Raw genomic sequence first — 131,193 nt, 5'->3', positions numbered from 1 at the left:
CAGACAAGAAAAAAATATTCCGAACACTGTGTTCTTTGTACAGCGTCTTCAAAATTTAATGGCAGTATAAGTTTCTAAGAAAGCAGTGTCATGCATACAAGGTACAATGAAATTCTAACCTGAAATTCTTACTTGCCTACTTTCATAAGCAGCATTATTTTTCATACAGTTCCATCCATCCATCGATTTTTCTGCCACTTATCTAATATATAACATATAATCTATTTGTGTGTGTGTGTGTGTGTGTGTGTGTGCGGTTATATATATATATATATATATATATATATATATATATATATATATATATATATATATATATATATATATCCATCCATCCATTTTCCAAACCGCTTATCCTACTGGCTCGCGGGGGGTCCGGAGCCTATCCCAGAATCAATGGGCACGAGGCAGGGAACAACCCAGGATGGGGGGCCAGCCCATCGCAGGGCACACTCACACACCATTCACTCACACATGCACACCTATGGGCAATTTAGTAACTCCAACTAGCCTCAGTGTGTCTTTGGACTGTGGGGGCAAACTGGAGTACCCAGAGGAAACCCCACGACGACATGGGGAGAACATGCAATCTTTGTCATCGTCTACTGGATATAAAATATCTTCAAACTGGATATTAAACAGTTCAATCTTGAGAAATAAAGTAGCTATTTTAAATATAGAATAATTAACTGACTTACACTGGAACAGACCCAATACAGAAAAAAGTATTGCAATAATAACATGATGTAGCAAAATTTGTCAGAAGGTTTAGTAGTGACTTGGCTCGAATCGGAAGAGATGAAGAAAACAAAATTATAAATGAGATTTACTGCTTTAACCTGCAAACCAGTCAGTCGTCTTACTGATACATAAAAAATTGTAGGAGGTGCCTTACAGAATAAATTGTATGATTATATATAAACATAAGGCAGAAGGAGCCTTTGTTAGATTGTGGCAAAAATGGCTTGAACAAGGTGAGCAGAACTCAGCCTATTTCTTTAGGCTAGAAAGTCAGCAAGTCTATCATCGAGCTAATCATGACTATGTATAGTTATTGCAGTCACTGGATGATTAAATAAAACCAGACAGTAGTAAAACTGCATATAGTTCACAGTACATGGTAAACAAAACAAGTCGGCTTGCAGCTCTAATCAAAGCGTGTTCTTCAGAGTGCCATCTTGACTCCTTCGTCCTTGTACAACATTTAATGCCACAACCTCATACTAACAAGTGAGACTGGAAACGAAGGAACCGAGCAAGATGGTTTTCTCGCACTGCCCCCCGGTGGACATGACCTTCAATCCTCCAGATAGATGTAAACTACGCACGCAAGTGTAGTCGTGTCGTGTGAAGTCATGGCCCTAAAGCACAGACTTAGGAGATGTTCAGTGTCACAGCCAGATTGGGTAAGACTGCGGGTGCCGTCTTAGGACAATATTAATGAATCTGAAAAAAAGTACAGTCAGCGAATGCACAAAAAGGGCAAATGTGAGGGAAGGAAGCCCCCCCCCCCCCCCCGAACCTCACTGCTCATAGACACCGTAGCTCACACAAGATAAGGATGCAGATAAAAGGTTTTGATGAGCTGTTACTGAGTGACACCAAACGTTCCTGCTACCCAAACAAAGCGAGGGCAGTTTCCCAGCTTTCAGCATTACAGTGCATGATGACATCTAGGACAGGCTGGGCCCTAACCCCACCGCCCGCCGCTGACTTGGTTTGGATCCCCTGCTGTAGCTATAGCCCACACTAGGCAGTGAGGAGTAACAAAGTGCATCAAAGCCCACAGCTACTCTCTCTCATCTGACTCCAGTTGTGTGTCACCTACACACTGGGTCAGACAATGTGTTTAATACATTAAACTGATCTTTACTGAATATCAGGTCTGTGGCTGGAAAATCATTATTAATGACTGATTTTAATATCAGGATAAACCTTGATTTTTATGCTTTAAACTGAAATGGGGTCAAATGAAAACTATGCAGCAGCCCTGATCAAACCAGCTACTCCTACCTGCCCTTTATCAGTGAGACTAGAGCACTTAGGGAAGGAGGTGGAGCCGCCGCCTTATTTAATGGGTTTGAATTATTTTTACAAGTCATGCACTACTTTCTGTCAGAAGGGTAATTATGAATCTGAATGAACAGAAATTACATGTGGAGTTCCTCAAGGGTCCGTAATTGGCAGTGGGCAGTGGTGGCTTAATGGTTGTTGGATTGAATCCCCGACCAGCAAAGCACTGCTGAGGGACCCTAAGCAAAGCACTGCTCTCAGGGCGCTGAATTAGCTGCCCCTTGCTATGTCACGATGTCACATATGGGTTAAATGCAGAGGACACATTTCGGTGTTGTGCACTGTGTGCTGTGGTGTGTCAACACTGATCACCAATTAGAATTCTAATCCTCACTGAGCCTCTTTGTTCAACATCTACATGCTTCCATTTGCTCAGATTACGGAACACTATAAAATCTCTGGAACACTTAAGGCCATGTTGTTAGTAAAATTCACAACAAATAATAATCCATTGTTATGCATTATAATCATGGCTTTAAATATTTATCAAAAGGCATAACACATTATAGGCATGCTTATTATGCATAATGAATGATGTTTGAAGCTCTCTTCTTTAGTGCACTATAAATACCTTCATAATGCATTATAATGATCGGTATAAGCATTAAGGATGCTTTGTATTGCATTATGAAGGTATCTATAGTGCCTTATAGATGAGAGTGTCATAAAGCATTCATAAAGCGTTATAATCATGGGTATAATGTGTTATGCTTTTTATAAATATTTATAGCTGTGTTTATAATGCTTTATGAGTGCAGTATAATTAAGCAATAACATATAAGAAGATACTCCGGTATATCATGGCTGTGATTCAGTCAAAGGCACAAGGCTACAGGCCACCACAAAAAATAAAAAAAATTGTTCTCATAACATCAGTGCAAGTGGGAGGGGCCATCGTGTCCAAACCATCCACATACCTGGATAATTCAGTCAATAACCAATATAGTTTTGTCTAATATTTCCGGTGGCAGCAGTAAAACAACTAGCCAGCTTATTATCGGAGTAACTTTGCATTGTAAATGAAAACCATGCCGCAGATTATGAGGCAGATTGCAAAGTTCAGTTATTGGCATCTTTAATAGCGTGAACATTAAAAGGACAGTTGGCAGCTTATAAAAACTTATTCTGGAACAGAAAAGAACAAATCCCACAAAACGGAATACATATGAACCTTTACTTTCACTGTCACCTATGTTAATTTTTTAAACTGGTGGAAACACAGGCAGGTTCTGAAAAGGCATCAAGTGACAACCAGCCCAGCACCGGCTCCATGTTGGTGGAAATGAGGCATCAGTACAGTGTTCCCAGGTCCAGCCCAAGGTCTGCTTAAGATCCACCCAACGGAAGCTGAAACCGGCCCAATAAGAGAGAGAAGGATTTCTCTTTAAACCAGATACGGAAAAGCTTGTTCATGTGTTTATTTCCAGCAGGCTAGACTATTGAAATGGTCAGTCAGACAGCTGCAGCTCATCCAGGATGCTGCCACCAGAGTCCTCACTAACACCAAGGAAGTGGAGCATATCACACAGCTCCTTAATCACTGCACTGGCTTCCTGAGCATCACAGGATTAATAATTAAATATTACTTGTGTACAAGGCACTAAATGGCACTAACTTCCTTGAACCTTGTGAAGCATTCAGACCCCTGAAAGTTTACTCAGTGTCCCAGAATGAAGACCAAGCAGGCTGAAGCAGCTTTTAGTCTCTATGCTCCCTGTCTATGGAACAAGCTTCCTGAAGACCTGAGGTCTGCTAACACTGTCAGTTCATTATAATCAGGGATTAAAACGTTTTTGTTGCTGCTTTGTTTCAATAAATTAAATTAGCAGGGGTTTAGTCATACGCTGCCTCTACAATCTCACTTCTTTTTAGTTAACTGTTTATTTGTGTTTTGGGCTTTTAGACTTTTTAAAATTGTTTTTTAAATTGACAATGAACGTGTTTGTAAGTCCCACACCAAAGTTCCAAAGTACCGAAAAAGTACCCCAGCTGCAATGATGCTTTTGGTACTGGAACTTCTGGTACTGGTACTCGACTGGAAGTTAATGGAAAAGGGAAAGAACCAAAAGTACCGAACCTGGTGCAGTGGAAAAGCACCCTGAATAAACTTCCCTTACTTAGCAATTGGATTTAACAGAAGAAAATGAAACACAATAAAACACAATAAAACACAGTAAAACACAATAAAACACACTCCACCTCATACAGGGAGAGAGAAGCGAGTGTGTGAACAGACTCACATTGTAAGAATTCTGCTCTGGTCCTGGGCACTAATACTGGTAGGACGGTGTCTTTGGTAACTAGAAGGAGACAGAGAGAAACAGGGATGTGAGTAAAAGGAATTTACTTGTGGGAGATGGACTTCACTCACTGTGGAGATAACAGCAGTGGGGTATTATCATTATAAGGGACAATAACAGGCATTTTAACAAACTGCAAATCATGGTAAGTGTTAGAGTGTATCTGTGTATTTTATCATATTATTATCCTCCTATATGTGTACGTGCAACCCTTAACAACTAACCCATGGCCCAGGAAGGGTTGCAGACAAGATGTCCTCACAGGGGCCTACCAGATTGTGACGCAGGAATAAGAGACCTTGAGAAAGGAAACAGATTCTGTCAACATAGCAGGGGGCCCACCTTGAGATATGTAATGCTTTGTATTAACCCTGTTTCACGGAGGCCTCACACAGCATTGACTAGTTAAAGACAAGACCCATGTAACCCCTCCCCTACCCTATAAATAAAGAAGCCAAGGGACTGTCCTGTGTGACACTCAACAGAGGCGCAGATACTGTCTGTTGCACCTGAAGTGGGCACCCTTGCGCAAGTAAAACAGAAAGACGTGTGCTGTCTCGATTATTCCTGGGTCCTAGAAGTGGAAGTGTGTGAGTGGTAAGCTGCGGCGCTTCCTCACACAGGAGATTGTAGGAGTGAAAGCTACGGCGCTTTCTCCAACATAACTAGATTGTAGGAGTGAAAGCTACGGCGCTTTCTCCTAACATAAATTGGTCCTTCGAGCCAGATCCGGAGAGAGATACCAGAGGGCGCCGACCAGTCCGCCGACGAACGACACCGAAAGCTGTCGACAGTCTCGCTCATAGGGAGTGAGTGAAAGACCTGCGACGTGAATTCGCCACAGGCCGGTGGTTAGAACTGTTCCCGGACGGCTGGGCTGGCGCCTGACGGGTCCCCGGACAAGAACTAGAACCACTTCGTCATAAAGGAAGGACCAGGTGAGAAGCACGACGCTGCAGCAGGGAAAGCGGGTGTGAGTTGAGAGGGCAGTAGCGGCCCCATACACCCGGCCTAGGTGCAACAACATACTGGTGACCAAGGGAAAAAGGACGGGTTTCACCCCTGAAAACTGACACCGCTGTCTCTTTAGAGGACAGTAGAAGGCCGTGCCAGTGTCCTCCCGAGGTCTCATACCAGGGACTTGCACTTAGGGGTTATTATTTTTTGTATATAAAAAAAAATGGGGCAAAGTCAAAGCAAGGTAGAATTAGCGGGTGATGAGAAATTCATGGAAAAATATAAGGAGGGGGCAGGAATAATAAGCAACCAAAAATGGCGGAAAAAGCATGGGTTTTCAGGAACCCTGAGTACAGAAAATATTCTGAGATTACAGACAGAATTGAAATTAGAAATGATGTCCGGCCGCTGTACAGGCAAGGACAAAGTACAGAAAAGACGAGAATATGTCTTATCCGATGTTTGGTTAGAACAAAGCAAACTCCGTGATATAGCCAGAAAAAAGAAACAGGAAAAGAAAAAGGAGACGCTGCAAGCGGCCCTTGTTAACATAGACGAGGAAACACCGCCGTCTGCTCCCCCGCAGACACCAGCGGACGGCCCACCAGTACTACAGCATCCCCCACCATAGCATAACATGCCAGACCCCCCACTTCCTGCTGTGCGGGGAGCTGAAGGAGGGAGTGCAAGGCCACACCAAACGAGAGCGACAGACCCGCATTTACGAATGCGAATAAATCCCGAGAATAAAAAAAACACAATGGTACCGTTCGGATTCCGAGGATGAATCTGAACTGCTTGCTCCCATGGTAGAAGTTGCAAACCCCCGTATAGCCCCTGGCGAAGGAGGCCAAGCCTCACCAGCAACAATATTAGTATACCGCCCCTGGACAGCGGAAGATAGGGCTGCTGCCCTAAAAGGCATTCCACCCATAGAGGATGGAGTACCTGAATTCTGGTCCGCCATGACTGAGTTGCAGGTCAGTTTTCACCTAAATGGAAGAGAGCTGTTCCGCTGTTTTAGACAATTACTTAATCATAAATGGGGCCGGGTGGCTGGAGATTTTACTGGACAAGGAGCAAACAATTTGCCCCTCGGTCACGATGACCCACAATTACAACAAGCATTGGGTGACTTGAGACAGAGACTAGAAACAACATTTACAAGACGAGTTGATTACGGGAGAATAGCCCAATGTAAGCAAAAGGAAGGCGAAGAGCCAGAGGATTTCTTGGACAGGGTACGCCCGTTGTTCAGGACAAACTCTGGGATTCCTCATGGGGAGGACGAGAACGGGGTGTACTAACAACAATTAAAACGGGCTTTCCTAGCAGGGTTAAAACCTGAAATAAAGAAGTATATTGATAAATACTGGGTCCATCAAAACACAGGTACAGTGCAGCAAGCCGTTGAGTATGCCCAACACGCTCAGAAAGCTAAAAAAAACTAAACCAGAAGCAACATTCGTAGCCCGAGGAGATCAAATAGTGGCGTATGCAAAACAGAAATACAGGAACAGACAAAACCTCGCGCTGATATTGCACTAACTCCAATTCCAAGCGCCGTAACCTTATTTGTCGATGGCTCTGCAGCCAAAGACAGATACGGGGAAAATAAGGTTGGATACGCAGTTGTGACTAAAGACAAAGTAATAGAGGCAGGAGCCTTACCATCCACATGCTCAGCCCAAGCAGCAGAATTATATGCTGTAATCAGAGCCTGTGAAATACATGAAGGACAGGAGATTACAATATATACGGACAGTCAATACGTGTTCTCTGCAGTGCACCACCACGCAGCAGTGTGGAAAAACAGAGGGTTTAAAAGTTCTCAAGGAACAACCTTGACACGCAGCACTTCTACTTCGATTGTTAGACGTTGTACAAAAACCAAAGACACTCGCGTTATGTAAATGCAAAGCACACCAGACTGATAATTCAGAGGAAACGAAAGGCAATGCGTTGCTGACCAAGCCGCAAAGGCAGCAGCCCAGCAAACGCCAGAAAAAACAGAGAAGGGGTTATTCCTTATAGAACAAGATGTACTATATGATGCACAACAACAAGCTCCTACGTCAGAGAAAGACAAGTGGATTTCGCGAGGAGCCACACAAGCGAAAGACCTATTCAAGTTAGACGGAAAACCTATCTTACCCCGCAGCCTGTATAAAACCGCCGCGGTTGTGAGTCATGGGGTAACCCATGTCTCAACAGGAGGGATGGTACATATAATACAACAACATTTTTACACTATAAATTTTTCCAATTTTGCAAAAAACTACTGTAGAGCATGCCTTATATGTTGTAAACATAATGCGCAGGGCAATCTAAGACCCAAACGAGGCCAATTCCCTAACCCTACACAACTGTTTCAGGCAATACATATGGACTTTGTGGAATTAACATGGTCACAGGGAGTGAAATACTGCCTAGTGATAATAGACACTTTTTCAAAGTGGGTGGAGATATACCCAGTAAAACACTGTGATGCAGTCACAGTGGCCAAGTGTCTGGTGTCCCATTTCTTCCCCACATATGGAATACCGGAAGTAATACGGTCAGATAACGGATCTCATTTTGTGAACAAGGTGCTAGATTTATGCTCACAAACATTGGGTTTTGTATTAAAAAATCACTGTGCATATCATCCGCAAAGTGCAGGTTTGGTGGAAAGAACAAACGGGACAGTAAAAAATAGATTGAGAAAAACTATGGAAGAAACAGGCAGACCGTGGCCAGAATGCTTAGCATTAGTAAAATTGTGGATGAGAATAACACCCACAGCGAATGGGTTAACCCCTTTTGAAATCGTGCACGGAAGGCCATTTCCGTTTCTGGGGGAAGCAACTGATGTAGGAAAGGCAGCTCATGAACAGACACTTGCTGATTGGATGCGTAAGCTGATCTCCAAACAGAATATCCAGCACCCTGGTAATCTGCCAGAAGCATCTGTGTCTACTTTGCAGGAAACGGTGAAGCCAGGGGATTGGGTGTTGATAAAAGTCCTACAAAGGAAAGACTGGACTTCACCTCGGTGGGACGGACCATACCAAGTCCTCCTGACTACACCAACTGCCTTGAAGATTGCTGGAAGACCTTCCTGGATCCACAAGAGCCACTGTAAGCTCATTCTGCCCTTACCAGACGCCTCACTCGCGGAGTAACAGTGGAAGTCCGCTACAAAGGCACGAAGAAACAATAGGTTTTCGTTGTCTCAACCCGGTGAAGAAAACAGCTGAACTGTACTCCTTTAGGATGGCTCTGTTAGGGTGTCCGTGGTGAGCTAAGGGAATATTGGGAAGTCTTTTCTGTCTTATGGTAATATTGATTCTATGGCTGGTACCAGACACTGAGGTGCAGGAGAAGAAAAGGTGGACTCCGGACGGAGTGCACCTCACTAGCATAAAAGGAGACGAAACCCATCCATTCCTACGGAACTATTGGTATCGATATGTATATGATGTGGTATCCAATAAGAATTTGACTAACTGCTACAAAGGCAAATGGTGATACAGAATCGCATGGCGCTAGATCTCCTCACTGCAGCGCAAGGAGGAGTGTGCGTGCTGTTGAACCAAACCTGTTGTACATACATTCCTGACAATGTGCATTCACCCAACATGACTAAGGCAATGCAAAGGCTGAAGGACTTGCAAATTGCTACGACCACCGACACAAGGACGCAGAACGACTATTGGATGTCCTGGTTCACTACCGGGGCTTGGTGGTCCATATTACTCAAATTGAGTATACCATTTTTTGCATTCTTTGTGATGTTCTTCTGTTGTTGTATCACAGTGATACCTTGTTTTCGTATAATGATTAATTCTGCCCTGAGCTCTGCTTTCCGAGCCCAGGAGAATATGTTTTTGTCCCTCACCCAAAACATGGAAACAGATGCAGATGAAGAGGAGCAGGGGTGGATGCATGACGCACCATGACGGACGGGCCGAAATCCTCACCGGCATGGCCCAGTCCCGAAGTTTAGAGATGCTACACCCTTGTCTCTTTTTATATCACAGCAAATGTATAATTAACATGATAAACAGGAGGGACTGTTAGAGTGTATCTGTGTATTTTATCATATTATTATCCTCCTATATGTGTACGTGCAACCCTTAACAACTAACCCATGGCCCAGAAAGGGTTGCAGACAAGATGTCCTCACAGGGGCCTACCAGATTGTGACGCAGGAATAAGAGACCTTGAGAAAGGAAACAGATTCTGTCAACATAGCAGGGGGCCCACCTTGAGATATGTAATGCTTTGTATTAACCCTGTTTCACCGAGGCCTCACACAGCATTGACTAGTTAAAGACAAGACCCATGTAACCCCTCCCCTACCCTATAAATAAAGAAGCCAAGGGACTGTCCGGTGTGACACTCAACAGAGGCGCAGATACTGTCTGTTGCACCTGAAGTGGGCACCCTTGCGCAAGTAAAACAGAAAGACGTGTGCTGTCTCGTTATTCCTGGGTCCTAGAAGTGGAAGTGTGTGAGTAGTAAGCTGCGGCGCTTCCTCACACAGGAGATTGTAGGAGTGAAAGCTACGGCGCTTTCTCCAAACACAAGGGTGCCTGGGCACCTGCCCCTTCTGTCCGACGGAGGAGCACCCAGAACTTTTACAGTGTGGTGGGGGGGGGGGGAGGGTAAGGCAGCTTGGGCACCTGCCCGTTCTGTCTGACGGGGGCATAACCAGACCTTTCACAGTGGGGTGGGGGTGGCAAGGGTGTCTGGGTAGCTGCGCCTTTTGCACGACGGGGGAGAACCAGACCTTGTTCAGTGGGGAGGGGGTGGCAAGGTTGCCTGGGAAACTGCCCGTCTTGTCTGACAGGGCTTTAACCAGACCTTTTACAGGGGGGTTGGGGTGGCAAGGCTGCCTGGGCACCTGCCCCTTCTGTCCTACGGGGGAGAAATCAGACCTTTTACAGTGGAGTGGGGGTGGCAAGGGTGCCTGGGCACCTGCCCCTTCTGTCCTATGGGGGAGTAACCAGACCTTTTACAGTGGGGTGAGGGTGGCAAGGGTGCCTGGGCACCTGCCCGTTCTGTCTGACGGGGGCATAACCAGACCTTTTACAGTGGGGTGGGGGTGGAAAGGCTGCCTGGGCACCTGCCCCTTCTGTCCTATGGGGGAGAAATCAGACCTTTTACAGTGGAGTGAGGCTGGAAAGGGTGCCTGGGTAGCTGCCCTTTTTGTACGACGGGGGAGAACCAGACCTTTTACAGTGTATTAGGCCGGCAAGGGTGCCTGGGCACCTGCCGATTCTGTCCGACGGAGGAGCACCCAGAACTTTTACAGTGTGGTGGGGGGGGGGGTAAGGTATCCTGGGCACCTGCCCGTTGTCTGACGGGGGCATAACCAGACCTTTTACAGTGGGGTGGGGGTGGCAAGGGTGTCTGGGCACCTGCCCCTTCTGTCCGACGGAGGAGCACCAAGAACTTTTACAGTGTGGTGGGGGGGTTGTAAAGCTGCCTGGGCTCCTATCCGTTCTCTCTGACGGGGGCATAACCAGACCTTTTACAGTGGGGTGGGGGTGGCAAGGGTGCCTGGGCACCTGCCCCTTCTGTCCTACGGGGGAGAAATCAGACCTTTTACAGTGGAGTGGGGGTGGCAAGGGTGCCTGGGCACCTGCCCCTTCTTTCCTATGGGGGAGTAACCAGACCTTTTACAGTGGGGTGGGGGTGGCAAGGGTGCCTGGGCACCTGCCCCTTCTGTCCTACGGGGGAGAAATCAGACCTTTTACAGGGGGGTTGGGGTGGCAAGACTGCCTGGGCACCTGCCCCTTCTGTCCTACGGGGGAGAAATCAGACCTTTTACAGTGGAGTGGGGGTGGCAAGGGTGCCTGGGCACCTGCCCCTTCTGTCCTATGGGGGAGTAACCAGACCTATTACAGTGAGGTGGGGGTTGTAAGGCTGCCTGGGCTCCTATCCGTTCTCTCTGACGGGGGCATAACCAGACTTTTCACAGTGGGGTGCGGGTGGCAAGGGTGTCTGGGCACCTGCCCCTTCTGTCCTATGGGGGAGAAATCAGACCTTTTACAGTGGAGTGGGGGTGGCAAGGGTGTCTGGGCACCTGCCCTTTCTGTCCGACGGGGGAGTAACCAGACCTTTTTCAGTGGGGTGGGGGTGGCAAGGGTGTCTGGGCACCTGCCCCTTCTGTACTACGGGGGAGAAACCAGGCCTTTTACAGTGGGGTGGGGGGGGTAAGGGTGCCGGGGCACCTGCCCATTCTGTCTGACGGGGGAGTAACCAGACCTTTTACAGTGGGGTGGGGGTGGCAAGGGTGCCTGGGCACCTGCCCGTTCTGTCTGACGGGGGCATAACCAGACCTTTTACAGTGGGGTGGGGGTGGCAAGAGTGCCTGGGCACCTGCCCGTTCTGTCCTACGGGGGAGTAAGCAGACCTATTACAGTGTGGTGGGGGTGGCAAGGGTGTCTGGGTAGCTGCCCCTTTTGCACGACGGGGGAGAACCAGACTTTGTTCAGTGGGGAGGGGGTGGCAAGGTTGCCTGGGAAACTGCCCGTCTTGTCTGACGGGGCTTTAACCAGACCTTGTACAGGGGGGTGGGGGTGGCAATGCTGCTTGGGCACCTGCCCATTCTATCCTACGGGGGAGTAACCAGACCTTTTACAGTGGGGTGGGGGTGGCAAGGGTGTCTGGGCACCTTCCTATTCTGTCCAACGGGGGAGCAACCAGACCTTTTACAGTGGGGTGGAGGGTGGCAAGGGTGCCTGGGCACCTGCCCGTCTTGTCTGACGGGGCTTTAACTAGACCTTTTACAGGGGGGTGTGGTTGGCAAGGGTGTCTGGGTAGCTGCCCTTTTTGTCTGACGGGGGCATAACCAGATCTTTTAGAGTGGGGTGGGGGTGGAAAGGCTGCCTGGGCACCAGCCAATTCTGTCCTACGGGGGAGTAACCAGACCATTTACAGTGAGGTGGGGGTGGCAAGGGTGCCTGGGCACATGCCTTTATTGTCTGACGGGGGCATAACCAGACCATTTACAGTGGGGTGGAGGTGGCAAGGGTGTCTGGGCACCTGCCCCTTCTGTCCGACGGAGGAGCACCCAGAACTTTTACAGTGTGGTGGGTGGGATGTCAGGCTGCCTGGGCACCTGCCCGTTCTGTCTGACAGGGGCATAACCAGACCTTTCACAGTGGGGTGGGGGTGGCAAGGGTGCCTGGGCACCTGCTCATTCTGTCTGACGAGGGCATAACCAGACCTCTTACCATGGGGTGGGGGTTGCAAGTGTGTCTGGGCACCTGCCCGTTCTGTCCGACGGGGGAGTAACCAGACCTTTTTCAGTGGGGTGGGGGTGGCAAGGCTGCCTGGGCATCTGCTCATTCTGTCTGACGGGGGCAAAACCAGACCTTTTTCAGTGGGTTGGGGCTGGCAAGGGTCTCTGGACACCTGCCTATTATGTATGACGGTGGAGCAACCAGACCTTTTTCAGTGGGGTGGGGGTGGCAAGGGTGTCTGGGCACCTGCCCGTTCTGTCCGACGGGGGAGTAACCAGACCTTTTTCAGTGGGGTGGGGTGGCAAGGGTGCCTGGGCACCTGCCCGTTCTGTCTGACGGGGGCATAACCAGACCTTTTACAGTGCGGTGGGGGTGGCAAGGGTGTCTGGGCACCTGCCCTTTCTGTCCGACGGGGGAGTAACCAGACCTTTTTCAGTGGGGTGGGGTGGCCAGGGTGCCTGGGCACCTGCCCGTTCTGTCTGACGGGGGCATAACCAGACCTTTTACAGTGCGGTGGGGGTGGCAAGGGTGTCTGGGCACCTGCCTTTTCTGTCCGACGGGGGAGTAACCAGACCTTTTACAGTGCGGTGGGGGTGGCAAGGTTGTCTGGGCACCTACCCGTTCTGTCTGACGGGGGAGTAACCAGACCTTTTTCAGTGGGGTGGGGGTGGCAAGGCTGCCTGGGCACCTGCCCCTTCTGTTCTACGGGGGAGTAACCAGACAATTTCCAGTTGGGTGGGGGTGGGGGGCGGTAAGGGATCCTGGGCACCTGCCCGTTGTCTGACGGGGGCATAACCAGACCTTTTACAGTGGGGTGGGGGTGGCAAGGTTGTCTGGGCACCTGCCTATTCTGTATGACGGGGGAGCAACCAGACCTTTTAGAGTGGGGTGCGGGTGGCAAGGGTGCCTGGGTACCTGACCCTTCTGTCCGACGGGGGAGTAGCCAGATCTTTCACAGTGGGGTGGGGGTGGCAAGGGTGCCTGGGTACCTGACCCTTCTGTCCGACGGGGGAGTAACCAGGCCTTTTACAGTATGGTGGGGGTGGCAAGGCTGCCTGGGCACCTGCCCGTTCTGTCTGATGGGGGCATTACCAGACCTTTCACAGTGGGGTGGGAGTGGCTAAGGTGCCTGGACACATGCCTTTTCCGTATGAGGGGGGCATAACCAGACCTTTTACAGTGGGGTGGGGGTGGCAAGGCTGCCTGGGCACCTGCCCGTTCTGTCCGATGGGGCAGCAACCAGATCTTTTACAGTAGGGTGGGGGGGTGGGTAAGAGACCCTGGGCACCTGCCCCATCTGTCCTACGGGGGAATAGCCAGACCCTTTGCAGTGCGGTGGGGGTGGCAAGGGTGTCTGGGCACCTGACCCTTCTGTCCGACGGGGGAGTAACCAGACCTTTTGCAGTGCGGTGGGGGTGGCAAGGGTGCCTGGGCACCTGCCCGTTCTGTTTGACGGGGGAGCACCTAGACCTTTTATAGTGGGGTGGGGGGGGGGGGGGTAAGGGTGCCTGGGCTCCTATCCGGTCTGTCTGACGGGGGCATAACCAGACCTTTACAGTGGGTTGGGGGTGGCAAGGTTGTCTGGGCACCTGCCTATTCTGTATGACGGGGGAGCAACCAGACCTTTTAGAGTGGGTTGGGGGTGGCAAGGGTGTCTGGGCACCTCCCTATTCTGTCCGACGGGGGAACTACCAGATATATTTCAGTGAGGTGGGGGGGGAAGGTAAGGGACCCTGGACACCTGCCCATCCTGTCTGAGGGGGGCATAACCAGACCTTTTACAGTGGGGTGGGGGTGGCAAGGCTGCCTGGGCACCTGCCCCTTCTATCCTACGGGGGAGTAATCTGACCTTTTACAGTGGGGTGGGGGGGGGGGGGGGTAAGGGTGTTAATTATTTAACAAATCAAATTTCTTTATTTATTTAAATATATTAATAATAATTTTATTTACTTTAATCCACTGAACCAGGACATAATTATATTTTCCAGTTTTTTTCAGTCTGTTATGTCTCTAGTTAAATGATTATTATACACATTGATTGACAGTCATTATGTCAGTTATGTTCAGCTGCAGTAATACAGGAAATTTAACTTAATCCAGCAGACTGTGGTTTCATTATGTTACTCAGTTATGCTTTGGGTGACGCTGAAGCAGGACATTAATAGGACAGAACAGAAAGCCTTTATTGTCACTGTACAGGGAGGAAATACTGTAAATGGACATAAATATATAATATATAAAATGTACATATACAGGGGAGAGGGGATAGCCCCCCCCCCAATCAGGATTACATTTAATTACATTTTAGTCATAGAGAAAACGTATAAAAAACAATATTTTTTATGTTATTCAGCTCACTGAACACAGTCATTTATTTTTTGTCAAACACACAGTACTGTGCGAAAGTCTTAGGCAGTCCAAAGAAATGTTTAAAGCTGTTTATCTGGGTAGCAAGTGTACTTTGGCTTAGAACAAAAAACACAATTTAACATTAGAATGTGTGCAAATTAAGAGTAACACAATAAAAACTAGTAATAATTTCTTCTGTTTTCTAAAAAGTTACTGATATCTAGTTGGATGGCTAGATGAACATCGCTTCAGTTCCCAAACTTCTCCTCAGGGGCACCTCAGCCGTTCCATGATTTTGTTAAATTTCACCAACAGCTCAATTAAATAATTAAATATACTGGTTTAAAAAGTCAGTGAGAGATTGACTAGCTGTATGAGGTGTGTTAGTGGTCAAGTCAAAAAACACATGGCTGCACTGGACGGTCACTGCAAATACTAGGATGATTTTAGCAGAGGTTCTGAAATGGCGAAGCTGACACACTTTGACAGGCATCATATCATAGTTTTACACCAACAGGAGGATAATCTAAACATCATTTTCTTTGCCTGCCTAAGACTTTTGCACAGTTCTGTACATTTCAGAGTAAAAAGGATAATAAAGGTTAAAAAGCAGAGATTTTACCTTTTTGCAGGAGAACCAGCAACACGTCACAGTGACACTGAGGAGTTTATAAAAACCCGAAACCCTGGATAGAGGGACTCAGTGAATGAGGAGGTGAATCTGTGCAGGGGGGTCAGTCCATCAGAGGAGACTCTGTAGAAGGACAGAGCACCAGCCCCCCAGTCCAGATACACTCCTACTCTGCGGGAGCCTGAGGGCCGTATGGGTATGAGAGTCTCTTTATTATTGTGCCGGACAGAGTATCTGTCAGTATAACAGCACAGACACCATGACTTGTCATTGTATCCAAGCAGACAGTCATAACTCCCTCCTTTCCTCCTGATCCCTTTATAAGTCACTGCTATCCAGCCTCCATCTCCACTCCACTCAGCCTCCCAGTAACAGCGGCCAGTCAGACTTTCTCTGCACAGAACTTGGCTCCAGCTGTCAAATCTCTCTGGATGATCAGGATATGGCTGCTCTGCCCCCCCTGTCACCTTCCTGTTCCCCCCTGACAGAGACAGGCGGCTGTGTGCTGTGTTGGGGTCCAGCGTCAGCTGGCAGGAGTCTGTAGGCAGGAGGAAGAATTATTAATCCCATCAGGCCGCCTGTACTTTATGTTTCTGTACGATATAAAAACAGCACAGCTTCCCCTAAGGAAGCGGGAACTGAAGTTTATGAAACATAAAGTGGGCGCGCGACGGCGGCGGGAAGAGCCGCCAAAATGGGGCGCGAGCTAAACTAACAGCTTAATTAATTTAATTAAAAAATGACAAAGCAGCGACACTCATCAGACATATTCATCACAAGCATATTTACCACAAAACGGCACCAGAGATCAATACTAAAGTCAGTGTCTTTCCTTCAAACCGCTAATTCCGGCGCATGCGGCTCGAAAATGGCCATCAATAACAGAATATTTAAGTAATATTATTACACGTTTAAAGTGATATTTAATAAACATTTGGATCTGGATTCTGATATAAACGATGATTCCGGCACAGATCGTGCATCATAAAAAACAGGAAGGTTCTCATTAATTCAGAAAAATATTGCTCTGAAAAACGGGATTATTATCTCATTAATTCGGAAAAACAGAATTAATTTCCCCCAGATGAATGCAATACGCTTCCATAGAGAACCGCTTACCGCGCGCGTGACTGTAGATGCTGCGCCGCTGCCGCGAGGCGTGAGCCCCGCATCTCGCGCTCGCACGCGGCCGCTCTAATCTGTTAACATGGGCGCCGAAATGAAATTTGATATTTTCCGCCGCACATCCAGTGTGTCCCGGGCGCTGATTTCTTTTAGCACCGTGGATCAGCAGAACTTTTTAATATTCACGAGTGAAGCCCTACACGATTGGCTAGCTGATTAATATTTATGAGCGGGGCACTACCTCATTGGCCAGTTAACATCGACTTGTGCTGCTTGTTTCTTCTGCCTAAGGCAGGGGTGTCCAAATCCAGTCCTAGGGGGCCGGTGCCCTGTGTAGCAAAGTTCTTTCCCTGTTCCACCATAAATAATTCAGCTCAAGAGCTGTGTGGTTATTAGCACAAGGAGATGAATCAGGTGTGTTAAATGAGGGGAAACCCAAAAATGTGCAGGACTCTGGCCCTCCAGGACTGGATTTGGGCTCCCCTGGTTTAAGGGATTCAGTGACCAATCAGTAATATTCTCTCATGAATTTTAAGGAATGTTCCAGAACCACCCTGTAAAAATGCAAATTCACATTTTGCACTTGAGGAGAGAGTCCGGTCTCACTGCCTACAGGTGCCTCCTTAGGACAATACTAACGAATCTCACACAGAAAACACATACACTCACGGCATCCGCAAAAAGAACAAATGCAAAGGATTCTTTTTTTGTGAAATTAAATATGTATAACTAATTCATTTAACCATCCTACACTCCCACACAAACACGAAGATAATACAAGCAGCTATAAAGCATTTGCAAAAAATATTTTAAAAACCGATTAAATTAATTGATAGTGTTTTGGTGATGATTTTGATTTTTTGTTTCGCGTTGGTATTATTGTCCAATATATTGGTATTATAATGGTATTATTAATAAAAACATGCAAAGACACTTACATTTCTGTAAGCCTGCTCTGGTCCTGCACTCTCCACCGTAATCCACACTACAGGAGAAGCAGAATGATATAGTACTGCTGTATCCATTTATTTATTGGTGCCTCTTCTTCACATACATGCATAAGTATCTGTAGCGTGTCAGACACACACTCTGTACTCACTTCAGCTTCTCCAGTTTACAGCTGGGATCCTCCAGTACAGCAGAAAGCAGCTTCACTCCTGAGTCTCCTGGGTGATTGTAGCTCAGGTCCAGCTCTCTCAGGTGTGAGGGGTTTGACCTCAGAGCTGAAGCCAGGGAAGAACAGCCTTCTTCTGTGACTCTACAACCTGACAGTCTGCAGAAACATGGAAAAAAAATCCACAATAAATAAGATCACCTGACCATTACAAGCATTACTTTTAAGCAAAAGTGACTCCTCTAATAAATATTTCAATAATCACACAAAATTAACATCTTTTGAACATTTTATAAGAACCTATACTTCTCAGAACCAGATCCAGTCGATATAGAATCATTTAAAAATAATCTAGACTTACCCATATTAACCAATGAAACAGCAGATGACCTTGATGCCAGAGGTGGAGATTTCAGGTCCAGAGAGTACAAATCCAGACCAAGATTTTGTTTCAACCAACCAGATGAATATAAAGAGTCACAGTCACAGAGACTCAACTGGTTTGTTGAAACAAAATCTTGGTCTGGATTTGTACTCCCTACACCTGAAATCTCCACCTCTGCTTGATGCACCATTAACATCAGAAGAACTACATAAGGTCCTCAACCAAATGCCTAACAACCAATCGCCAGACCGGATGGTTACCCTGCAGAAATCTATAGGCCATTACAGTGTTATTGAAACCTGATAAAGACCAAACACAGCCCTCCAGTTACCGGCCATTACAGTGTTATTGAGACCTGATAAAGACCCAACACAACCCTCCAGTTACCCGGCACTCTCATTAATGAATAACTTGAAAATCATTACAAAAGCTCTCGCCACTCAGTTACAGACAGTCATTCCTACTATAATCCATCCTCATCAGACAGATTTCATCAAGACAAGACATGCCTCGGACAACATCTATAGATTATTTAATTTAGTCTAGACTGCTCAGCATACCCATACTAAAACCATGATTACATCATTAGATGCAGAAACGGCATCTGACAGTCAGTTGGACATTCCTCTTTAATACATTGCATAGATTTGGCTTCGGAGAATCGTTCACCCACTGGGTTAAAATACTGTACACCTCACCCAAAAGCTACAGTGTCACAGATGGGATGACATCACCTGCATTCACACTCCGACGGGGAAGACGGCCTGCATGCCCACTCTCTCCTTCACTGTTTGCCATCTTCATAGAAACAATTGTGGCAGCAATACGACAGAACAGTGAAATAAATGGAATTCATACTAATAAGTCAACACAAAATTAATCTCTATGCAGATGATATCTTGCTGTTTTTATGAAACCCTCAAAATATGAAATTTTAATTTTATTAATACCTTTTCAAATCTATCAAACTACACAATAAACTGGAAAAAAACCCATAATATTCTCACTGTCTGAAGATGCCTGGGATTCAGCCGATCAGGATGGTCCATTTCACACACTGGAAATATCCGGTACTTGGGTATCTACATCTCCCACAGGCTGTCTGACTTGGTTACCCTCAACTACACCCCCTTATTCAAAACAATAGATGAGTCTCCCACTTAAATCAATAAAAATAAAATTACTCGTCCAGAATAAATTCAGAAAAATTCTTTCAAACTCATTAATGTCACATTTTTGCTGGAAAAACAAAAACTCAAAATCAAATATTCCACATTACAGAAAAGTAAATCTCAAGTTGGATTACAAGCTCATTTTTCTTAATTATTACTTAGCAAATCAACTGCAAGACTTAACTAAATGGTCACACTACAGCAGTAACAGCAGCTCATGGTTACAGCAGGAGCAGCTGTACTGTAAAAATCTCAGACATGCAGACTTACTCAAAATTTCATTAAAGAAACAAAACTGCTTTAACAACACAGTGCTGCCATTTCCACAGCACTGACAGCCCAGTGGAAAGCCATTAAAATCACTAACTGTACTCTCAGACCCTGTAAATACACGCCAATCTGGAATAATCTGGACTTCCTACTTCACAATATCACTATTCACTATCACTCACGGGGACAGAAAGGGATTACACATCTCCACCTCCTTTTCAGTAACAGTCATTTCATGACATTCGAAGACTTAATCCATAAATACGAGTTGAGAATAAGCAATTTTTCTAATATTTACTAACTGAATCCAGCATCAAAACCAAAACGAACCTCACACATAATACACTGAATCCTCCTCAGATGAGACAACATTCTGCAACTTAAAAATAAAAAGAAACCTCTAGAATATATAATCCTCCATCTGCGACAGACACATTGATATTTGTACCAAAAATTAATTGGAATAAGGACCTTATCTTTTCCCCCAGCTCTGATTTCTGGATGGACGTCTGCAACAACATATTCACAGTGACAAATACTGGCCTTCAGTTCAGTACAAAGTAATTCACATAAAACATGTGACTCAATATAAAAAGTAGTCAGTACTGATACCTGCTCACAGTGTACAAGGGGTGTCACAGATAATTATCTGCATACTCTGTGGGCCTGTATACCTGCTCACAGTGCACCATCGGTGTCAAAGATAATTATCTGCATGCTCTGTGGGCCTGTATACCTGCTCACAGTGTACAATGGGTGTCACAGATAATTATCTGCATACTCTGTGGGCCTGTATACCTGCTCACAGTGCACCATGGGTGTCACAGATAATTATCTGCATACTCTGTGGGCCTGTATACCTGCTCACAGTGCACCATGGGTGTCAAAGATAATTATCTGCATGCTCTGTGGGCCTGTATACCTGCTCACAGTGTACAATGGGTGTCACAGATAATTATCTGCATGCTCTGTGGGCCTGTATACCTGCTCACAGTGTACAATGGGTGTCACAGATAATTATCTGCATGCTCTGTTGGCCTGTATACCTGCTCACAGTGTACAATGGGTGTCACAGATAATTATCTGCATACTCTGTGGGCCTGTATACCTGCTCACAGTGCACTATGGGTGTCACAGATAATTATCTGCATGCTCTGTTGGCCTGTATACCTGCTCATAGTGTACAATGGGTGTCACAGGTAATTATCTGCATGCTCTGTTGGCCTGTATACCTGCTCACAGTGCACCATGGGTGTCACAGGTAATTACTATATGTTCTCTATAGGTGAAAGATCTGGACTGCAGACAGGCCAATTCAGCACCCGGGCTCTTCTCCGACGAAGCCATGTGCTTGTAATAGCTGCAGTATGTGGTTTTGCATTGTCCTGCTGAAATACACAAGGCCTTCCCTCAAACAGACGTCCTCTGGAGGGGAGCATGTGTTGCTCTAAAACCTTTATATACCTTTCAGCATTCATACACTGAACAAAAATATAAACGCAACACTTTTGTTTTTGCTCCCATTTTTCATGAGATGGACTTAAAGATCTACAATTCATTCCAGATACACAATATTACCATTTCTCTCAAACATTTCTCACAAATCAGTCTAAATGTGTGATAGTGAGCACTTCTGCTTTGCTGAGATAATCCATCCCACCTCACAGGTGTGCCACATCAAGATGCTGATCTGACATCATGGGTAGTGCACAGGTGTACCTTATACTGCCCACAATAAAAGGCCACCCTGGAATGTGCAGTTTTGTCTCACAGCAAAATGCCACAGATGCCACAAGCATTGAGGGAGCGTGCAATTGGCATGCGGACAGCAGGAATGTCAACCAGATCTGTTGCTCGTGCATTGAATGTTCATTTCTCAACCATAAGCCGTCTCCAAAGGCGTTTCAGAGAATATGGCAGTACATCCAACCGGCCTCACAACCGCAGACCACGTGTAACCACACCAGCCCAGGACCTCCACATCCAGCAGGTTCACCTCCAAGATCGTCTGAGACCAGCCACTCAGACAGCTGCTGAAACAATTGGTTTGCATAACCAAACACTTTCTGCACAAACTGTCAGAAACCGTCTCAGGGAAGCTCAACTGCATGCTCGTCGTCCTCATCGGGGTCTTGACCTGACTCCAGCTCGTCGCCGTAACAGACTTGAGTGGGCAAATGCGCACATTCGATGGCGTCTGGCACGTTGGAGAGGTGTTCTCTTCACGGATGAATCTCGGTTTGCATTGTTCAGGGCAGATGGCAGACACCGTGTGTGGCGTCGTGTGGGTGAGCGCTTTGCTGATGTCAATGTTGTGGATCGAGTGGCCCATGGTGGTGGTGGGGTTATGGTATGGGCAGGCATCTGTTATGGACGAAGAACACGGGTGCATTTTATTGATGGCATTTTGAATGCACAGAGATACCGTGATGAGATCCTGAGGCCCATTGTTGTGCCATACATCCATGAACATCACCTCAGGTTTCAGCAAGATAATGCACGGCCCCATGTTGCAAGGATCTGTACACAGTTCTTGGAAGCTGAAAATGTCCCAGTTCTTGCATGGCCAGCATACTCACCGGACATGTCACCCGTTGAGCATGTTTGGGATGTGCTTGACCGGCGTATACGACAGCGTGTACCAGTTCCCACTAATATCCAACAACTTCGCACAGCCATTGAAGAGGAGTGGACCAACATTCCACAGGCCACAATTGACAATCTGATAAACTCTATGCGAAGAAGATGTGTTGCATTGCATGAGGCAAATGGTGGTCACACCAGATACTGACCGGTTCTGAGTCCCCAGACCCCCAATAAAGCAAAAAACTGCACATTCCAGGGTGGCCTTTTATTGTGGGCAGTATAAGGTACACCTGTGCACTACCCATGATGTCAGATCAGCATCTTGATGTGGCACACCTGTGAGGTGGGATGGATTATCTCAGCAAAGCAGAAGTGCTCACTATCACACATTTAGACTGATTTGTGAGAAATGTTTGAGAGAAATGGTAATATTGTGTATCTGGAATGAATTGTAGATCTTTAAGTCCATCTCATGAAAAATGGGAGCAAAAACAAAAGTGTTGCGTTTATATTTTTGTTCAGTGTAGTTCCTTCCAAAACATGCAAGCTGCCCATACCGTATGCACTTATGCACCCCCATACCATCAGAGATGCTGGCTTTTGAACTGAACGCTGATAACACGCTGGAAGGTCTCCCTCCTCTTTAGCCCAGAGGACACGGCGCCCTTGATTACCAACAAGAATGTCACATTTGGACTCGTCTGACCATAGAACACGTTCCCACTTTGAAACAGTCCATTTCAAATGAGTCTTGGCCCACAGGACACGACGGCGCTTCTGGACCATGTTCAGATATGGCTTCCTTTTTGCATGATAGAGCTTTAGCTGGCATCTGCAGATGGCACGGCGGATTGTGTTTACCGACTGTGCTTTCTGGAAGTATTCCTGGGCCCATTTAGTAATGTCATTGACACAATCATGCCGATGAGTGATGTAGAGTCGTCTGAGGGCCCGAAGACCACGGGCATCCAATACAGGTCTTCGGCCTTTGAACATTTGTAATATTATCTATGTTCTGTTGTGAATAAAATATAGGCTCATGTGATTTGAAAGTGTTTTATTTGTTATTTCATTGAAATATAAAGTACTTTTCTAGAATTCTGGTTGTTTGTATGTTTGCTGGGGGTGGCAAGGTGGTGCAGTGGTTAGCACTATTGCCTAACACCTCTGGGACCCGGGTTCAAGTCTCCGCCTGGGTCACATGTGTGTGGAGTTTGCATGTTCTCCCCGTGTCGTCGTGGGGTTTTCTCCGGTTTCCCCCCACAGTCCAAAAACGTGCTGAGGCTAATTGGAGTTGCTAAATTGCCCATAGGTGTGCGTGTGAGAGTGAATGGTGTGTGAATGTGCCCTGCGATGGGTTGGCCCCCCATCCTGGGTTGTTCCCTACCTTTTGCCTATTGCTTCCGGGATAGGCTCCGGACCCCCAGCGACCCAGTAGGATAAGCGGTTTGGAAAATGGATGGATGGATGCATGTTTGCAGCAAACTATTTTGTGAATAAAAGCTACCTCAACGCCCACCGCCCCCTTACTTTTTTGCAGTTATTTTTATTAATTATTATTATTACTGTTTGATTCATGTATTGTATGTTTCAGTCATTACAGATATGTATGAAAGTGTGTCTGTGTATGTATGGACATTCATATCTATGTATTAATATACACTGCTCAAAAAAATTGAAGGAACACTTTTTAATCAGAGTATAGCATCAAGTCTATTAAACTTCTGGGATATTGATCAGGTCAGTTAAGTAGCGGAGGGGGTTGTTAATCAGTTTCAGCTGCTTTGGTGTTAATGAAATTATCAACAGGTGAACTAGAGGGGCAACAATGAGACGACCCCCAAACCAGGAATGGTTTAACAGGTGGGGGCCACTGGCATTTTTCCCTCCTCATCTTTTCTGACAGTTTTTTCACTAGTTTTGCATTTGGCGACGGTCAGTGTCACTACTGGTAGCATGAGGCGATACCTGGACCCTACAGAGGTTGCACAGGTAGTCCAACTCCTCCAGGATGGCGCATCAGTACGTGCCATTGCCAGAAGGTTTGCTGTGTCTCCCAGCACAATCTCAAGGGCATGGAGGAGATTCCAGGAGACAGGCAGTTATTCAAGGAGAGCTGGACAGGGCCATAGAAGGTCCTTAACCCATCAGCAGGACCGGTATCTGCTCCTTTGTGCAAGGAGGAAGAGGATGAACACTGCTGGAGCCCTACAAAATGACCTCCATCAGGCCACTGGTGTGAATGTCTCTCAGCAAACAATCAGAAACAGACATCAAAAGGGTGCCCTGAGGACCCAATGTCCTCTAGTGGACCCTGTGCTCACTGCCCAGCACCATGGAGCTCGATTGGCATTTGCCATAGAATACCAGAATTTGCAGGTCTGCTACTGGTGCCCTGTGCTTTTCACAGATGAGAGCAGGTTCACCCTCAGCACATGTGACAGACATGAAAGGGTCTGGAGAAGCCATGGAGAACGTTATGCTGCCTGCAGCATTGTTCAGCATGACCGGTTTGGTGGTGGGTCAGTGATGGTCTGGGGAGGCATATCCATGGAGGGACGCACAGTCCTCTACCGGCTAGACAACGGCACCTTGACTGCCATTAGGTATCAGGATGAAATCCTTGAACCCATTGTCAGACCCAATGCTGGTGCGGTGGGTCCTGGGTTCCTCCTGGTGCACGACAATGCCCAGCCTCATGTGGCAAGAGCATGTAAGCAGTTCCTGGAGGATGAAGGAATTGATACCATTGACTGCCCCCCACGGACATTATGTTTCGTCCATTCGATGCCACCAGGTTGCACTTCAGACTGTCCAGAAGCTCAGTGATACCCTGGTCCAGATCTGAGAGGAGATCCCCCAGGACATCATCCATGGTCTCATTAGGACCATGCCCCGACATTGTCAGGCATGCATACAACCACGTGGGGGCCATACAAACTACTGAGTATGATTCTGTAATGAATCATGAATGAATGAGTTACTGTAATGAAATTTCAACAAAATGGACTAGTCTGCCACAACATTTTTCACTTTGATTTTCGGGGGTGTCTTTGAATTCAGCCCTCTGTAGGTTGATAATTTCATTTCCATCAAACGATGTGGCATCCTTTCGTTCCTAACACATTACCCAGTCTACATCAGTATAGATATCCAGCGTGATTTTTTTCCCCCATTGATATCTGATGTGTTTTCAAAGTGTTCCTTTAATTTTTTTGAGGAGTGTATATGTGTGATAATTTTTTATTTACTAATTTCTTTTTGACAATTACGGCTCCAATCATCCACAATCATCATATATAAATAGAATCCTTCGTTTTTTACTTTTTTGCATTTATCTCCTTTTCTTTTCCTCTCCCCTCTACGACTCCTCACATTAAATACTGACTTCATTCGCCCCCCCATTCCTGCCACTTCAACTAGCCTCTACTTTGGGGTAGTGGTTCTGTTCACCTGTGCCTCTGGGTGGGGCAGGTCACCTAGTGCACTGGGGGTGGGGTGTCGCAGACACTCTCACAGACAGATACCCTGTCACAGACACTCTCACAGACACATACACTGTCACAGACAATCTCACACACGCGTACCCTGCCTCAGACACTCTCACACACACGTATCCTGCCTCAGACACTCTCACATACACGTACCCTGCCACAGACACTGTCACACACACGTACCCTGTCACAGACACTCTCACACACACGTACCCTGCCACAGACACTCTCACACACACGTACCCTGTCGCAGACACTCTCACACACACGTACCCTGCCACAGACACTCTCACACACACGTACCCAGCCACAGACACTCTCACACACACGTACCCTGCCACAGACACTCTCACACACACGTACCCTGCCTCAGACACTCTCACACACACGTACCCTGCCACAGACACTCTCACACACACGTACCCTGCCACAGACACTCTCACACACACGTATCCTGCCGCAGACACTCTCACACACACGTATCCTGCCGCAGACACTCACACACGCGTACCCTGTCACAGACACTCTCACACACACGTATCCTATCGCAGACACTCACACACGCGTACCCTGTCACAGACACTCTCACACACACGTACCCTGTCACAGACACTCTCACACACACGTACCCTGCCACAGACACTCTCACACGCACGTATCCTGCCACAGACACTCTCACATACACGTATCCTGCCGCAGACACTCTCAGACACGCGTACACTGCCGCAGACACTCTCACACACACGTACCCTGCCACAGACACACTAACACACACGTATCCTGCCGCAGACACTCTCACACACACGTACCCTGCCACAGACACTCTCACACACACGTATCCTGCCGCAGACACTCTCACACACACGTACCCTGCCACAGACACTCTCACACACACGTACCCTGCCACAGACACTCTCGCACACACGTACTCTGCCGCAGACACTCTCACACACATGTACCGTCACAGACACTCTCACACACACGTACCCTGCCACAGACACTCTCATACACACGTACCGTCACAGACACTCTCACACACACGTACCCTGCCACAGACACACTAACACACACATACCCTGCCGCAGACACTCTCATACACGCGTAACCTGCCTCAGACACTCTCACACACACGTACCCTGCCACAGACACTCTCACACACACGTATCCTGCCGCAGACACTCTCACACACACGTACCCTGCCGCAGATACTCTCAGACACGTGTACCCTGTCGCAGACACTCTCACACACACGTACCCTGCCACAGACACTCTCACACGCACGTATCCTGCCACAGACACTCTCACACACACGTATCCTGCCGCAGACACTCTCAGACACGCGTACACTGCCGCAGACACTCTCACACACACGTACCCTGCCACAGACACACTAACACACACGTATCCTGCCGCAGACACTCTCACACACACGTACCCTGCCACAGACACTCTCACACACACGTACCCTGCCGCAGACACTCTCACACACACGTATCCTGCCGCAGACACTCTCACACACACGTACCCTGCCACAGACACTCTCGCACACACGTACTCTGCCGCAGACACTCTCACACACATGTACCGCCGCAGACACTCTCACACACATGTACCGTCACAGACACTCTCACACACACGTACCCTGCCACAGACACTCTCATACACACGTACCCTGCCACAGACACTCTCATACACACGTACCCTGCCACAGACACTCTCAAACACACGTACTCTGCCGCAGACACTCTCACACACACACATACCCTGCCACAGACACTCTCACACACATACTCTGCCGCAGACACTCTCACACACACACGTACCCTGCCACAGACACTCTCATACACACGTACCCTGCCACAGACACTCTCATACACACGTACCCTGCCACAGACACTCTCAAACACACGTACTCTGCCGCAGACACTCTCACACACATGTACCCTGCCACAGACACTCTCATACACACGTACCCTGTCACAGACACTCTCACACACATGTACCGTCACAGACACTCTCACACACACGTACCCTGTCACAGACACTCTCACACACACGTACCCTGCCACAGACACTCTCACACACACGTACCCTGTCACAGACACTCTCACACACACGTACCCTGCCGCAGACACTCTCACACACGCGTACCGTGTCACAGACACTCTCTCACACACATACCCTGCCAGACACTCTCACACACACGTACCCTGCCAGACACTCTCATACACATGTACCCTGCCAGACACTCTCACACACACGTACCCTGCCAGACACTCTCACACACACATACCCTGCCACAGACACTCTCACACACACGTACCCTGCCACAGACACTCTCATACACATGTACCCTGCCACAGACACTCTCATACACATGTACCCTGTCACAGACACTCTCACACACATACCCTGCCAGACACTCTCACACACACATACCCTGCCAGACACTCTCACACACACATACCCTGCCACAGACACTCTCACACACACGTACCCTGCCACAGACACTCTCACACATGCGTACCCTGCCACAGACACTCTCACACACACATACCCTGCCAGACACTCTCACACACACATACCCTGCCACAGACACTCTCACACACACGTACCCTGTCACAGACACTCTCACACACACATACTCTGCCAGACACTCTCACACACACATACCCTGCCACAGACACTCTCACACACACGTACCCTGCCACAGACACTCTCACACATGCGTACCCTGCCACAGACACTCTCACACACACATACCCTGCCAGACACTCTCACGCACACATACCCTGCCACAGACACTCTCACACACATGTACCCTGCCACAGACACTCTCATACACATGTACCCTGTCACAGACACTCTCAAACACACGTACCCTGCCGCAGACACTCACACACACGCGTACCCGGTCACAGACACTCTCAAACACACATACCCTGCCAGACACTCTCACATACATGTATCCTGCCGCAGACAAACGGCAAATGACAAATGGGACCAAATTGTTTGTCCGTTATAAGCGAAATTCCATTGTATGTGAGTCCGCTATATGCGATGCTTTTTCTGCAGGTTCTTAAAGGCGCACGGCCAGCGGACCTTGTCTGTTACAGATGATATTCCGTTATAAGCGAGTTCGTCATAATGGGATTATACTGCACCTCCAACTCCACCTAGCAGACATACCTATGAGGGGATTGAGGTATGGATTGATTCTGATCGTGTTTGGACTAAACACCCCGGGATTCAAATACATCGTCCACCGTGATTCACCCACATTATTGTTGTGCCACAGGTGAACTGCACAAACGCGTTTTTTCACTGATCACTTATATAACTTGTTTCTCACAGAAAGAGCTAGAACACCTATCTCGCCTTTCCCAGCGGAAAGGGAGGCTTATCTTTTCTCTCCCAGGGGAAAAGGGAAAGCCTTGCCCAAAATGCTTCATAACCGCAAGCGCAAAACAGCCTCACCTGGACAGGAATTGGAGAATAAAGAGCACATTCCCTGAGGAAGGGGGTGAGCCTGGCCAGCTCGCCCCCTCCCCGCACGAGTACCACTCCAGATTTAGCATAAAGGAAGGGGGAGAGCTCAGCACTGACCGGAGATCAGCCGTGGGATAGAGCACGCATCGCCCGGAACTTCTCAGGAATCACGTGTTGGTCTCCTGCCAGGACTGAAAGGGGCTCCCCAGTCCGTGTGTGAAGGTGGGTGATTATAGCACGTCCGAGTGTAGATGGCTTGTGGCTACTTTTTCATTTTATTAATTAGTGGGATTACCTATCATCCATCCATCCATCCATTTTCCAAACCACTTATCCTACTGGGTCGCGGGGGGTCCGGAGCCTATCCCGGAAGCAATGGGCACGAGGCAGGGAACAACCCAGGATGGGGGGCCAGCCCATCGCAGGGCACACTCACACACCATGCACTCACGCACGCATTCCTATGGGCAATTTAGCAAGTCCAATTAGCCTCAGAATGTTTTTGGACTGTGGGGGGAAACCGGAGTACCTGGAGGAAACCCCACGACGACATGGGGAGAACATGCAATCTCCATACACATGTGACCCAGGCGGAGACTCGAACCCAGGTCCCAGAGGTGTGAGGCAACAGTGCTAACCACTGCACCACCATGCTGCCCCCGATTACCTATCAATGCTTATGAAATATATCATAATTTTGTGTATATTTTAAGAAATATTTCTGAACGGACCAAAGCGAACCTCATTGTTCCTTCGACATCCCTATATCCCCCTCTCACATTAAAACAATATTCTAGGTGGGGTCTTACCAAGGAATTGTATAATCTTAGCATCACTTCATTTAAATTAAACTCCACACACCTAGAGATGTAACCCAACATCCTATTGGCCTTTTTAATTGCTTCCCCACACTGGTGAGAGTGGGACATGGAAGCATCAACATACTGACTGAGGTCTTTCTCATAATTAGTAACCTTTATTTCAGTGAAACCCATAAAAAATCTGTACTTTATATTTCTGCTCCCTGCATAAATTACCTTACATTTATCTATATTAAATTTAATCTGCCAGGTATCAGCCCAGTCGCTAATTAAATAAAGATCCCGTTGTAGCCTCTCCGCTGCTAGATCAGTATTTGCTACATCATCCACCTTGGTGTCGTCTGTAAATTTAACTAGTTTACTGTATGTATTGGTGTCAATATCATTAATGTAAATTAGGAACAATAGTGATCCTAAAATTGAACCCTGCGGTACCCCACTATGAACGCAGGCCCACTGTGACATTGTGCCTCTAATAACTACCTGCTGCTTCCTGTCAGTTAACCAGTTTTCAATCCAAGTTGCTACAGTTCCTAAAATCCCTGCAGCTTTGAGCTTAAGCAAGAGCTGTTTGAGGGGGACAACATCAAAGGCCTTCTGCAAATCTAAGTACATTTTGTGACCAAGTTCTATTTTTGCTTCCTCAAAGAACACAAGTAGATTAGTTAAACAGGATCTACTTCTCCTAAATCCAGGTTGGCTACCCCTCAGAATGTTATTTGTATCCAGGTTATTTGTATCCATAACTTTTCCAGTTATGCAAGTTAAAGTAATTGGCCTGTAGTTTGCTGGATTACATCTATCCCCTTTTTTGAATATGGGTGCTATATTAGCATACTTCCAATCATAAGGTACCTCACGTGCAAATAAGGATTTCGGAAACAGTAAAGTTAAAGGTTGGCTAATAATAACCCTCATTTATTTTAAAACTATAGGTAAGATGCCATCAGGACCCTGTGATTTATTTATTTTGAGCTTAGCTATAGGCTTTGTACCACATCAGCCTCAGTTATACATACATGCCCTACGCAATTATTGGCACCCCTTTGTACAAGGGGTAAGAAAAAATCCACCTTCTGGTGAAGTTGCTTCATCTCACATGGAAAAAATGAGAAAAATCCAACCTTTAATTAAAATCAATTTATCTGAAGAAAAATCTAATCCTTCATCAAGAAATAATTATTTTTAACAAAAACACATGAGCCACGATTATTGGCAGCCCTGCAAATTATAGTGAACACAATGTAACTGAAGCATGTTTCCCATGTAAATTATACATATTTGAGTTGATTGGAGTGAGTAGGAGCCTTCAAGCTGTAATCCATGACTTCCTGAGTAACTGGGGTACAAACATGAGGAGACACAGAGGCCAGATTCCCTTAGTCATCCATCAACATGGGAAAGATAAGAGACACACAGACCAAATGAGGGAGAAGTGTGCTGACCTTCATAAGTCAGGGAATGTGGATTAAAAAATAGCTACTCGCCTTAAAATGCCAATTTCTACTCTTAGGGCAATAATTAAAAAGTGGGCATTAACTGGAACTGTTAGAAACCTGCCTGAAAGAGGACCCAAGTTTATTTTGCCCCCACATACAGTGAGGAGGATCGTAAGAGAGACAAAAAATCCCCAAGGATGACTGTTAGTCAATTACCAGACAAAGTAAAACCTTGGGGTTACCACGTCTCCAAAAAACCATCAGACGCCCCCTTCATGCTAACAGACGTTTTGAAAGTTATGACAGAAAGAAGCTTTTCCTGTCATTTACTTAAAATGTTAGTGCCAGGAGTTTGCAAAACATTATACAACTTTGACTGGAATCAAATTCAACTGTCTGATGAAACAAAAATGCTTTTTGGCAATAAACATTCAAGGTGGGTTTGGCGTAAAAAGAAGGATGGTTATAATGAAATGAACCTTATCCCAGCTGTAAGATATGGTGGAGGTTCTGTGATGTTGTGGAGCTGTTTTTCCTCCAAAAACCCTGGAAACCTTGTTAGGGTACATGGCACTATGGGGTCCATGAAATACCAGGACATTTTATATCAAAATTTGGCTGCTGCTGCCAGGAAACAAAAACTGGGCCTTCATTGGATCTTCCAGCAGGACGGTGATCCTAAGCACATGTCCAAATAAACATTAAAATGGTCAGCTGACCGCAGAATCAAGCTTCTGCCATGGCCACCTCAGTCCCCTGACCCCACTGAAAACCTGTGGGCTGAGCTGAAGAGGAGAGTGCACAAGAGAGGGCCGAGGACCCTGGGTGATCTGGAGAGATTCTGTAAAGAGGAATGGTCTCAGATGCCTTGCTCTGTATTCTCCAACCTTATAAAATGTCATAGGAGACTCAGTGCTGTTATACTGGCAAAGGGAGGTTGTACAGAGTAGTAAAAGCAGGGCTGCCAATAATCGTGGCTCATGTGTGTTTGTTCAAAATAATTATTTCTTGATGAAGGATTTGTTTTTCTTTGAATAAATTTATTTCAATGAAAGGTTGGATTTTTCTCGTTTTTTCAGTGTGAGATGAAGCTGCTTCGCCAAAAGGTGGATTTTTTTCGAATCCTTTTTACAAATCTTTACAAGGGGGGCAATAATTGTGGAGGGACTGTATATTGTTTATATACGACACTGTATTTGTCAAAATGGTGGTAAGTTAATCATGTCCTCTACTGTGAACACCCGTGTAAAATAATCATTAAACTCATTTACTATATCAGTTTTCATTTTCAATTATAAGGCCCTTACTATCCTGCAGATGAGTGATTTCAGCTTTTAGAGCTCTTTTGGAGTTAAAATATTGGAAGAAACTTTTAATGTCATCCTTAGCCTCCAATGCAATCTTCCTTTCGACATTCCACTTACTGTAGCGAGTCTAATGTTATTTTTTAAGTCAACCCCTAGACTTAGATACTCCTGCTTTATTTTGAAATCATTAGTTATTTTCTACCTTAGTATTTCCACTGTACAGTGTGAAATACCCAGTAATACTCACCTCACTACCCCCAGTTTACAGTGTGGAATACCCAGTCAGACTGACCTCAGTATCTCCAGTTTGCAGTGTAAATCCCCCAGTCCAGCAGAGAGCAGCTTCACTCCTGAGTCCTGCAGGTCATTGTCACTCAGGTCCAGCTCTCTCAGGGGTGAGGAGTTTGATCTGAGAGCTGAAGCCAGTGCCTCACAGCATTTCTCTGTGAGTTCACACCGGCCCACCCTTAAAAAGATTAAACACTTTCAAATCCAGTTTTTACACTGCAGCACTGTATTCAAATGAGGAGAATAAGGGCCATGACATAATGGATTTTCAGAAAACAATTAAATTATTAAAAATAATTTTAACAATCATTCCGATTCTGTTTGGTGTCCATTATTTTTTTGTCCATAACACGTTAAAGTCAGCATGTTTATCTGTAACAGTGCTGTTAACTTTGCTAACCAACACAAATGTTTTGCATGGATTATATGTGTCACGCCCAGCTCGTGTGATCCTCGTGTGCCATGCCCCCTCATTAACCACGTCTGCTGCCCCGATTCTGACCAGCTGTTTCCTGTTATTTCGGCTTGTCTTGTGTATTTCAGTCCGTGTTCAGGTCTGTTTCCCTAGATCTGTCATTGATGTTGTGAGCTGTGTTTCCTCGTCTGCCCTTAATAAACCCCGTTTGCTCGTCTTCACGGCTCCACTGCCCTGTCTGCCTGCTCCTCCGCTCAGCGGACATCACAATATGGTTGAATGGATGTTTCCTGCTTCACTGCTTAATTATTTTTAACATGGATCGATGGTTGATAAGATTGTGGGAAATAAGGAAGTAGGAGAAGAAAACAGAAGCTGTTTGTGTTTGTTTATTATGTAACTGCTGAAAGGCATCGTGGGTTTTCTTGCTGTCCAGTTACTTTTGTGTAAAATGCATATTCTGTACTCACTGCAGCTTCTCCAGTTTACAGCTGGGATCCTCCAGTACAGCAGAGAGCAGCTTCACTCCTGAGTCTCCTGGGTGATTGTAGCTCAGGTCCAGCTCTCTCAGATGTGAGGGGTTTGACCTCAGAGCTGAAGCCAGGGAAGAACAGCCTTCTTCTGCGACTCTACAGCCTGACAGCCTGCAGAGAAAGACAGAAACTCCCCAGTAAATAATATCACCTCACCATTATAATTATTAAATAAATGTGATGCTCTAATAAATAATTCAAGAATTACAGTTTAGTGTCTAAGACAAGGCAGGACCCCTCCTCCCTTTCCCTTAGCTAATTGCTCACTATCTCCTCTTTATTGTGTGGAATACACAGTAATACTTACCTCAGTATCTAAAGCGTACAGTGTGGAATACCCAATATTACTGACCTCAGTATCTCCAGTTTGTGGTTTGTAATACCCAGCAATACTGGCCTCAGTATCCCCAGTTTACAGTGTGGAATATCCAGTAATACTGGCCTCAGTATCTCCAGTTTGCGGTGTGGAATACCCAGTAATACTGACCTCAGTATCTCCAGTTTACAGTGTAAATCCCCCAGTGCAGCAGAGAGCAGCTTCACTCCTGAATCCTTCAGGTTATTGTCACTCAGGTCCAGCTCTCTCAGGGGGGAAGAGTTTGATGTGAGAGCTGAAGACAGCACTTCACAGTGTTTATCTATGAGATCACAGCTGTTCAGCCTGAAACAGAAAACACTTTAAGACACAGACATATACACATCCTACACATTAGTAAAATACAAAGCATTACAATAAGCATTTGTTTTCATAATAATTAGCAGAACAGCTTACACTTCAAAATGAATTATAGTCTGCAGAGTGTTCTGTGCGTCCTGACAATCTGCTGCAGTCATATGATCACTAATTGTGAGTCAGTGCATCTTTGCTCAAAACTAGAGGTAAAACATTAAGTACAAGCTATAGGAATACATAGGAACACATCAACAGCAAGATGGACGTGAACCTCCCATAACAGTCAGACCAGTGCTTCCAGTACAGTCCTTAGTCATCTTTCTGCCAGGTGTCCCTACACTCGACACGTATCACTGAAAGGAGGAGATGTGAACATTCCCAGCAGCTAATGCAGCAGCAACTGGCACTTGGATTCCTGATCCCATGAGTAAAATCCTTTTTCTCCCTGTATTGTTATACCTGGGAACATGTCAAATCACCAATTACGTCTGGGTGATATGATGATATTATCGGTAATGAGCGTAATCAGACAAGTATCCCGGTGTCGATATCTGACAGTGAATAACCGGCGATTATCGTCTTTGCTGGGGAAACACGCTTAGGCTACATACAAAGCAAGATAACAGAAAGATTCATGATTTGCTTTCAGTTCAGCTTTCTAGCCAAAGATTCTGAAGCAGTTAAAAAGAAACATTGCACAGAATTTCACAAGCATTGTCCCTTGCAGTAACCATGCAGTCGCCATTCTTGTAAGTTCAGTATTGTCACATCACCAACTTCTATCTCTGAGTCAGCAGCCAGAATGTAAGTCATTCAAGTGCAGCTTTCTGGTGGGAATTTTGAGCTTCCCAACTCAGTTTTTCGTATCTTAGTCTCAGGCACAGCTTTAAGTGTGTCCCTGACCCGCCAGGGCTGTGATTAGGATTGGTTGCTAACTGTTTAATAAAGGTGGTTAAAAGTAAACTCTCTCTCTCATCTATCTATCTGAATCAATCAATCATTATTTATATAGCGCATTTTAGCCACAGCGTTTATAAAGAATTTTGCAAACATTTAAAAAGAAGAAAAAGAAATTCAAATAAGCTCAGAATAAATAACAATAAGCGCAAAAGAAATAAAAATAGAGTAAAAATGTTTTAAAAAAATAAAATTAAAAACCATCATAAAGGACTTTAAATACCCATGTCCTCTTTAAGGGCCCCTCCTCAAAGGGGCCTCTAGCCCCTATGTCTTCTGGGGCAAGCGAAAGCCCGCCCGCCCCCCCCACAATTACTGATATTAATAAAAGCATAAAATAATAAAACTGATTATCATAGATTATAATATGCGGTGGTGAAAAGATGCCTTTTCAGCCTAGTTTTGAAAGTACTGAGACATTCAGTAGCTCTCAGGTTTTCTGGGAGAGAGTTCCAGAGTTTGGGCCCATAGTGACTAAAAGCTGCCCCCTCCCTCCCCAGCCGGGTTTTAGGAATAATCAGTAAATTACTGCCGGATGATCTGACTGATCTGCCTGGGACATACCTTACAGTCATGTTACTGAGGCAGGACAGAGCTAAACCACGTAAATATTTACAAATTAGCAAATGACCTTTAAAATCAATCGTAGAAGCCAAAGGAAGCCAGTGCAGGGATGTGAGAGCAGGTGTGATGTGATCCTTGTGACTGGAGCGTGTTAACACTCTGCCTTCAGAATTCTGGGCCCGTTATAGATGTGATCCCTGTGACCGGTGCGTGTTAACACTCCGCCAGTGGTATTCTGGGCCCGTTGTAGATGTGATCCCTCTGACCGGTGCGTGTTAACACTCCGCCAGCGGCATTCTGGGCCCGTTTTAGATGTGATCCCCGTGACTGGTGCGTGTTAACACTCCGCCAGCGGCATTCTGGGCCCGTTGTAGATGTGATCCCTGTGACTGGTGCGTGTTAACACTCCGCCAGCGGTATTCTGGGCCCGTTGTAGATGTGATCCCTGTGACTGGTGCGTGTTAACACTCCGCCAGCGGTATTCTGGGCCCGTTGTAGATGTGATCCCCGTGACTGGTGCGTGTAAACACTCCGCCAGCGGCATCCTGGGCCCGTTGTAGATGTGATCCCCGTGACTGGAGCGTGTTAACACTCCGCCAGCGGCATTCTGGGCCCGTTGTAGATGTGATCCCCGTGACTGGTGCGTGTTAACACTCCGCCAGTGGCATTCTGGGGCCGTTGTAGATGTGATCCCTGTGTCTGGTGCGTGTTAACACTCCGCCAGCGGCATTCTGGGGCCGTTGTAGATGTGATCCCTGTGTCTGGTGCGTGTTAACACTCCGCCAGCGGCATTCTGGGGCCGTTGTAGATGTGATCCCTGTGACTGGTGCGTATTAACACTCCGCCAGCGGCATTCTGGGGCCGTTGTAGATGTGATCCCTGTGACTGGTGCGTGTTAACACTCCGCCAGCGGCATTCTGGGGCCGTTGTAGATGTGATCCCTGTGTCTGGTGCGTGTTAACACTCCGCCAGCGGCATTCTGGGGCCGTTGTAGATGTGATCCCTGTGACTGGTGCGTCTTAACACTCCGCCAGCGGCATTCTGGGGCCGTTGTAGATGTGATCCCTGTGACTGGTGCGTGTTAACACTCCGCCAGCGGCATTCTGGGCCAGTTGTAGATGTGATCCCTCTGACTGGGGCGTGTTAACACTCCGCCAGCGGCATTCTGGGCCCGTTGTAGATGTGATCCCTGTGACTGGTGCGTGTTAACACTCCGCCAGCGGTATTCTGGGCCCGTTGTAGATGTGATCCCTGTGACTGGTGCGTGTTAACACTCCGCCAGCGGTATTCTGGGCCCGTTGTAGATGTGATCCCTCTGACTGGGGCGTGTTAACACTCCGCCAGCGGCATTCTGGGCCCGTTGTAGATGTGATCCCCGTGACTGGTGCGTGTTAACACTCCGCCAGCGGCATTCTGGGGCCGTTGTAGATGTGATCCCCGTGACTGGTGCGTGTTAACACTCCGCCAGCGGCATTCTGGGGCCGTTGTAGATGTGATCCCTGTGTCTGGTGCGTGTTAACACTCCGCCAGCGGCATTCTGGGCCCGTTGTAGATGTGATCCTTGTGACTGGTGCATGTTAACACTCCGCCAGCGGCATTCTGGGGCCGTTGTAGATGTGATCCCTGTGATTGGTGCGTGTTAACACTCCGCCAGCGGCATTCTGGTGCCGTTGTAGATGTGATCCCTGTGTCTGGTGCGTGTTAACACTCCGCCAGCGGCATTCTGGGCCCGTTGTAGATGTGATCCCTCTGACTGGGGCGTGTTAACACTCCGCCAGCGGCATTCTGGGCCCGTTGTAGATGTGATCCCTCTGACTGGGGTGTGTTAACACTCCTCCAGCGGCATTCTGGGCCCGTTGTAGATGTGATCCCTGTGACCGCTGCGTGTTAACACTCCGCCAGCGGCATTCTGGGCCCGTTGTAGATGTGATCCCTGTGACCGGTACGTGTTAACACTCCGCCAGCGGCATTCTGGGCCCGTTGTAGATGTGATCCCTCTGACTGGTGCGTGTTAACACTCCGCCAGCGGCATTCTGGGCCCGTTGTAGATGTGATCCCTCTGACTGGTGCGTGTTAACACTCCGCCAGCGGCATTCTGGGCCCGTTGTAGATGTGATCCCTGTGACCGCTGCGTGTTAACACTACGCCAGCGGCATTCTGGGCCCGTTGTAGATGTGATCCCTCTGACCGGGGCGTGTTAACACTCCGCCAGCGGCATTCTGGGCCCGTTGTAGATGTGATCCCTCTGACTGGTGCGTGTTAACACTCCGCCAGCGGCATTCTGGGCCCGTTGTAGATGTGATCCTTGTGACTGGTGCGTGTTAACACTCCGCCAGCGGCATTCTGGGCCCGTTGTAGATGTGATCCCTCTGACTGGTGCGTGTTAACACTCCGCCAGCGGCATTCTGGGCCCGTTGTAGATGTGATCCTTGTGACTGGTGCGTGTTAACACTCCGCCAGCGGCATTCTGGGCCCGTTGTAGATGTGATCCCTCTGACTGGTGCGTGTTAACACTCCGCCAGCGGCATTCTGGGCCCGTTGTAGATGTGATCCCTCTGACTGGTGCGTGTTAACACTCCGCCAGCGGCATTCTGGGCCCGTTGTAGATGTGATCCCTGTGACCGGTACGTGTTAACACTCCGCCAGCAGCATTCTGGGCCCGTTGTAGATGTGATCCCTGTGACCGGTGCGTGTTAACACTCCGCCAGCGGCATTCTGGGCCCGTTGTAGATGTGATCCCTGTGACTGGTGCGTGTTAACACTCCGCCAGCGGCATTCTGGGCCCGTTGTGGATGTGATCCCTGTGACTGGTGCGTGTTAACACTCTGCCAGCGGCATTCTGGGCCCGTTGTAGATGTGATCCCTGTGACTGGTGCGTGTTAACACTCCGCCAGCGGCATTCTGGGCCCGTTGTAGACGTGATCCCTGTGACCGCTGCGTGTTAACACTCCGCCAGCGGCATTCTGGGCCCGTTGTAGTTGTGATCCCTGTGACCGGTGCGTGTTAACACTCCGCCAGCGGCATTCTGGGCCCGTTGTAGTTGTGATCCCTGTGACTGGTGCGTGTTAACACTCCGCCAGCGGCATTCTGGGCCCGTTGTAGTTGTGATCCCTGTGACTGGTGCGTGTTAACACTCCGCCAGCGGCATTCTGGGCCCGTTGTAGTTGTGATCCCTGTGACTGGTGTGTGTTAACACTCCGCCAGCGGCATTCTGGGCCCGTTGTAGATGTGATCCCTGTGACTGGTGCGTGTTAACACTCCGCCAGCGGCATTCTGGGGCCGTTGTAGATGTGATCCCTGTGACTGGTGCGTGTTAACACTCCGCCAGCGGCATTCTGGGCCCGTTGTAGATGTGATCCCTGTGACCGGTGCGTGTTAACACTCCGCCAGCGGCATTCTGGGCCCGTTGTAGATGTGATCCTTGTGACTGGTGCGTGTTAACACTCCGCCAGCGGCATTCTGGGCCCGTTGTAGATGTGATCCCTCTGACTGGTGCGTGTTAACACTCCGCCAGCGGCATTCTGGGCCCGTTGTAGATGTGATCCCTGTGACTGGTGCGTGTTAACACTCCGCCAGCGGCATTCTGGGCCCGTTGTGGATGTGATCCCTGTGACTGGTGCGTGTTAACACTCCGCCAGCGGCATTCTGGGCCCGTTGTAGATGTGATCCCTCTGACTGGTGCGTGTTAACACTCCGCCAGCGGAATTCTGGGCCCGTTGTAGACGTGATCCCTGTGACCGCTGCATGTTAACACTCCGCCAGCGGCATTCTGGGCCCGTTGTAGACGTGATCCCTGTGACCGGTGCGTGTTAACACTCCGCCAGCGGCATTCTGGGCCCGTTGTAGATGTGATCCCTGTGACCGCTGCATGTTAACACTCCGCCAGCGGCATTCTGGGCCCGTTGTAGATGTGATCCCTCTGACCGGGGCGTGTTAACACTCCGCCAGCAGCATTCTGGGCCCGTTGTAGATGTGATCCCTGTGACTGGTGCGTGTTAACACTCCGCCAGCGGCATTCTGGGCCCGTTGTAGATGTGATCCCTCTGACTGGTGCGTGTTAACACTCCGCCAGCGGCATTCTGGGCCCGTTGTAGATGTGATCCTTGTGACTGGTGCGTGTTAACACTCCGCCAGCGGCATTCTGGGCCCGTTGTAGATGTGATCCCTCTGACTGGTGCGTGTTAACACTCCGCCAGCGGCATTCTGGGCCCGTTGTAGATGTGATCCCTGTGACCGGTGCGTGTTAACACTCCGCCAGCGGCATTCTGGGCCCGTTGTAGATGTGATCCTTGTGACTGGTGCGTGTTAACACTCCGCCAGCGGCATTCTGGGCTCGTTGTAGATGTGATCCCTGTGACTGGTGCGTGTTAACACTCCGCCAGCGGCATTCTGGGCCCGTTGTAGATGTGATCCCTGTGACCGGTGCGTGTTAACACTCCGCCAGCGGCATTCTGGGCCCGTTGTAGATGTGATCCTTGTGACTGGTGCGTGTTAACACTCCGCCAGCGGCATTCTGGGCCCGTTGTAGATGTGATCCCTCTGACTGGTGCGTGTTAACACTCCGCCAGCGGCATTCTGGGCCCGTTGTAGATGTGATCCCTGTGACTGGTGCGTGTTAACACTCCGCCAGCGGCATTCTGGGCCCGTTGTGGATGTGATCCCTGTGACTGGTGCGTGTTAACACTCCGCCAGCGGCATTCTGGGCCCGTTGTAGATGTGATCCCTCTGACCGGTGCGTGTTAACACTCCGCCAGCGGCATTCTGGGCCCGTTGTAGACGTGATCCCTGTGACCGCTGCATGTTAACACTCCGCCAGCGGCATTCTGGGCCCGTTGTAGACGTGATCCCTGTGACCGGTGCGTGTTAACACTCCGCCAGCGGCATTCTGGGCCCGTTGTAGATGTGATCCCTGTGACCGCTGCATGTTAACACTCCGCCAGCGGCATTCTGGGCCCGTTGTAGATGTGATCCTTGTGACTGGTGCGTGTTAACACTCCGCCAGCGGCATTCTGGGCCCGTTGTAGTTGTGATCCCTGTGACTGGTGCGTGTTAACACTCCGCCAGCGGCATTCTGGGCCCGTTGTAGTTGTGATCCCTGTGACTGGTGTGTGTTAACACTCCGCCAGCGGCATTCTGGGCCCGTTGTAGATGTGATCCCTGTGACTGGTGCGTGTTAACACTCCGCCAGCGGCATTCTGGGCCCGTTGTAGATGTGATCCCTGTGACCGGTGCGTGTTAACACTCCGCCAGCGGCATTCTGGGGCCGTTGTTGATGTGATCCCTGTGACTGGTGCGTGTTAACACTCCGCCAGCGGCATTCTGGGCCCGTTGTAGATGTGATCCCTGTGACCGGTGCGTGTTAACACTCCGCCAGCGGCATTCTGGGCCCGTTGTAGATGTGATCCCTGTGACCGGTACGTGTTAACACTCCGCCAGCGGCATTCTGGGCCCGTTGTAGATGTGATCCCTGTGACTGGTGCGTGTTAACACTCCGCCAGCGGCATTCTGGGTCCGTTGTAGATGTGATCCCTGTGACTGGTGCGTGTTAACACTCCGCCAGCGGCATTCTGGGCCCGTTGTAGATGTGATCCCTGTGACCGGTGCGTGTTAACACTCCGCCAGCGGCATTCTGGGCCCGTTGTAGATGTGATCCCTGTGACCGGTGCGTGTTAACACTCCGCCAGCGGCATTCTGGGCCCGTTGTAGATGTGATCCCTGTGACCGGTGCGTGTTAACACTCCGCCAGCGGCATTCTGGGCCCGTTGTAGATGTGATCCCTGTGACCGGTGCGTGTTAACACTCCGCCTGCGGCATTCTGGGCCCGTTGTAGATGTGATCCCTGTGACTGGTGCGTGTTAACACTCCCCCAGCGGCATTCTGGGCCCGTTGTAGATGTGATCCCTGTGACCGGTGCGTGTTAACACTCCGCCAGCGGCATTCTGGGTCCGTTGTAGATGTGATCCCTGTGACCGGTGCGTGTTAACACTCCGCCAGCGGCATTCTGGGCCCGTTGTAGATGTGATCCCTGTGACCGGTGCGTGTTAACACTCCGCCAGCGGCATTCTGGGCCCGTTGTAGATGTGATCCCTGTGACCGGTGCGTGTTAACACTCCGCCAGCGGCATTCTGGGCCCGTTGTAGATGTGATCCCTGTGACCGGTGCGTGTTAACACTCCGCCAGCGGCATTCTGGGCCCGTTGTAGATGTGGATCCCTGTGACTGGTGCATGTTAACACTCCGCCAGCGGCATTCTGGGCCCGTTGTAGATGTGATCCCTGTGACCGGTGCGTGTTAACACTCCGCCAGCGGCATTCTGGGCCCGTTGTAGATGTGATCCCTGTGACCGGTGCGTGTTAACACTCCGCCAGCGGCATTCTGGGCCCGTTGTAGATGTGATCCCTGTGACCGGTGCGTGTTAACACTCCGCCAGCGGCATTCTGGGCCCGTTGTAGATGTGATCCCTGTGACCGGTGCGTGTTAACACTCCGCCAGCGGCATTCTGGGCCCGTTGTAGATGTGATCCCTGTGACTGGTGCATGTTAACACTCCGCCAGCGGCATTCTGGGCCCGTTGTAGATGTGATCCCTGCGACTGGTGGGTGTGTGTTAACACTCCGCCAGCGGCATTCTGGGCCCGTTGTAGATGTGATCCCTGTGATTGGTGCGTGTTAACACTCCGCCAGCGGCATTCTGGGCCCGTTGTAGATGTGATCCCTGTGACTGGTGCGTGTTAACACTCCGCCAGCGGCATTCTGGGCCCGTTGTAGATGTGATCCCTGTGACTGGTGCGTGTTAACACTCCGCCAGCGGCATTCTGGGCCCGTTGTAGATGTGATCCCTGTGACTGGTGCGTGTTAACACTCCGCCAGCGGCATTCTGGGCCCGTTGTAGATGTGATCCCTGTGACTGGTGCGTGTTAACACTCCGCCAGCGGCATTCTGGGCCCGTCGTAGATGTGAAACAGTAGATGTGAAACAGACAAGAGGGCATTACAGTAATTTATTCTACTAGAAACAAAAGCAGGTATTATTTAATACTGCCAAGACCCCCCCCACTCTGCAAACAAGTAAACCAACTTCCTTTCTTTTTAACAGCCTAAGCTGTTCTGTTAACCTGCTTTATGACTTTAGGGTCGTGTTTCCAGAAACTGTGCTTGCTTTGCAGAACAGTATTTCCCTTTTAAGGTTACCCATTTTAAATCTGGTGTAGGATCACACATGCACATATCACAAAGCTTAAATTCCAGGTGGCCTGAGACAAGGCCTACCCTGGTACGAGAGGCACACATTGGCCTAGGCCTCAAAGGGGGGTTCGTGACCCCACACACACAGACACACTTAAAGACACACAGACAACAAGGGGGCCAGCACTCCAACTTTTATTGCTCAAAGTTTTAATGACCTACAGACAGCAGAGTGGACCTCAAGGACAGGGGTCCCTCGACTTGGCACACAACCCCCTCCCCAGACATCCCGCCTTACATACCACTCACCCAACACCCTAAAGAAAGTTTCTTTTAAGTTTGGCTGTTGTACATCTGTATATTTATTTACCCATGACTACTAGTCTCAATATACAGACAGGTTATGTTTGTAATGTGTCCTAACTTTCAAAGACTCTTTTTCTTTGACTGACTAACCTTCCCCCCCTTTTCTTTTCCACATTCCTCAGCAGCCCTTATCTGATCTTTGTATTCTACCATGTCTATCTAAGGGTAAGATGTGCTGCTGACATGAGAATATGTCATATAATGTCTGTATAAAGGGTAACCTCTGATTGAGGTGCAACCTAGACCACTTAGACCAGGGACTGGTGTGAGTAATATAACATAATAACATAATATAAGTAATCATTAATCAATCATTACAGATGGTATTCGGTGTGAACCGCTAGGCTGGTATGGCATGTTTGGTATCAAACCGATGGAAAATCACTCTAGTTTTACAACACTTCAGCCTCTGTTCATTGAGTGCTCACAATAGTCCTGCCTCTGTGCGATTTGGCTACTAAGCTCTAAAACCTCAAACTCGACTGAAATATCGTGAGACTCCCTCTCATTGGCCATGAGAGGAGCTTCGCTACCGATCGTTTACATTACCTGGTGATGCAGTAACACCTTTATAACTTCCAGGCTGGATACTGTAATGCCTTCCTTTCTGGGTGCCCATCTGGATCCTCACATAAATGTCAGCTGGTACAAAATGCAGCAGCCAGAGTTCATACAAACACTAAAAAAATTGATTATATTAGCCCTGTTCTATGCTCCCCCTGGGCTGTGCTGCCTGGAGACCCCACATTTTCAAGATATCCTGCCTACCCTGCTGCCTGTGACGTCTCCACTATCTGTGACGTCCTTCTGGCCTGCTGCTGCCCCCTGGAGGATGGGCTCCCCCTTTGGGTCTGGTTAGGGTTAGGGCTTCCTCTGCTGCCCCCTGGAGGATGGGCTCCCCCTTTGGGTCTGGTTAGGGTTAGGGCTTCCTCTGCTGCCCCCTGGAGGTTGGGCTCCCCCTTTCAGTCTGGCTCCTCCCAAGGATTCTTCTTTCTAGGGTAATATTCCTTGCCACTGTCCCCTCTGACTTGCTCACTGGGGGCTTTGGGCAGGGATGCTAAAGTGCTTTGAGATGATGTAATGTTGTGAAAACACACTATACAAATAAAGCTGAACTGAACTGAAATTGCATTCAGTGTTTGGGGGAGGGGGGAGACTCAAAATGATTGTTTATTGCGATATTTTTATACTAAATGACACACACACATTTTTTTACTTATCACCCAGCCCTAATCAACAATACACTAATCGGAGAGCTATCAGTCCTGTGAAATAGGCTTTTAGAAAAATTGGTTGTTTGAATGATTTATGAATAATGATACTTCATTCACCCCCATGGGGAAATTGTCTTTTCGCCCCTCCCATCTTGCTCTCCAAGAGACACACAGACACATATACAGGTGAGAGGAAGTTTGGGGGTCGCAGCGCAGGATCGGCCAGCATCCAGCACCCCTGCAGCTCAAGGACTCAGTGATGACATCACTCTGCGGGCCAAGAGATCTGAACCAGCGACCTTCCGGACACAGAGTCTGAACCCAAAGAGTCACGCACCACACCCAGTATTTACAGAAACGCTTCCTACAGCATCCAGAACTGAAACAAATATGAGTGGTTTTCCCACTATTAATGAAAACTGGACCATTCTGTATGATGCTGTATCTTTGGTTATTTGTTACACAAAGGATGGAAATCTTGTCTTTTTTACTACATCACTACCTTCAGTTAATATAAACTAGATTAAAAAGGAACCTTGTTGATAAAAGAGGGGAAATAAATTACATATATACATATTCATTTTATATTTTAAACAATGTTGATCTATGTCTGCCGGACTAGATGTGTCGTCACATCATCAGTCAGGTGCAGCTGAGGCCAGCAGAGGGCGCCAGTGAGCAGCCAGAGACAGCAGTCATACGGAAGCTCCCAGCTCTGGGCTCCATCACATGAACACGCCTGCTGACAATAACACTCACATTCCACTGATACACCCTGTGGATAAAGAGCCCTCACTGTTTCTATAGCAGGTTAGGATGCTGTGCTGTGATCAGAAGGCAGACTGGATGGGAATGGAAACGTAGTAACAAACAAAAAGTGACATCACTACCTTCAGTCATTATAAAGGCTGTGGTCAAGATTAGCTACTGCTATACAAACAGCTATAGCTGTGATTATCAAAATAAAACCCACTTATTAATCCATGAGGAGAAATATATAATATATATTACACATTTCAAACAATATTCATGTATTACTGCCAGACCAGACATGATTTCCCATCCCCACGTCACTTACAGAGCCGTCCTGGAGTTCTTGACCACAGGCAGCAGCCTGCAGTGCTCTTCATCTGATCTGATGTATTTCTTCAGGTCAAACACATCCAGCTCCTCATCTGACATCAGCATCACAAAGGCCAGAGCTGAGTACTGTGCAGGTGAGAGGTGATCTGCTGAAATGTTTCCTGAATTCAGGTATCTTTGTACTTCCTCTACTAGAGAATTGTCACCAAGTTCAGTCAGACAGTGGAACAGGTTGATGGTCCTTTCTGGAGTTAAATTCTCTTGTATTTTCTCCTTGATGTATTGGGCTACTGTGATGGACTGGCCCCCCGTCCTGGGTTGTTCCCTGCCTTGTGCCCATTGCTTCCGGAATAGGCTCCAGACTCCCCGCAACCCTGACGGATAAGCGGTTTGGCAAATGGATGGATGGATGTATTGGACTGTTTCCATAATGGTATGTGAGCTGGTTTCTGTCGGCCCCAGTAGCTTTTGTAACAGAGTCTTACTGGAGTCTGTTGAGAGGCCCAGGAGGAAGCGGAGGTAGAGGTCCAAGTGTCCATTCTTACTCTCTAATGCCTCATTCACTGCAGTCTTCAGCAGGTCAGCTGATGAGTTTGATAGAAACACGTATAAAGCAGCGAGATACTCCTGGATGCTCAGATGCACAAAGCAGTACACCTTCTCCTGGTACAACCCATACTCCTCTTTAAAGACTTCTGTGCACACTCCAGAGTAAACTGAAGTTTCAGTGACATCAATGCCATTCCCTGTCAGATCTTGCTTATAAAATATGAGATTTCCTTTCTCCAGGTTGTCAAAAGCAAGTTTACCAAGTTTTAAAAGGAATTGCTTACTGTATTCCTTAAGCTTAGTTTCTTGGTTTTTCATATACTTGTCATTTTTTAAACTTATCTGAAAGATCAGGAAGTGTGTGTACATTTCAGTCAGAGTCCTTGGAATTTCTCCCCTGTCAGTCTCACTAAAAAGCCTCTTAAGCACAGTGGCTGAAATCCAGCAGAACACAGGTATGTGGCACATGATGAAGAGGCTCTTTGATGATTTCACATGTGTGATAATCCTGCTGGCCAGGCTCTCATCACTGAATCTCCTCCTGAAATACTCCTCCTTCTGGGCATCACTGAACCCTCGTATCTCTGTCACCTGGTGGACACACTCAGCAGGTATCTGATTGGCTGCTGCTGGCCGGGAGGTTATCCAGAGGAGAGCGGATGGGAGCAGATTCCCCTTAATGAGGTTAGTCAACAGCACATCCAGTGACGTTTTCTTTGTTACATCAAACCAGCTCTCATTGTTCTGAAAATCCAGAGGAAGGCTACACTCATCCAGACCATCAAAGATCAACAAAACTTTGTACCTAAACAGCTCAGTGGATTGAAATGATTTCAGTTCTGGGACAAAGCGGTGAAGCAGTTTAATCAGACTGTATTCACCCTTAATCAAGTTCAAGTCCCGGAAAGGAAGAGCAAATATGAAGTGAACATCCTGGTTTGCTTTTCCTTCTGCCCAGTCGAGAATAAATTTCTGCACAGAGACTGTTTTCCCGATACCTGCCACCCCTTTAGTGAGTACAGTTCTGATAGGTGTCTCACGCCCACATAAGGGCTTAAATATATCTTTGCACTTGACTGTAGTATCTTCTGTTCGACTTTTCTTGGATGCTGTTTCAATCTGTCTCACTTCATGTTCATCATTGACTGCTTCAGTCCCACCTTCAGTTATGTAGAGTTCTGTGTAAATCTCACTGAGAAGTGTTGGCTGTCCTTCCTTAGCTTTCCCTTCAAATACACACTCAAATTGCTTCTTAAGTTTACCTTTGATTTCCTGTTGCAGCATGAGCTGTCCTGAAAGGAAATGAGAGGAAAATACACTAATTCTGACCGAGATCCTGAGAAGTATGAGAGGAAGAATATTTTCCAAAAACACACTTTTTCACACATACATATCCAGATATTTCCCTGTGACTGAATGTGAAACTGAAAGTTTTATCATGCGTATTTTACTGGAACACCGCATACAGGACCGTGAATAAGCCTTAGGCAGCCAAAGGAAATGTTTAAAGCCATTTATCTGGGTAGTAAGTGTATATCTGCTCACAACCAAAAAACACACAAAACCCCTTTTCATTTCCCAAACCTCTCCTCAGCGGCACCACAGCCAGTCCATGTATTTGTTAAATTTCACCACCAGCTCACTTCATGAATTAATTAAATTAGTTTAAAACTCAGTGAGATATTGATCAGCCACATGAGGTGTGTTAGTGGTCAAGTAAAAAAATACATGGATATACGGCACAAAATATTAAGGTGATGTTGGGAGAGGTTCTGAAATAGCAAACACACTTTGACATACATATTATAGTAGTTCTACACCAACATGAAGACCATTTAAACATCATTTTCTTTGGCTGCCTAAGACGTTTACACAATATTGTACATGTACATAATATTATAAAGTTCTTACTCTTGTCCAGCAGGTCAGCAAGATCATTTTGCTTCATGGTCCTCAGGATGTACAGTGTGATCTTCAGAGCTACCTCTCTAACACTGGTCTTCTGCATCTGACCATCACAGTCCAGGTCATTGTCCTCCTCCAGCTGAGGCTCAGAGCATTCTGGGTAATTCTGATCTAGGTACCTCACAAACGTCTTCAGTTCCTCCTTTAGGAACTTCATGGCTTTTTCCTCTAGCGACTAAAATAAACAGTGACAGTTTATTATTGCTACTTACACCAAACCTTTTCAGAATTTCACTTGTGAATCATAGTTTAAAACATATTTTCTTTAACATGATGAATTTCTTATTATACAGCTGTATAAAATATAAGCTAATTGACATAACAGCCAAGAAAAGATATATCAGCAATAAATACAAACCTTCAATATGGATGATAAACCCGATTTATCATGTAGATCTGAACTGCAATCTTCCATTTGGTCTCTGTGAATTAGGCAGAAACATAATGTCCTCAATTCATCTACACAAATGTAACAGAAAGACTGAAAAGTTCCCCATTAAAATTGCTGTTACTGCAGATAAAGAATAACATTGTGGTATATTACAACACCAATTCCAAAAAGTTGGGAGATTGTGCAAATTGTAAATAAAAACAGAATGCAATGATATGGAAATCTCATAAACCTGTATTATATTCATAACAAAGTATAGAAAACATATCAAATGTTTAAACTGAGACATTTTGCTATTTCATGAAAAATACTGGCTGATTTTGAATTTCATGACAGCAACACGTCTCAAAAACGTTGGGACGGGGGCAATAGGAGGCTGGAAAAGTTAGTGGTACAAAAACCCAACAGCTGGAGGAACAATTTGCAAATAATTATGTCAATTGGCAACAGGTCAGTAACATGATAGATAGATAGATAGAGATAGATAGAACTTTATTAATCCCTCGGGAAGGTTCCTCTGGGAAATTCTAGTTTCCAGCAGCAGTACACCAGCATATTACAAGTTACAAATACAATTAAAATACAATATAAGAGAAATTTAAAATACACATACTAAAGTAAGAGCCAAATAGATATTGCGGTATTGCACATGAGATTGCACAGTTATGTGGTCCATTGCACAGTCCGAATGTTTGATTGTCTGGTGCAATTTATTGTTCCTGTTTCTCCCCGTCCTACTCTGACCTCCTGTTTCCCCTCCTCCTCCTCTCCCTCAGTGAGGAGTTGAACAGTTTGATGGCGTGTGGGACAAAGGAGTTTTTAAGTCTGCTGGTTCTCGACTTGGGTAGAAGCATCCTGTCACTGAACAGGCTCCTCTGTTTGTTTATGACAGTGTGCAGAGGGTGCCTAACATTGTCCATAATGGACAGCAGTTTGTTGAGACTTCTCTTCTCAGCCACTGTCAACAGAGAGTCCAGCTTCATGCCGACTACCGAGCCGGCCTTCCTGACTAGTTTTTCCAGCCTGGATAAGTCCCTCTTTGCTGTGCTGCTCCCCCAGCACACAACAGCATAAAAGAGGACACTGGCAACCACAGACTGGTAGAACATCCACAGGAGCTTCCTGCAGATGTTGAAGGACCGCAGCCTCCTCAGGAAGTACAGTCTGCTTTGACCCTTTCTGTACAGGTGCTGTGTGTTAATTGTCCAGTCCAGTTTGTTATCCACCCACAGTCCTAGGTACTTGTATGAGTTGACCACCTCCACTTCCTCTTCCCTGATCAGAACTGGTCGTGGACTTGGTCTGGACCTCCCAAAGTCAATGACCAGACATGACTGGGTATAAAAAGAACATCTTAGAGTTGCAGTGTCTCTCTGAAGTAAAGATGGGCAGAGGGTCACAATCCCCCTAATACTGCACTGACAAATAGTGGAGCAATTTCAGAAAGAAGCTCCTCAGTATGAAACTGCAAAGAGGTTGAATATTTCATCATCTACAGCACATAATGTAATCAAATGATTCTGAGAATCTGGAGAAATCTCTGTGAAAACCAGACTAGATGCCTGTGATATTTTGGCCCTTAGGCAGCACTGCATCACAAACAGGCATGATTCTGTAATGGAATCACTAAATAGGCTCAGGAATATTTCCCACAAACACTGTCAGTGAACACAATTCGCGCTGCCATGCACAGATGCCAGTTAAAACTCTATCATTCAAAGAAGAAGCCGTATATGAACATGATCCAGAATCACCGATGTCGTCTCTGGGCCAAAGCTCATTTAAAATGGACTGCGGCTGAGTGGAAAACTGTTCTGTGGTCAGTCGAATCTACATTTGAGATTCTTTTTGGAAACCAGGGACACCATGTCATCCGGACTAAAGAGGAGAAGGACCACCCAGCGTGTTATCAGCACTCAGTTCAAAAGCCAGCATCTCTGATGGTGTGGGGGTGCATTAGTACATATGGCAGGGGCAGCCTGCATATCTGGAAAGGCACCATCAGTGCTTAAAGGTATATCCAGGTTCTAGAGCAACAAATGCTCCCATCCATACATCGTCTCTTTCAGTGAAGACCTTGCATTTTCCACATGACAATGCCAAACCACACACTGCATCAATTACAACATGATGGATTCGTAGAAGAAGGGTCCGGGTACTGAACTGGCCTGCCAGTGTGGAATTAAAATTGGACATCGGTAGGCCCGGGAGGTTGGCATATTGGGTCTGTGTGTGTTTTAGGCCTTAGGCAAGAAGAGATTGTTTTGAATACTGTGTGACCTCGCTTCGTTATAGCTGCCTGCAGTAAGTTCCGCAGACCCTGAGGAAAGCTCGGGCCTTGGAGAAGCAGACAGTGGAACAAAGGGGGGGAGAAACCACCTGCAGGAAGAGCTTCGAAGCTGCCCCAACTGGTGCACAGCGAGTTATAGCTTTATAGAATAGTTGTGGCAGACAATATATAGCAAGCTATGCGGCAGTGCAAATGTATAAGTAATCATGTTAATCATATTAATCATATGTTAACCATGTATTGGCAGTGATTCAATGACAATACGTCAATACGTTAATCATTAATCAAAGGACAACCGAGTATTTACAGTGATTCAATGTCATGTAATCAATATTTATATTCATATCTCCAGTAGGAGCCTAGCAGTCGAGACCTGTTCTGGTAAACTGAGCAGAATGGGTAGACTTTACCTTGCCACCAAGGTGAACCAATAGAATTCGAGAATTGTGTTTGTTATACGTTTGAGCTCAGTTCATTGGTGTTTTGTGACCAATCAGGATTTAGACACCCTTACTGTGAAGTGGGAGTTATGGTTTATCAACTGGTTGCTGTGTGCTCCGGGTGACTTGGTACCAAGTGCCAGAGTGTGACGGGAGGCTTTGCTGAGTTGCTGGAATAAAAGAGATTTCCTTTACCTCATCAGACTGAGAGGTCCGACTTTTATTCTGAGTGTTATATTTTACATTTTTCTACCACACCAGAGGTCCAGATCTTTCAGCCATTGAGAACATTTGGTGCATCATAAAAGGATAAATATGACACAGAAGATCTAGGACAGTTGAACAACTAAAATCCTGTATCAGACAAGAATGGGACAACATTCCTCTCCCAAAACTCAAACAACTGATCTCCTCAGTGCCCAGACATTTACCGACTGTTGTTAAAAGAAGAGGAGATGCCACACAGTGGTAAACATGGCCTTGTCCCAACTTTTGTGAGATGTGTTGTTGCTGCAACATTCAAATGTTTGCTTACAATGATGCATTTTCTCAGTTTAAACATTTGATATGTTTTCTGTGTTCTGTTATGAATAAAATATAGGTTTATGAGATTTCCATATCACTGCATTCTGATTTTATTTACAATTTGCAGAACGTCCCAACATTTTTGGAATTGGGGCTGTAGTTTGGAAAGATGTATCTGCCATGTTAAGCTTTATTCACTGGGGCGGCTTCCTGATTCTCTCATGACAGCAGAAGAGAACCAGTGACATCAGGCTCCAGCACACAGAGACACAGCAGGCAGGAAGGACAGTTTTCTATGCAGCCCTTTGTACCCAGTGACATTTAGAGTCATTCACTTGATTAGCAGAGTAAATTTCAGCCTATCAGCTTGTTCCCCGCATCCCTGCCCCCCCGCTTCTGTACCAGCTGGTCCCCACACCCCCACTAGCCGGGGCGATATTGCTGGCAAAAATGCAGAAACATTAAACGTGTCATGATCCTGCACCTGTTCTCCATCCCAGTGGACATAATGTGCATGATGTCATCAGCGTGCGCCACTCCCTCTGAAATGTCCTACTGTATTACAGAATACTAACCGCTTCAGGGATCACAGTTTGTCTGTCAGCCAGCAGCAGTGAGGGAAGCTGCACATGCAGGGCAGGCAGCCTGAGAGCTGACAGGGCCTGGTGGGGCTATGCGCTTTAGGAGCTCGATGGCTACCTCCAGGTCAGAGTTCCGACTCATGCGGCCCCCTCTGTCTGCTTAATTAGATCAGATGCTTGTGAACACCAGCACAGTCTCAGTCGGAACACTCTGGGTCTCCCTCCGCGGCCTGTTGGGGGGGGGTGTTCCACGAAAGGCGTGTACCAAGTACCCCAGGGGGCCGGCGTCTACCAAGTACCCCAGGTGGCCGGCGTCTACCAAGTGCCCCAGGTGGCCGGCGTCTACCAAGTACCCCAGGTGGCCGGCGTCTACCAAGTGCCCCAGGTGGCCGGCGTCTATCAAGTACCCCAGGTGGCCGGCGTCTACCAAGTACCCCAGGTGGCCGGCGTCTACCAAGTACCCCAGGTGGCCGGCGTCTACCAAGTACCCCAGGTGGCCGGCGTCTACCAAGTACCCCAGGCGGCCGGCGTCTACCAAGTACCCCAGGGGGCCGGCGTCTACCAAGTACCCCAGGTGGCCGGCGTCTACCAAGTACCCCAGGTGGCCGGCGTCTACCAAGTACCCCAGGTGGCCGGCGTCTACCAAGTACCCCAGGTGGCCGGCGTCTACCAAGGACCCCAGGTGGCCGGCGTCTACCAAGTACCCCAGGGGGCCGGCGTCTACCAAGTACCCCAGGTGGCCGGCGTCTACCAAGTACCCCAGGTGGCCGGCGTCTACCAAGTACCCCAGGTGGCCGGCGTCTACCAAGGACCCCAGGTGGCCGGCGTGTACCAAGTACCCCAGGTGGCCGGCGTCTACCAAGTACCCCAGGGGGCCGGCGTCTACCAAGTACCCCAGGTGGCCGGCGTGTACCAAGTACCCCAGGTGGCCGGCGTCTACCAAGTACCCCAGGTGGCCGGCGTGTACCAAGTACCCCAGGTGGCCGGCGTCTACCAAGTACCCCAGGTGGCCGACGTCTACCAAGTACCCCAGGTGGCCGGCGTCTACCAAGTACCCCAGGAGGCCTGAGGGCCTTGGGAGTTAATGCTCGCTGTATGTGTAAAGGGCCCCAGGGGCCCAGGTGGTCAGCATGAGCTCTATCTGCAGGGGCCCTCATGGTTAATTTGCCCTGCTGGTCTGGTCCATGACCCAGGCAAGGCTCCAGGGGGCACTATCTTTAGTTTTGTCTGTATTCTATATAAATAACATCAAATGTTAACCCTCATAGTATAAATATAATTCATACAATGGGGACGGCATCACACTGCTGTTTAGCCTTCTCCTCTGTCTTCATGTACTTTGATATGCTGTGAAGCTCTTGATGTAAACAGACTTATTTACAGTCAGCTGTTAAGGAAATTGTCTCATCTAAAATTTAGATATTATATGACACTTTTAGTATCACCGTTAAAAACCTCCACAACTACACTTGACTGATGTTCCTTTTTACCTGTTTATATATGTTTTTGTTTGTTTGTTTAGTTTTGTTATGTGGCCATTTTGTATAGGAAGGATGGTCTGTTACTCGCCTCTAGTATAAAAGAACTGGCTGACTGTGGAAGAAGACGGTGAAGACAGAAGATGGCGAGGTCTTTTTATTAAGCTACACATATTAAAGTGCTGCCCACTGACCAGCCCTAGCTAGGAGCCCAGTTTACTTTTATGTTATGGCCTGACTATAGGCCCAGAGAGACATGCATGCTAGTGGGCTGTAACACTGTTACCTCTCAGGGCTCTTTCTCTTACACCCCACAGGGGGGGAATTTCATGACTTGCACTATAAATGCTGCCACTCACAGCCACTAATGTCCTGAGGCCCCAGGGCACTGGCCCCACTGGCCCGGTCCATAACCCAGCCAAGGCTCCAGGGGGCGCTATCTTGGGGCACCTTCAGCCACCGGCTCATTCCCCCACCGTGAGCTAAGAAGCGCTACTGGGGATCTTTCCTGCCTGCTGCCGTTAGACACCACAATGCCTGCTGTCGATGTGCAGCCCCCACAGCCAGCCTTAACGTCCCATTTTTAATGTGGTAAAAGCTGCTCTCTGTTTATAATCATATAAATAATATACATTTCTATTTATTTCTTGAACAATATTGTATTTTCAGGATTTTTTCATTATGCACTGTGTCCTTCTTAAACTTGTTAATCTACAGAAATTTTGTTTACTTCTATAAATGGTTACTCACTTGCACTATATCTGCTGTCTTTGCACGTCGTCTTTGATTTACATTGTATGCTTGTATCTGTGCACTTTGCTGCTGAACGCAAGAGAATTTAACCCTGGGATCAACAAATCATCTTATTTTATAGTCAGGGGATGAGAACCACTACAGTGTCACATTAATTAGGATCTGAATCAGCAAGTATTTAAACGTCACCTTTGGTAAAGGAACCAATAGTCTTTCTCTATTTTTGTCTGATGATAGTTTATTGTTCAAGCCACAGTTCGATTAAACATGTTAAACTGAAGCCTTCGTCTGAGTCTGATCTAATGAATTCATGGGAGTGAAATTATTTGTTATCAAAACAGAAACATCCGTCTCACGAGGCGACAATCTATTGTTGAGTTATTCTTTAATGGACATGCAGGGGGAAACAGGCAAACCAGTTTTTTCCAGCTCTGTGCTGAGGACTGAAATTTAAAATCCACTTTGCGATTAAATAACTTCCAATTCCAGCTCGCAGGAAGTCAGGTGTTACAGTAATCCTCATCCATTTACCTCAGATGTTATTTATATAGAATACAGACAAAACCTTTGTTTAAATTCTCAAGGTGATGGAATCTGTTAAAGGTAAAAATTGGTGCATTCATTATAAATATGTTATTTCCTCATAGCTTGTATGTGTCTCTGTGCCATTTGACTGAGAGTCTGAATGTCATTAACAGTGTTTGTTTAAATGCACCTTTACCTTTGATCTATAGGAAAAGGTCCCTCTCTGAAGTGGGGTGGGGGGTCCATTGACCTGTCACTCTTCATGGAAACACAGCTGGGTACAGGGGAGTCTGCTCTCTCCATCAGGACACTGTGGGCAGCGAGAGGAAACAAACCCTCATGGTATAAATATAATTCATACAATGGGGACGACATCACACTGCTGTTTAGCCTTCTGCTCTGCCTTCATGTACTTTGATATGCTGTGAAGCTCTTGATGTAAACAGACTTATTTACAGTCAGCTGTTAAGGAAATTGTCTCATCTAAAATTTAGATATTATATGAAACTTTTAGTATGACCGTTAAAAACCTCCACAACTACACTTGACTGATGTTACTTTTTACCTGTTTATATATGTTTTTGTTTGTTTGTTTAGTTTTGTTATGTGGCCATTTTGGATAGGAGGGATGGTCTGTTACTCGCCTCTAGTATAAAAGAACTGGCTGATTGTGGAAGAAGACGGCGAAGACAGAAGATGGCGAGGTCTTTTTATTAAGCTACACATATTAAAGTGCTGCCCACTGACCAGCCCCAGCTAGGAGCCCAGTTTACTTTTATGTTATGGCCTGACTATAGACCCAGAGAGACATGCATGCTAGTGGGCTGTAACACTGTTACCTCTCAGGGCTCTTTCTCTTACACCCCACAGGGGGGGCATTTCATGGCTTGCACTATAAATGCTGCCACTCACAGCCACTAATGTCCTGAGGCCCCAGGGCACTGGCCCCACTGGCCCGGTCCATAACCCAGCCGAGGCTCCAGGAGGCGCTATCTTGGGGCACCTTCAGCCACCGGCTCATTTCCCCACCGTGAGCTAAGAAGCGCTACTGGTGATCTTTCCTGCCTGCTGCCGTTAGACACCACAATGCCTGCTGTCGATGTGCAGCCCCCACAGCCAGCCTTAACGTCCCATTTTTAATGTGGTAAAAGCTGCTCTCTGTTTATAATCATATAAATAATATACATTTCTATTTATTTCTTGAACAATATTGTATTTTCAGGATTTTTTCATTATGCACTGTGTCCTTCTTAAACTTGTTAACCTACAGAAATTTTGTTTACTTCTATAAATGTTTACTCACTTGCACTATATCTGCTGTCTTTGCACGTTGTCTTTGTTTTACATTGTATGTTTGTATCTGTGCACTTTGCTGCTGAACGCAAGAGAATTTAACCCTGGGATCAACAAATCATCTTATTTTATACTCAGGGGATGAGAACCACTACAGTGTCACATTAATTATGATCTAAATCAGCAAGTATTTAAACGTCACCTTTGGCAAAGGAACCAAGAGTCTTTCTCTATTTTTGTCTGATGATAGTAGTTTATTGTTCAAGCCACATAGTTCGATTAAACATGTCAAACTAAAGCCTTCGTCTGAGTATGATCTAATGAATTCATGAGAGTGAAATTATTTGTTATCAAAACAGAAACATCCGTCTCACAAGACGACAATCTATTGTCGAGTCATTCTTTAATGGACATGCAGGGGGGGAAACAGGCAAACCAGTTTTTTCCAGCTCTGTGCTGAGGACTGAAATTTAAAATCCACTTTGCGATTAAATAACTTCCAATTCCAGCTCGCAGGAAGTCAGGTGTTACAGTAATCCTCAGCCATTTACCTCAGATGTGATTTATATAGAATACAGACAAAACTTTTGTTTAAATTCTCAAGGTGATGGAATCTGTTAAAGGTAAAAAATGGTGCATTCATTATAAATATGTTATTTCCTCACAGCTTGTATGTGTCTCTGTGCCATTTGACTGAGAGTCTGAATGTCATTAACAGTGTTTGTTTAAATGCACATTTACCTTTGATCTATAGGAAAAGGTCCCTCTCTGAAGTGGGGTGGGGGCTCCATTGACCTGTCACTCTTCATGGAGACACAGCTGGGTACAGGGGAGTCTGCTCTCTTCATCAGGACACTGTGGGCAGCGAGAGGAAACAAACCCTCATGGTATAAATATAATTCATACAATGGGGACGACATCACACTGCTGTTTAGCCTTCTGCTCTGCCTTCATGTACTTTGATATGCTGTGAAGCTCTTGATGTAAACAGACTTATTTACAGTCAGCTGTTAAGGAAATTGTCTCATCTAAAATTTAGATATTATATGAAACTTTTAGTATGACCGTTAAAAACCTCCACAACTACACTTGACTGATGTTCCTTTTTACCTGTTTATATATGTTTTTGTTTGTTTGTTTAGTTTTGTTATGTGGCCATTTTGTACAGGAGGGATGGTCTGTTGCTCGCCTCTAGTATAAAAGAACTGGCTGATTGTGGAAGAAGACGGTGAAGACAGAAGATGGCGAGGTCTTTTTATTAAGCTACACATATTAAAGTGCTGCCCACTGACCAGCCCTAGCTAGGAGCCCAGTTTACTTTTATGTTATGGCCTGACTATAGACCCAGAGAGACATGCATGCTAGTGGTCTGTAACACTGTTACCTCTCAGGGCTCTTTCTGTTACACCCCACAGGGGGCCGCATTTCAGAAGCAGATCCATCCATTTTTATGCTGATCCAGACCAGATGATTCCTGCTGGGGCCTCTATGAACATGAATGGTAAGTAGATATATAGATAAATACACAATATCGAGTACTCAGCATTTTTACATCAAACTGATGAATTGTGTCTCCATTCTGTTATGTTCCATGTGTAGAATTACACATAGTAAAGAGGTTTAATGCAAACTTTCAATGCCACATTTTTTATAAATAATTATATGTATCAACATCCTCTCTTGGAGATGACACCTAATGGTGGTGGAGGGGTTTGCGTGTTCCAGTGATCCCAGGAGCTAAGCTGCCCAGGGATTTATGCCCCTGGTAGGGTCACCCAAGGCAAACAGGTCCTGGGTGAGGAACCAGACGAACTGCGGCTCATTAGACCCCTTATGATGAGGAAAAACATAGATTCACGTTTTCCCTCCCCCGGATGTGGGTCACCGGGCCCTCCCTTCCCCCCCACAGCCAGGCCTGCACCCATGGGGCCTGGTCGGGCACAGCCTGAAGAAGGCACATAGGTTCCCCCTCCAGTGGGCTCATCACCTGTAGGAGGGACCAAAGGGGTCGGGTGCAGTGTGAATTGGGCAGTGGTCGAAGGCGGGGACTTTCACTGGGATCCTCAGCTGCAGAAGTTGGCTCTAGGGAGATGGAATGTCATCTCTCTGGTGGAGAAGAAGCCTGAGCTGGTGTGTGAGGTTGTGAGGTTCTGACTAGACTTTTATGGATGGAATTTCTAGGCACAGCCAGGGCACTGAGGGTTTGGTGACCTCAGGATTGGGTCTCTGCTTTTTGCAGATGATGTGGTTCAGTTGGCTTCACTGGACTGTGACCTTCGGCTCTCACTGGAGCAGTTCGCAGCCAAGTGTGAAGAGGCTGGGATGAGGATCAGCACCTCTAAATCCGAGACCATGGTCCTCAGCTGGAAAAGGGTGGAGTGCTCTCTGGGTCGGGGAGGAGGTACTTCTCCAAGTGGAGGAGATTAAGTATCTCGGATCTCTCAAGATCCAGGAAAATAGCAGGAAAATAATCACAGATCCCACACAGCCTGGACACAGACTCTCTGACCTGCTGCCCTCTGGCAGACGATATAGAAGCCTGCAGACCAGGACACCCGACACAGGAACAACTTCTCTCCCCTCGCCATCTCCCTCCTAAACAGCTGATCTGTCACACTGCTAAACACCTACAGCACTGCAACTGCACTGTATGTACAGTCTGTGGGATATATTTCTGCAACATTTGTATTTTCTGTATATAAGATTTACGTTGCTTACTATATCGTATTGTTCAGTTACACACTTTATGTATATATGTGTGTGTATGTATATATGTATGTATATATGTACACATGTATATATATACAGTATCCATAAATATATTTACATTTATAAATAGTATAAACATATTATACGTACAAATAACTTTTATACATTTTTTTAACATTTACCTTTATATTTATAAATATAAATCCATAATACATATTCATATTGTAGATTGTTGTTTTTACACTGTAGTGCTTGAGACCATCGACCAGAATCTAATTCCTTGTATGTGTTCGCTCACATACTTGGCCAATAAACCCGATTCTGATTCTGATTTCCAAGGGACCTAAAAGTATGACAAGTCCAAATCGCTATTACAACAGTTCCGAATATACTTTAACCATGTCGAAGTCACAAAGATGTTCCCATTTTTTTCCTCAACTCGTTCTCACACTGACAAGAAAAAAAAAATTAATCAGCTCGACAAGTATCCGCTGGTCAGGAAGACGACGACTCCCATTCTATCGCGGGCGGCGCCGATTCTGTGCTGGACCGGATTTTGGCTCGTATCGATGGTATTGAAAAATCTCTAAACGCCTTGGACGATATAAAATCATCAATTTCCTCCATTGAGAGATCTCTTTCTAGCTTATTACTGTTAATGATTTGTTGTGATTGGTCGGCTCCACTACTCACGGTTTGGCGGAGTAAGTGACACTACCTTCTGTCATTTAGCTGCGCTGTGGGTTGCGTTTGACTTATTCTTTACCGATTATTAAAATCAGACTTGCGTACTATTTGCATTAAACAGTTTAAATACGACTGCAAAGTATGACTACAATTAAGATCAGCACATTTCAGATTGGAGAACACAGAACAGATCCGTAGTAAAACCTTTGATTTAACAAAATGTTAAGCATAGAGTTTAACCCGGATGTTTCAGCACACTGGCATTAATCCCCAACACTTAATAAAAGAAAAACTTAATATAGCTTCAAAATATTACAGCCTACGTCCCGGTCCATAGTTACGCAGCACAGTATATTAGGCCAACTCATGGCTGAGCGTAAGTAATTAAATATTATTGATGTTAATTTGAAAACTCTTCAGGCAAGATCTTTGAAAAATCTTCTGATACACGTACCTACTGTGCTGTACGGACGTATATTTAATGTTTAATTATATTGAAATTTTTAAATTCCGCTGTATATGTAGGCTGTGTTAAACATATCAATTTTATTATTAATTTAATCTTACCTTGAAACATAGAATATCTTTACATTACTCCAGAATCTTGATAAAATGTTTCTTGATAAAATGGCGACTCTGCCTTTAAAATGCCGACACTTAATTTCACTTTCGTTTACAGGCAGGAAATGATCAGCTCCGTCTCATGCAAAAAATGGACACGGACTCAGCGGCACTTCGTAGGGTTTTGGGGAGGTATTATCTATGTGTCTATGTTGCACACTTGGACAAAGTGAATAAATTCCAGGCATGCATAGGGTTCTTTTTCAATAATGTGATGATTTTTACTTCACCGGAAAACACTGAAACACAAGCACAAAAACCCGCTTGTTAAACAGGACTGTATGCGGCGATCCTTGTCGAGTGTTCTGCATGACGCATGCGTTCTTTGCACTCCACTCGCGCTCATTCCATTTTTACACATACAATTACTTTTAAACATTTATGTCGATTTACATTCGCTTCGAAACAACTACTTAACACACAGATAAACACATTCGTTCTTATACATATAAACAATCAATAATCCCACAATTTACTTTCCTCAATACGCACGCTGATGTTCGGGCGAGCTCGTACAACTGTATGGTCTTAGTAGCTACAGGTTTTCACTTACTGATATTCATTACTATTTCTGTATTACTCATTCGTAACTGTTCTGATCGATTTACGTTTATCCTAAAACAGTTACGTGAGTATCACACAGTAAGTTTCACTTTGCCCCTTCTTTTGCACAGTTTCGCTCACCTGAAACACAAGCACAAAAACCCGCTTGTTAATCAGGACTGTATGCGGCGATCCTTGTCGAGTGCTCTGCATGACGCATGCGCTCTTTGCACTCCACTCGGTGGACCCCCCCGCGAGCTGGCCAAAGTGCCTGTGTGTGCTCCGCTCCTGTTACCCTGCCTGCCTGAATCGCACCACAGTTGTCCCTGCCCTAAACCCATCAGCCACGCAGTACATTACACTATCACAAGAGATGAACAATGCAAATAACAATGCAAAATAATAACATTGAACACAATATTTAGCATATGGGAAACTAACAAGGGCTCCACATCTATTAGTAACAATAACCGTAATTCGTTTAGGCCACTTAAAAAAAAATTTGGTTCTCGTCCCCTCCCGACCCGCCGAAATGCCTCTGACCCGAATTTTTTTATTATTTTTTATTTGGTAAAAATCGCATGGAAAATGCCCAAGAATGACAAAATTTGAATTTCCGGCGCATTCCACATCGACGATTGATCATTGTGTAATCCTAGTCTTGGAATGGTTTCATGAACCTAAATTTGTCTCTACCTGAGATGGGCTGGTGCAAAGATTTAAATCTGGGGAAGTGATGTGGTACATGTTTGTAGAGTTGCATTTCCTTGTTCAACCATTCAGGTTCCTGTATTTTGTAAGTTCCTCGTGTTTTAACATATTTTAATACACTTTCTTTCTAGATATATATTTTAAAATCTTGGTTGTTCATTTAGAATGGGAATGACAAACAGAATATTGGTTTCAAATAGTATCATTTTTATATTCACGAATGAAACATCAGCATAAAGTATCCAAATCAATAGTTGGGAAGGCATTTATAAGATACACATGGATCAAGGAATTTACATTCTTGTATTTTCTTACATTTAATATATTTGAAACGCAACAAACTGGAAGAACTGAGGAGGCGTAGTAAGTAGGTCTGCTCTCTTCGGTTTTTTCTTACATATTTGAAAGTCCAAACAGTCAATCAAAAAAAAAAAAAAAATATATATATATATAGTAATAAAAAAAATCCCTCCCCCCCGACCCACCCCCTCCAAAAAAAAGGACGAGAACCATTTTTTTTTTTTAAGTGGCCTTATAACACAGATTCAGGATGATCGTGCGTGTAAAAAGCGGTACTGCAGTAACACTTAAATCATTAACAGTGGCGATTTGATTAATTTAGAAATGGGGGGATCCAAGCTATTTGGGGGGGTCAAAGACAAAACTGTGTAATTTTATAATTTCATCAAAATATATTGACTGGTGTAGCGAAGTAAAGGTCAAACTAAACACTTGAATCACACTTTTTTAAAAAAATTTCCAATACTCAACAAGTACAGGTAATATATTTTACAGACAGAACATTAAACAAAACAAAAAAAAAATGATATTCAGACAGAGTTATTACAAAGTAAAAGATTACCATCTCAATACCAAATATGACAGAACATTTTAGCACTATGTCTATACATCAGGTAAAAACGCATCAAATCAGGATACAGTTCTGATTGTTTTTTATTTTTAGACTTTCTGATTAGATTAATATAATTTATTAGGTCTAATTTGTGAACAAGGAAAAATAGGTTAGATTTATTGTATTTACATTTATGAATATAAAATTAGTAGTATTAAATTTATCTGTATTGTCACGCTCGGCTCGTACGATCTGCCTGTGTGCTACGCCCCCTCGTTAACCTCATATGGAACCCCGACGTTATCAGATGTTTCTTGTTGTTTCATTCAGTCCTGTGTATTTAAGTCCACGTCAGAGTACGTATCCCCAGTTCCGTCATAGACGTCATGCTCCGCCTCGTCTGTTTGTTCTACCTAATAAGCCGGAGTTCCTGATTCTCCGCTCACTGCTCGCCCGACGGCGATCGTGACAGGTATTCTTCCAGTCACAAAAACCCGCAAAAACATCTTTACAAGAAAACTGAAAATTATGACATACATTTGTTTGTATCATGTTAAGCATATCAGAGTAGAATTTTTCAGAAAAAGGGCAAGACCAAAATAAACGAACATTAGTTTTGCAGTCACATTCACAGAAAGAACAGCTGGTGTCAATCTCTCTCATCCTTTTAGATTGAAAATATTTGGACGGACAAACTTTATGTGACAATTTAAAGGTGACTTCTTCTACATTATTTGTTAATAAAATCTTACATGGTAAAGTCCACACCTTTTTCCAAGGTATATTATCCACTATGCCATTCCAGTATGAAACAACATATGGAACGAAGGTGTAGTTTTGGGTAAAGAATGTCCTGATTTTTTAACTATTATTTCTTGAAAAGCATGTATAGAAAAACACACCTTACCAACAGCAGATTCAACAGGATCCATAGATGGAACAAAATTCTTCAAGAACATAACTACTCCATCAGGGATTGTATCAAAAACAATGGCAAACTTTAGCGCTTATTGGGATTTCAAAAACTGACAGAAACTCTGAATAGCTATAAAGCTGCCCAGCTCTGCTACATAGTATACATATTAAAAGTACACAGCAAATGTGCCAGTGTTAAATTAACACTGCATGGTGTCTATATGGGTTCACACCATACCAGGAGCTGCACAGAAAAGGGCATCACAACTGTCCTAACACCCTTCCACATATGCTAAACATTCAAGAGCAGGACCGGCAATCAAATACACCCCCACCCCATTAAAACATACACCACTCTGGAGACGTGTGCTGCCGGTTTCCAAGAGATTTTTGCTGACTTCACACCAACATGCTATAAAGCCACCAGCACCACAGCTCTCTAACCTTCAGGATCAGCCAGAACTGAGCCAGCAAACCTTCAATATAAACCAAGAAACAGCTGTAAGGTCCTTCTTGGTCAGAGTCTTTCTCATGATGGGGGGTAAATGTGGGACAGCTCTTCTGGTCCTCATGACTTCTTGTGCGCATATTAAAATAGGGCAGATATGTGGGGATGGAGACTCGGTGACTTACAGTAACACCCTATGGTGTAAATTGAACACTATTTGAGTTAATAAAGATTAACACTGTAAAAACAACACTCAAAGCACTCTGTAAAGTGTGAAAGATAACACTGGACCCATATAAACACCATGCGGTGTTCATTTAACACTGGCACATTTGCTGTGTAGTGAGCGGCATTTAGCAACCAGCATCAAAAACATTTTAGCTGTATTTTGTTAGTTTATTTTAAATAAGTCGCCCCCGGTTTATTTAATTACAAGTATTAGCTATAGGAACTAGTGCCCGGTGTTTACAGTAGTGACATACATGAAAAACATTTTAAAACTTTGGTAGAATAATGCCTTAGTTATTTTAATAAACAAGCTTTTTCAGTAAATGTTTGTTCACACTCATGCGAGCGCACACACACACACGCACAGACACACACACACACACGCACAGACACACACACAGACACACGCACACACACAGACACACGCACACACACAGACACACACACACACACACACACACACGCACAGATAAGATAAGATAAGAAAAAACTTTATTTATCCAGAGGGAAATTCTTTTGTCCTTTACATGCTCAGTGCAACAATAGGAATAAAGGTAAGGTAAAGAAAATAATAGTGCAAATAACTATGAGTAATACTTTGTATTATAACTATATAAATACTCCTAAATACTCATACTCTGTACAAAGTAAAAAAAAAAAAAAAACTGTAACTAAGCTATAACAAATATAAAATAACAGATTATTAGTGCATGTGGTAATGGAAAGTGTCTTAGTGTAGTGCCTTGAATAATTGAGATAGCAGCATGTGATGATGGGATAGAACAAACATTCAATACCAAACAGATGTGTAATATTGCACAATCCAAATAAGGATTAGTTCTGAAAAAATCACCTACAAAATGAGGAAGAGTTATACAGTCTTATTGCCACAGGTAAGAAGGATTTCCTGTGTCGTTCGGTTCTGCATTTGGAGGCAGTTAGTCTTTTGCTGTGGGAGCTCTGATGACCCATCATGTCTGCGTACATGGGGTGGGAGGGGTTGTCCATGATGCTGAGAAGCTTTTTCAGCATTCTCCTCTCAGACACCTCCGCCAGGTTCTCCAGTCTGACCCCCAGGACACAGGCACAGACACACACACACACACACAGACACACACACACACACACACACACACTCACAGACACACACACACACACACGCACACACACACACACAGACACACACACACAGACACACACACACGCACACACACACAGACACACACACACAGACACACACACACACAGACACACACACAGACACACACACACACAGACACACACAGACACACACAGACACACACACAGACACACACAGACACACACACACACACACGCACACACACACACACAGACACACACGCACACACACAGACACACACAGACACACACACACAGACACACACACAGACACACACACACAGACACACACAGACACACACACACACAGACACACACAGACACACACACACAGACACACACACACAGACACACACATACAGACACACACACAGACACACACACACACAGACACACACACACAGACACACGCACACACACAGACACGCACACACAGACACACACACAGAAACACACGCACACACACACAGACACACACAAAACCCCAGACATGCACACAAGTGCACACCCCAAGGACTGACCTTTAGAGTTTGATAATCAAACTCAATCAAAAATCACCAGGCATATATACAATGTACTGTAGTTAACATTTTTTCTTAATATGTATAAGGATCATTTTGTTAAAGCAAAAAGAAATGCTGTAGGTGACGTCAGACACCGGAGACTTGGCGGAAAATCTGAATGAACAGCGAGGACAGCAAGGGGAATTTGGAATCTCTTTAGGAATACATCGACTGGTACTTCGACATTATAGTCATGAAGAAGAACGCAAATGCATCTTCTCCAGCCAAAAGCGAGACGCCGTCCTCCAAGAGAAGTCGCCCGGCAGACTCCCCCGGCACAGCATCGCCGACTGGTAAAGACTTTGCCGACATCCTGGATTCAATCGACAAGCGATTGTCCAGCTTCGACGCGAGGTTGGCTCTGGTCGAGATTCTACATCAGGAATTCAAATCCCTGAGGGAATCTTTGGAGTTCAGCCAGCAGCAGGTGGAAACTCTCTGCTGAAAACGGTTAAGTCTCTAACTGAAAATGTGACCCATCTAAATGAAGAACATAAAAAACTAAAGAGACTGTCATCGATCTACAGGCCCGTAACATGAGCGATAACCTGGTGTTTTCAGGCATCTCGGAATCTGCCGAAGAGGACGCAGAAGTTACTGTTAAAACCTTTATGAAGACCCACCTGAAAAACATCTGCTTTGAGAGAGTCCATCGGCTGGGAGCCAAGAGGCCTGGTGCACTGAGACCGCGTCCTATTGTGGCTAAATTTGGACATTTTAAGCAGAAGGAGCAGGTGAAGAGCCGCGGCAGGGAGCTGAAAGGAACGGACTTTGGCGTAAACGACCAGTTCCTCAAAGAGATCCTGGAGCGACGCAGAGTTCTGCTCCCAATCTGACGTAACTTCATTCAGAAGGGCTCCCGAGCTGCCATCGCCCTAGACCGGCTCTACGTGGATGGGCAGCTGTACCGCGACCCCAGTACCACTCCCTGCTTATATTAATGCCAGTCCAGATAAGAACCCGTTATATATTTTTCTTATTTCCTCTAATCCTTTTCCATTAACATCTCTCTAGCTTATACATGTCAATCTGCTAATTTAACGTGATGTCATACTGAATACATTCCCGTCAGTCTCCGCAGCGCTATAGTACTAGCGATGTTTCCGCTTCTCTCTTGTCCTCACTTATACCCTCACCAACTTGCCCCTTTGTATGTCTCTCTCGCCCCTTTGTATGTCTCTCTCACCCCTTTGTATGTCTCTCTCACCCCTTTGTATGTCTCTCTCACTTCCCCCTTCTTTCACTGCACCGATCACCTGCTTTTCTACTCTGTCACACACAAAACCCTCAGTCATTACGCATCTGCACGGCACGACCACGTACATATGCAGTCAGCGTCAGCACAACCACTCCGACCTCATAGCGCACACAGACACATAGGACACACACACACACAAGCGTGTACACGCTCGCTTATACCTCATTCATTTGCATGTGCAAATGTCAGTTTCACAGTTATAGATCCAGAGGGTAGATTTATAATTATTAAATTATCTATACTTAACAAAAAGTTATGTATTGTTAGTATATATGGTCCAAATGTTGATAACCCCTCATTCTTCCACGTTTTATTTACCGCACTCTCTGAACACCTAGATTGCGCACTTGTTCTGGGGGGCGACCTCAACTTTGGACTAGATAAAGAAATGGACAGGCTCAGCACAGCTGCTCAGCGCAATTGGGAATCCATAAATATAGTTAAACAGTACATGAGCGACTACGGACTTTGCGATGCATGGCGTTCTCTTCACCCCACCCCTAGGGAATATACTTTCTTCTCACATGTCCATCACTCTTACTCTCATCTGGATTATTTCCTAGTCAGTAGCTCACTGCTGAGTGACATTTCAGACACAGAGATACACCCTATAGCTGTCAGCGATTATGCTCCTGTTTCTTTAACCCTAATAAATAGGAAGGCCACTCCACCAAGTAGAAACTGGAGATTTAATGCATCATTGCTTAAAGATGGAGACTTTATTAACTATTTTAAAAAAGAGTGGGCTTTATATTTAGACTATAATGACCTGCCTGGAACATCAGCATCTGTTCTCTGGGAAGCAGGCAAAGCTGTGATGAGAGGTAAAATAATCTCATTCTCATCATATAAAAAGAAAACAAGTGTATCCAGGAATTATAACAAACCATCAAATCCTTAGAAGAAGCCTACATATCATCCCAGGAACAGGAAATTCTGAATAAAATATGTAAAGCAAAACTAGAATTAAATGAAATTATTAATAAAAAAACTCAATTCTTAGCACAAAGGCTTCACTGACAAAATTATGAACATGGTAACAAATCAGGTAAATTTTTAGCTAATCAGTTAAAAATAAATAAGAAAAAACAGCTATATGTGCTGTTAAAGACTGAAATGGGGATACAGTATATGACCCTGACAGAATAAACAACACTTTCAGGGACTTTTACAAATCTTTATATTCACCACAGATAAACCCATCTAAAGACGAAATTGATCAGTTTCTTGATAGTATAACCCTTCCAAAATTATCAGACAATCAAGCGATAGCACTGGACTCTCCGCTGACTCCAGGTGAACTCCAGGAAGCCCTGAACGGTATGCCCAATAAAAAGGCGCCAGGTCCAGATGGATTTCCAGCAGAACTCTATAAAGAATTCTGAACAATTCTGGCACCAACATTCCACAGAATGTTGCAAGAAACCAGGGAAAATGGTAGGCTACCACCAAATATGAATTCTGCTAACATTAGTCTCTTGCTAAAACCAGGCAAAGACCCTACATTGCCTACCAGCTATCGTCCAATATCCCTTATTAACGTTGACCTTAAAATAATCTGCAAAGCTCTCTCAAAAAGAATGGAGAAGATAACCCCTCTCATAATTCATCCTGACCAAACTGGTTTCATAAAAGGGAGGCACTCATCAACAAATACACGAAGATTACTTAACCTGATAGACTATTCATGCAATAAAAACCTTCAAATTACAATATTGTCTCTAGATGCAGAAAAAGCATTTGATAGAGTTTACTGTTCTCTGTTATTTGCAGCTTTACTCAAATTTGGTTCTGGAAACTCTTTCATAAGCTGGTTAAAATATTATATAGTTCCCCAACAGCATATGTCAGGACGAATGACCAAACATCCTCCAGTTTCTGTCTCAAGAGGGGCACCAGGCAGGGATGCCCTCTCTCCCCCTCACTATTTGCAATTTTTATTGAACCACTAGCAGCGGCAATTAGACAGGCTATAGTGATCAAAGGCAATAAACGCAGGAATGTAGAACATAAGGTAAGTCTTTATGCGGATGATGTGTTACTTTTTCTCCAGCATTAACAAAGCACTCTCTATGAGGTAATTACATTAATAAACTCTTTCTCAAGAGTCTCAGATTATTGGATAAATTGGTTAAAATCTACAGTTCTCCAATTAATTGCTCCTTCCAGAATAATTCTCCCACTCTGGAGATATTAAATATTTAGGTATTAATGTTTCACCTAGGCTGGCAGATTTAACTAAAATAAACCATACCCCACTTTTAAAAAAAGTAGAGGATGATCTGGTTAGGTGGATATCCCTACCCATATCACTTATGGGAAGGGTCGCCTCAATAAAAATGATGGTTTTGCCAAGAATTAATTATTTATTTGCAATGATCCCGAGCAAACCACCACCTGACTGGTTTAGATCTCTGGACTCTGCCATCTCTAAATTCCTCTGGAAAGATAAACCCCCACGTATTAGCTTAAAAACACTGCAAAGGACTAAGGACAAAGGAGGACTAGATCTGCCTAACTTTCACCACTATTTCTTAGCCAACAGGCTCCAAAACATCTCAGGTTGGTTAAAACATACCCTCTTAGATGAGCCTTGGCTAGACATAGAACAAGCACCATGCAATAATGTAGAGATTTTGGATCTACCATTCATTAGCTCAAACATCAAACGACACGAATGCTTCAAAAGCATCAGTATCAGCTCTTCTCTGACAGCGTGGTGGGAGTTTCTAAAAGCGACTGAGTCTTCATTAATCCTGTGCAAACGTACTCCCATCTGGAACAACCCTGATGTACTACTAAATAATAATATGATAAACTTCCCAGATTGGAGTTGTAAAGGTATTAAATACTTGGAACATATATTCGAAAGAATAGACTTTATTCCCTTTGACATATTAGTTAAACAATATGGGATTAACAAGAATAGATTTTTAGAATATCAACAAGTTAAATCTATAGTAAAAAAGAAATTAAGGTCTAATCAAATCAAATTACAAATACCACCAAGTGTGGCAGAATTCCTTAATCTCAAAATCCCCAAATTACTGTCTAAAATATACAGGACACTTTCTGAAATGTACCATTCCAGCATCCCCTTCAGTCTGCTTGTTGGACGACCTAGATGGTGTCACTACAGAGATTAACACAACCCACATGGCTTTCACTGCCTTATGCATTGCTAAGAAGACTGTCCTTATCCATCCATCCATTTTCCAAACCGCTTATCCTACTGGGTCGCGGGGGGTCCGGAGCCTATCCCGGAAGCAATGGGCACGAGGCAGGGAACAACCCAGGATGGGGGGCCAGCCCATCGCAGGGCACACTCACACACCATTCACTCACACATGCACACCTACAGGCAATTTAGCAAGTCCAATTAGCCTCAGCATGTTCTTGGACTGTGAGGGGAACCTGGAGTACCCGGCGGAAACCCCACGACGAAATGGGGAGAACATGCAAACTCCACACATGTGACCCAGGCAGAGACTCAAACCCGGGTGCCAGAGGTGTGAGGCAACAGTGCTAACCACTGCACCACCATGCCGCCCCTGACTGTCCTTATGAACTGGAAAAATAAAAATAATCTTAATATCAACCAATATAGAGACAGTTTGTTGAACCATATTAGTCTTGATACAGCTTCTGCCGCCACACTAGATCAATCTCTCTGGGCTCCTTTGATCAGCTACATCACCTAGTGGGGGTGGGGGGTCAGGGTTTTGTCCTGCTTTGGTCATTGTCGTTGGCGTGGGGGGGGGGCATATTGGCTCGGGGCATCTGGGGGTTCCCTGGGGGTGGGTTGCTGGGGGGGTTCGGCGCTGGGACTGCGGCGCTGCTGGGGGAGCCTGTGCCGGCGGACGTAGGTTACCGGCCTGGTGGCCGTGCTGCTCCTGGGTAGATCCGGGGCGGGCTTGGGGTTCTGGGGGCGCTATGCCTCCGGGCCAGGGTTCCGGCTAGGCTAGGGGGTTTGGGTCCTGGTAGGTGTGTCGCTGGGGTGTGGGTCGGTGCATGCACGGGGGGCTCGGCCCCGGTGCGGGGGCCTTCGGCGCGTCGGTGGAGCTGGGGGCCTCTTCGGCTGACGGGGAGGTTCTTACCATCTGTCCGCAGGGGGTCCCTGCTTTTGGGGTATCCACTCTGCGGGGGGGGGATCCAATAGAGGAGGAGGAGGGACTCAAACTGGATGTCTTTTGTCTTATGCAGTCTGGGAGTTGACTGAATGCTGGGGCGGGGGTAGCTTTTCCTTTGTAGTGGGGTCCGGTGGGGCGCCTTGGGCTCTGTGGGGCCCGGTGGTGCCGCTGCCTTGGGCCCCGGACTGGATGGGCCTGGGCCCCCCGCCCTGGATGGATTTCAGGGAATGGGGGTGCCTATGGGGGTCAGCGGGGGAGCTGGCTCCGGGGGGGGGGTACTTTGCCCCCCCCCAATCCTTTCCTCCCCATCCCTAAATGCTTCCCTCCTCCCGCTCCATCACACCACCACACATGTAGGGCTTTGAGGTGTAGGTGCGTTGCTGGGATGCAGGGTAGGTATTCCTCCTCTGTCCCCTCGCGACCACCTGTACCTCATTCATACACTACAACGTAGACACTCTCATTACTTACTCTCTCATGACACATACATTTAGGGCGTTGGGGATGGGCACACAGAATGGCATCCAGAGGGCAGTCTGTTCATTCAGCCTTACCTCTGGTGCCAGGGCCCACATCTCAATTTTAATCACACATAGACATTGAGGGCTCTGGGGAGAGGCCGAGCTAACACCAGCTGTTGGTTGGCAGGGGGTGGTTAGTGCCATGCCCTTCACCTGTTTTAAAAGCACTTTAGAACAACACACACCAACACCACATCTGAGCGGGCGAAGGGGGGCATGGGGTCTTTTCACACCCCCGTTCCCTGTTCGCCATTTGGGGCTGGGGGCTGAGAGGAAGAGCTGGCCGTCTGGTCGGGGTCTGGGCTGGTGGGCTTCTCAGCTGCTGCGGGGTCCGTGGTGATCTTCTGGTCTCCTCGCCAGAGGAAAAATAGGGGTCCACATAGAGTATATATGGGGAGTGAGAGTATGTGTACAGCGTTCATTTCTGTGTGTCTAAATGTTGGGTGAATGTGTGAATATTTGTTTATGTCTGCATGAGGGTGGGAACGTATGCTTGTATATGTGTGTGCCTGTTTGTCTATACACACGTGTCAGGTTGGGTCCTAGACTCCACCTGAAATAACATCTCGGGCTCTATTCCCCCCCGCCACACTCCCTGCCAGTGGATGAGGCCCCCAGCCGCTGGCGCGTTGGTGGATCTCGATGTCCGGGGCTGGATGCTCGGGTGGGTGCTGGCTCACCCTGGGCGGTTGCCTGGCGGGGTCCGGCCCTTCTGGCTCTGTCAGGCCCCTGCTGGGGAGTGGGGGGGCCCTTGGATCTCTGGGCCCAGGGCCTGGTCTGCCCTGGTGGGGTCGGCCGCTGGCAGAGCCTGCGGGCTCGCCGCCACGTCCCCCTAGGGCTCCTGCACTGTGGCTGCCGGATGGCCTCCCTCCGGAGCTCTCCTCTGCCCTTTTCTGGGTGAGGGCTGCAATACTCCCTGCGGTGGTCCTCCGGGGGCTCCCATGCCCTTGGGGGGCCTCTGGATGTCTGGGGCACGGGTTCCCTCCATGTCTGCTTCATGTCCTGGGGGATGGGGCTGTGGATCTCCACACACACTACTAGACATTTACATGGAGAAACCTTTTGAACACCAGCGCACTCACATACACAGGTGTGCACACAGGGGTACAAACAGGTTCTCATAGACACAAACAGGAGTACAAACAGGTTCTCACAGACACACGCAGGTGTACAAACAGGTTCTCACAGACACAAACAGGAGTACAAACAGGTTCTCACAGACACATACAGGAGTACAAACAGGTTCTCACAGACACACCCAGGTGTACAAACAGGTTCTCACAGACACATACAGGTGTACACACAGGTTCTCACAGACACACACAGGAGTACAAACAGGTTCTCACAGACACATACAGGGGTACACACAGGTTCTCACAGACACACGCAGGTGTACAAACAGGTTCTCACAGACACAAACAGGAGTACAAACAGGTTCTCACAGACACATACAGGAGTACAAACAGGTTCTCACAGACACACCCAGGTGTACAAACAGGTTCTCATAGACACAAACAGGTGTACAAACAGGTTCTCACAGACACACACAGGAGTACAAACAGGTTCTCACAGACACATACAGGTGTACACACAGGTTCTCACAGACACACACAGGAGTACAAACAGGTTCTCACAGACACATACAGGGGTACACACAGGTTCTCACAGACACATACAGGTGTACAAACAGGTTCTCACAGACACATACAGGTGTACAAACAGGTTCTCACAGACACACACAGGTGTACAAACAGGTTCTCACAGACACACACAGGTGTACACACAGGTACTCACAGACACATACAGGTGTACACACAGGTTCTCACAGACACACACAGGTGTACACACAGGTTCTCACAGACACACGCAGGTGTACACACAGGTTCTCACAGACACATGCAGGTGTACAAACAGGTTCTCACAGACACACACAGGTGTACAAACAGGTTCTCACAGACACACGCAGGTGTACAAACAGGTTCTCACAGACACACACAGGTGTACACACATGTTCTCACAGACACATACAGGTGTACACACAGGTTCTCACAGACACACACAGGTGTACACACAGGTTCTCACAGACACACACAGGTGTACACACAGGTTCTCACAGACACACGCAGGTGTACAAACAGGTTCTCACAGACACACACAGGTGTACAAACAGGTTCTCACAGACACAAACAGGTGTACAAACAGGTTCTCACAGACATATACAGGTGTACAAACAGGTTCTCACAGACACACACAGGAGTACAAACAGGTTCTCACAGACACACGCAGGTGTACAAACAGGTTCTCACAGACACATACAGGAGTACAAACAGGTTCTCACAGACACACCCAGGTGTACAAACAGGTTCTCATAGACACAAACAGGTGTACAAACAGGTTCTCACAGACACACACAGGAGTACAAACAGGTTCTCACAGACACATACAGGTGTACACACAGGTTCTCACAGACACACACAGGAGTACAAACAGGTTCTCACAGACACATACAGGGGTACACACAGGTTCTCACAGACACATACAGGTGTACAAACAGGTTCTCACAGACACATACAGGTGTACAAACAGGTTCTCACAGACACACACAGGTGTACAAACAGGTTCTCACAGACACACACAGGTGTACACACAGGTACTCACAGACACATACAGGTGTACACACAGGTTCTCACAGACACACACAGGTGTACACACAGGTTCTCACAGACACACGCAGGTGTACACACAGGTTCTCACAGACACATGCAGGTGTACAAACAGGTTCTCACAGACACACACAGGTGTACAAACAGGTTCTCACAGACACACGCAGGTGTACAAACAGGTTCTCACAGACACACACAGGTGTACACACATGTTCTCACAGACACATACAGGTGTACACACAGGTTCTCACAGACACACACAGGTGTACACACAGGTTCTCACAGACACACACAGGTGTACACACAGGTTCTCACAGACACACGCAGGTGTACAAACAGGTTCTCACAGACACACACAGGTGTACAAACAGGTTCTCACAGACACAAACAGGTGTACAAACAGGTTCTCACAGACATATACAGGTGTACAAACAGGTTCTCACAGACACACACAGGAGTACAAACAGGTTCTCACAGACACACGCAGGTGTACAAACAGGTTCTCACAGACACATACAGGTGTACACACAGGTTCTCACAGACACACACAGGTGTACATACAGGTACTCACAGACACATACAGGTGTGCACACAGGTGTACACACAGGTTCTCACAGACACACGCAGGTGTACACACAGGTTCTCACAGACACATGCAGGTGTACAAACAGGTTCTCACAGACACAAACAGGTGTACAAACAGGTACAGGTAAAAAAAAATCTTTTACCTGACCAAGTAATGTTATATTTTAGAACAAATTGATTGTGATATAACAAATCACAATTATGATCCATTAAATGTACAATAGGTCAGCTATCCCTTCCTATCCAATTACTATAGAATATAACTTCAGTCCTCCGTAAAAATATCTATTATTCCAAAGAGGACTATTGCGAGGAGCGAAATTATGTGAATACAACATTTTCTAATATTGTGACACCTGTTTATGATAATTAAATAATTGAATAGGTAGAATGATAAGCTCAAAATCACAAATTAAAGAAACTGAGATTACACTTTGCTTGAGGGGACACAGATACTTAGTAGTAACACTGTTACCACTGAAGTACAAATCATTAACAAATATAGTTGCTACTTGAGGTGAAAGTCATGTTTGTTGACATCAGTATTTCACTTGTGTTATTTATTACATGTTCCTTCAGTAACGTTCATAGTAGATATAGTTCAATGATATGTTATGTCTTAGGCCTTAAGCAAGAAGAGATTATTTTAAATACTAAGTGTCTTTGCCTCATGAGAGCTGCCTGCGTTTGGTTCCGCAGACCCTGAAGAGAGATCAGACTTTGGAGAGACGAACAGCAGAGTAAGGAGGGGGAGGGTTAGGATAGGAATCCGCCCGCAGGAAGGGATTCGAAGCTGCCCCAACTGGTGCACAAAGACCTGTAGTTATGAAGCAGTCGCAGTAGGCCGAACGCAATATGTTATACAGTAGTACAACCGTATGAGTAGTTGTTATTAATCATATGTTAACCATGTACAGTATTTACAGTGACTCAATGACAATATGTCAATCTGTCAATCATTAATCAAAGGACAAGCAAATATTTACAGTAATTCAATGTCAATATAATCAATTTATACAGTCAGACGGCAAACTGTAAGGTGCACACATGATGGGAGAGTTCTACAAGCTAGGAACATGTGAGGACTGGACAGGGCACACACAGGACATGTTGGTTATGGGTAAACATACATGGCATGATCAGGAAAACAACTGACCATAACAAGAACAATACAAGGGCTATTTACAATTACACAGACACAGGGCTACATATACGAGTGCTCGCAAGGCATGCTGGGATGCGCGGATCTCCCTGGTGCTACACTACACTGAATCCTGCCCATATCCCCCACCACGCGATCACGAATATTTTCAGCGGCAAAAAGTACCCATCGGCCATGCCCCCCTGTTTGAGCACCTGTCTGAAAAGCCTGTGCATGATGAAGCCTGCGCACTCATAATAAATGCCACATTTGAAGTGTCACTATTGAATAAATTACCTGTCATTTTGTGGACCATGGTAAAAGAGCACTTCATGCAGTCATAAAAGTGACCCTATCACAACCCTGTCCATCCGACAACCCACCGAAACTCAATCTACTGCAGACTCCTCACAAATGGTAACACAAATAAACAGTTAACACTAGAAGCACCGTGTTGGTTTTACCTACTTATAGTGCGGCCAGGCAGTCATAAGGGCACTAGCTGTAAGTCTTTTTATAAGGACACTGTCACTGACACATAATGACCGCTAGATGGCCCTTTTTGCACAAAGCAAATAGTTTGGTTATAAGATCAGGGTGTGTTCAGCCAATGAGTCATTCATTTCCATGTTGATAGTTTCTGACTGACTCGACTGAGAAAATCATCTGAAAAAGACTAGTTTCATTTTTATATCATTTGTTTCTAATCTTTACCTAATGTCTTGGATAATGTGAAGGTTTGTTACCATTTGACTTTCCCATTTGACTTTCTTTTGTATTCAGATTCACCCACTTCAGAGAACTTGGATTTGGAAAATTTATGGTCTATAATATATGAAGACTTTGCATTCTATTTAACAGTATGAGAAAATTACATAGCACAATAAATCACAACGCTAACCATTTTAAGCACCTGCAAAGGAAAGACTATATGGTTATATTCCACATACATCGATTTGTTCATTCATTCTGACAACGTTAAAACATTAACATTAAAGCATTAAAAGCAAGAAAGTGGCGTGTGGCCACTTGGTGAGAACAGGATCAAAGATTTCTGTAACTGCGCTGCTTGTGACATTTGCGTAGTGAATTTCCTAACAAGCAGCTGTTTGTGATTAACAACTGATTGTTTTCCATTGAAGACCTCAGAGAAGATGTAAAACATAGTCATTCTTTTTTGGTTTATACTTTCATAAGGTTTTTGGATTTTTAAAACAGGACAGAAGCTAACAGTTGGATAACAGCTTTCCCAGTGCTTGTGAAGTTGGTGCCCTTGCAGTGTAGCGTTATACTCATGGATGCAGAAGGTATAATCAAAGCTCAGCACCTAGCCTGCTAATGTGCCCTTGATAGGTAAAGTGGGCTATCCCACAAAAACAAGGCTTTGAGAAAATGAGCTCCAAAGTTGAATTTTTTTCTAAAAATCATTATGCCTATACCCTACAATTGATATATATCATAGGTAGCATAGAGGTATGACTTAGATAATAACAACTTATCCAATTGAAAATATTCAATGAAAAGGGGGTAGGGGTCAGACATGTGGGATAGCCCAGTTTACCTCTCAAGGGCACAAATAGCCAAAATGCAACACCTCCCAACCCCCTCACAGAGTAACACAGTTCATTGTTAGATGATTTGGTTGAAACTAATTCATATCACGAGTAGCCTACCACCCTCTATTATGAGTCTCAGCTGAAACTAATTCATATCACGAGTAGCCTACCACCCTCTATTATGAGTCTCAGCTGAAACTAATTCATATCATGAGTAGCCTACCACCCTCTATTATGAGTCTCAGCTGAAACTAATTCACATCACGAGTAGCCTACCACCCTCTATTCTGAGTCTCAGCTGAAACTAATTCACATCACGAGTAGCCTACCACCATATATTATGAGTCTCAGCTGAAACTAATTCATATCACGAGTAGCCTACCACCCTCTATTATGAGTCTCAGCTGAAACTAATTCACATCACGAGTAGCCTACCACCCTCTATTATGAGTCTCAGCTGAAACTAATTCACATCACGAGTAGCCTACCACCATATATTATGAGTCTCAGCTGAAACTAATTCATATCACGAGTAGCCTACCACCCTCTATTATGAGTCTCAGCTGAAACTAATTCACATCACGAGTAGCCTACCACCCTCTATTATGAGTCTCAGCTGAAACTAATTCATATCACGAGTAGCCTACCACCATATATTATGAGTCTCAGCTGAAACTAATTCATATCACGAGTAGCCTACCACCCTCTATTATGAGTCTCAGCTGAAACTAATTCATATCACGAGTAGCCTACCACCCTCTATTATGAGTCTCAGCTGAAACTAATTCATATCACGAGTAGCCTACCACCCTCTATTATGAGTCTCAGCTGAAACTAATTCATATCACGAGTAGCCTACCACCCTCTATTATGAGTCTCAGCTGAAACTAATACACATCACGAGTAGCCTACCACCCTCTATTCTGAGTCTCAGCTGAAACTAATTCACATCACGAGTAGCCTACCACCATATATTATGAGTCTCAGCTGAAACTAATTCATATCACGAGTAGCCTACCACCCTCTATTATGAGTCTCAGCTGAAACTAATTCACATCACGAGTAGCCTATCACCCTCTATTATGAGTCTCAGCTGAAACTAATTCACATCACGAGTAGCCTACCACCCTCTATTATGAGTCTCAGCTGAAACTAATTCATATCACGAGTAGCCTACCACCCTCTATTATGAGTCTCAGCTGAAACTAATTCACATCACGAGTAGCCTACCACCCTCTATTCTGAGTCTCAGCTGAAACTAATTCACATCACGAGTAGCCTACCACCATATATTATGAGTCTCAGCTGAAACTAATTCATATCACGAGTAGCCTACCACCCTCTATTATGAGTCTCAGCTGAAACTAATTCACATCACGAGTAGCCTACCACCCTCTATTATGAGTCTCAGCTGAAACTAATTCACATCACGAGTAGCCTACCACCCTCTATTATGAGTCTCAGCTGAAACTAATTCACATCACGAGTAGCCTACCACCATATATTATGAGTCTCAGCTGAAACTAATTCATATCACGAGTAGCCTACCACCCACTATTATGAGTCTCAGCTGAAAATAATTCACATCACGAGTAGCCTACCACCCTCTATTATGAGTCTCAGCTGAAACTAATTCACATCACGAGTAGCCTACCACCATATATTATGAGTCTCAGCTGAAACTAATTCATATCACGAGTAGCCTACCACCCTCTATTATGAGTCTCAGCTGAAACTAATTCATATCACGAGTAGCCTACCACCCTCTATTATGAGTCTCAGCTGAAACTAATTCATATCACGAGTAGCCTACCACCCTCTATTATGAGTCTCAGCTGAAACTAATTCATATCACGAGTAGCCTACCACCCTCTATTATGAGTCTCAGCTGAAACTAATTCACATCACGAGTAGCCTACCACCCTCTATTCTGAGTCTCAGCTGAAACTAATTCACATCACGAGTAGCCTACCACCATATATTATGAGTCTCAGCTGAAACTAATTCATATCACGAGTAGCCTACCACCCTCTATTATGAGTCTCAGCTGAAACTAATTCACATCACGAGTAGCCTACCACCCTCTATTATGAGTCTCAGCTGAAACTAATTCACATCACGAGTAGCCTACCACCCTCTATTATGAGTCTCAGCTGAAACTAATTCATATCACGAGTAGCCTACCACCCTCTATTATGAGTCTCAGCTGAAACTAATTCACATCACGAGTAGCCTACCACCCTCTATTCTGAGTCTCAGCTGAAACTAATTCACATCACGAGTAGCCTACCACCATATATTATGAGTCTCAGCTGAAACTAATTCATATCACGAGTAGCCTACCACCCTCTATTATGAGTCTCAGCTGAAACTAATTCACATCACGAGTAGCCTACCACCCTCTATTATGAGTCTCAGCTGAAACTAATTCACATCACGAGTAGCCTACCACCCTCTATTATGAGTCTCAGCTGAAACTAATTCACATCACGAGTAGCCTACCACCATATATTATGAGTCTCAGCTGAAACTAATTCATATCACGAGTAGCCTACCACCCTCTATTATGAGTCTCAGCTGAAACTAATTCATATCACGAGTAGCCTACCACCATATATTATGAGTCTCAGCTGAAACTAATTCACATCACGAGTAGCCTACCCCCCTCTATTATGAGTCTCAGCTGAAACTAATTCATATCACGAGTAGCCTACCACCATATATTATGAGTCTCAGCTGAAACTAATTCATATCACGAGTAGCCTACCACCCTCTATTCTGAGTCTCAGCTGAAACTAATTCCACACATATAATAGAAAAATGCAGGCACAGCTTGTTAATGAATAAATATGCATTGTATTTTGTAAAAACAATGTATGTCGCAATGGATTTTTGTCCAGAAAGCTGTGTGGAAGTGTAAGCTCTTACAATGAATAGCGTAGGGTCAGCATTACCATTTATTGAAGATGAATCACAGCATGGGGCGGCATGGTAGTGCAGTGGTTAGCACTGTTGCCTCATGGGGCGGCATGGTGGTGCAGTGGTTAGCACTGTTGCCTCACCCCTCTGGGACCCGGGTTTGAGTCTCTGCCTGGGTCACATGTGTGTGGAGTTTGCATGTTCTCCCCATGTCGTCGTGGGGTTTCCTCTGGGTACTCCGGTTTCCCCCCACAGTCCAAAAACATGCTGGCTAAGTGGAGTTGCTAAATTGCCCATAGATGTGAATGTGTGAGTGAATGGTGTGTGTGAGTGTGCCCTGCGATGGGCTGGCCCCCAGTCCAGGGTTGTTCCCTGCCTCGCGCCCATTGCTTCCGGGATAGGCTCTGGACCCCCTGCGACCCAGTAGGATAAGCGGTTTGGAAAATGGATGGATAGATGGATAGTTTAATATGCTGTTGCAGTTAGATTTCACTTTTTCTAATCATGTAGATTGCAGAATTTTATGTGGTGGAATTTCCTGAGCGGGAAGAAGTAGCAGTGGTGAGCAAACACTGGATGAAGGGGGACAATAAGTGTCCGTGGCCAACATTTGTTTCGCCAGACAAAATAAGAAAAGCTGTAACCAATCATGCAAAACCTGACATTTCCTGGCAGTGTTATGCAGGTGAAATTGCCTATTCAGCAGGTAAGTTTTTGTGTGTCAGTGAATTAACCTTGACCATTTGTTAAAACTAATTTGTTAGTATACAGTACCATTATATTGAGGCATATTACCCACTCAGCTCCAAAAAAGTTTTTATATTTCATTCACTGATTGTATTTGTTTTTCTCTGCATATTTTTTATGTAGAAAGTTATGAGAAAGCCAAGAAAAATGCCAAGGCGATAGAAGAGGACTCTTCATTTTCCAGTGATCCAGAATGACAGCTGCAAAGCGGAGATCGTTGTAGAAGGTACAGTCATTTTCCTGCACCATTTCATTGCAATGAATTAAGCGCAGATTTCAGGCTTAGAATTTCTGCATTATACAATAAAATTTATACTCTCTGCAGTTTATTTAATTAGCATCTGTGTTTTCTGTGTATGTTGTCTAAAGATTGTAATTTTCTTTTATGTCTGTGTGATATGTCCAAACTCATGTGACATTTTAGGTCATTTCATATCTCGTTGATACATATCAGGATATAGCACATTTTCTGTAGGTTCAAAGCATAGTTTATGTAAAATGATCACAAGGATAGCCTTATGTCTTGTTAACTTTTATTTGTCTAGTCTATCATTCAAATGTATCAAATAGCTTAAAATGTACTACCACTAACTGTGATTTGCAACACAATGTAATAAATGACAGAATATTTAATAAAACAGTTATCATTTTTCTGTCGTCACATAATATACACCTTCATTTTGGACAGCCCTATTTATGATTATATTATGCACTAGGGTGGCCCTTATAAATGGAAAAAAGGCTAAAGAATAACCAAGGACGTCGGACTGAATCGCAGACAGCAGAAGAAGGCTTCACAGAGACATTCTCTGATTTATTTGACATTGCTCACCAGATGCATTGTCATTAATTACTGCTGAAGAAGACAAAGCCTTTCTGCTTGCACAACGTGAACAAGGCCGAACGGGAGTCATGGCAGGCGTGGATGCATCGTCGGTAAAGAAAAAAGCAGAACTGAACATTAACCGGATAAACGCTGTAAGTGGGAAGAAAAACAGAAAGTGGAACTAGATTTGTTGAACCAAAGTATTGCGCTCTCCTCAAGTCACTCTCAATCTATTTGGCCAGTTTCTGCATTATAGAATCAGAATGTATACTCTCTGCAGTTTAATCCATTAGCATCTGTGGTTTGTGTGTATGTTGTCTAAAGATTGTAATTTTCTATTATGGCTGTGTGATATGTCCAAACTCATGTAACATTTCATTGGTAAATTCAATTCAATTCAATTCAATTTAATTTATTTTTATATAGCACTTTTTACAACAAAGTTGCCCCAATGCGCTTTACAGGAGTGTGTTGCGGAACATCCTTAACAGAGATAACGACAGAACACAGAAACAGTGAAAATGGAAAAATGAAAGAGAAAGTCAGATGACAGTGGAGGAGAGGAACCAAAAACTCCCAAGTGGGGAGAAAAATACCTCTGGGGGTCCAAGGTCAACTGGCAGCCCCACCCCCCTGGGCATGCTAACATTACTGGACGAAGGTAGAGAAGTAGCCGGATTGTTTGATGAGAGCAAGGTGTAAACTGTGATCCGGTCCTAGTTAAAGTCCATCAGTGAGACAGTCCTCCACATAGGCCTGTGTCGGGTGGCAGGATGGAAGCTGCACCGACATCATCATAGATCGCAGGTCACATCTGTGATGGCACCCTTCTGTAGACCCTGATGGCAGCTCAGAAGGTGCCCCCTCAGGCACCCTCCAGACATGTGGGAAGGAAGGCAGAGAGTGCAGGTGTCAGAGTGCACTGATACATTAATGAACAAGCACGGTAGGTAAAAATGGCACGTACAGCAGCATCAGAAGCCATAATTACGGTGTTAAGTGCTAACTTGTGGGTAAGCTAAGCTGAAGTAATAGGTCTTCAGTCGAGATTTAAAGACAGACCGATTCAGCATCCCGAACATAGGCTGGTAAGCCATTCCACAGTATAGGGTCCCTGTAGCAGAATGCTTTACCACCAACAGTCGCTTTAGTTTTATTAAATAAAAATGCAGAACTGTTCATTAACCGGATAAACGCTGTAAGTGGGAAGAAAAACAGAAAGCAGAACTAGATTTGTTGAACCATATTGTATTGCGCTCTCCTCAAGTCACTCTGAATCTTCTGATTCAACATAAAGAGTGTTTGGATGTGCGGCTGTAGAAAACAAAATAAGCTGAAAGAGAGGAAGGAACTTACTGACTGCTGATGTTGTAGAATCACTTGGCTGCACCAAAACAAGTTTTCGCAGTGCAGTGCACACACTCTCCACTGCTGTTCATGCTTCTGGGCAGAAAGTCGACGATATAAATATCAACCACTCTTCCATTTAACATGCATGCAAAAGCATAATTTTCTCAGAGCAAGTGAACTGAAGGCAAACAGTGGACCACCTTCCAATCACTGTGTCTGGGTCTGGAGTTGATCGACTTCTTTGCATTGCCAAACAGCACTAGCACTGGTGAAGCAATGGCTAATGCAATGCTGGAAGAGGTTGAGTCATGGGGAATTAAGGATCATATAAAAGCACTCAGTCTTGATACCACAGCGAGCAATACTGGGCGAAAAAATAGTGCCTGTGTGTCGTTTGAAGGCAAGATTAATTCAGACCTGCTGTATTTGGCTTACCGTCATCACATTCACTAACTAATGCTAGACGAAGTATTTGTAGGAGTTATGGGTCCAACAAGTGGTCCATTAATTGGACTGTTAAAACGTTGCAAGTCATTTTGGCCTAGTTCAGTTCACAATGACTACAAGGCAGGAATTGGCGACTCACAAGTAGCTGCAGCAGTGCCCGACTTCCGAGCAGAAGTCACACGTTTCTCAGCTGCAGACTGCATAACCCTGTGATGACTACAGAGAACGACCTGACCTAGCCATTGTGTTTCTGGGTGCTGTGCCTCCCTGTGGTGTTCATATTACCAAACCTGGTGCATTGCATCAAGCTCGCTTCATGGCCAAGCTGATATATGCATACAAAATATTCTTGTTTCGATATTCTAACTTCAAGCTTACCAACCGTGAACAAAAAGGCTTGGCATCTCTGCATATATGGCCTTCAGGTCTACCTGCAATTGCGGTTCTTGTTTTGGCTGCCAATCATTGCTCCAGCAAATGAGCTGCATCTGCTGAAAATACTGTTTTCACTTCATTCACAAGCAGCAAGAAGTGCCCTAACAAAGCTCTGTGTCTGTCTCTGGTACTTTAGTGACGAGTTGATTACACTGTCATTCTTTAACAGAGATATTTATGTCATAGAGGAAAAAGTTTATGGTTTCAGCGCTTCAGAAACCAGCATCTGAAGATCCACCAAAATGAATAACAGTTAATTTCACCCAGATCAATGAAATGCAGTTACATCCATCCATACATTTTCCAAACTGCTTATCCTACTGGGTCGTGGGGGGTCTGGAGCCTACCCCGGAATCAATGGGCACGAGGCAGGGAACAACCCAGGATGGGGGGCCAATCCATCGCATGGCACACTCACACACCATTCACTCTCACACACACACCTACGGGCAGTTTAGCAAGTCCAATTAGCCTCAGCATGTTTTTGGACTGTGGGGGGAAACCGGAGTACCCGGAGGAAACCCCACAATGACATGGGGAGAACATGCAAACTCCGCACACATGTGACCCAGGCGGAGACTCAACCCCGGGTCCCAGAAGTGTGAGGCAGCAGTGCTAACCACTGCTCCACCATGCTGCCCCATGCAGTTACATGACTTTGTGAATTCAAAGAAGTTTTTTGACGTGTTGTCAGTTCCAGACTCATTTTGTTCAAAGTGCTCCTGAGACTTGGATAACCAACGACGACTATTTGAAGGCTGAGGAAACTGTACGGGTGCTGTGGGTGACAAATGACACTGCAGAGAGAGGCATGTCTATGATACAGGAGTACAGTGATTTACTGACAAATGGTGAAGAACAAACACAGTTTGTTTGCTGAGCATGGAAAGCTTTTCCCAGACAGTAACAAGATGTCTGTACTTCAGGGATTTTCTGCGTCTACGAGTAAACCATCAACCCTTGCATGAATGACAATTATGACATCGATTACTTTAGTTAACACTAGCTACCTCAGATTTCTGAATAGAAATGTAGCCTGACATAATAAATTGCACAATGTAGCAATGACGTTACGGAAGAGTTGTTTGTTAGTGACTTTCGAATTTACCGCTTAATGCCAATCATAGCCTATTAATCGGGTTTTCGGGAAAAAAATGAATATTTCAGAATGCTTCAGCACACCCTAAATGTCAACTGAACTCAATACATTTTTGCACATCTTATTTTTTTTGAGTTGATTGACAGGGTTGAAAAAATGATCACCCTATTATACACATTTTTTTTAATAGACCAAACAAGAGATTGGAGGAGCTGGGCCTTGGCTGCGGCAGCGTAGCTGTAAACATGTCCATCCCCACCCAAACCTCCTCCTCGTCCAGCATTCACCTCTACGCCCGAACACACTTCATCCTCTTCTGAACAACCTCCTTCTTCTCCTGCTGCTGCATGTTCAGAGTCTCCTCAGCCAGCAGTAACTGAGCCACCAATGACTTCTGTGACAGCAGTATCACAGAACAGTCAACGTTATTCAACCTCAGAGCTCATTACAGGTACGGTTGCAAATGGTTTGTTACAAAGTAATCCCATCCCATAATGCACAAGAGGTGGCTATATTGTTATTGTACAATAACCCTAAAAACAACAACAACAATAATAATAATAATGATGCTAGCAAAAACAGTAGTGTTCTAAAGTACATGTTAGATGTCCAATTTTGTTACGTGACGTGTAGAATAGTTATGGTTTTGGCTATTAAGACTGAAAACGTTCATACATTTTAAAGGTTTACTATGTGCATGTCATAATACTTGCATACCATGCACTTATTTAAACCTCTGTGCACTAAATTTAAAAAGTCAGCCAACATGAATGATCAGGCCAGAATTAAATAATTTCTTCATCAATAGACAGTAGTGTATGTTAAATGTCTGAATACACATCGCAGTCCTATACTTTCACAGACCTAAGTTAAATTCTAAAGCCCCCCCAGGCCACCGGTATGTGTGTGTTTGTGCACATGAGCGTAAACAAACATTTACTGAAAAAAAAGTGTGTTTATCAAAATATCCAAGTCTTTATTCTGTCAAAGTTTAAAAAAAAATAAATAAATAAATAAATAAAGACCAGCGGTTAAATCGGGCATATAGTCACTGTCTGGTCTCACTGCATAGTGGATGACTAAGTTAGGGTGCTTTTGGGTTTGGTCACACATCGCGATCACCAACCTAAAGTTAAACTCCAAAGCCCCCTGACCTCTGGGGTGTGTGTGTTTGTGCGCATGAGCGTGAACAAAAATTTACTGAAAAAACTTGTTTATTGAAATAACTAAGGCTTTATTCTGCTAAAGTTTTTAAAAATGTGTTTTTGATGCTTGTCACTAAATGCTGCTTAATAGTTCCTACTCGGGGCTGCTCCCCCAGAGACAGTTGCTAGTCCATATAATGCTAGACCATAAATTTTCGCACCTAAAACATGACAGGGCTTTTGCCGTTAGAAAATAATGCATTTACTTAAAATAATACATTGACAAACACGACAAATGTTTTTTATCCCTTAAATTATTAAAACAACTACGGTATTAGTCTAACAAAGTTTTAAAAATGTTTTTGAAGTTTGTAGCTAAATACCGCTCACTGTAGTTCCTAGCCGGGACCACGTACGGTGCCATCTCTGGAACGAACGGACTCCTTGCGATGTCTTGTTGTATGAAATCTGCTTGAAAACTTTGTCGGTTACCTTCCATATTGGAATGTTGAAGATATTTTTGATGAATGTTGCTAAATACCGCTCACTAGTTCCTACAGCTACTAAATCAATAATAAACTGGGAGCATCTTATTTAAAATAAAACTAACAAACTACAACTAAATTGTTTTATTCCTTAGATCATATTGGTTTAAAATTTATACTAAATTGTCATACAACCGTTTAAGTTATTGGACTTTATCCCTCCGATTAAACAATTGTAGTTAGATACTTCACCCAACGCCCCAGGCCTGCAGCGGGGGTCCGGGCCTATGCTAGAGCCCCAAGAGCTGTGGTGTTAGAGATTGACCTTTATTTAAATTAGAAATATATTATGTTATAATATTTACAAATAAGACAGATTGATAGTGGTAATGTGCTTTCTGCCTGTTTGGGGGTGCTGGCTGTGTGCTTCTCACACCCAGGACCATCGGTTAAACGAGATGTTACAGTCACTCTGTAGACACCCCGCAACAATTTGTCAGCCGGCGGCCATTTTGTTTCATTGACGCTTCCTCCTCATGGGCTTATCGCTCGCGGCTCCAAAAGCTCTTGCGCCGACGCCCTGTTCCCCAAGGCCACAGACATTAGCAGACCGACATGTCTAGACATGCAATATGCATAAATCCCCCTAAAAATAGGATGGCGGTGTTTTTACAGATATAAAATAGTGCATTTTGTTTAAAAAAATACCCCGTTAGCAATACACAACTACTGCTTTTACCATTCAAAACTGCCAGACCCTCTTTCCTCTCTAGCTAGAAAAGCTTGATGCATCCGGTGACCCCGTTAAAATTATTGTTAAAAATTGTATTATGCCTTAAAACATATTTAAAATATCGCATTAATAAATCCATGTAATGTATTTTATTCTTTTAAAGACTACTGATTCCAATTTGGTGCCATATGCTTTTATCTTGTAGGCCGTAGGATAGCTCCATTTCTACCAGCTATAGGCCATGGTACGTCTGGGATATTTTGCTTAAATTCTTTATTAATTGTCGTTGGCTATATGCTTTATAACACATTTTATACTTATTTTACATGTTTACTTATTGTATACACACTTTAAAGTTCAGAAAACGACTTGCCTCAGCTGTTTTCAATAAAAGACAGTGGTGTGTGGGGATCGTGGCTCTACGCACAAGTGCGACATGGCGAGAGAGCGACAGTTATTTTAACAAGGATTGCCCGTGAAAAAGGGATACGTCCCCCTCCCGCTTATGACATCATAGACGGGGAGAGAATTAAGCTCCGCCCAATGTACCACCTAATATTTTTTAACCTTCCACTCATAAAATACTTTTTTAATGAAATCAGTTAATCATAAGTTGTTAATACAGTTTGATTGAGTTAAAAAGTAACATAAAAAGTTAAGTGAAGTAAGACTACACAGAAAATGTGCCAGTGTTAAATTAACACTGTTTATATATTGGAGTGTTTATATGGGTCCACAGCATTCGGTGTTACCTTTAACACTTTACAGTGTGCCTTGAGTGTGTTGTTTTTACAGCAGTTATCTTTATTAACTCTAATAGTGTTAAATTTACACCATAGGGTGTTAAGTCAATGAGTCTCCACCTCCACATATCTGCCCCATTTTAATCCTCTGGGGTCTAAGGGTAGGGGACACACTTTCACTGACTGGAGCATTTAACACTTTACAGAGTACAATGAGTGTTGTTGTATAGTTTTAAATTTATTAGCTATTTTAGTGTTCAGTTGACACCATAGATCAAGTGAGTTAAATGATGAAAAACCCCAAAATGGGGTGCAGGGCTCATACTGCACATAATGCAGTATACCATCTAATGTGCCCACATCATTCCCATATGTGGCATTGGGGGACTGCTTGCTTCAGGTTCATATAGTTTTTTATTATTGTCTTCCTACATTTATCCATCCATCCATATAATAGAATAAAACTGGATGCCGTGATACTTGTATTGTTATGTACCGTGTGCGGGATGAGTGAGCGGGAAGTGAGGAAATCAGGATCAGGCTCACGGAAATCAAAAATACGGGGTGTATTGCAAGATGAACACCACACAGTAGGACAATGTTAATGACCGGACTGGGGAAACTAACTGGAACGCGGACTAAATACATTGGACTAGGGACGGCAACAGGAAACAGCGGGTGGGCACGGGGAGTCCACACGGGGTTAATGAGGGGGCGTGGCACACGGGAGGAGCGGACGATCGGGGCATGGCGTGTATGTATTTTTATTCAAAGATCAACAGCATGTAATACACAGATGTTTTCTGTACCAGACAAACAAAATAGCTACAATTAACAGTGCATGTATATGACATGATAATAAATATATATGATCTTGCTTAATTTATTAAAATGATTTCTTGACACACCTCTGTGGAGAGCGATATCTGCAGGGGACTAAGGACATATAGGGAGGCTCTCTGCACACCAAAGTTAATCTATTCACGCAGGCTGTGGTGACAGTCGCTAGGCAAATGATATAGGGGTGACGCAATAACTAGGAACATACAGAACAACATGTTGCACCAGATAAGACGAAATTGCCTGAAAGTGGAAAAGTACGGACAGGGGCGGGGGCTGCTTGTAGAATGCCCCCGGGTGATCTCTTCTCATCCACGGACCCGGTGGAGACGGCGAACTCCAACAATCTGGGGGCTCGGGGTCGAGATAGAGGTCGGCATTCGGCAAATACCAGACGAGACCTGAATGGGCACGGAAGGCTGCAGGCGCCACTAACAAAAGGTAAGCAGAGCCTGTTATATCAAAATCTGCATATATGGCTATACTAAATAAAGTAGTCCGAAGTGTCCATCACGGCCGTCAGTACATTGAGGCGGCGAATGAGGGTAGGTAAAAGAATATTAAGGCTGGGTTGGTACGGGTGTGTGAGAGTGTCTGTGGCAGGGTACGTATGTGTGAGAGTGTCTGTGACAGGGTACGTGTGTGTGAGAGTGTCTGCGGCAGGGTACGTGTGTGTGAGAGTGTCTGCGGCAGGGTACGTATGTGTGAGAGTGTCTGTGACAGGGTACGTGTGTGTGAGAGTGTCTGCGGCAGGGTACGTGTGTGTGAGAGTGTCTGCGGCAGGGTACGTGTGTGTGAGAGTGTCTGCGGCAGGGTACGTGTGTGTGAGAGTGTCTGCGGCAGGGTACGTGTGTGTGAGAGTGTCTGCGGCAGGGTACGTGTGTATGAGACTGTCTGTGACACCCCACCCCCAGTGCATTAGATGACTTGCCCCACCAGAGGCACAGGGGAAAAGAACCACTACCCCAAACTAGAGGCTAGTGGACGTGGCAGGACTGGGGGGCGAGTGAAGTCAGTATTTAATGTGAGTCGTAGAGGGGAGAGGAAAAGAAAAGGAGAAAAATGAAAAGAAGGAAAAAAAACAAAGACAGGATTGTATTTATATGTGATGGTTGTGGATGATAGGAGCCGTAATTGTTACGTAATGATTGAAACATACAATACATGAATCAAACAGTAATAATAATAATAATTAATAATAATAATAATAATAATAATAACAGCAAAAAAGTAAGAAGGGGGGGACGTTGAGGTAGCTTTTATCCACAAAATAGTTTGCTGCAAACATACAAACAACCAGAATTCCAGAAAAGTTCTTTACATTTGAATGAAATAACAAATAAAACACTTTCAAATCACATGAGCCTATATTTTATTCACAACAGAACATAGATAATATAACAAATGTTCAAACTGAGAAATTGTACAGAATTTACCTAGTAAATGAGCTCATTTCAAATTTGATGCCTGCTACATGTCCCAAAAAAGTTGGTACAGGGGCAACAAATGGCTGAAAAAAAAGAAAGTTACAGAAAGTTTAAAAAGATTTAGCTGGGAGAACATCTAATAACTAATTAAGTTAATTGATTTCAGGTCTGTAACCTGATTAGCATTAAAAGGGATGGGAAAGTGTTCTGTGGTCAGAGTCCAAATGTGACATTCTTGTTGGTAATGAAGGGCGCCGTGTCCTCCGGGCTAAAGAGGAGGGAGACCTTCCAGAGTGTTATCAGCGTTCAGTTCGGAAGCCAGCATCTCTGATGGTATGGGGGTGCATAAGTGCATACGGTATGGGCAGCTTGCATGTTTTGGAAGGAACTATGAATGTGAAAGGTATATAAAGGTTTTAGAGCAACACATAGTGACTGTAACTGTAACTGAGAGTACAGTTAGTGATTTTAATGGCTTTCCACTGGGCTGTCAGTGCTGTGGAAATGGCAGCACTGTGTTGTTAAAGCAGTTTTGTTTCTTTAATGACATTTTGAGTGAGTCTGCATGTCTGAGATTTTTACAGTACAGCTGCTCCTGCTGTAACCATGAGCTGCTGTTACTGCTGTAGTGTGACCATTTAGTTAAGTCTTGCAGTTGATTTGCTAAGTAATAATGAAGAAAAATGAGCTTGTAATCCACCTTGAGATTTATTTTTATGTAGTCTGGAATGTTTGATATTGTCAAACCACTGTAATGGTCGGTAACTGGAGGGTTGTGTTGGGTCTTTATCAGGTTTCAATAATACTGTAATGGTCACTGCGCTCATACGTGATGGGATCTGTGATGTATGTTTAATTTCTCTTACCAGTCTATTGAAGAGTGGAGATAATATGTCCCAAAAATGTGTATAGATTTCTGCAGGGTAACCATCCGGTCTGGCGATTGGTTGTTAGGCATTTGGTTGAGGACCTTATGGAGATCTTCTGATGTTAATGGTGCATCAAGCAGAGGTGGAGATTTCAGGTCCAGGGAGTACAAATCCAGACCAAGATTTTGTTTCAACAAACCAGTTTACTAATCTGTGACTGCGACTCTTTATATTCAACTGTTTGGTTGAAACAAAATCTTGGTCTGGATTTGTACTCTCTGGACCTGAAATCTCCACCTCTGGCATCAAGGGCATCTGCTGTTTCATTGGTTAATATGGGTAAGTCTAGATTATTTTTAAATGATTCTATATCAACTGGATCTGGTTCTTGTTCTGAGAAGTATAGGTTCTTATAAAATGTTCAAAAGATGTTAATTTGGCGTGATTATTGAAATATTTATTAGAGGAGTCACTTTTGCTTAAAAGTAATGCTTGTAATGGTCAGGTGATCTTATTTATTGTAGATTTTTTTCCCATCTTTCTGCAGACTGTCAGGCTGTAGAGTCACAGAAGAAGGCTGTTCTTCCCTGGCTTCAGCTCTGAGGTCAAACCCCTCACACCTGAGAGAGCTGGATCTGAGCTACAATCACCCAGGAGACTCAGGAGTGAAGCTGCTCTCTGCTGTACTGGAGGATCCCAGCTGTAAACTGGAGAAGCTGAAGTGAGTACAGAGTGTGTGTCTGACACGCTACAGATACTTATGCATGTATGTGAAGAAGAGGCACCAATACATAAATGGATACAGCAGTACTATGTCATTCTGCTTCTCCTGTAGTGTGGATCACGGTGGAGAGTGCAGGACCAGACCAGGCTTACAGAAATGTAAGTGTCTTTGCATGTTTTTATTAATAATACCATGAATACTACTGTATGTTTTGGTTGTATTCACACAATTGTTGTGATGAGTGTGGCTTTTTGCAGTGTGTGTAGATGGATTTCCATGTTTGTGTTTAGATGAGTTTCATGTCATTTTAGACAAACATCCAAACGAGAAACAAAATATCAGAATCATCACCAAAAACACTATCAATTCATTTAATCGTTTTAAAAAATATTTTTTACAAATGCTTTATAGCTGCTTGTATTATCTTCGTGTTTGTGTGGGAGTGTAGGATGGTTAAATATATTCTGAATTAGTTATACATCTTTAATTTCACAAAAAAATAATCCTTTGCATTTGTTCTTTTTGCGGATGCAGTGAGTGTATGTGTTTTCTGTGTGAGATTCGTTAGTATTGTCCTAAGGAGGCACCCGTAGGCAATGAGACTGGACTCTCTCCTCAAGTGCAAAATGTGAATTTGTATTTTTACAGGGTGGTTCTGTAACATTCTGGAGGGCCAGAGTCCTGCACATTTTTGGGTTTCCCCTCATTTAACACACCTGATTAATCTCCTTGTGCTAATAACCACACAGCTCTTGAGCTGAATTATTTATGGTGGAACAGGGAAAGAATTAAGCTACTGTGCACAGTTTTCTATGCACGCAGTAAACGGTTCTCTATGGAAGCGTACTGCATTCATCTGAAAAAAAAAACAATTCTGTTTTTCTGAATTAATGAGATAATAATCCCATTTTCCTGAGCAATATTTTTCTGTTTTATGAATTAATAAGAACCTTTCTGTTTTTCATGATGCACGATCTGTGTAGTTTAATCCGCTTTTATTGATTGTTTGTAGATGGTATTATCATAAGTTTGCGTGGCACCTATTCCACCCTGGACACTGCAGTGTTTGGTACAGTATGACAGGCATCCATCCATCCATTTTCCAAACCGCTTATCCTATATTGGGTCGCGGGGGGTCCGGAGCCTATCCCGGAAGCAATGGGCACGAGGCAGGGAACAACCCAGGATGGGGGTCCAGCCCATCGCAGGGCACACTCACACACCATTCACACACACATGCACACCTATGGGCAATTTAGCGACTCCAATTAGGCTCAGCATGTTTTTGGACTGTGGGGGGAAACCGGAGTACCCGGAGGAAACCCCATGACGACATGGGGAAAACATGCAAACTCCACACCCATGTAACCCAGGTGGAGACTCGAACCCGGGTCCCAGAGGTGTGAGGCAACAGTGCTAACCACTGCACCACTATGCCACCCCCATACAGTATAACATGCTTCACGGAAATAAGCCGATGCATGTGAAATGCATTCAGACCGGCTTTGCTGTGACTAAAGACCGTGTCAGACAATCGCTGCAAATACTGCATCCTCATGGAGCGCAACTCCGGTGCCGGAATCATCATTTGTATCAGAATCTAGTTCCAAGCATTTATTAAATATCACGTTAAATATGTAATAATATAAGTTAAATATTCTGTTATTGATGGCCATTTTCAACCCACACGTGCCGGAATTAGCGGTTAGAAGGAAAAACACTGACTTCAGTATTGATCTCTGGTGCCGTTTTGTGGTAAATATGCTTGTGATGAATATGTCTGATGAATGTCGCTGCTTTGTCATTTTTTTCCCGCGTAATTAAGCAGTTTAGGTCGCGCCCCATTTTGGCAGCTCTTCCTCCAACATTTCCTGAGCTGCTTCATAAGCTTCAGTTCCCGCTTCGTTAGGGGAAGCTGTGCTGTTTTTATATCGTACAGAAACATAAAGTACAAGCGGCCTGATGGGATTAATAATTCTTCCTCCTGCCTACAGACTCCTGCCAGCTGACGCTGGACCACAACACAGCAAACAGACGCCTGTCTCTGTCAGGGGGGAACAGGAAGGTGACACGGGGGGCAGAGCAGCCATATCCTGATCATCCAGAGAGATTTGACAGCTGGAGCCAAGTTCTGTGCAGAGAGAGTCTGACTGGTCGCTGTTACTGGGAGGCTGAGTGGGATGGAGATGGAGCTGAAATAGGAGTGACTTATAAAGGGATCGGGAGGAAAGGAGGGAGTGACTGTCTGCTTGGATTCAATAACAAGTCATGGAGTCTGTACTGTAATACTGACTGTTACTCTGTCCGGCACAATAATAAAAAGACTCTCATACCCACTGAGCCCTCAGGCTCCCGCAGAGTAGGAGTGTATCTGGACTGGGGGGCTGGTGCTCTGTCCTTCTACAGAGTCTCCCCTGATGGACTGACCCCCCTGCACAGATTCACCTCTTCATTCACCGAATCCCTTTATCCACAGTTTGGGGTTTATAGAAACTCCTCAGTGTCACTGTGACGTGTTGCTGGTTCTCCTGGCAAAAAGGTAAAATCTCTGCTTTTCAACCTTTATAATTCTTCCATCCATCCATCTATTTTCCAAACCGCTTATACCTACTGGGTCGTAGGGGGTCCGGAGCCTATCCCGGAAGCAATGGGCACGAGGCTGGGAACAACCCAGGATGGGGGGCCAGCCCATCGCAGGGCACACTCACACACCATTCACTCTCACACCTACGGGCAATTTAGCAAGTCCAATCAGCCTCAGCATGTTTTTGGACCGTGGGGGGAAACCGGAGTACCTGGAGGAAACCCCACGACGACATGGGGAGAACATGCAAACTCCACACACATGTGACCCAGGCGGAGATTCGAACCCGGGTCCCAGGCAACAGTGCTAACCACTGCACCACCATGCCACCCCCTTTATAATTCTTTTTACTCTGAAATGTATGTTTGACAAAAATAAATTCCTGAATAAACATGAAAAATATAATTTTATAGTTTTTCTCTCTGACTTAAATGTAACTAAATGCAATCCTGATTGGGGGGGACTTTCCCCCTCCCCTGTATATGTACATTTTATATATTTATGTCTGTTTACTGTATTTCCTCCCTGTTCAGTGACAATAAAGGCTTTCTGTTCTGTCTTATTAATGTCCTGCTTCAGCGTCACCCAAAGCATAACTGAGTAACATAATGAAACCACAGTTTGCTGGATTAAGTTAAATTCACTGTATTACTGCAGCTGAACAAAACTGACACTGGAAAATTTGTTTTGTATAATAATTAACCCCCCCTGGTGTATGGTTGGCTACGCTCCCGTTGGATAGAAGGGGCAGGTGCCCAGGCAGCCTTGCCACCCCTTATGTGTCTGACCCAGAAAAATTGATGCATAGATAGATTCTGAATCTATTTTGTAATCAGTAAATAACATTTTCTCTTGCCTTGACTGTAAATCAGACCTAGACGTGTTTGAGTAGATTACCAGGTTTCCTCTGGTTATTGCACTTACCGCACACAATATGAAGAAAATGTAAGTGAACCGAAATCTCCATGCAATGAATTAGCATCCTGTGAGTATCAAGTGCTGCACCCCACACATTAGCAATGGGCATCAGATCACTGTATTCAACAGGATGAGGGGTTATTCAGGAAGGACGAGTGTATTATTATAAAACAGATTGATAAATCAGCTTGTTTAAGCAGCTATTACCGTATGTCTTGTTCAATAATCCAACATATTTTCCCAGCTGGCAGCTTTCAAAGAGGATTGACCTCATTGTTCTTGCAAAACTCGACATTTATGAAGGCCTCTATACCTTAACAAGCTTACGGTTAAATGCAGCATGGCCCTTGATGTCCTGTCTGGATGTCTGGAGGTGATTTTATGTCCTGAGTTAGATGAAATGCATGAATCCATTTCCAAAAGCTGTTTATCTGGGTCCCCGCGATGGGGCCCCTTGGATATGGTGCCAGTATCTCACAGGCCTTGGACACCGAATCACTCAGGCATTTCTGAGTCGCATCTTTATTTAGCCTGATCTTTATTTTTTGTCTAGCAAATTTAACACAAACCAGTGTGTGGCCTGAATGACACACTAATGAAAGCTAATTCAGTGGCAGGAAAAGGTTTCCCGCTTATTTACATATATTTCAGAGGTTCACAGGGCTACCAGCTTTGGTCTCCTGGCTGCTGTGACATTTTCAACTCGAAACAAATCTGCACACGCATTTACATGTATGTAACAGTTTTATTACCTTGTAAATAGTCTGTAGGGTTTGCAAGCTACCCAAATGCCTTTGATGTAACTAATTATAAGTTTATAATAGAATAATATAGATTTACCTATCCCAGGAACAACAGGCGCAGGCGAGAACCAACCCTGGGCGGGAGCCAATCCTGGCCGGGAACCAAGCCCAGGGGGAACCAACTCTGGGAGGGAACCAACCCTGGCCGGGAACCAACTCTGGATGGGAACCAACATACAGCAGGGCGCACACACTCACACAGCCACACTCACACAAGTACAGGGCCGATTTAGAAACACCGATCAGCCAACCCTGCACGCCTTTGGACTGTGGGAGGAGACCGGAGCAGCACTGAAACACCTCGCTCCAAACGGGCTTCAGTGCAGGTAATATATTAAGTCAGTGTTTTGGCGGGGCGTCTGTGATGGGGGGGTGAGAGGTGGTGTTCAGGCTTGATCCAAAGTAGATTAGTGGGTCTCATTAGGAACAATGACGACCTGCCCTGTAGAGAGGAGGTGAAGAGACTGGTGGGATGGGGCAGTGACAACAGCCTGATCCTGAATGTGGAGAAGACCAAGGAGATGATCATGGACTTCAGGAGGAAACAGCCCAGTCATTCAGCACTCGTCACTGACAACAGTGCTGTGGAGGTGGTCAGCAGCGTCAGATTCCTGGGGGTGCAGATAACTGACAGTCTGGACTGGTCACCAAACACAACATCACCGGTTAAAGGGCTCAGCAGAGTTTGCACTTCCTGCGCCGGATGAAGAGAGCTTTCCTCTCCCATCCTCAGCACCTTCTACCGAGGCACCATAGAGAGCGTGCTGACCAGCTGTATCTCCATCTGGTTTGGCAGCTCGAAAGCCTCAGACAGGAAATGGCTGCAGAGAGTGGTGAGGCCTGCAGAGAGGATCATCGGGACTTCTCTTCCATCCATCCAGGACATTACGCACAAACACTATCTCAGCAGAGCCCATGACATCATCAGAGACTCCGCCCACCTCCACCACGGACTGTTCGCCCTGCTGCCCTCTGGGAAGAGGCTTTGCAGCATCAGGACCAGGACAGTCAGATTCTCTAAGAGTTTCATTCCTCAAGCCATTAGACTCCTGAACTCTCAATACCTCATGGCAGCCCCCCCCCCCCCCCCCCACACACACACACACACACTCCGCCTCTCTCCATCCATCCACACGTCACTTTCAAGAGCTGCTTCTTTTTAATAGTCTAGTGCAATATGTCTGAAACGGCGATGTACACTGGTGATTGCTGCTATAGTGCTGTTAATATATTTTTATGCGTATTCTATGTTAATTCCGCTTTATATTTTTTTTATACACTCTGCTGGGCCGATGCTGAGTCAATGCAACGTAATTTTGCTCTGATGTGCACTAACCGGTTTATGTTCTGAATGACAATGAAGTAGCTATTCTATTCTATTCTATTCTATTCTATTCTATTCTATGTCTGGATAAGTATGGGCTGGAATACAGAGAGAAGCTGGTGGCCAAAGCAGTGACGGGTCATGAGTGGCAGATGCTCTGGGGTCCAAACAGGAGTTAGAGAGGTTGCCAGATATGCATTTTATGTTCACTGTTGCATGCACAGATATGTTCAGTGGGGACCAGGGGAACTGCAAAGCCTCAGTGAGACTAGATGGACCTGCTGCCGTGCTGCGTGTAGAAACCTTACGGAGAGGCTGAGTGCTGTACTAAGGCTGCCCGATATTTGATTCACTTCCTAAGAACTGAAGGCAGTGCAGACAAGTGTCCATGTTTCATACAGTCGATGGGTCAAAGTATATTCACAGACCAAAGAGGTTCACACTGAAACATAACAGAACAGAGTTATAACTTTCTCTTTAAATTTCTCAAAGCAAAAGAAAGCTTAATTTATCATTAAATTTTGGAAATATACAGTAACATTCTAAATGTCCCAGACTGTTTAATATATCGATCACTTTAAATTTGTATTTCTGATGCACGTCACACCCAGGGTGAACCCCTGCCCTGTGCTGGCTGGGATGGGCCCAGGCTCCCCTGCAACAATGACCCGCATGTGGATGGATGGATACTGTATGTACATTAGTCAGCCACATATGCTGTATGGCTTTGTTAGGGTTAGGGTTAGGGTTAGTCTGGGCTACTCAGATATGTCATAATTTGATGTGTAAATGCTGACAGTCTTGATATCATCCTTCTTATCAGGAAAAACTACTTGTGCATATAGATATTTCACAATTTTTAGTCTCATGTAATATAAAAATTGGGCAATAAAAAAGCTTATTTTAGTTTTTGGTCCACTGGATAAACACAGACATTACAGACGGTTTTAGAGTCTAATGCTGAATGTTGTTTGCTGTCATTTTTCTGCCTGCATATGCTGTGATTGGTGCTGTGAAATTTGAGAATGTGTTTGTGGTCAGTATCATAGCCTCAGACAACAAACCAACGCTGTAGCGCGTCACTGTGTTTACATGTGGGAGGGGTTCCAGTTACATAATGGGCTCTTTCTAATTCAACTGTTTTGACGGAGCTCGACAAACCTAAAAAATAAATGCTGGTGTTATGAAAAACTATGTCATATAGCTATATTTCAGATTTATTACAGCCAAACACATCTCGGAGCTCCGAGGAACCTCCTTCTCCATGCATTTCCCTCCTTCCCACTCTGCCCTCAAATACTGTTACATTTGTCTTTTTTCCACACTCACACCCTGTCTTGATCATGCTCTGACTGCATGGCATCCTTATGCAGGGCAAACTATTTTCAGTCTTATCTTGTATAATATGACATAAACATTGAATTTGATAGTTATCTTTTATTTACACATTAGAACACAACACATGAACATGAAGGGATCTTTTGCATTTGCAACCAACACCTCCGCAAACCCCCTGTGGAATACTGGCCGCGGACAGGGGTGGGAATCCCCAAGCTGGAAGACTGTACTGCATCATGTTAACATTAGCTAGCTAGTTAGCATGGATACAGAGTGCACCGGACTACAACTATAAAGGACGTAAGGTGTGTGATATAGTAAAACACTTACTAACAGGTAATGCACGTTAGCATTACGTTAAATGACAACTTTACCTGTTACTTACCAGAATAGCCTCCTACACGTTCGCCGAATGACAGCAGGCAGAAGGCGGTGCGTTTTTCAGAAACACACCGGAGTTAAACTTACGCCGCGTTATTTACAGGCACTTCTAACACCAACATTTGCAGCCATTAACTCATAGGTGGTAGTAACACTGAAATTACTTTCTCTGCGTCAAAATAAGGTAACACTGTGATTTTGATACTTTATCATTTATACTTAACTGCACCTTCCTCCCATTCCTCCGTCTCTGCTTATTGACATTTAGGAGAGTGTCAGATATAAATTAACGATTCAAAATTATCAAAACAAGACAGACACAACACTGAAGAGATGACAAAGACACAGTTTGAAAAGTAAATATATGTTTTATTGCAAATCTCTTATCTTAACTTAGCCTATCTTATCATATGTTAACTTAACCTATCTTATATTTTAACTTAGCCTATCTTATCATATCTTAACTTAACCTATCTTATTATATTTTAATTTAGCTTATATTAATATATTTCGTCTTAGCCTATCTTATATTTTAACTTAGCATATCTTATCCTATCGTATCTTATATCTACACTAACACTTAAACAGTATCTCTATTACCCCTCCGTCCCCGACCATAACCCACAAGTCCATCAACAACATCGCTATTATTCCTCCGTCCCCGCCCATAACCCACAAGTCCATCACCAATAATGTCTCTGTTAGTCCTCCGTCTCCCACCGTAATCCATAAGTCCATCAGGAACAATGTCTCTGTCAGTCCTCCTTCTACGGCCATAACCCATAAGTCCGTGTATCCTTGTCAGGAGTTGCTGCTCCGCCGATCCCTGACGCTGCCCCTGGCCTCTCTCCGGTCGTAGATCACAGGAGCCGTTGCTGTCCGTACGATGGAGGAACTTTAGCTGGGGCCTCTTCCTCGTCGTTCCTTCCTCCTCCAGGGGGGGTGGCCTGTCCCTTCCGCTCCATGGACGAACCCTCTGGCCACGGTAACTTTCTTCTGTTCCAGTCTGGGACAGCCGATTGTTAAAACAAGGAAAGATTATTTATATAACACATTTTATGCTCTAATTAACGTGTTCTAATAAGGTCTCTTAAGCCAGTGCTTTACCTTCGGCATGTCAGACACCCTCCGTGTCAATTGGGACTTGTCCATCTTTTCCATCTTCTTAATGACGCCTTCCTTCGTTGTTATTTTTACTTTAATTGTAATTTTAATTTTAATCTTAATTATGTTTATTTCTTTGCTCTCCATTTTGTAGATGGCAAGACACTTGAAAATACAACCAGCCGTTAAGATGCTTGAAAGAAGCTTGAGAAGATAAGTACATGTGATTCAAAAGCAATCAAGCTGTTGTCATGGACGCCCCTTCGTACCATAACTTCCTCCTATGCAGCTCGTCGGCGAGTTTCGGCCGCGTTCGGCTCAGATTCGGCCGTAAGCCGGTTGCCAACTCTGACGCATCTGGCGCGAGATTCGGGCTTTCAGACTCAAACGCTCACAGCAAGACGTTTTACGGCGAATCGCTATTAATAAAGTTTAAACTTAAAATTAGCTACATCAAAAGCTTTATGTGCATTCGCGCTATGACAAGAAATCACTGTGTATTTTAGCCTTCATGCCGCGAAAGAAGTACAAATTAACCAAATAAATGCAAATCCTAAAGGCTATTTACAAGGTATTAAAACGGTTATATAAATGTGAATACGTGTGTAGACTTGTCTCGAATTGAAAATCTCACGCCAACCAGCTGACCAAAGTTGGCAACCCTGCGTAAGTCTGCCCTTTATTTTATATGCAAAAATGATCATATGCAGGGGGCACATAACTGGCATGAAAGCGATACGCGCGGTAATGTTTGAGTGTTATCAATAGCGTATGACAGTCTGTGCTCCAACTGTCGGCAGGAATGAACGCGGTAATTCTTTGTTGTAGCAGCTCAAATGCGTATTTATTTTATGTGCATTCGCGCTGTTATGACAAGAAATCACTGTGTATTTTAGCCTTCATGCCGTGAAAGAATTACAAGTTAACCACATAAATGTTAATATGCACGGTGATTTCTTGTCATAACAGCGTGAATGCACATAAAATAAATACACATTTGCGGTGCTACAACAAAGAATTACCGCGTTCATTCCTGCCGACAGTTGGAGCACAGACTGTCATAAGCTATTGATAACACTCACAGCCAGACGCGGCGCAACAGTGAAGCATTTACAAATGTGACAAAAGGTTTTCTGTGTGTCCATTCATTCCTACATAGAGTTTTAATCCCGTTTACATGAAAAGCTGTAGTTCTTGTGCCCCTGACAATTCCAACTTTCATTTTGCAGCTAACTGACAAACCGAATAAGCACAGGACACTGGAAAATACTTGAAAAACATGGTAAATTCAGCATTTTCTGTTGTTACATTTGGATTAGAATTGTAAGAAATGCCTTCGTTAGTATTATATTGTATTTCGCAGGATGTTCCTCAACAGTTCTGTGGACTGTGGTGCGTTCATGTTGATTGTTGTCACGTCACGAATCGGGGAAGCAGGAGCAGGAAGACGGAGAATCGGGAAACAGGGGATTTATTGGGGAAACCAGGTAGGAACACGGGGCGACTTAAATGACAGGACTGGGAAAACATATTTTGAAGCGGAGTTAAATACATAGGACTAATGAAAACAACTGGAAACAGCGAATGACATCGGGATTCCACACGTGAGAAACGAGGGGGCGTGGCACACGGGAGCAGTGGACGAGCGCCCAAGACAACTGTAAGATATAATACCTTGAATTGTTGGACGTAACACTTGTGATACAGAGAATGTATTGAAGTATTCCCCCCTCCCCTCCCTTTTATCAGTATGCACTCTGCATGGTCTTGGTGTGTCTTGAGTATTACAAAATGCACCATGAACTGTCTATATTATATATCTATATTATATTTTAATTTAGGCCTTAATATGTGAATTTGATCTGTTGTTTTGCAGTGAGTTGGAGGGATTTGACAAAAACATCCTTTTAGAAATGCGTGAGGAAGTAAGTCCTTTTCTTTTTGAGAAGTAGTGTATCTGTCAGGTTTGCGATGCAACAGAGAATTTTTTTTTTTTTGTTTAATCATTGCACGCTAAATAAATTATTATAAATAGTTTATTCTCCTTGTGATGTGGGTGTGCCTTAAAGTATTGAATAGACGTAAAAGCACCTACAGTTTCCTCAGTAATGTATTTCATTAACTAATATTTTCCCAACAAAACCCATGTTTGCATTCAAGTCTCTGTCACAGTTTGTACATAATATTTGCAACAATCATTATAAAATTTTTGCAGAATATGTACTACAAGCCTCTCCAGTTGCAGCCACACCCATATCCAAACTCATATATAAGGTATATTTGTATATGTGTGTTTCCAAGGTACCAACATTCCTACAGAACCATGTTGCATAATATATCCAAATATAGGGAATTTCAGTGTGAGTCCTGATGCATTATGCATACTGCTTTCAAATCTGTGATCAAAGCACTGACTGCAAAAAACATGGAGACCATAACGTCTCTAAAAGGTGAAAACTCTACATGTCAAGCGCCCCCTACTGGCTGGCTGCAGTACCATTATTAGCACCACCCATCCCCATGTGTTTCAGTGGTAAGAGGCGATTTTCCACATCACTTTCATGTCTTTCCATCCACATAATGACAAACCATTTCTTCTCAATGTATTATTAGCTATGTAATTAATGTAATCTGAAAATGAACGTCACTAATATTATTATTACAATTAATTTGCATATTTTGAAAATCTATACTTTTCTTCAAGACAAAGTGCAGCTTCTATCCCAAGCACAATCCACATTATTACTTAAAAGCTTATTGACCCCCTGATTCTGGTATCACTTACTTTTCAGTATTTTCAAGTAAACATTATCTGTGCTGTATTTGTATGATGAAACCAATCCTTGAGTCCAATATAAAATAACTGAAATAAACACACAGTCATTCAAACTTCAGCACTTTTTAATTTTGTTTTGTCTTTCAATAAAAGCTGAAAAGGCTAAAAAATAAATGCTGGTGTTATCAAAAACTATGTCATATAGCTATATTCCAGATTTATTACAGCCAAACACATCTCGGAGCTCCGAGGAACCTCCTTCTCCTTACATTTGGGGAAGATGGTGGCGCAGGAGGTAGTGCTATCGTTTAGCAACCAGAGAGTTGCAGGTTCGAGTCCTGGTTTCTCCTGACCCCATCAAAGTGTCCTTCAGCAAGATGCTGAACCTCAAATTGCTCCCGGTGTGCAGGTTGGCACCTTGCATAGCAGCCTCCACCACCAGTGTGTGGATGGGTGAATGTGAGGCATGAATTGTAAAGCGCTTTCAGTTCTCGTAGGAGTAGAAGAGCACATTTACCATGTGTGTTTTGGATTTTGATTGTATTAGTGTGTAGTAAATCGCACATGTACATGCTCAATCGCAGTAACATTTTCACAGGAATTTGGGAGTTTAAAATGCTAATTCTATGGGGGTGTACTCAGTGGGAAAGGTGTGTATGCAGGGCATGTCCCACCCCCACCCCCATCGTGGTGTTAGATATTCTGTTTCCCCCCCTGTGTGTTAAGTAGTGGGTTTGCTCTTGCGTGTTTAATAAAAGATTGTACTGCACTTCTTGTCCTGCCGTATTGTCTGTGGTTTGGGGGGAGGTTAATCTGTGTGTGTGACCATGAGTGACGCGACATGTGTGCTACAGTATACATCCAGTATGTAACTGTATAAAGTAAAACTCACTGAGTAATATAAAATGCAAATGGATACTGTAATATGAAGCATTGCAGTAAGAGGACAATATTACAGTACAGGGCACATTGTTGGATTACATACCTGTTGGCTCTATGAAATGTTTGAATGATTGAGGACATGGTTGTTCTCCCATCATTCGGCCGACCAGCCTCAGCCATTGTAAGGCCATGATTGAGGACCTAAATATATATATATACAGTACTGTGCAGAAGTCTTAGGCAGGCACAGAAAATGATGTTTAGATTATCCTCCTGTTGGTGTAAAACTATGATATGATGCCTGTCAAAGTGTGTCAGCTTCGCCATTTCAGAACCTCTGCTAAAATCATCCCAGTATTTGCAGCGACCGTCCAGTGCAGCCATGTATTTTTTGACTTGGCCACTAGCAGACCTCATACAGCTAGTCAATCTCTCACTGACTTTTTAAACCAATATATTTAATTATTTAAGTAATGGTGAAATTTAACAAAATCATGGAACGGCTGAGGTGCCCCTGAGGAGAAGTTTGGGAACTGAAGCAGTGTTCATCTAGCCATCCAACTAGATATCAGTAAGTTTTTAGAAAACAGAAGAAATTATTACTAGTTTTTATTGTGTTACTCTTAATTTGCAGACGTTCTAATGTTAAATTTTGTTTTGTGTTCTAAGCCAAAATACACTTGCTACCCAGATAAACAGCTTTAAACATTTCTTTGGACTGCCTACGACTTTTGCACAGTACTGTATATATATATATATATATATATATATATATATATATATACACGCACAGTTATACAGATGTATAGACAACATGCTTGAGCGAATATGACGACCATTTTGCATGTAATGACTTATACAATGAACAAACAGTAGATGTTTTGGGGGGTCAGACTTTTCAACAGAGAACCAGTATAATATATTTTGACCAACATGTCATGAACAATTAAAAATGTAGGAATCAGCAGATGATTGTTCATAATTATTCGCACTACTGAGCCAAAGCATTTGCATTTTGACCCAAAAGAATGTGACTTTGCATGTATGATGTGCAAAAGGGATTCGATGATGTGGAGGTTGTACAAGTAGTTATGAGAATTTCATTTCTGATCTGAGAAATGTACCAAAGTGACCGAAAAAACCTGTAATACTGTTCTGCTGGACACTAGAGTAAATGCATGGGCTGGACTATTCACAGTCCCATAGAAGAAGCTAAATCACATTTCCTCAGGTGGAATTACATCAAATAAAATACTCTGTTATTTTAGAAATCTGCTGCATGGCCACAATTCTGAGTCACATCAGCTGCCTGTCAGCTATGAGAGATGAATCAGCTCTCACTGTACTGTACAGATCTGTGTGGACCACAGGCTTTAAAATGTTCATGTGCTAAGGGCTCTCAAACAGAATTTCTGAAAATACTGTTCCATCCATAAAGTTTTTTGCAATTAACTTATCTTTATAATTTGCATAATTTAAAGCCTGACAGGCCTGCAGTAGTTGCTGGGGATGTTCACATCTCCTCCTTTCAGAGTTACTAGTCAGGGAGGGCTTTCCCGAAGGCGATCAGTCTTAGCGAATAATAAACAAAATAACAAACAATGTAAGTAAAGAATGAGTGTGGTCTATGTGCGTTTCCCAAAAACCTTCATTATTCCAGAATTAACAGACAAACTTTAAGTAGCACTTTGTTGGCTCTTCCCAGCCTCCACGTGAGAAAAGCACAAACTGTCAATAAGAGGAAAATCGATTCCAAGTATGTAAAGAGCAAAATGCGAGTCAAATCATTGCTACATGATGCATGTAAACATGAACAATATAACATATAATCCAAATCTAAACGTCTGAAAACGCACAGATGGGATAACAAATTAAATTATCAGTTGCAAATATACCAATAGGCTGAAAACATGATGGGGCTCTTTTGTACAAAGAAACCATGGACAGCAGCCAGAGAAAGAGGAAACATCAGCTCTGCAAGGCGGCGATACAACTAATGGAGGAGGTGGGGGAACAATGGGGGGAATCACTGCCGGGATGAAAGGCTACTGTGGCCAGCAGTGATCTGGGACTGAAGTCTGCAGGAAATGGCAGGACTTCTCCAGCCTCGCAAAGTGATAACTGGGGATAAATGGGGACTGGGCCAGGGAATGCAGTTGATTGCAGTTCTGCCTTTGCACTACAAGGTGAATTTCCATCCATCCATCCATTTTCCAAACCGCTTATCCTACTGGGTCGCGGGGGGTCCGGAGCCTATTCCAGAAACAATGGGCACGAGGCAGGGAACAACCCAGGATGGGGGGCCAGCCCATCGCAGGGCACACTCACACACCATTCACTCTCACATGCATTCCTATGGGCAATTTAGCAAGTCCAATTAGGCTCAGCATGTTTTTGGACTGTGGGGGGAAACTGGAGTACCTGGAGGAAACCCCACGACGACATGGGGAGAACATGCAAACTCCACACACATGTGATCCAGTTGGAGACTCAAACCCGGGTCCCAGAGGTGTGAGGCAACAGTGCTAACCACTGCACCACCATGCCGCCTCTCCTCTTTATCCATCCATCCATCCATTTTCCAAACCGCTTATCCTATTGGGTCGCGGGGGGTCCGGAGCCTATCCCGGAATCAATGGGCACGAGGCAGGGAACAACCCAGGATGGGGGGCCAGCCTATAGCAGGGCACACTCACACACCATTCACTCACACATGCACACCTACGGGCAATTCAGCAACTCCAATTAGCCTCAGCATGTTTTTGGACTGTGGGGGGAAACCGGAGTACCCGGAGGAAACCCCACGACGACACGGGGAGAACTCCGCACACATGTGACCCAGGCGGAGACTCGAACCCGGGTCCCAGAGGTGTGAGGCGACAGTGCTAACCACTGCACCACCATGCCGCCCCCCTCTCCTCTTTAATTTACTAATATTAAATATTAATATAATACTCATGTAAGTGATATAGTAGGGTTACTGGGTTACTGACACAGGGGCAGTTTCTGCCGTGTATGTTAGACTTTGATAAATCTAGCATGACAAGTGGAACATTCTGTCTTTCTGTCACTGTTTTCTCTCTCAATCCAAGTCTTCTCTCTAAACCAGCAAACTTACAATCATTTAACTGTAATTTCCTAACACGACTCCATCTTCTCGTAGTGTTTTGCTGTGTCAGTATGTCATTTACCTTCATCTTCACATAGTTTAAAGTAACACTATCTGACGCTACAATATGCTTTTTTAAATCACTTTCAGAAAGGTTCGCTGATTGATTATTAGCAAACAGGTATATTTCTGTGCAGATACCAGATAACTGAGATACTAACTCATTCATCTTATAGCCAAAGTGTAACACAAGCTCCTGGAAGAACAATCTCACCCATGCAGAGAACAGGAAGTGCAGTAGCAATGCTGGACTGATGACTGTAACTGCCGGTTTCTCTGGCTCCTTTAAGAAAATTTCTCTTAATTACTGCTTGACTTGAAAGATGTTTTTCTCTGAAGAAGGACAGTCGTACAACAAGCAGGTGCAAATGCAAGTCACACGTGTGAGTCCATATTTACACTCTGAGCTGAAGTCTGATACATGGCAGCCCGGACCTGCATTAGAAGGACAGGCCCTCACACATGCTGTACACCATCACTATCACAAGGGGGCGACCACCTCTGTTTACAAAAATCCATCATGTGATGTATCCACCAAGTAATAGAATACTAGACTACAGGGAACTACAAAGATTTCCCTCTCAGCCCAAACCCAGAGGTGATCCATCTACTGTATTTCTCTATCATGCTCCCCTATGAGCAAAAGTCATCACAGAACTAGTCCAAATGCATTCATAATATATTCATAATACTTAAATCATCCCCCTATTGGACAGAAACACTGTGGGTGTTTATTTCTGGAATGTTGAAGTCACTTGTGTGGGAGGAGCTTTGTCGGGATTGGCTAAAACAGGAAGAAGCAGACTTTGATAGGCTCATTTCTTTCTGGCTATTTCAGAATCATCTAGAAGGCTTTTGGCTGCTGCTTCGCTCCTAAGATGAGTTGATGGACCTTGTCATCGGGACTTGAGACATGGGACCATCTGTAATGTGATTAAATAAAAAAAAAAAAGTGAATCATTTTCTAACCCCACAGGATTAAGAGGCATTGCTGAATGAGCCTACATGTGATTTCCTGTTTCCATTCAGCCAGGTCAGTACTGGGACTCACCACTGACAGGTGTCCATTCTTGGCTTTGGCCTCCACCAGCCAGTGGTACCTCAAGAAGTTTTTCATAGGGGTGGTCAGATGGGGCCACTGAAGATCTTGGGGTGGCACCAAAACCAAAAGCCGAGCTGAATTTCAGGAATTCTGTGAAATCTAGTTGAAAGCTATGAGAAAGATTTAAGGGATTGGCTACTGATATACTTTGATTTCTTGTGTTAAATTTAATGTTCCAGTGATCACATGTGCATAGACTTACAATTACATTGTACAATTAACATTTTAAGTTCCACAATAATCCTGTTTTAATGTGTTATATGTGTTATTCAGTTAATTGTTTTGTTACTGGGAATAAGCATAACCAAGTTTTAAAACACCACACTAGTCTCCAATTATATTAAATACAGCTTTGACTTATTTGACTGTTGCTGCATCTTTATGTACAATAAAATGTTGCATATAATATTCCCAAAAATGAAGAGATAAAATAAAAAGGCCTTACACATGTACATTTGCATATTTTTTATTATGGCCCACAGGCAGACAAACTGTAATACAGTAATCAAGTACAGTAATCAGTACAGTTTTATTTGCCTGTTGCTGTGCTTTGTTGCAAACAAATCTACAAAGTCATCAAGATTTATAGCCCTTCTTGACTCCACACTTAGCCCCCCCCCCCCCCCCAAATTACTCAATCACTCATCAGTCATAGTACTTCTCACGGATGTTTTGATCAATTTTAGCTCAGAAAAACTGCGCTCACATGATGCAGTGCTCACTGGTAATGCAAGTGCAATTTTGCACAGTTTAAACACCTGATGGAAGACCTCCCTATATGACTCCAGGAAGACAGTCAGCTCTATTAAACTGTTTGGTGTTTCCAGACCACTAGTTTGCTTCCTCTCAAGAATTCTCTTAAGCTGGGGGATCTCGTGTTGTAGATCTTCAGTGCTGCAGTTGTACCGTGAGGTGAATGGAAACACTCTGTCTTTCTCACAAAATGTGGCACTGCGGGGATTTAAGGCTTGTATCCCTTGGAATATGACACAGTTTTCTTTAGAAAATCTTCTCTTCACTTCAGAGTGAAGCATATCTATAACTGGAATGAATAACCCTGCCTGAAAAGACTCCTCCTCTGTGTTGACCTGTCTTTGACCTATCGGGGAGGATATGTAATGCCCTTCAAGCCTAGAGCTTGGTGAGACCTGACGGCCTGGAGGTGTAGCACTGATGTCGCATTGCTTGGCAAGGGTCACAGTATTGTCCCAAATGTCATTAAAGACAAGGCCTTCTCTGTAACTGTCCAACGTCTCAACAAGAGAGTCAACAAGTGTAAGAGCTGTGCCCAAATTGCGTTGTGGGGACTGTAGAATATCTCTCAGATATTCTAATCTCGCCAAAAACACCGGTGAATGTTGCAAGGAGACCAGCAAACTTGAGATCTATTTGGAATAATAAACCTCTTGCCTCTACAGCTCTGTCACCACTGGGCTCCTCTGATATTCCTTTTAGTCGACGTATGATGGCTGGCAGTCTGTCCCTCACTGTTATGCAAGCATTGTACCGACATGCCCACCTTGTCTCTATCAGCCTTTGTAACTCCCTTGGGGCTCCCTGAAACATCTCCCTCTGTCCCTCAAGCCGTCTTTGGTGCACATATGACCCTGACACAAAGACATACAGTTTCTGCAAAAGAGAGAAGAAGCAATAGGCTCCAAGGATGCATTTCACACTGACGCTAAAACAAAATTTAAACAATGTGCATTGCAGTGAACATAAAAAGCTAAGGGTGACTCTGCTTTAATAAATACCTGCACACCTCTGTTCTTTCTGCTCATGACTGAGGCACCATCATATGTTTGCCCTACAAGGTGCTTTTTGTAGTCAAGCCTGTGATACCCAGCTCGTACGCTCCTCGTGTGTGCCACGCCCCCTGATTACCTACGTGTGCTTCCCTGATCGTCTCCATCTGTGTCCGCTTATTTTGATTGGTCCTGTTCTATTTAAGTCCTGGTCTTACCTGTTTCCCTTGTCCATCATTGTGGTATGGTGTTGGTCATTCCCGTCTGGTGTTCCCTGATCCCAGTTCCTATAATAAACCCTTCGTTTTGCCCTGATTTCGGCTTGTTTGCCTGGTCCTTGACTGCCTACCCACACGATCACCGCTCTACCTGCCCGTGATCGTGACAAAGCCCATATTTCTACAATATTTGCACAATTTTCTGTGAAAGTGCTGCAGCATCCAGGCGCTCTGCTGCTTCAAAGGCAAGGAAGCTTCCACATACTGACCCATTGTAATAGTACCTAATTACAAAGGACACCTGCTCCTTCTTACTAAGGTCTTTAGTCTCGTCAACCAAAATGCCGAAAGCTTCACTTTGCATGACCTCACTAATTACTGAGGTGTGGAACATTTCTGCGAGACAATCACTGATTTCTTTTTGTGCCGAATGCCCAAGGTATGTTGCATTTCTTTGGCTTGCCGTTCTTCTTTTGACAATGGGATCATGCTTAGCAAGGAGTTCCATAATACAAAGAAAATTTCCTTTGTTGTCACTTTCTGACTCTCTGTGTGCTCGCTGGGTAATGTTGTGTGTAGCTGTGAAAAGCAGGATGTCTACAGCAGTTTTAATGTCATGTCTATATTCCCTGACTAATTTGTCATACTCGCATTTAAGGAGGCTGAGAGGGAGGATGTGGTTGCACTTGACTTCTCATTCTCTGCCCATGCTAACGTTGCATTTGTATGAGCTTCAGATTTTGCATGGCCTATAAGTCCCCCGTCTTTGTAGGTCGCCGCCTTTCAATTTTTCAACCCCTCCTCAGATGTAAATACTGAATCACCTGAGGAGGGGAGACTGAATGTCAGCAGGCATAACAGATGGCAGAGTCTTTCCTCTGAGAGAGTTCCAGCCATTTATGTGTGTTATACCAGCCTGTAGTGAAGCACCGTCTTCTGTCCCCTTCATAGTGTAACGCTGACTTTGGGAACTTCAGCATTAGACACGTTTCAGGCCGTGGGCACAGAGGCGACGCGGAGACACCAGACCGTGCTAAACGTGGAAGCCTGACTGCTCCTTTATTTTCCGCGCCCATATAGACAAATAGTCCCGGCTCCTAACAACAAGAACTATATCACTCCGCTCCCAAAGCGTCATATAGTTCCCTTATCTTTAGGTAATATATAAAAGGATCAATACTAAAATAAACATGAAAGTATAAAATAATTAATCTTAATGAAAATAAATATCCTCTTACAATAGCACACAGCTCTTACTTTTCTTTGATATGTCACCTAGCTCACTTCCTGCTTGGTTACCTGAAATAAGAAAAAAATTTATATTCATTTCTATCTTCGACATCGGTATGTAACAAACGCTTCATCATTTCCCACATAATGTTATTTAATATATTTATTTTTCAAGACCTAAAAAATATGACGTTTTATATGAAAAACTAGAAGGGTTAAAAATATGATTACACTTCTGCAGGTCTTCCTTCAGTCTCTGAGCAAGATCATTCAGGTTCATCTAATTCCGGATTTCAAGCATGACATTGAGAGCTTACCTTGTTAATTTGTTTCACGGGATGCGCACCCTGTTCAAGGATGCTTACCTTGTTAATTTGTTTCACGGGATGCTCACCCCGTTCAAGGACGCTTACCTTGTTAATTTGTTTCACGGGATGCTCACCCCGTTCAAGGACGCTTACCTTGTTAATTTGTTTCACGGGATGCTCGCCCTGTTCAAGGATACTTACCTTGTTTTTCTGAGGGGTTTTCCTATGGACAAGAGAAAGTGTTGCGCAATATGTTTCGTAAGCCCCTGATCGGTTCACAGGACACTTGTCTTCAGGAAAGAGGGAAAGCGTTGCTCAAGGACACTTGTCTTATCATTTCTGATTGAAACCGCAAGCAGCATCACCCAGACAAAATTGGAGAATTAAGAGTGCATTGGCTGAGGGGAGGGGTGAGCCTGGCCAGCTTGACCCCGGCCCACATGCAGCGCCAAAATTAGTATAAAGGAAGAGGGAGAACCTGGTGTTGACTGGAGATCAGCCGTGGGATAAAGCGCGCATCGCCCGGCACTTCTCAGGAATCACGTGTTGGTCTCCTGCCAGGACTGAAAGGGGCTCCCTGGTCCGTGTGTGAAGGTGGGTGATTATAGCACGTCTGAGTGTAAATAGCTTTGCAAATGCTTATGCCTTTCATTGATTCTTGGGAATAATTATCACTGCTCCTGATAATTATTTGTATATTTCATTGCTTATTTTCTATATATATATTTATTTTCCTGCTGTATCTTTGCATCTTTTCGTATTAGCTATATATAAAATAATTCAATATCCATGGTAGTACGGATTATTTTGCATTTGCTTTTGATACGATATCTTGGTATTGATGTTAAATGTGCGGTTATTTTGTGTTATTTATTAAAGTGTTTTTGAGTGAACCTAAGCGTGCCTGTTTGTTCCTTCGAGATGCTGGAACAATGTAAAACGGTCTTACCCTGCTGCCAAGTTTGCATTTCAGCTGGCAAGAAGCACATTGCGGCTGGACCATATGGAAAGCACAAGTGAGCGATTTCAATGGCTGGAGACTTAAAATTCAATGTTTTGAAATGTTCAATTTTATTTTTAAGGTTTTTCCTAAGAAAGGTTGTGAGAGTATTGAGGTTAATACTATTAAAGGTATTAGCTAAAATGTTGCCTGAGATGTCTTCAGTACCAATGGTACACACATTTAAAATCAGCACATTTTAATAACATTGAAGCATTCATATTGACTAAATATTTTGTTCATATGAAAATGTGTGTGTGTGTGTGTGTGTGTGAGAGAGAGAGAGAGAGAGAGCGGGTATACCTATCCTTATGGGGACACAATGTCCCCATAACATGATAAATATCCATTTTTTTCCCTTATGGGGACCAGGAAACTCTATTTTATAAAGATCAGTGACTGCTATGAAAAAACTAAAAATGCAAAAACTCTTGTATTTTGCTTGGTTACTTGTGGTTATGGTTAGGGCAGGGTGGGGGTTAAGGTTGTCACAGTTAGCGTTAGCATTTTTCCCATAGAAGTGAATGAGCGGGCCCCATAAGGACAGGTATACCCTACATGTACATGTGTGTGTGCGTGTGCGTGCACGAGTGTAACATGCTGGGACACAAAAGCTGGTAGAGTACATGTAGTACAGATTAGCTATGTTGTGAAAAAATAGCATCGCTGCTGTAAAGAAAAGTAAAAACTAAAATAAATTTCCTATCCACAGCTGCCACTGGGAAAGAAAAAAAAATCCCTTCCAACCCATGACTGACAACCAACAGGAACCAAACCTTTTTTTTTTCATTGAAACTTCTGCACTTCTAAATGAAGACGACAGTTTTGAATTCCAGCTGCCAAAACACCAGCGCTGTGCTTGCAATCTACTAAACCTAGTAGCTAGAGAAGATGGCATAAATGCAACATCCAGTGAGGCATAGAGGAAATTGTACCATTCTACATTTAGCAAGTGTAATGGTCTGCGGAACAAATGTGGAAGGTCCACTGTTCCCTCCAGCTTCTCCGACCGAATAAGACAAGGTGGAATTCCTTGTTCCTGGCAGTGGAAAGACTATGTAGGATAATCGAAGACAAGGGTGAGGGGGCAGTAGGAGTAATGTGCACTGGCCTAAAGGTCCCAATGTAAGTAAGAAATATGCTATGTGTTTTATTAGTTAATTAAAATGAATGTGTTCAGTTTTTTCTTTTTTGTACAATATTCTGATTTAATTCAATGTAAAGGTAGGCTTAAAATTGCGGTGCTGTTTGTTTTGTTTTCATTACAGGTTCAACCCAGCCGACTTGCGTTCCTTACTGAGTATACTGCTGTAATGAACCCTGTCGCCCGGGCAACCAACATTCTGCAAGCGGAATCTAATGCCCAAATGGGGTGGCTACTTCCGAAAATCAACCTCCTGACCATCGAACTTGACAGTCAAGATGCAGCTGAAGTACTGCAAGCCTCTTGTTGATATGCTACAGACTGGAATTAAGAAGCGTTCTGGGCACATGTTGGGGGATGCTGAGCTGATCGCAGCTTCGATTCTTCTTCAAAAATTCCGAACATAATGGACAAAGGATGATATCACAATCAAAATGGGTAAGACAGCATGTGTATACACTGTAAAACCTAACAGTACTTCTTAATAAAAGTAGTTAATATAACAATAATTAATTGTTGGTGGTGTATTTAATTGCCAGTGCTGCCCTTGGATGATTAGCATATGCGGAAAGGTGTTAGGACTGTTGTGATACCCTTTTCGGTGTAGTTCCTGGTACCGCCCACTCCCCTGTAGATCAATGGTGCTGGATGTATATTTGCATAGCATGACACAGTACTGTTTTTGACTTAACAGATTTTTTTAAATTCACCACGATTGTGATGAATAGGGCAAGAGAACAAAAACCACAGAAATGGCTATTGTATGTTAGCCAGTGACTACGCGAGATAGTATAGTCTCTATGGTTTAACTAGAGAAGGCATTGGCCGGGAAGAAAATGCTGTGAAAATCAACTATTTTGTTTCTCTTGTAAGACTGGGCTGTCTAGGAAAAACATCAAGTCCATATGTACTTCTATAATTGAGGAGATTTCTTTGGGGATACACATATATAAAGGATATATCGAATATATATTGTATAGAATATATCTAAGCATCATTCATACTCAAATGACAAGACAATTATAAATCCAGGTTATGAAAAGGTTTCTGTGTCGGAAAGGTACAGAAAGAGCCTAACGCAGGTTTACAGGAAACAAAGGTGTGGTGTAGAACACAAGGACATGGACAGAGAAGGGCAATGGCACAACCCCTCAATATGATCAATTCATCTACTCTGTGTCGTCCTCCCAGCTGTCAAAGTAATTGTCAGAAAAGTCCAGCATCTGCTTCATGGCCCGGAGGAGCAGGATGTCACAGGTGTCACTCAGCTCACTCTCATCAAAGTAATTCTTCACTGGAATCACATTTGATGGTAGGATGCCCAGACACTCGCTAGCTCTGTAGATCTGCAGAGAGACACATACATTCATGTATAATTTCCTGCTGCTGTATCACATGATTTGTGTCAAACAGGGCTGTAATAAGTCACAACTGAAATGGTATAAATCTGCCTTTAGCAGATGCTGCCAAATGAGAATGTACAGTAGAACCTTGGAACTTTAATAACTCTTAACTCAACCAACTCTGATATCAAACGGATATTTTTTTTCAAGGCAATATGTTGGATCTCAACCTTTCCTACTAGAACATCTATGGGTCGAGAAGCGTTGAACTGTACAAATTCGGACCTCGAAAGGGTCTATGGTGTTTAATTAGTCTCAAAACTCACGCACATAAAAACCACGCTTGCATATGCACTCGCCAGCAGAAATATCATCTTCACTATACGCTTCACTATACGTATTACACAATACTCACTTGCTCACTCAGTATTTAATTATTACTCTCAAAATATGTGTCACGCCTGGCTCGTACGATCCTCGTGTGTGCCACGCCCCCCTGATTATCCACGTGTGCTTCCCTGATTATACCCAGCTGTACCCTGTTGTCTTGTCTATTTCAGTCCCCGTCTTGCCTCAGTTCAGGGTCTGTAATTGATGTTAGTTTGGTTGCATGATCCTGTCCCGTCCGTAGCTGCCATTAAATTCCCGTTTACCCCGATTTCACCTCCTGCCTCCTTCCTGCCCGCTTGCCTGCCCATGCGCCTTACTCGCACAACCGGCGAAGCGTGACAGAATGGCAGACCCTAGGAAGAAAGCACCTTCCGTGATTGAGGAAGAATACGCCGGTTACGCTGACCAGGTGCTATTCTGGATCGCCCAGCCCGGCATCCGGGAAGATCCCCCGGCGTGGGGTCTCGTCAGCCGGAGCTGGGTCATCCTGGACCAGCTGTCCCTAGAGGAGGACGCGCACCTCGCAGAGGAGGTGCGCGATAACTTCCGGCAGCTGGCCGAGCTCCGGACGGAGCGGTGGGTCGCTCCGAGTGAGCCCGGGACTGTCCTCCCGCCGTCTGCCTTTGTGGACAGCGCGCAGCCTCCCATCCCGACGAGGACCTGAAAAAGGAAGAAGCACGCGATCGTCCCGCCGATCGTTCTGGGGACGTGCGCACTCGCCCCCCGCCTCCCTCTCAGCCGGGGAACAGGAGGACTCTCCGGCTGTTCCTGAGGTCACCTGCGCAGCTAAGCTGCCTCCCCGGGCAGCTTCTTCCGTCCGGAGAACACGCCAGGCCGCCGCGCAGCCCGAGTGGCCGCCTCCGCTGCCTGCAGGTCCACCGCCCGAGGCGCTCCCTTCGCCTCTGCCTGCTGCAGCTGCTGCACCCCAGCAGGAGGTCCCGGCTACGCCCACTGCCTGCAGGTCCACCGCCCGAGGTGCTCCCTTCGCCTCTGCCTGCTGCAGCTGCTGCACCCCAGCAGGAGGTCCCGGCTACGCCCGCTGCCTGCAGGTCCACCGCCCGAGGTGCTCCCTTCGCCTCTGCCTGCTGCAGCTGCTGCACCCCAGCAGGAGGTCCCGGCTACGCCCGCTGCCTGCAGGTCCACCGCCCGAGGCGCTCCCTTCGCCTCTGCCTGCTGCAGCTGCTGCACCCCAGCAGGAGGTCCCGGCTACGCCCGCTGCCTGCAGGTCCACCGCCCGAGGCGCTCCCTTCGCCTCTGCCTGCTGCAGCTGCTGCACCCCAGCAGGAGGTCCCGGCTACGCCCGCTGCCCTCGCCACCAAGTTCTTCACCCTCCAGGGACTATACTGGAGGTACCACTGTACGACTAAAGTTCTAAAGCTCCTGAGGGCAATTAAATGTCAAAAAACTGTACTACTTGCCGATAGAGTTTTTTAGTGTGATAGTATTCATAACCGGCTTCTACTGAATCAGTATCAGAATGTACTCACTGATAAGACTTCTACCCACTTATGTAAGTCGCTCTGGCTAAGGGCATCTGGCAAACGCAGTAAATGTAAATCTAAATTTTGGACACAAATTTGTCATCCATCCATCCATAACCCCCAATCCCAGGAAACATAGGACCTGAGGAAGGAGACACCCAGGCCAGCATCCTGGTTTATGGAGGCGTGAGGCCACAGTGCTGCCCACAGGGTCATTTTGCTGCCTGACAATATGTTTTAGAAAATAAAATTGAGATAAAGTTTTGTGAGCCATTGGAATATAATAAACCAAAGGTTCAGACCCCCCAGGGCTGTGAGCTCGATCCCTGCCGCTGGTTGCATGTGTGACGTTTGCTTGTTCACCCTGTTTCCTCCTACAGCCCACAAACATTCACCCAGATGAACTGCTATCTCTCACTTGTTCACGGTGTTTGTGTCTGCTGCAAGCTTTTAGTACTGATTCCAGTGTTAGACCCAGAAACTCACCAGATCCTTTATGTAGCAGCTGTGATACACCTTCTTCAAGTCCTTTTCCACATGTGGGCACGCTTTGTCCACATGGGTCAGTAGCACCATTAGAGGGACCTCTAAACACAGCAACAGAAACGTCTCACTAGTGACATATTATATGTTGTCTGCCAAAGGCACGGAAAACATTCAGTTTGCCATATTCCAGTCCGGTAAACTGAACTTCTCTGTGTTCATACTGAATATCCAAATACATTATTAAAGTCATTAGTTCGCAGGGGTGAACTTACATTACTTTCCCGTATGATTGTTCAGTATTATTCATGGTTCAGGAAAAGCAGGTTACAACATGTATATAAATAGTTGCTTGTGAATTGTGACCCCCAGATCCACCCCCTCCCCCACTGACACACACTCCGTCATAGATGCCACCTCCCTCCCTGTTCTCCACACTCACTGACCTGCCGAGTTAGTTCTCTTTCTGATTTCATCAATTTTATTCTTCATTCCTTGGTCCACAATTCCAGTTGTGGAGGCATCCATCACATACACCACACAGTGGATCCTGTCCTTAAGAGCCAATGTGCTCCATGCCTGAGAGTTATCAGCTTTCATTGGCTGCGCAGGGTTGAACTAAACAAACAAAAAGGTGTGAATGACATACAGACATGCATTGACTGTGAGATCATAGGAAACTCCAGCAAAATGCAATGTGAGTCCTTTCATATGACACTTATGTAACAACAGCACATTATTTATGCCAAAAACAATCAGTGAATGAGATTTAATTTCCTGTATTCATATAGCAGTAGTTTTTGAGGTGTGGTTAGATACACAGTTCTTACCTGGTACTTGTCTGGTATGTAGCCCTTCAGGATGCTCTCAATATCTTCAGTTCTCACCCCTCCATCCTCCCTTGCTTCCAGTCCCATGGTGTCACACAGTAGGAATCCCAGAGGCTGTCCGCCTCGGCCCGCTTTCACCTGGTAAGTGTGATACTGGAAGAAGACACATGATGTCATTCAGCTTCTACCTGCGTATCCAGTCCCATGGTGTCACACAGTAGGAATCCCAGAGGCTGTCCGCCTCGGCCCGCTTTCACCTGGTAAGTGTGATACTGGAAGAAGACACACGATGTCATTCACCTTCTACCTGCTTATCCAGTCCCATGGTGTCACACAGTAGGAATCCCAGAGGCTGTCCGCCTCGGCCCGCTTTCACCTGGTAAGTGTGATACTGGAAGAAGACACATGATGTCATTCACCTTCTACCTGCTTATCCAGTCCCATGGTGTCACACAGTAGGAATCCCAGAGGCTGTCCGCCTCGGCCCGCTTTCACCTGGTAAGTGTGATACTGGAAGAAGACACATGATGTCATTCACCTTCTACCAGCTTATCCAGTCCCATGGTGTCACACAGTAGGAATCCCAGAGGCTGTCCGCCTCGGCCCGCCCTCACCTGGTAAGTGTGATACTGGAAGAAGACACACGATGTCATTCACCTTCTACCTGCTTATCCAGTCCCATGGTGTCACACAGTAGGAATCCCAGAGGCTGTCCGCCTCGGCCCGCTTTCACCTGGTAAGTGTGATACTGGAAGAAGACACATGATGTCATTCACCTTCTACCTGCTTATCCAGTCCCATGGTGTCACACAGTAGGAATCCCAGAGGCTGTCCGCCTCGGCCCGCTTTCACCTGGTAAGTGTGATACTGGAAGAAGACACATGATGTCATTCACCTTCTACCTGCTTATCCAGTCCCATGGTGTCACACAGTAGGAATCCCAGAGGCTGTCCGCCTCGGCCCGCTTTCACCTGGTAAGTGTGATACTGGAAGAAGACACACGATGTCATTCACCTTCTACCTGCTTATCCAGTCCCATGGTGTCACACAGTAGGAATCCCAGAGGCTGTCCGCCTCGGCCCGCTTTCACCTGGTAAGTGTGATACTGGAAGAAGACACATGATGTCATTCACCTTCTACCTGCTTATCCAGTTCAGCAGGCATCTCAAAATGATGTAACTTGGTGGCCACTGGTGAGGAGGTCTTCAGCTCAGGCCACCCACTTTATTTAAACAATACAAGGATAATGGACTTAACAACCAGCATTAAAATGGGGGTGTGGGGAGATTCACTAAGCTTGGTGACACTGCTGATTAGTTTTTTATTTTTCAGGGAGACCAATCACTTGGTCTGCGGATTGGATTTAATAACCATTAAGAATCACATTATGTGCTCAGCCGGTACCATGTGATTTCATATCACGGAAAATACATTTGAGCACCACATGTCCTGTAGGTAATGGCAATAAGAACATGATGAGGGCGGGACAGTGGCTCAGTGGATGGTGCTGCAGCTTCACACTTCTAGGGCTGGAAGCTCAAATCGTGCCTCTGGCTCTGTGTATGTGGAGGCTGCATGTTCTTGCTCTGTTATGTGGGTTTTCCATAGGTTCAAACTAAATATCCTGCCATAGAGTCAATCCCTTCCTAAATCGCAATGAGGATAACAAACAGCAACTGAAACAGAGTGAAGCTAAAAATAACAGAATATCGTCCTTCCTCTCAAGCAAGAACATCATATAAAGACATCTGGATACACGAATGTTATACCAGGAAATGAAGTTAGACAGTCTCATTACCTTCAAGGTCAGGCTGGTTTTCATTTCTCCTACTGCAGCTTGGCTTGTAATGTTGCCACGGAAGATAGAGTTGATGGAGTTGAAGAAGCTTGATTTTCCAGCTGTAATCTGACCAATTAGAAGAATCCGAGCCTGAGGCACTGAATCAATGTTGGGCTTGTAATCTTGCAGGTATTGCTTGAGATCAGTTCGTGTGCTAAAAGAACAGACATTGGAATTGGAAATAGGGATTAGCCAGAATTCATAAGGAATATAAACGATCCCATAATAGCATATTACTATGGCTTCCTTTACATCTCATTAGTCATCTGCAACTGAAACCACTTAATGAAGTATCATATATGCTTATTAGAAAGTGTTTATTTATTTTTTATTTACAGGTGCTAACCAAAGCTATGCAAGGGTCTTGTTCAAGGACCCAATGGTGACATCACTCTGCGGAACATAAAATCAGAATCTTCAGAATCTTTATTGCAACATAAAATAAAACTTGCTTTGGCACAGCTTGTTACAATTGGAGACGCCCATTACAATAGACCATTAACAATTAGGGCATAAGCAGACAGATTAAATGTGAGGCAAAAGATACCCAGCAGAGATACATAAATGCAGTGTAGGTGATAAATGCAGTTACCAGCTGGTGAGCTAACCTGCAGGGCTGCACACTGCCCAGTGTTTATATGTGTGTTTGTGCGGGAGGGGAAGGTTATAGAACTCATGCACATTTTAAATATATATCCATAAAATTATGTGATGCTAGTAAAAAATAAACAAAACAAGTTGTTGATTATGTTGGATAAAAACGGGCTTCATACCTGTGGTCCCACATAACATCCCTCCAGGCTTTCCCAAGGAGCTCTGGTTTGTTCTCCTCTGTCACTGGGGTACTGCTCCCACTTCCCATTTTCCCAACACCAGCTTTCTGACCTGTTCATGGAAAGCATTGTGTTTTCTTTATCGGTCCACCAGTCCCTGGAGAAACTGGGGTTAAGGGCCTTGTTCACAGGATCTGAACCAGCAACCTGCTGACTACAGACACAGAGCCCAAACCGACTGAGCCACACACTGACCCATTACCCTTTTGCATGAACCTTTTTAACAATATACTTTATACATTTTCAATATGCTACAGCTGGCTTTGGAGTAAAATGTTTCTTACATGGATTTTTACAGTGCTTGAAGTAGGGAAAATCGGGTGCCGGTCCTCCCCTTGTTATCTTTTATTGTTACTAGCAAATCAAACATGGTAGAAATGTTGCTGTTTCTCTGAAAAGAGAGACAAAGAGGTGCTGGTACAGCCTCTCTCTGAACAGCCCACTTCAAGCCCCGAATTTGTACTTTTATACCTAGTACATTCAGGGCTGGTCCTCACCCATGTGGCGACCTGGGCAGGAATTACCGGCAGTGCCCCCCCTCCCCAATGCAAACTCCAAAATAAATGCAGAAACAATAAGAGTGAAGAAATAAAGACGCTGGTGACTAAACAGTGCCTAAACCAATCTAAACCAATAATGCCCCCCCCCCCCCCAATTGTCGGAATCCTTTCCCATGAAATACAGCCACACTTTACACTATTCAGCTTTAGGCTTTTTAACTGGGTTTGAGGTAGCTACCGACTAACGGTAGCATCAGAGTGAAACATGAACCAGAGACGGAACGTAAGGTGCAGTGATGCTTCTGCTGTCTGAGTAAAAGTGGGCAAATATTTCAATCAACACTTCAGGCATTTAAGTGACACCAACATAAGGCAACAAAATCTGCACTTCAATACAGTCCGGTACATACTGATCGGTACCCATCCCTATTGTTCATTGTTTAATATTGATTAAATTTGTCTGCCTAATGCAATAAGTGATTTGTAACATTTTCATATTATACGAGTAGTGCTGCACGATGAATTGTTTTTGAATCGCAATGTTGATTCATATCATTATGCTATTTCATTATAGGGCTGAATCGCAATGTTGATTCCTGGATCCCAATGCGATCTCATTCTTACAGGACAACAATTCTGCCACTCTCTTCTCAATATCATGGACAATTCATACTCCTATAAAATCTGATATTAACATGACACAGATTCTGCTGCATTTGCAGTAGCAGGGTGTTCACTGCACCAAACCAAGTGCTCCCTTTTGCAGGGCCTGAAGAAATCATTTGTCCTCCACTACATATAATGTCTGGTCCTTCAATCCAATCATTTCATTTCATGTATTTCAAGTGTTGTGTCTTTAACTTTGAAAACTGATTCAATTTAAACTTCAACGGACTGACATATTGGACTAATGCTGATTTCTTGATTTTTTATCAAATATTAGTCAATATTTACAATATATTTTGTACAATGGTACTAAAATGCATCAAAGATCAAATGATCCTGTGTGATCCTGTTCACAATCATCTCACCCATCTTTTTGTTGTCAATAAGTACCACTGCCTTAATTTTTGGGGCAGTTTGTCTCAAAATTTGATCAGGTTCAGATCTTCCCCCTTACAACATATCTGCAAAGGTTTAAAAGAATCTGGGAATTACTTTTATCTGTTGTCATACTACCGGGATCAAATGTCAAGTACTACAACTGTTTTTTTTATTTTTTACTTTTATTATGCTGTTTGAAAAAGATCCATAAAATACTTTTAGAGTTATTGTGTTCACAAGACTGAGTATCTTCTATAGCTGTCATTTCCTTCCTTTGCTACCACACAGTGCTGCTGCTTCATTTTTGAGACAATTTATCTGAAAATAAAACCAGGCATAGAACTTCATTTAAATAATGTTTTTGTTACACATTAATAAAACTCACCCAACACTTTTTTTTTACAAAATCAAATGTAGTCTGCTTTCACCCTTCGTTTTGCTGCCACTAAGCTGCATTGCTTAAATTTTGGGGTGATGTGTGTCAAAATTTAATCAGTGCCAGTTGGCACCCATACAAAGTTTGAACAACACCCAGCAAATTGTTTTTTAGTTATCATTTTAAGGGGATCAAATGTCAAAACTCCATTTTTTCTTAACAAATGAACCCTAATGAGGGGCCCAAGGTAAAATCTTGTCAGATGTTAGAGGTATCCCCTAGATGTAGCATATTAAATAAACTCCTCATCCGTGATAAATATAATTGAATTTGACCAGCATATATTTTAAGTCTGAGACAGACAGTGACCAATGCTGGAATCATCAGGTCATTTTATTAGCATGGCATCTAATCTAGTGCTAGGTTAAAATGTGTATTTGAATGTGTAATTATACAGCTCTGGAAAAAATTAAGAAATCATTCTATAATTTTAAATCCTGATTTATTCCTGGGTTTACTGCTGGAGACTAAACTACAAGGCAGTCTGCTTCCAGGCTCAAAGTTTCTAAGACAGCAATAAACAAGAATAAGGTGAAGCAGGAGGCAATAACCAAAAAGTAGACAGTAAAAAGGTAGAAGCAACTTTCTAACACCAGAGATGACCATCAATTTATCCGGCAGTACCTCATAAATCGGAGGATGACCTCAAGTGACCTTAAAAATAATGGGAAAAACATTACGTGTAGGTGTGAAGTGCACTGCTAGGGTTAGGATCATATCAGGCTCCTAGAAGCAGGACTGAAGACCCATAAAGCAAGGAAGAAGCTCTTCATTAATGAGAAGCAGGGAAAAACCAGGCTGGAGTTTGCAAAAAAATATGTATATTTTACACAGGCATGTACCCATAAATTGAGAAATAAGTGAAACAGAAAATTTTGCTGTGGTCTCAATTTTTTCTAGGGCTGTGTATGTATATATATATGTATATATATATATATATATATACACACACACACACACACACACACACACACACACACACACACAGCCCTGGAAAAATTGAGACCACAGCAAAATTTTCTGTTTCAATCATTTCTCAATTATATAATAATAATAATAATAATCCATCCATCCATCCATTATCCTCCGCTTATCCGGGGTCGGGTCGCGGGGGCAGCAGCCTCAGCAGGGAGACCCAGACTTCCCTCTCCCCGGCCACTTCGTCCAGCTCCTCTGGGGGGACCCCGAGGCGTTCCCAGGCCAGCCGGGAGACATAGTCCCTCCAGCGTGTCCTGGGTCTTCCCCGGGGTCTCCTCCCAGTGGGACATGCCCGGAATACCTCCCCAGGGAGGCGTCCCAGAGGCATCCTGATCAGATGCCCGAGCCACTTCATCTGGCTCCTCTCGATGCGGAGGAGCAGCGGCTCTACTCTGAGTCCCTCCCGAATGACCAAGCTCCTCACCCTATCTCTAAGGGAGAGCCCAGCCACCCTGCGGAGGAAACTCATTTCGGCCGCTTGTACCCGCGATCTCGTTCTTTCGGTCACTACCCATAGCTCATGACCATAGGTGAGGGTAGGAACGTAGATCGACTGGTAAATTGAGAGCTTCGCCTTTTGGCTCAGCTCTCTCTTCACCATGACAGACCGATGCAGCGCCCGCATGACTGCTGACACCACACCGATCTGTCTGTCGACCTCCTGTTCCATCATTCCCCCACTCGTGAACAAGATCCCGAGATACTTAAACTCCTCCACTTGGGGGAGGACCCCATCCCCAACCCGGAGAGAGCATTCTACCCTTTTCCGGCTGAGAACCATGGTCTCAGATTTAGAAGTGCAGATTCTCATCCCAACCGCTTCACACTCGGCTGCGAACTGCCCCAGTGAGAGCTGAAGGTCACGGTCCGATGAGGCCAACAGAACCACATCATCCGCAAAAAGCAGAGACCTAATCCTGAGGTCACCGAACCGGACACCCTCAACGCCCTCGCTGCGCCTAGAAATTCTGTCCATTAAAGCTATGAACAGAATCGGTGACAAAGGGCAGCCCTGACGGAGTCCAACCCTCACCGGAAACAAGTCCGACTTATTGCCGCCCATGCGGACCAGGCTCTGGCACCGGTCATACAGGGACCGAACCGCCCTTAAAAGGGGGCCCGGAACCCCATACTCCCGGAGCACGCCCCACAGGACTCCCCGAGGGACATGGTCGAATGCCCTCTCCAAGTCCACAAAACACATGTAGACTGGTTGGGCAAACTCCCATGAACCCTCCAAAACCCTGCTGAGAGTATAGAGCTGGTTCACTGTTCCACGGCCAGGGCAAAAACCACACTGCTCCTCCCGAATCCGAGGCTCGACAATCCAGCGGACCCTCCTCTCCAGGACCCCCGAATAGACCTTACCAGGGAGGCTGAGGAGTGTGATCCCCCTATAGTTGGAGCACACCCTCCGGTCCCCCTTCTTAAAGAGGGGGACCACCACCCCGGTCTGCCAGTCCTGAGGCACTGCCCCCGATGTCCACGCGATGCCACAGATGCGTGTCAGCCAAGACAGCCCCACAGCATCCAGAGCCTTAAGGAACTCCGGGTGAATCTCATCCACCCCCGGGGCCCGGTCACCGAGGAGCTGTTTGACCACCTCAGTGACCCCTGCCCCAGAAATAGACGAGTCCACCCCCAAGTCCCCACACTCTGCTTCCATATCGGAAGGCGTGTCGGTGGGATTGAGGAGGTCTTCGAAGTATTCCTTCCACCGACCCAAGACGTCCCGAGTTGAGGTCAGCAGCGCACCATCCCCACCATAAATAGTGTTGATGATGTACCGCTTTCCCGCCCGGAGCCGCCGGATAGTGGACCAGAACCTCCTCGAAGCCGTCCGGAAGTCGTTCTCCATGGCCTCGCCAAACTCCTCCCACGCCCGAGTTTTTGCCTCAGCAACCGCCAAAGCCGCATCCCGCTTGGCCTACCGGTAGCTGTCAGCTGCCTCTGGACTCCCACAGGCCAAAAAGGCCCGATAGGACTCCTTCTTCAGCTTGACGGCATCCCTTACCACCGCTGTCCACCAGCAGGTTCGGGGATTGCCGCCGCGACAGGCACCGACCACCTTATGGCCGCAGCTCCGGTCAGCCGCCTCCACAATGGAGGCACGGAACATGGCCCATTCGGACTCAATGTCCCCCGTCTCCCCCGGGATATGGGAGAAGTTCTGCCGGAGGTAGGAGTTGAAACTCTCCCTGACAGGGGGTTCTGCCAGATGTTCCCAGCAGACCCTCACTATACGCTTGGGCCTGCCAGGCCTGGCCGGCTTCCTCCCCCACCAGCGGAGCCAACCCACCACCAGGTAGTGATCAGTTGACAGCTCCGCCCCTCTCTTCACCCGAGTGACATGCGGCCGCAAGTCCGATGACACGACTACAAAGTCGATCATCGAACTGCGGCCTAGGGTGTCCTGGTGCCAAGTGCACATATGGACACCCTTATGCTTGAACATGGTGTTCATTATGGACAATCCGTGATGAGCACAGAAGTCCAATAACAAAACACCGCTCGGGTTCAGATCGGGGGAGCCGTTCCTCCCAATCACGCCCCTCCAGGTCTCACTGTCGTTGCCCACGTGAGCATTGAAGTCCCCCAGCAGAACAAGAGAGTCCCCAGGAGGAGCGCTCTCCAACACCCCTTCCAAGGACTCCAAAAAGGGTGGGTATTCTGAACTGCCGTTTGGCGCATAAGCGCAAACAACAGTCAGAACCCGTCCCCCCACCCGAAGGCGAAGGGAGGCTACGCTCTCGTCTACTGCGGTAAACTCCAATGTACAGGCACCCAGCCTGGGGGCAATAAGTATGCCCACGCCCGCTCGGCGCCTCTCCCCGTGGGCAACTCCAGAGTGGAAAAGGGTCCAACCCCCCTCGAGGAGACTGGTTCCAGAGCCAAAGCCGTGCGTCGAGGTGAGCCCGACTATATCTAGCCAGAACTTCACAACCTCGCGCACCAGCTCAGGCTCCTTCCCCATCAGAGACGTGACATTCCATGTCCCTAGAGCTAGCTTCTGTAGCCGAGGATCGGACCGCCAAGGTCCCCGCCTTTGGCCGCCGTCCAGATCCCATTGCACCCGACCCCTATGGCCCCTCCCATGGGTGGTGAGCCTAATGGAAGGGGGACCCACGTGCTTTGTTCGGGCTGCGCCCGACCAGGCCCCATGGGTGTAGGCCTGGCCACCAGGCGCTCGTCATCGAGCCCCACCCCCAGGCCTGGCTCCAGGAGGGGGCCCCGGTGACCCGCGTCCGGGCAAGGGAAATCGTGTGTCCATGCTTTGCTTCTTCATAGGGGTTATTTGAGCCGCACTTCGTCTGGTTCCTCACCCAGGATCTGTGCCTTGGGTGACCCTACCAGGGGCATAAAGCCCCAGACAACATAGCTCCTGAGATCACGGGAACACGCAAACCCCTCCACCACGATAAGGTCTTGGCTCCAGGATAATTATTATTATTATCACCATATATATATATATATATATATATATTTAAGCATCATTCATACTTATGTGAAAAGACAATTATAAATCCAGGCTATGAAAAGGTTTGAGTGTCAGGAAAGGTACAAAAACAGCCTAATGAAGGTTTATAGGGACCTAACCTGTGGCGTAAAACACAGGAACATTGACAGATTGAGGCAACGGCACAACCTCTCAGTATGATCAATTTATCTACTTTGTGTTTTCCTCACAGTTGTCAAAGTAATTGTCAGCAAAGTCCAGCATCTGCTTCATGGCCTTGAGGAGCAGGATGTCACAGGTGTCAAGTAATTCTTCACGGGAATCACATTTGATGATCGGATGCCCAGACACCCGCTAGCTCTGGAGATCTGCAGAGAGACACATACATTCATGTATATTTTCCAGCTGCTGTATCACAAGACTTGTGTCAAACAGGGTTGTAATAAGTCACAACTGAAATGGTATAAATCTGCCTTTAGCAGATGCTGCTGAATGTGAATGTACAGTAGAACCTCGGAACTTGAATAACTCTGATATCAAACGGGTATTTTTTTTCAATGCAATGTCTTGAATCTCAACCTTTCCTACTAGAACTTCTATAGGTCGAGAAGCGTTCAACTGTACAAATTCGGACCTCGAAAGGGTCTATGGTGTTTAATTAGTCTCAAAACTCACGCACATAAAAACCACTCGTGCATATGCACTAGCCAACAGAAATATCATCCTCACTATACGCTTGACTCTACACAATACTCACTTGCTCACTCAGTATTAAATTATTACTCTCAAAATATGAGGCACGCCTGTATGCGCTCGTGAGCAGAAAACCCATCCTGTCTACGCGCTTGCTGCACCCTCTTATGGAAACCCTTTAGGGCCAAAACGTCTTAAACTTTTCGCATAGAGACGGAATTATCTCACGGCTACAGACGTTATATTTTTACCTCTAGAGACAGACATATAACTTCACATACAGATGGCATTTTGCAACATGTCTTGATGTCAACAAACTGATCTTTCAAAATAAAAGCACCATTAACTTCAAACCACACCATAACACCATAACAAAATCAAATTCTTCACCCTTTGGTTATTATTCTGTATGGCTTCTCTTACGTGCAATGAAATAGACCAGGGTGACAAAATAAATATCACTGTATATACAATATTGTCATGGAAATAAATCAATTCTTATGTTTAATCAATTAGCCTATGATTACGGTTTAAAAGAAAATTGCGAAGAGCCATTTTCCTTTGAGTCCCAATAATTTATACATCATAAATAAAACCACATATTTGTTGATAGTGATGCATTTGCGATTGTTTTTCCTACAGATTATCTGCAGTATATGAAGTTCCTAAGATGTCAGAGTGAGAAAATATATTTTTTCCTCTCAATAGTTTTGCATTCCCTCACAATACTTTTCCTAATAATAATAACTGTACTCTGTCCATTTAAAGTACAAAAGATAGAATTAATGGATTAATAAGTATAAACCAAAATAATACAGACATGTCCAGTTACGTGTACTTTACTGTTTACAGTAACTGGCGGTGATTGGACACAGTGCAATTATTATTATTATTATTATTATTATTATTATTATTATTATTATTATTATTATTATTATTATTATTATTATTTTATTATTATTATGTGCGGCATGGTGGTGCAGTGGTTAGCACTGTTGCCTCACACCTCTGGGACCCGGGTTCGAGTCTCCGCCTGGGGCACATGTGTGTGGAGTTTGCATGTTCTCCCCATGTCATCGTGGGGTTTCCTCCGGGTACTCCGGTTTCCCCCCACAGTCCAAAGACATGCTGAGGCTAATTGGAGTTACTAAATAGGCCATAGGAGTGCGTGAGTGCATGGTGTGTGAGTGTGCCCTGCGATGGGCTGGCCCCCCATCCTGGGTTGTTCCCTGCCTCGTGCCCATTGCTTCCGGGATAGGCTCCGGACCCCCCACGACCCAGTAGGATAAGCGGTTTGGAAAATGGATGGATGGATGTGTGGTTTTTCATGTCTGTATGACTTTATCAGTTGTTGAATGATTGTATCATTAGTTCGCTGGGTTGATAGGTTTCGATAGGTAAACATGGAGGCTCTGCAACGAATTAAACTCATTTACATCATTTATTATGGGGAAATTTGACTTGGAACTCAACCAAATCCTAAGTCGACCAGCCTTCTGGAATGAAGTAAGTTTGTGTTCCAAGGTACCACTGTATAACTAAAGTTCTAAAGCTCCTGAGGGCAATTAAATGTCAAAGAATTTTACTACTTGGCAATAGAGTTTTTTAGTGTGATAGTATTCATAACCGGCTTCTACTGAATCAGTATCAGAATGTAATCACTGATAAGACTTCTACCCACTTATGCAAGTCGCTCTGGCTAAGGGCATCTGGCAAATGCAGTAAATGTAAATCTAAATTTTGGATACAAATTTGTCATCCATCCATCCATAACCCCCAATCCCAGGAAACAGAGGACCTGAGGAAGGAGACACCCAGGCCAGCATCCTGGTTTATGGAGACGTGAGGCCACAGTGCTGCCCACAGGGTCATATTGCTGCCTGAAAATATGTTTTAGAAAATAAAATTAAGATAAAGGTTTGTGAGCCATTGGAATATAATAAACCAAAGGTTCAGACCCCCCAGGGCTGTGGGCTCGATCCCTGCC

At 45.1% G+C, this 131,193-nt stretch overlaps 4 protein-coding genes and 2 long non-coding RNA genes across 17 annotated transcripts; 3 read left to right on the top strand and 3 right to left on the bottom strand.

Annotated features, from left to right (window-relative positions):
• Positions 1 to 10,379: 10,379 nt before the first annotated feature.
• Positions 10,380 to 12,860, bottom strand: LOC125727441 (uncharacterized). The gene is made up of 3 exons (XR_007388757.1): positions 12,812 to 12,860; positions 12,590 to 12,663; positions 10,380 to 10,440 (listed from the first exon to the last, which is right to left on the bottom strand). It is a non-coding gene; the product is annotated as an uncharacterized LOC125727441 (long non-coding RNA).
• A 1,870-nt stretch (positions 12,861 to 14,730) lies between these two features.
• On the bottom strand, positions 14,731 to 61,598 carry LOC125727427 (NACHT, LRR and PYD domains-containing protein 12-like). Of its 11 annotated transcripts, none has more exons than XM_049004108.1 (14): positions 61,513 to 61,598; positions 60,775 to 61,067; positions 58,196 to 58,297; positions 57,553 to 57,666; positions 55,715 to 55,828; positions 48,894 to 48,957; positions 48,482 to 48,710; positions 46,017 to 47,862; positions 34,471 to 34,644; positions 33,921 to 34,094; positions 33,040 to 33,213; positions 17,770 to 17,943; positions 17,609 to 17,655; positions 14,731 to 16,083 (listed from the first exon to the last, which is right to left on the bottom strand). In XM_049004108.1, the coding sequence occupies exons 3-14, from the start codon at positions 58,255 to 58,257 to the stop codon at positions 15,563 to 15,565; spliced, it is 3,693 nt and encodes a 1,230-aa protein (XP_048860065.1). In that variant the 5' UTR covers positions 58,258 to 58,297; positions 60,775 to 61,067; positions 61,513 to 61,598; the 3' UTR covers positions 14,731 to 15,562. The 11 variants fall into 11 exon arrangements, with proteins under 11 accessions (XP_048860065.1, XP_048860069.1, XP_048860072.1 ...); XM_049004112.1 differs by having other exon boundaries at positions 55,715 to 55,768; positions 57,607 to 57,666; XM_049004115.1 differs by lacking the exon at positions 33,921 to 34,094.
• On the top strand, positions 52,628 to 54,029 carry LOC125727437 (paternally-expressed gene 3 protein-like). Its single transcript, XM_049004147.1, has 3 exons — positions 52,628 to 53,066; positions 53,472 to 53,552; positions 53,742 to 54,029. Exons 1-3 carry the CDS (start codon positions 52,936 to 52,938, stop codon positions 53,845 to 53,847), a joined length of 318 nt encoding a protein of 105 aa, XP_048860104.1. The 5' UTR covers positions 52,628 to 52,935; the 3' UTR covers positions 53,848 to 54,029.
• A 12,194-nt stretch (positions 61,599 to 73,792) lies between the features above and the next one.
• LOC125727419 (uncharacterized) lies at positions 73,793 to 75,493 on the top strand. Of its 2 annotated transcripts, XR_007388743.1 has the most exons (7): positions 73,793 to 73,988; positions 74,213 to 74,244; positions 74,565 to 74,596; positions 74,725 to 74,884; positions 75,045 to 75,108; positions 75,301 to 75,352; positions 75,397 to 75,493. It is a non-coding gene; the product is annotated as an uncharacterized LOC125727419 (long non-coding RNA). The 2 variants fall into 2 exon arrangements; XR_007388744.1 differs by lacking the exons at positions 74,565 to 74,596; positions 75,301 to 75,352; positions 75,397 to 75,493 and having other exon boundaries at positions 74,181 to 74,244; positions 74,757 to 74,852; positions 75,077 to 75,124.
• Positions 75,494 to 90,139: 14,646 nt separating this feature from the next.
• LOC125727420 (stonustoxin subunit beta-like) lies at positions 90,140 to 95,622 on the top strand. Its single transcript, XM_049004100.1, has 4 exons — positions 90,140 to 90,261; positions 92,696 to 92,869; positions 92,984 to 93,030; positions 94,867 to 95,622. The coding sequence occupies exons 1-4, from the start codon at positions 90,140 to 90,142 to the stop codon at positions 95,382 to 95,384; spliced, it is 861 nt and encodes a 286-aa protein (XP_048860057.1). The 3' UTR covers positions 95,385 to 95,622.
• Positions 95,623 to 115,577: 19,955 nt separating this feature from the next.
• LOC125727447 (interferon-induced protein 44-like) lies at positions 115,578 to 128,811 on the bottom strand. Its single transcript, XM_049004151.1, has 7 exons — positions 128,744 to 128,811; positions 122,039 to 122,150; positions 121,224 to 121,419; positions 119,426 to 119,578; positions 119,042 to 119,213; positions 118,599 to 118,699; positions 115,578 to 116,244 (listed from the first exon to the last, which is right to left on the bottom strand). Exons 1-7 carry the CDS (start codon positions 128,784 to 128,786, stop codon positions 116,068 to 116,070), a joined length of 954 nt encoding a protein of 317 aa, XP_048860108.1. The 5' UTR covers positions 128,787 to 128,811; the 3' UTR covers positions 115,578 to 116,067.
• Between the last annotated feature and the right edge of the window lie 2,382 nt (positions 128,812 to 131,193).

The sequence above is a fragment of the Brienomyrus brachyistius genome, unplaced genomic scaffold, assembly GCF_023856365.1.
Source record: "Brienomyrus brachyistius isolate T26 unplaced genomic scaffold, BBRACH_0.4 scaffold97, whole genome shotgun sequence".
Taxonomy (NCBI): domain Eukaryota; kingdom Metazoa; phylum Chordata; class Actinopteri; order Osteoglossiformes; family Mormyridae; genus Brienomyrus; species Brienomyrus brachyistius.
Note: the sequence above shows the minus strand (reverse complement) of the source record. Positions and strands in the feature narration are given on the sequence as shown.

What these genes read in the sequence shown, in the direction of transcription:
- LOC125727437 (XM_049004147.1), top strand. Translation starts at nt 52,936, where the DNA reads ATGCTTGTGAACACCAGCACAGTCTCAGTCGGAACACTCTGGGTCTCC. An exon ending in GCGTCTACCAAGTACCCCAG is followed by an intron (nt 53,067 to 53,471) that starts GTGGCCGGCGTC and finishes CAAGTACCCCAG; the next exon opens with GGGGCCGGCGTCTACCAAGT. An exon ending in GCGTCTACCAAGTACCCCAG is followed by an intron (nt 53,553 to 53,741) that starts GTGGCCGGCGTC and finishes CAAGTACCCCAG; the next exon opens with GTGGCCGGCGTCTACCAAGT.
- LOC125727427 (XM_049004108.1), bottom strand. Translation starts at nt 58,257, where the DNA reads ATGGATGGATCTGCTTCTGAAATGCGGCCCCCTGTGGGGTGTAACAGA. An exon ending in CCTTTTCCTATAGATCAAAG is followed by an intron (nt 48,958 to 55,714) that starts GTAAAGGTGCAT and finishes CCTAATTCACAG; the next exon opens with AGACCAAATGGAAGATTGCA. An exon ending in TGCTGACCTGCTGGACAAGA is followed by an intron (nt 47,863 to 48,481) that starts GTAAGAACTTTA and finishes ATTTCCTTTCAG; the next exon opens with GACAGCTCATGCTGCAACAG.
- LOC125727420 (XM_049004100.1), top strand. Translation starts at nt 90,140, where the DNA reads ATGCCCCCGGGTGATCTCTTCTCATCCACGGACCCGGTGGAGACGGCG. An exon ending in ACCAGACGAGACCTGAATGG is followed by an intron (nt 90,262 to 92,695) that starts GCACGGAAGGCT and finishes ATCTTTCTGCAG; the next exon opens with ACTGTCAGGCTGTAGAGTCA. An exon ending in CAGACCAGGCTTACAGAAAT is followed by an intron (nt 93,031 to 94,866) that starts GTAAGTGTCTTT and finishes TCCTGCCTACAG; the next exon opens with ACTCCTGCCAGCTGACGCTG.
- LOC125727447 (XM_049004151.1), bottom strand. Translation starts at nt 128,786, where the DNA reads ATGAAGCAGATGCTGGACTTTGCTGACAATTACTTTGACAACT. An exon ending in GATGTTATGTGGGACCACAG is followed by an intron (nt 121,420 to 122,038) that starts GTATGAAGCCCG and finishes CTGTTCTTTTAG; the next exon opens with CACACGAACTGATCTCAAGC. An exon ending in AAACCAGCCTGACCTTGAAG is followed by an intron (nt 119,579 to 121,223) that starts GTAATGAGACTG and finishes GTCTTCTTCCAG; the next exon opens with TATCACACTTACCAGGTGAA.